Here is a 144179-nt window from a genome sequence, read left to right as displayed (position 1 = left end):
TTTCGACCAAAACAAACCAATAATCCACAGATTAACGAAAATGTAATTAATCACTGATTGACATCTTTTAAACCTTTATTTCACTTTCAGATCTCTTCCAAGACCTCAGTCAGCTTCAAGAGATCTGGATCGCAGAAGGTAAGTTATTTTATAAATAAAGTTATATTGACATTTTCTTTTTTTGGGTTAACGGTCCTGTATTATCTCTAATGTTTGACGTGCATCTCTTAGTCTTATTTGTTTTCTAAATAGTGAAGAAGATTAAGTATTTTCATCAAAGATTAACTTGATATGAATGTGAACTATTGTTTTTTTGTGTGTTAGCAATTTGTGCACGAAGAGCAAAGTCCTCTGCACGAGAAAGTGCTGACAGCGACCCCGTTTGTTTTTCTAAAAGTAACTTTCTCTCCACTTGGACGACATTCCCCCTCTCTGTCTGGCAAGGCGTCTTTATGTTCTCCCATGTGAAACCCTCTCTTGTGTCTTCACAGCCCAGGTGCCCGATGACGAACAGTTCGTCCCAGACTTCCAGTCGGAGAGCTGTGAGTACCTGATTTACATTGTTCTGATTTCTCGGGTCGACCCGTGGCCGTGATGTTGGTGTTTCAGCTCCGCCCGGTTCTTGGCAGAGCGATTCAAACTGCAGTGGCTAATCTGGCATTTCTCACCGCCTTCTGGTATGTGCTTTTCTCAAAGTGCTGTTTCTGATTGTACGCTCAGGCCACCTCTCTTTCGTCGAAATGTCTTCATCAACTCTCTCAAGCACAGCTCTGGGAAAGGCTGCTCTCCTCCCTCCCCTCCATTTTGAGTGTAATCAGCCGATTGGCACGGGGCATCACATGAGCCAAGCTCCTAATCTGATTTCACACTTCCCGCACTCTGGCCCGGCTGCTGAGGCGGCTCGATTCCAGCGGATAGCTCCAGATCTCTTTACACAACCCATCCCCAAAACATCTTAACCCGTTGTCCTTGACGCTCCTCCGTGCAGCCTCTGCACGTTTCCTTTAGGCTGCAGCTGAGCGATATGTTCGAATGATGCCCAGTGAAGCTTTTTACGACCCCCTCCACTCCCCTCTGTCCTTCTGAACTGATGTTTTCCTCTGATGCGTAGGAGGTGCAGACGGGGCGTGGTAGCTACTCTATAACATCTTTGCAAATGTGGTGAAGCGAGCTGCGAGCTGACCTCGAGTGCGTTCAAATGAGTATAATTGCATTAACCTCAAATAAAAAAATGTGTACATAAATAGTTATGATCAGATAAATGTCTACATTTTTTTTTTTAATGGCACAAAACATGAAAAACATCAAAGGGTTGATCAAGTGTCAACACAGTTGGTGATGAACTATTTGTCAACGGGGCGATGCAGATCCAGTACAGGCCCGTTTGTGTCGAGTAAGAAAAGAAGCCTGATGTCTTCATTACTTACTTTTCTGCTGCTGCTCGGGTCCATCAGCACGGCGCTGATTTATTTGGCCCCCGGCTCCTCTGCGCCGAGGGATCCAGTTTCTGCCCGGCTATTATGTGGCGCCCCGGAAACTGCAGCCGATACGCAGAGAGAGCAGCAGCTAGTGTCTAATGGTTACAGCGCGGGGGAAGAAAATCATTGTCCGCCATTAGATTACAGCCACACTGATTCGTGGGTATTGGTATTGGCGGGCCCTAATGGGAATCAGACGAGGACTTTGATAGCTTGTGTGTGCAGTCAGTATTGTGCTACCTAGCAGCGCTGGATGGATGGCGTGTGTTCAGAGTCCACTGTCATTAGAGCGGATGATAAATTGCTGCTAAGTGTGTCTGTCAGTCGAGGGAATACACAGACGTCGTCCATTTATCCATCAATTCCAAATGTGGTTAAGAGAACTGCTGCACTTCTGTTCATGGCTTCAATTAGGTGATATCTGGAGTTGATCTAATGCTCTCTCTCTCTGTATGTCCCCAGTGATGTTTCATGGCCAGCCACCGGCCAAGATCAAACGTGAGCTGAATCCCGCCAAAGAGTTTTCTCCTTGCCGCCAGGACAGGAGTCCCATGCCCTACGGAGAGAAGTGCCTTTACAGCTACAGGTATGTCCTGGGTCGTCCAGTGTTATCCTTTCCTCAGACTAGCATGTTTTAACTACTTTATTTAACGTTATGTTTGCTTGTTTACGAGGCTCTCAATGGTGTAAGTCTGGCCAACATTACCACATGTTGTTCTTTGTTCTATAATCCTCAAAGGCCTCTTACGTCCCTGACGCTCTATGAATTCATGTCTTATCAAAGACCACGATGGCTGCCGCTGGATATCCTCTTGATTCTGTCTGTCTCTCTCTCCTCAGTGCCTGTGACAGGAAGCCCTCTCCCGGGTTCAAGCCATTAACCCCCCCCTCCACGCCGGTCTCTCCCTGCGGCCCCTCCAGCACGCACACCCCCCCTCCTCACTCCCACGCAGCCAATCCCACACGTCCAGTGCACGTACAGCAGCCAATCACAGCGAGCGCAGGCTCCCCCAACCAGCAGGCGCTCTCTGTGCACAGCCCCCCCTTCGCCGTGCCCTGCGCCCCCATCAGCCAGGATGCCAACAGCTTCTCCCCTGAGCACAGGTGAGCACTCGCAGTGTGCCCTCTTTGTCCAGGGGGGTGGGCAGCGGCTGAAGAAGGCTTTACGTGAATCAAAGTACCAATACCCATTTGTCAAAATACTTAATTACAAGTAAAAATCCTGGATCAAAATCTTGTTGTCCTTAAAGTATAAAAGTGATCATTGTGTCAAAAACGTTATCCGTGTGTATAATTGGATTTCATTTTACACACATAAAGGTTTTGACACAATTTTGCATAATTGTATCTAATTTTAAGAAAGTTTAGTCAAATTCTGGATGGAAATTATTACTGCTGATTTTATATTCCCCATTTCTAAGTAAAAACTGTTATATTTCTTATTATTTGTAATATTTGTCTCTACCTGTGTTTTTAATTGTTGTTGTACTTTTCTGTGTGCACCGACGTGGTGATGAACCTGATTCTGATCCGGAGAGGGTGTTTCTGTTCATTTCGTGTCTTTGCGCGTATTATTCCTGAACAGAGACCTCATCTCTCTTTCCCTCCATCTCCTCCATCTCCAGGTTCCAGCGGCAGATGTCAGAGCCATGCCTCCCTTTCCCCCCCTCAGAGAGCCAGGCGCGCCCCCACTTCCTGCCCCAGCCTCCCAGCAGCCACCACAGCCTGCCCCGCGACGTCCGGCCGCCGTACCACCGCCAGATGTCCGAGCCGCTGGTAGCCGTGCCGCCCCAGGGCTTCAAGCAAGAGCTCATCGACCCGCGCTACGCAGAGAAGGGCGTCCCCTCCATGGGGCCCCCAGGTGCTCCACAGGGGGCCCCGCACCAAGCGTTCCACCCCATGGCCATCAAGCAGGAGCCACGAGACTTCTGCTTCGATTCTGGTGAGTAGAGATGGGTAGTTGTGGTGATGAAATAAGAAGAGAAGGGTCCATTACCTCCTCGAGATGTCACCGTGGAGAAAATGCACAATTGAGAATAAATAACGTAATGTCAAAACTTAGACTATAGTTGGAATATGATTAACGACACGATACTAAAATCAGAATCATATATTACATATTTATCCTGTAACAAATATTGCACCTCCTGCAATTTGAATACTGCACAACCCCGTGTTGTGATTAGTTCCGCAGCCCTACGCCGGAAGATTAGTTTCTCTGCACAGAAAGCATTGAAGTGCATCGCTGCTGCGTGAACGCCTTTGTGCCGGGCTGTGAGCGCGGAGCGGGTTGGGGCGAGGAATGTGCCTCTGTGTTTGTTCTGGGCGCCAACACTCGCCTGCGAGTTTTAGCACGGCCACTCGGGTGCTCATTTCACACACACACACACACACACACACACACACACACACACTCTCTCTCCCCCCCTTAAAGCCTGAATGGTTCCTCCAGAGGCATGCCAGCAAGTAAAAGTGGGACTTTTATCTGAGCCCAAGCCTCAAAGGGCAAACAGGAAGTGGGTCAGGCAGCCAGGTGCGGGAGCGCCTTCACTGAGCCTACCTGGAATAGATCTGGGTCGCAGCCCTCAGAGGACTGAGTGACCCGCGGCACCGAGAGATGATCGTAAGAGCCTGCAGATTTCTGCTTTCTACAGAACGCACGAAGAGGCCGCCCGGTGCCCGTCCTCCGCGCAAAGCCTCGGCAAACAGGCTGTTTACTCGCTTGCAATCAAACAAGCCGGAGCGACTGTCGCTGCGTTGTCTGATCCGACGCCCACACGCCCAGCTGTTGTCCCAACATCCTCTTTTCCTGCAACAACTTTATTTGTAACCTTTTCTCACTCCAGTGTTTTCTCTCACTCCCTTTCTGCCTGTTGGCCGACCGGCTGGCCGCTCGGTGACGTAATCACCGCAAATCCTCTTAGCACCTTATGGCCTTTTAAATACCGACGTCACACAGGCCTCGTATCTGTGGGGGAATGGAGGGCATGCCAACATGGATCACCGTGTCGGCAGCAGGGCCGTGGAACCGCCACACTTATCACGATACAACTTCACATTAGTGTTGCTGTAAACGAGGCCTTCTCTAGTGGGTTTATCTTATCTATTGAAACGTTTCATGACCAATAATCAAAATGTATTTCCATTTGTAATCATTCAATCAATGGGATATGTTTTTACTATTTCTCCTAATCTACTAGTATCTGCTCCAAATCTTTGCCCATCAGCTGTTGTACCAAAGGCAGCTTGGACGCACTGCTCATTTGAACCAGAGCTTCTGTTTATTGGGGCTGGTTTGTGTTGTTATGTTTTAAAAGCACAACATTTGAAGTGGTGCTTTGTGGAGCTGTACAGATCTGTATCTTCTAATTGACAATAGCAAACAGTTAGACGCCAAGTGACTATAAATGTCTTTTTCAGCCATTATTGTTGGTGCTCTCGGAAAGTGATTCATGTCGGAGATAATTAGCCATCGTCTAAATGGATGCATCGAACAGAGGAAGTCTTTCTCCTCGCGCATGGTTCGACTCGGCTCCACCAGTGACTTCCTGCAGACTCTTCTCTTAAGTGAGGACAAGCGGAGACAGAGACTTAAGGAAACACTTGCTCAAGATTGATGTGTGGCTGCCTTATCAGCAGACAGGAAGCAGCATAATAGATGGTGTGTGTGTGGGGGGGGGAGGTGATGCTCACTGCAGACACACTACGAACGGAAGACAGGCCTTGACCCCCCGGGGGCGGACTGGTGTAACTCGATTGTCATTGAGATTGAATACAGCCACCATGGTGCTAATCTTATTTAGAGGCTTGGTGGACATGCGGGGGATGTTCTGTGCGGCGGATTGAAGATTTAGTGTTTGTACATTTTCTGTCCAGCTGTCGGAGCTGCAGTCTAAGTCGGCCATTGATTGGTCGAAAAAGCAGCTTTCTCTCAGACGAGTCTGGCGGCTATAAGGAGAGCTAACCCGTCGCATGTTTGTAAATTAACCGAATGATCCAAATCCATGTTGAGATTGTTGTAGCATGTCCACCTTAACTCCGAACACAACGCATCCACCATGTGTTTATTGTGCCTTGAAACACTCCTATCGTGCGGACTGACTGTCTATAAGCGGCAGACAATTATCAAAGCTGCGTTTCTTTGTACTCGGTGGCATTGAGCCAGAAATATCCGTCAGCTGCGCGGCGGATTTGATGCATTAAACGGTGAGGAAGTCTAAAAGTATCTTCTGTCTTTGTTTACAGAAGTGCCGAACTGTCAGTCATCGTTTGGGAGAGCGGGGAGCTTCTACCAAAACAACCATGAAAGTAAGTTGTGTGTCAGAATGATTTCTTAGCCAGGTCCTTCTGGGTGTGACCCCCCGACTCATGGAGCGCGTTAAGGCGGAGTATTGGGCGAGAGGATATCGGGTCAGCAGCTCGAAGGGGAAGTATCAATGAATCTGTCGCTGCGCCACACACACTGTGCATCTCTCACATCAGCAGTTGGCACAAGCTCAGCTCAATATAAGCTTCCAGTCTTGGGAAGCTGCCCAGATATATTGCTTTGCATGCAGTCTGGGTCTCTGGGTCTCTGGTTCTGGGTCTCTGGGTCTCTGGGTCTGGGTCTGGGTCTCTGGTTCCCACGCTCCATCTGCTCGTCATCCCATTAATGTTGCCTTTCTTTCTTCCATTGCAGGTTTCTCCTTCGACAGAGAGACTCAGCTGTACTTTGACGACACCTGTGTGGTCCCCGAGAGACTGGAAGGTACGACTGGGAATACAGATGAATGTATAAAGTGCAGATCCACCAAAGCCAATGTGGCATTTACTGACCCCTAATAGGACCCTACCTCACACATGTGAGTCTTCTGACCTCGGTGTGGTTATGAGCTTCAAATGGTAACACACACAACATGAGGTGTTGCATTTTAAATAATCAGAAAGTTTAATAGCTGCGTCAGAATAGTTCTCCTTTAGGATTTTAGGGGGAGTTAATGTGACCTCTCCCAGTCTCTAACATGGATGTAATCAGAACTGGATACAGCGTGGTGGGAGGCGGGGCTCGTTCTTTCCTATGAGAGCTGCTCATTGGCGCCCGAGGACAAAATGGCCCAACTTTTGAGAGAGCGAAATATCACAGATTACCCAGCATGCCTGGCTGTCAGAGCAGAACCCGTATGTGCGCTCACAGAGCATGCGCCCCTTAAGCCCCGCCCCCCGAGCTCCCACTCTCCTCAGTAGAATGAATGGAGACAGAAAATACATCTAGATTTGACTTTTAGTGCATTTTAAGGACCTAATGATTATAATAAGGGCTATAAGATAGTTCATACTGGGTAGTTTATTTAGTTTAAAAAAAGTGATTTACAGACGTCTCTTCCCCCATGTTAGTCAATGGGGAAAAGTCTTTCTGGGCCCAGTGACGTCACGGACTGATACGGAAGTTGTAGTACCGCCGTTTGGACACAACGAATATTTTCATCAGAGTCCGGCGCACTTCCTGGGGGCGTGGTCTCCAACTCCTATTTCTGATCATTCTAACTCGACATGAATGAAGGACAAATGCCTGTTTTTCAATGTTAATAAAACAGCCAATTGATTCAGATCTGCTGCAAAATGTAACTAGTTCCGTGTAGGTCTGTGCGACCCCTTCCACCAAGTGTAAACACATCTGATAAATACATTAGATTTTCTGTAATCCTGCAGATAGACGAACCGAGGCAAAAACGTATCTAGATAAAATATCGTAAAAAAAGATCTCGCCCAAAAGTACCAGATATTGTTGAACATGTTCTGAGTCCAGTCCTTTGGCTTCGCTCGCGGTGCATAATGAACAGCGAGTCCACTTCACAGTGTCCATCTGGCAGGAATGTCTCACCACACTGAGTACAGTCCTCACTGACACTTCTCCTTCTCCTTCTGCCTCCTTTTTCCATCTCTCTCTCTCTCTCTCTCTCTCTCTCCTTCCTCTCACAGGTAAAGTAAAGCAGGAGCCCTCTGCGTTTCGTGACGGACCCCCCTACCAGCGCCGCGGCTCCCTGCAGCTCTGGCAGTTTCTGGTCACGTTACTGGACGACCCGGCTAACGGACAGTTCATCGCCTGGACCGGCCGCGGCATGGAGTTCAAACTGATCGAGCCCGAGGAGGTGAGTCCTTCAAACAACTCATGTCTTCTGTCCAGATCTCATACGACCAGAAGTGTACTACCTTTGGATTCTATTCTATTTGATTTACTTGCGCTGCTACTATCTGTGTTATTGTGTTGCACTGTTGGAGGAGCCTGTGACCTGAGAATGTCCTTGTCATAACTACACTGTATGTTCACATGACAATGACAGCCTTGAATCTTGAATTCGATGCAGCTCCTAAATCAGTGTGTGTGTGTCCGTGTCCTCAGGTGGCTCGGCGCTGGGGCATCCAGAAGAACCGGCCGGCCATGAACTACGACAAGCTGAGCCGCTCGCTGCGCTACTACTACGAGAAGGGCATCATGCAGAAGGTAAAGGCACGTTCACCCCTTTTCCTTTCTCTCCCCACGCCCCCACCCCTATAGGTCCTATTGTGTCCCAGAGTCTGAATGATTAACTGTAGCCCGCTTCTTCTACTAAATATATAATCCTGTGTATTATTATATCTATGGGAAGTATTTCCTGCCTCAGATCAGAATAAGAAAGATTTGTTCATAATAAAAGTATGACTGGCTCAGATGACTTAATATTTGAGTTTTAATATAATATGCTCAATCTTAAACGGCACATACAGTGTTCTCCATTTGTTTGTATCCGCCCCCCCACGGAATAAGACAAGATTAATAGTACAAAAACATTTAAAATGAAAGACAAACAAATGGTTGAAATCACAGCACAAAAGAAAACAACAACAAAAATACATAAAGTTGAGATAAATGGCTGACTACGGCACATCTGTTCTAATTCAGTTAGAAAGTACACAGTTTCAAACTTTCCATGTACGTACAAAATGGTTGCCATGTTTTATAAATGTACAAGTGGAGCCACTTTATTTTCTCCATGTGTAGAAACTTCATAAGTTCTGTCCCCCACTGCATGAGTGGGAGACGCCTCCTGCTTCCACCTCATACGTCGCCCAGCAACTAGGGAAGCGAAGGCTAATCTGCTTAAACATTAAATTAACTGTGTGTTTTGATGTCCCTCAGGTGGCCGGCGAGAGGTACGTGTACAAGTTTGTGTGCGACCCCGAGGCTCTCTTCTCCATGGCCTTCCCCGACAACCAGAGGCCCAACCTGAAGGTGGACCCGGACAGCCTGCCGAGCCCCGAGGAGGACACGGTGCCCCTCACTCACTACGAGGAGAACGCCCCCTACCTGCTGGACGCCAGCGAGCAGTGTGTGACAGGTCTGCCCTTCCCCGACGGCTACGGCTACTAAAAGCAGAACGCACATGGACACGCAAACACTCCCAAAGTCGCCCGAAAAAAATCCAGAGCTGGAACTCGCTGAGTCGCTCGGAGGGCAAATTCCTCTCCTGCTCCCTGGACAGAACCTTCATAAAACTCTGACGACGCTCCCAAGCTACGAATGGAAGAGGGGGAAAGAGCTCCTCTCCGGCGAGAGAAAGAGAGGTTGTGTAGCCAGCGAGGAGGAACTGGACTGCAAGAGGCCGCTTCTGCTGCAGAGACCCAATAAAAGCAAAGCCACGTGGCGCCATCTTTAAAAGAACTGACCGGGGGGGGGGGGAACCCACTTTGTACAAGAGTCGTTCTGATTTTGTGACAATCTGCTTTTCTTAAAAACAATCAAGTAACCAATAGAGTTTGAAATAAAAACTAATTCTAAATGCAGCACTATTCTATAGTTGCCTTTTTGGGTCGCCCCCATTCTTATGTCGCCACATCCGTGAAAGGGCTTCAATTTGCATCACACGGATTCAAGATGGAAAACATTCTAAACTCACAAATCAGTTTTCTGTACATACATTTTAGTTTGCACCCGCCAGCTGTTCTCTAGAGACCCCGGCCCCTCGGGGAGACCCTTCCAGGCTCGTTGGTTTGGGCTCTCTCTCGTGTACATGTGACGTTCTTTAACCGCTTCTGCCCGTGTAAGAGATTGTATCCGCTTCCCTTTAGAGACTGCAGTCTACACAGTACCCCCCTCATGTCTGCTCATCACCGCTGGGTCCCTTTTTATTATACCGCTCCACGTTTTAGAGATGATTAGCACTCCATCTCCTCCATTTCAAAAGGGATGCAGTATTCCCCTGATAAATGTAACATCACGTTGCTCCTGTTTATTTTGTATCTCTGTCTGGGTGCTTGGTGTTTTCCTCGGCGGCGTACTCGTTGCTCTGATGCACCAGTATGGCAGGCTGCATCGGGCTGTTGCATGCAAAGTAAAAACTGAGTAAAGAAGGGTGACTTTCTCCCTCTGCCGGTCCCAAGCGGTCCACGGGGGCTTCTCTCTGCATGGTGTGACACTGTGTCCGCTAACATATCGCTTTCCTGTCTCTGGACAAAGAAGGTATTTGTAATATTCTCTGCATTTTTTTTGTCTGTGTGTTCATTATGTATGTTTCTTAATATGGGGGAGGGCGAAGACAAACGTATATAAAGTATATATTTTTGCTATAAGGCTGCATTTGTTTTGATTTTAATGTAAAAGCTGTATAGTTCTGGCTCTCATAGACAATGTAGCTTTTTAAACCTCCATCCTTTACGATGCTACTACGGCAGACTGTTTCTTTAAGAGGCCTCAAGGTTGGAGAATGGAGGAGACGATGTTATTCCCTTGCCTGTAAAAGTGTGTGTGAAGGGCGGAGTTCCATCAAAGGTGAACACACACATTATATCATGGGCTCCACTCCAGGCGCAGGGATGGTCTGCACTTGTATCGGCTTCAGTCCCCTCCCCTCACAATGTGTTTCTGACACTGCTGAGTTCATGATAATCTGTACTGGGTACAATAAACGGTCCTTTATGCTTCATTGCCTGCAGTCCTGGTGTGTTTCATCATATCCTCCTCCTCCTCCTCCTCATCCTCCTCCTCCTCGCTCTGGGTCAGTCAGCTGACTTCGGGCTGCTGTGGTCTGGCAGTCTGCTTGACCTGGCTCATTTCTACATCACATGCTTCTCTAAGTTTCTGGGTAATGATTACTGTGTGGACCTGCGGACATCAGTGTGTCTGCTAAGCTGTGAACGAGGAAAAACACATTTTCTTAACACTTAATTAAATGCTTTAGCGCATTAAGTGAGAAATCTTACAATCAGTATTAACCTTGTTATGACAATGTTTAACTTACAGGCATGTCACACCGATGCCTTTTGGCATGCTTTAGTCTATAGATTATTTAAAAATGCTAACACATGGGAAGTAGGAGTTTAGTTTATTTCTTTCTCAAATTGCTTTGTCAATTCTAAAATAAAAAATGTTTTGTAATACTTTTTTCTTTTTTAAAGAGTCATGCTGATAGCGGAAAATGGCGCCTACATTTTTTTTTCTTTTGATAAATATTTGTTACTGCAATAATAAATACTGAGAATCCCAAATTAGGTTTAGGACTTTTTAAATGCTACCCCGCATTAAAATGTGTAACATTTTGGAAAATATCACAAAAATCTGATTTTTGCCAATCAACGATATCAACAAAAGCTACATATGTGTAGAAAACGAATAAACTAAATGGGCGTACCGTAGTCATAATGCCACCTCAACACAACATGGTTGTTCTATCAAAGTATATATATATATAACTACACACAATACTACACACAGTTAAACATTCGCAAAACTAATGTTTGAAAATAAAGCCACACTGTGTCCAGGGCTTTGTTCCAGTCGACACACAAGCAGAGTGTCCGAGAACAAGAGAAGATTTACTACCCATTTTAATATTTATGGATTAGTTACACATTAATGTTCTCGTGCCCCAGCGTGATTCATCAGTAAATAATTCAGTCTGCTGCTGGTGTAAAACCTGCAGTGAGCTCCAGAAGTATAGTGGCACAGTGTGTGTAGAATTATTCATGAGTTTAGACTTGAGTACAGAGTAAGTCATAAATATTAAAATATTAAATACACACGCAACTTCACAATGACTAAGAGGTTAAAGTGCAGTCTGCAAGCTGAGATAACTCCAGCAGCTTTAACAGATATTCCATTAAGAAAATATAAAAGTTGGTTTGACATTTTGAGACAAATTGTAATATTTTGCATAATATTGTTCCAATACATTTGTTTTGGGCTGAAGCATATGTTGATATTTAACACTGATGGGGAAGAAACTAAGAAATAGCTGAGTTAACTACTTGAAAATAGTGGTTCTAACTACTGTGTAAAGTACGTGTAGGCTACCTATTACTGCACTGCATTTCTTTGACACGTTTTAAATTTAAAAAAGCATAATATTAGTTAAAAAAGATTGGCTCCAGTTTGACGAACCACAACAATAAAATGCATGCATTAATGATGAAAAACATATGTAATTAAAAACCTAGAAAAGGAGCAATGAATAATAAATAACATTTTTAGTTCCAGGTTTTTATGTATTTACTTCAGTATTTCTACTATATACTTTCATGCATAGAATTAAAAGAGTTCATTTAAATAATGATGCTCAAACTCACTCAGATTGAATACTTATTTCCAATACTTCAAGTCTTTTTTTGCTTGTTTACCTTAAACTGCTTGTTCTTGTTTTTTATTGAATTAATCTTCATATTCAGTTTATAAATAGACTACTTTCACATAGGCTACTGGTTATTTAATATTTTGTTCATTATTTTCATGTTATATTGGTGTTGTTTGGGATGAAGCGAGCACGTGTATGTCCTTGTTCCTATGTCGATTGTTTCTGTTTTTTAATTTCTTTACTTAAAGGTGGGGTAGGTACTTTTGGAGAAACCAGCTCGAGTGTGCTCGAATTTGAAAATACACAACCGGCTTCCACAGATGAAATTTTTGTATGTATATAATATTGTCAAAGCATTTAATATATTCATTGCTATCGAGATGTTAAGAGCATTCCATGGAATATAACAAAAAGTGTTTCTGAAATGAATATACCCCACCTTTAAAGGTGGGGTATGTCATTTATTTAGGTAAGTTTGAGAAACCGGCTCGAGATCGCTAGAATTTGAAAATACACAACCGGAGAAAATCTGCCACTTCCTCACAGAGCCCCTCCTCCAACACACACGAACGCGCACATGACCAATGAGGGCACGAGGTAAGTTTATGCCCCGATGGCAGGCTGACAGGCAGGTAGGCCAGGGTTGTACTTTTTACAGTATTACGGCTTCTACAGATGACGTTTTTTTATGGATTTGTTGTCAAAGCACTTCAGATATTCATTGCTATCGGGATGTTAAGAGCATTCCATGGAATATAACAAAATGTGTATCTCGAGCCGGTTTCTGAAACTTACCTACCCCACCTTTAAGTTATCATTATCAATATCCATGGGCTTTAATGTTTACCATGTGCTGTACCTGAGGACCTCCGCTCCATCTCAAAAGACACTCAAACATGTTTTCATAATCTGGAGTAGTGGTTATGTCATTGTTTTCTAATAGTTTTTTTCCCAGGAGCTTTTATCCATGCTTATGTGCTTATGTTTCATGGTTCTGTATGTATGTGCATTTAATTGAGCCTTTGTCTGTGTTTATGTAAATCGGACCTATTTCCATAATAGACTCAAGTGCTCATGTTAATATGCAATGTCCTTTCTTAAACATATACACTATTGCCTCCCATTATATTCTTTAATAAATAGCCTACACGTTTTGTAGACATATAATACATTTTGTTTGAATCTTAATCTGAAAATCTGAAACTAAAGTTAGCAAATGTAATAAGCCCTGGTAAACAAGGTGCAGGCCTGCAGGAGAAGTATAAAGTCAATCATTGTGAACACTAGCTGCTGACTTACTTGTATGAATGTTTCACAACTATCTTGTGATGTTTGTTTCGTTTTGATAACTCACTGAAGATTTCCCAACGTTTGAAAAGCTTCCCTTCGGCGTTTGGCGTTATTTTTATAACACTGTCTGCCTTGTAGTATCTCTTTGTTGTTAAATGTGTCTCGATCTGAAATGCGTAGCCTATAGCACATGCTATAGCATGATGGTTGATGGAGTATGTGAAGCTTTAGACTCAGGCTTTGTTTGCTGGCCAGCAGCACTCTGCTGGTGTTGAGTCAGAGCCTCATCAAACCACAGAGTGTAAAAGTCTCCAGTAACAGCCTGGCAGGCAACTCTCCATTGATCGAGGAGCAGAGTGCCTGCTTTGCTTTTAGCGTGCTCATGGGAGGTGCCCTGCCCTGATAGTGTGTGTTTTTGTGAGCTGCAACCATGGCTGCAACCTCATAACAGATGTGTTTTATTGTTTGTTTTTTAATCTACTGAGCATATGTCATTTTCTACCACCATGTGCTGTTTGGTGGTGTAGCAGATATTGTGAATTGTAATTGCCCTTCGCTTCTCCTGGTTAGGGTTACTACAATGTTTAGGAAGTTTTTACTAAAGCCAAATTGTCCAAAGGTCAAAAACAACTGCACGCATTTAGTAAAGCTAATACAATAAAGCAACAATACAGTTTCGTGTTAGAAATCAGTGTTATTTGTGGTTGACCCATGACCTAGCGGCTGCTAGCTAAACGCTAAAGTGTGCTCAGCAATTATTATTTTTTAATTTAAGAGAACAGTTTCCACCAGTGGCTGAATTATCTGGTCTCCTCATCTAAAAAAACTAACATGATGATTCATACTAGTAGAAACACTGAATAAATTGTTTTTACATAAAACAATCAGGGTTTCCATGGTGAACAGGATGATGGTGCTACAAGCTAAATGCTAACCTTAGCTCAGCTTGTTTCTCTAATAACTGAAGATGCAGACGTCCAATGATGTCCAAAAATCTTCATCATGGTTTATGAATATTATGGTAACTTGTTGGAAATGTAAAACTCAATCAAATATAAGTAATTGTAATACATTTCTATGTGCAAATGTTACAAAATATGTCCTAGTTTATGGAGGTGAGAAATTCAAGCATTTATGTCTAATCAACTGTCTAGGCCTTCTTCTGAGAACAGCTTGTCTGCGTTTCAATTCTCCTCTTCATTTATTGAGGAGTGGTTAAGTGATAAACAACAGTAAAAATGCAGTATTTTTGTAGAAATTAAAGTATGAATATTCACACCTTAGCTTAGCTATGAATTCTCAAGAGACGCCCACAGTCCTCTTGTCAGATTCAGATGTAACAATGCATCACTGTCACAAACACTGTTGTCTGCGCTTTTTTAAAATGCAACATTACATTGATTACTTACTTAATTGTGGTTATAACGAATGATCAAATAATCAATGACGGTATCACCTTATAGTGGAGAAGAAATGTCATTAGGCTTCATCCTCTTGGGAATATGAATGTGCATAATACATTTAACAGAAATCCATTCCAATAGTTGTCACAACATCTCACCTAAAACCACAAGTTCTTTTAAATCAAGACAATCAAATAGTTATTGAGATATTTCCATCTAGACCAAAGTGTTGGACCAACAGACTGACCCCAGAGCTAAAAGTGCAACTCATTCCTCTATCACAGTGAAGATTAGGCCATTAACCCAATGTAATGATGCTGATCCATCCATTAGGAGGCTTTTGATGCTCTCCATAATACAGAATGCTTCCTCCTCACCACTTACTGACCTGCCAAAGGCTTACCGTGAGGTATGGACTGGATATGTTGCAGGAATGATTTAGGGCCCCACATATGAAACAAACAAGGCTGCATCATAAACATTACACTAAGTCAATTCATAGTATTACAGAGTGCTTGACACATGGCCCTGCCTGGGAGAAAAGTGGACGTAGTCCTTCAACATACATCATACCACATGACCACTAGCTACTTCAGAGTGAATTATTGATCCAGATATTAGACGAGGCAGCTCAAACTTAATGTGGTTTCAGCTTTGAATCTACAGAGCATCACAGGCACTCACACACTGACTCCATCTACTGCAGTTTGAGAGAGCCAATGCACTCAGTTCTGGCTACGATTACTGAGAAATATGGGTCATACTGCGGGGAAGGGAACAGCAGAAATCTTTCACATTATTTGGCCGATGCGCTGTGTTCGCACAATGCTAATTACCATGGTGAGACCTTGCTCCTAAAACTCTGTTACATAACTGATTTCCCACACGCACACGCACACGCACACACACACACACACACACACACACACACACACACACACACACACACACACACACACACACAAGTCAGTATTTATTTCAGAATTTGAAGGGAGCTCTTTTTTATTTTACATTGACCCTGGCTGCCCTCTAGTGGAAGTATCTCGCTCATTAGAACATGAGGAGCAGGATGTTTTGCATGCAGTATTAGACTTACACAGTATAATTTGAAATGCAAAATAACAATAATGTTTTAACTTTATTTATATGGCACCTGAAACAATAGAGTTTGCAAAGACAGCAAAAGCATACTCAGAAGACAAACTAACTGCAATAAGGACAAACAATATTGAGATTGCTTATTTACTTAAAAAAAACTTATTTCCCCACGTGGTATAAGTGGTACAGGTGGACATACTGCCACTGCATATGCAATCTGAATAAAGTCATAAGTATAAGTATGAAAGTGCATTGTTATTAAAGTTTGTTGCCACACTTTGTAATGGATTTAAAGGCTTTAACACTCATTTAAAATGGTAACAATGCAGCATGTGTTGTGTTCGTTGTTGCAAAGTAAAACAATACTTTAGCTTCTCCCTATGCTACTCTACTCTACTGTACTGTATAGCCTTGCGTAGTGATATAGACTTTGTGATAATGTGTTGTTGAGTATGCAGTATACTTGAAGCTATGCATCAGACTAGCTTTATCACCAGGGAGCTAGTTTACTGGCTTAACAAATAGCATACAACTAATTTTCAAGCATATAGTGCCCTGCAGTCTTTAAAATGTCACATTGCAAAAGCTGAACAAACTGTTCCCTATTGCAGCTGCATTTTTGAGAGACTGCAGCTTTCTTTCTTTCTGTCTTTCTTCTGTAAATCGTGGGTGTAGTGTGGGAGTTTAAAATGTATGCTCTTGTCAAATGGGTTTTTCTCTGTCAGCCACACATTGAATTTCCCCTCTAGGACAATAAAGGTTCTGAACTAAATTGAACTGCTTAAAATAAAAGTTAGCACTTGTCAGATTGGGATGTGAATATGTCCTGGTGGCACGACAATACGGTGACTAAATATAATCCTATGGATTTTAAACATGCTGACGTTTAACTTACATAATTGTTTGTTGCCAGTGGCAGTTTGTAGAGAACCACAACAGCAGAATCCTAGAATGGGGTGCGGGGATGTTGACCACTAACAATCAGTGAATTAAACTTTCTCAGATCTTGTACTTAAGTAAAAGTAGGAATTATCAGAGTGTAGGAATACAAGTAAAGTCCTTCATTCAAAATGTTACTCAAGTAAAAGTTTGTGCAAATTGGCCCAATTTTTAAATAATGTATGTTTAGATTATAATTATTGATGCATTAATGGGTTCTCCAAGCTGGTAAAGGTAGTGCAGCTAGTTTGAATGACTTTTTATACTGCAGGTTATGTGAAGTTACTCCAGGTGTAACTAAAGTCTGATTTAAGAGTTGATTATATTTCACATCATTAATCCAAATCTGCAAAGTAACTAAAGGTATTAAATAAATGTAGTAAAATTGCACAATTTACCTCTGAATTGTAGTGAGTAGAAGTACAAAGTAGCACAAAATGTAAATACTAAAGTTAAGTACAAGTCTCCCAAAATTGTAATTTAGAACAGTATTTGCGTAAATGTACTTAGTTACTGTACACTGTATATGGAATGATACATGATGCTTCATTTTGGTGAACTTTCATTTCAGTGCATGGCTCTCTGTGTGAGGCAGATATGGGCATAGATATGTCTCATAATTATTTGTGTGAACATAAAATAATTTGTGTGTAAATATGTGATTTGTAAATGTAAAACAACATCCACAAATGCATTTAAAAGATTTGCAAACTCACAAATACATCTCTATGCCTATAGGCAGAGTACACAAAAGAAGAGTGGGTGAAACCATAGACTGTATATAAAAAGGGTGAAACATATCGGATAAGTGATGCTCTTCCTTGGTTGTGCATAGTTTGTGTAGCAACTGCACTATCATAAGGTAGGAAAATAAAGATTATATATTTTTTTCTTCTTCAAATTAATGTATTTTGGAATATACTTGGCTAAACCTTGGACTGCGTGATTGGTTGGTGATTTGGCGGCGACCATGGGGCAGACCCTTGAAACGCCACACCTACTTAGAGTTGATATCAATTAGCTTGAGTACCTGAGTGTTAGCAGAGATAGCTAGTAAGCTAACGCCACCGCCTCCAAAAAGGCAAAAGTAATACTATCTAAAGCTAATTTGGTTTACAAAGACGCTGAACATGACTAGACAACAGGTAACATGCGTTTCACATTTATCTAGGTTAAATAGTTAATATTTGTAAAAGACGTTAGCGTTTTGCTTTGGTATTTGTGTAGCTTAGCTAATGTAATAACCGCATGGGCGACATGTCCTCAACACTTTTTGAAAGCATAACTTTTTACATGTTCTGAAATGGTTGGTGTATTTCTCGGTAACCAACTTAAACTTAAAAAAATATCATTCCTCCTTACTCTACTGACTCTAAAATTACCCCTAAACATGTTGGTTGCCTTGTTTGCCTGAAGGGAATGTTGTCTTTTTGCCTTATTTTCTTCTCAGCATAGTACCAGAATGCGTAGTTACATGTTAAATAATAATTTTAAAAAAAACCGTAATCTTTAATAATAGGGAAACTTGTGTGTAAAAAAGAAAAGAAAAAATGGTGGATCACAATAATGTGACGCACATGAATAACCGTTAACGTTGTGCTTTAGTTGTCATGGCATTAACGTCACGTTTTTATCGACCTAAAAGACTGCTAATTTTTATTTCATTTTTGGACTATATTTCGGACACTAAAACCATATCTGTGTTTCAGACATTGGGTGGCTGCCCACTGTACCAGGTCATGTTGCCATATTGGAATCTGGTGATTGAAAAAACATATCCAAGTAAGTAACGACATACTGTCATGTAAAGTAACTAAGTAGATTTACTCAAGTACTGTGCTAAAGTATACTTTTGAGGTACTTGTACATTACTTGAGTATTTCCATTTGATGCCACTTTGTACATCTACTTCACTATAATTCATAGGTAAATAATGTACTTTTTACTCCACTACATTTCACAGTCACAGTCACTTGTTTCTTTAAAACAAATGATATGCTTATATTTGACTTGAGTAACATTTTGATTGCAGGACCTCTGCATACACACTGTCAATACATAGCAGATCTTCATTTGGTTAACTTACAACATGACTTGTTTCTAACTTTTCACCTAGGTGCTACAGCAGGATACTTTGACTGAACATCATGTTTCTGTGTGGACTGTATGTTTTATGAGCTAATGTTACACACTTTTTGACCCCGGATGTATCATCTAACTGTGGTTTCTTCATCAACAGTAGTACACCGGATATTCCACCTGAACAGGTATGTGACTCTGGTATCTTCACTCAAATGTAAAAAGGCGTTATCAGTGTTGGAAATTCTATACTCTAGTATTGTACTATTTTGACATATTTGCACTTTATTTGAGTATTTTTATCTAATGCTACTTGAAATATGTAATAATAATGTTCTCTTTTATATCAAACTCAATATTCCTGGGTTTGTATACATTTAAAAAAATACTTTTTAAGAAATACTTTTTGACTTTGAGAAACTGGGATGGACATTTTTACCACTATTTACTATTTTATATCCCCAAATTAATCAATAATTAAAACATAATTTAGTTGCAGCCTACCAAATGTATGAATAAACTGTGTTGTTCATTTTACAGGTCTATATTTGAATTGGTGGAATCTCATAACTACCTGGAATTAACTGACCAAAGGCTGCTGCATTGGTACCTCTCTTTGAATTTTGAAGACAGAAAGATTATACAAGGTATGCTGGTCTTTCTCAATAATTAAAGAATCGTAAACCAAAGGGTTTTTTGATTTAGACTGTGAAGACAAAACAAGACCCTTTTTTTAAGAGGTCATCCTGGACTCTAGGGAGTTATTATGGGCATTTTTCTTAATTGTTGGTGTGTTATAAATCAGATACGTATTTTAGTAATTGATTGAACATTCATACTAGGGTCGTCATATTTTAAATGAAAACGGAAATGATATGGCAATAAAAGAGAGTAATGCCAATGGCTAATATATTATTATATAAACTTAAGAGTCTGTCTTCCCGCCTTTGTGTAAGACATTTTGATTAAATGTTGCAGCCCATTTTCATATTTAACTGTTTTCCTCTCTCCTAGACGAAGGAGGGTTGCACTGGTTCTTGGTGAAACATCCTGCCCTGGAGCTGTCTCCGCAACATGTTTATGTGAAGCGTAAGTCTGTGGAAATATCATATTTTAATAGCTGTGCACAGACCGAATATTAAGTACAGGTTTTATTCACAATGCAGATTGTCATAGTGTCATACCTGCGCTGCCAACCATGACATCCAGCAGGCCTACGCATGTCTCACCGTAAGTACAGTGAATACTAAGACATTTCATCAAATGAATGAAGGTTTTATCGTTTTTACAGTGATTTATTATTAATGCTGTTTTGTTTTCAGATCTACATCAGCAACAGCAAGAACCGGTAACTTACAGACCTCATACACTACCAGCATTTCACTTTTATTTACCGTTTTAAAGTCATTGACATAAAAGTCATAAGGAATAATTGGAAAGAAACATTTGTCCAAGGCTTGGTTCTTGAAAAGATATTTAGTCACATTAATTCTAAAAACTCAACTCCCATACTATATAAGGTTTAATCTCTTTATCATAATGTTTGTTTGCTCCTGTACACATCTAGACTTGGAGATGCTTCCCAATGTGAGAGACCCTTTATCCCATCTTGGCGACAGCAGCAGCGGAGATGGATCAGAAAAACGCCAACATGAGGAAACCTTGCGCACCGAACCGCTCCTCCACACGCAGGAAAGCTACCAAGCAGCTTTCAGCAAGTTGTACTCACAGGAAGCAACCTATCAGAGGGTACGAACTTCCTGTATGTCTTTATAAAGTTATAACACTCATGTAGTCAGAGGTGGGAAGTAACTAACCTAAAGTGTTTTGCCAATAAATACTCCTTCCGGCACTGGGTGTAGTCATGAAAGGCAGAATGAGTTGGTTGTGTAGGGGTGTCTGTATCTGCAGGCGGCTTGTCCTCTGCTTACGTTTTGTTATTTTCCTGTGTTTTTGACATTTCCTGGCATCGATGTTAAAAACCAGGTGTAGGAAAAGCATGCATCCAAGAGGAAGCTAGGAAAACAGAGGACATCGTGCCAATAAATGCAAATGTAGTGCGGCAAAAACATAAATTCAGCTCGTTCCAAAAAGAGATTGAATCTATAGTTGGAGTCTACCCGCCGGCGAGAACCGTAGCTCTTGTTTCGTTGAGGAGGAAGTGCAAACTTCTGAACATTCCTACTCACTCTGTCTTGGCTGTTTCGTGGTTGTAAATGCTAAATTCCTTCGGGCAAAAAGATTAATGCAGGCTTTTTTGAAGGAGTCATCCCATCTATATGAACAACGTCCATCAAGGCCGATGTCCAGCAGCTTAGCCGTATGCAAAGTTCCAGCAGACCTGGCCAACTTATCTCTGGACATGGATCTGGAAAGAAGAAGCCGACCGTGGGGAGAGCCTGAGCCGAAGAGCCAGATGTCGTTGTCCCAAGGCCCGAGTGCTCATGACACGCATGCTGGAGTCAGTCCATCACAGTGAGTATGAATCTTGTGTCTGACACAACGTGACATTTGTTCATATCTTGCAGCTCAACCATACCCATCTAAGCTCTTTTTCTATTTAGCTTGACGTGTCTGGATTTCATAGTTATATAGCTCGAGGTTAAATTAGGGATTGGTGTGACGGAAGCACATCTTTTGTATTTGTAACCCTACTTGCCAAAAAACCCGATACTCATTGCTTCGTGTTACAGATCAGAATGGCCAAATATTGAAAAAGCCTCTCCTGATTGTTACAGTGTTAGTGTTCAGATGGATGGCACAGAGTACACTGACAGGAGCGTCATCCAGTCAGACGGACAGGCCATCCCTCCTCTGGTTGAGGAAAGCAGCACAAATGAAGGATGCTTTGAAGATCAAAGTAACATCTTCCACAGCATCATGGAGAACGATGAGAGCATACTCTCCTATGAAACCAGTCGAGATATGAAAGCTCATAACGACGGGCTGCACTCAGTTGATGGAGAAGCTCTGGCAGCCAGCAGTGACACCTGGAAGACTGCAGAGAAGCACATCTCCTCTCCACCACGGGTTACTACCTGTGACGTGATGGTTGGCCCTGAGAGGCCACTGTGCACGTCAGCCGACACCCAAACTACGGGTCCAGAAGCAGCTGACAAACATATCAACACTGAAGTCCATATGGTCGATCTGGACTCATTAGTAAAGGTAATGATCAAACTAAAGAGCAGTTATTATAATAGCTTGAACAAAATGTAACATAACCTATTTAAACATTTGGCTTTCAGGCATTTACCAAACTCAAGGGAAGAGAGAAAAGGTACGAGACGCAGTCCAACACTAACCGTGGGCATTTCTTCCACAGTAGTTGTTGAAGCCATTTTGCATATCTACCTTATTTATATAATTAATGTTTTGTAATTATATTATGCAGAGGATGTTATGGATATCCCCGTGTTCATTATTGATATTGACGATCACTGAATTAAAGTGACGTCACATATAGGCGTGGTTTTGGGCCTTTCATTTAGGACAGGTCCTCACAATGTCCCACCGCGTGAGAGAAACCGCATGGTGCTCTCGGCATGATACGAGATATCCGTAATACGCTGCATGGCTTCAACTCTTATCTGTTTTAAAATGGACTATTTTCTCAGTTTTCTTCAAATATACGGATGGCAATGGATCATTAATGTGGATGTGTGTTGATTTTCCGACTGCTCCATAACAGTAGTACTATTAGCTTTAATTATATACATATTTTTCCAGTTTGGCTTGTAAACTGAGAAAGGAACGTGAGTATTCGCGGCGTGCGGACCTGAGCTTCCTGGCCCTGCAGTACAGCATGTGCAGACAGCACTGCTCCACCCTGAACGAGTCCTCCGCTGAGGGAGGCCTGCTCGCCCCACAGTAAGGACACATCAATAATAGCTTACCAGAGTTTTCCTTTTTCAAGATTCAAAGGCTTAATTGTCGTCATGCACGACCCACATACAGTTGTGGTCAAAAGTTGACATACACTTGTAAAGAACATGCATTTCATGACAGTATTGACTTTGCAATAATTTCTACAACTCTTATTTTTCTAATAGAAATGTTGCTGTATGTGTATTTTTGACCCAGTAGATTTGATCACATTTTCAGAAGACCCATTATAAAGTCATAAAAGAACCAAACTTCATGATTTAAGTTCAAGTAGTATGTGCTCCAATCACTCTATCACAGAATAACAAGAGTTGTAGAAATGATTGAAAAGTCAAGACTGTCATTAAATACATGTTCTTTACAAGTGTATGTCAACTTTTGACCACAACTGCAGTGTAGATATGGTGTTGACAATCTTAAGTCCCAAGCTCCTCCTACAATGCAACATAATATATAAGATATAAAACAAATGTGAAAAAAAGTGCAAGATTATGTTACAAGTAAAGCAGATAAAGCAAACTGTAAATGTCAGAACAAAATAACCAGAGAATGTTGTGACCAAGTAAATGCAGAATGTACAATTGAATTACTGAGCAGTGGAATAAAGTACAGTTTATTGTAGTAATACAAACATGGTGGGAAGCAACCAGACGAACGCTTCAGGCAGTTAACGTGTGCCGGATTGCTCTTGTGTTATCCCTTCTCTCTGTCGGCCCAGGAACCCTCACCCTGCACACATTGCTACTGTGCTGCAACAACTGGAGTGTGACTATAAAGCGATGCGGGATCAGATCCTGGCAGGCGTCCCTCTGGAGCAGCTGAAGCCTCTCTCTGTTGATTCTGAGAAGACCACCACGAGTTACATCCCTGCTCAGGTGAGACTCAGCCTGCTAACCCTATAAAGGCCATCTATCTTAAAAATGTTTGTCATGTCATATGTTATAACCCCAGCTGTGATAGGAATGACTTAATGCTCTGTTGTCCCTGTTTAGATGGTTGCTGATGTTCCATCAGGGTATGTCACAGACGTGCATGTGTGTGTGAAGGTATTCAATTTGAACAGTTTAGCTTTGACTAGACGCCCTGGATGCTCTAATGTGTTTGTTTCTGATCCCAAGGAGCTCCCAGGAGCTGCAGAAACATGACTCCTCACCAACTGAAGACACTGCATGTCCTGATGATCAAATCAGAAGTGAATGCCAGGTATGCGTGCACACACTACAGGGCACATTTACAAAAGGGTTGGTAGACTTGCACATATGAGACCCCATGAGCAATAGTGGCAGCAGCAATGACAAATAGCATTGATGGCCCCAATGAACAGATTATGGCCTTTGTTATGTTTTGAAACCAAGCAAGTGAGAACATTTCAAGTGAGTTAAAAGTGCAATCCTGAAATATCTCATACAGTCCAAAGTGGACTATGGCAAAGAAAAGCACAACAGCTTCAAAGCTGTACTGATAAAAGAAATGAGAACATTTTGTAAATCAAGGCACATATTATTTGAACCAGCTCATGGTTTGAAATGGCAAACATTGAAAAGCAAAAGTATTATTAAAACCATGTAGCCTACTAAACATCACCTTGGTCCCATCATATACTCTGGGAAGAGAATATTTACTGTGCTTGAAAACTGGATCACATCATCATGTGAGGTTGACTTTGTGACCTGGAGATCATTTCAGCTGCAACATCAGCTCGTTGATAAGCTTGGGATATGAGATAGTTTTGTAGCCATTCGTGATGAAGGCATCTGTGCTATTGGATGCATTATGTTTGACCCAACATTTCTACAGGCATGGCAGAATATGGCACTATTTTCACATATTCTAGCCCTTGTCTATTTGTATACCACGAGCTGCAAAATGACCACCTAACCCCACTGTACAGGCGGGTACTTGTTTAGATCTACCTGGGCAGGCTCTGTTTTGCCGTGGTATCCTGGCTCGCACCTGCGGGCCGCAGAGGGGCGGCGGTGTTTCGAGAGACGAAGAGTGCTGCTCCGGGGGCGAGGGCAGCGAGTCAGGCGGGAGTAAGCTAGTGTCCACAACGGAGGGTCACGTGATGTCCCCATCCGACCTGTTGCTACGGTCTGCAGTAGATTGAACAGTAGAACAGTGTTGCTGGCGTTTAGTGATGGTTGCTTTAACCATGTTCGTATAAATGATTATCCACAGATGTGTGTCACTGCTGAGGAAGCGCTTTGGAAATGATGCACGCGCAGCGGAGCAGGTCACGCGCACCTGACACAATTTGTTGTTAGTATTTTTCGCACCGTTCTCTTTTTTGAATAGAGGGTGAATAACATTCAACTGCCCCGAAGATCCCGACGCGAAGCCTGAAGGGTAAACACCAGGTTTACTAATCTACCCGCACAAGTTGTCTGGTGTCGGAATGTCTCGCTATGTTAGTACATTGTTAAAAAACAAAACACCATTTCATTTCGGGTTGAAATGTGTTGTAACTGCGTTACTGAGCTTTGTAACATTTCATTAGTAATGCTGTAACGAAGTAATGTAATATATTACTGTAACTCTGTTACTTTTGTAACTTTTGTTGCGTTACACCCAACACTGGAAACTGAACTACACTTAATGGTCGTCATGGCCAGACTTTACACTGATGATTGCAGCAGTGATTGGAGCCATGTGAAGGCGCCATGTTCCAATCACACTCATGCAATCTGGGATTTAGTGACAGGATGCAAAGACAGACCTGAAGGATGACGTAAATATAAATACACTTAATGGGTGTGTTAGCGATGTTGTATCATTGGCATAATATGTTCCGGTCCTTTGGATGCGGCGGGTAGGTTCACAATGACGCTCTGTTCATGGTGTTATCAGCAATCCGTTCTTTGTGGAGTCTCCGCTGACACATTTCATCCTCATCAGTTTGACCATCTTTGATGTTTTGTTTTCATTTCTTCGCCAGCAGAGTAACAATGAGGAAAAACACATGAAGAAGGAGAACAGCGCGGCTGTCGCCCAGGATAGAGATGCTGCCCATAATGCACACAAGCCAGAAGAAAAGCAGACACGTAAAAAGCAGGAGCTCCCTTCTAACGTTTAATAAATCCCATGATCATTAACGTGTTAATCAGAAGATGTGCCATTCTCCGTGTGAGCAGCAGCCGCATGTAAAGATGTCAGCACATTGGAGGCGTGGTTCGATGCTGAAGAAGACCTGCAGCCTGCAGCAGCAGCTGCTGAGACCGAGCCGGACCCTACGGTGATCCCAACAGATCAGACCAGTGGTGAGAGATCAGGGATGGAAGTCAAAGCTTTACAGCTGCACATTTCCATCAGGTTTTTAAATACATTTGGGATCAAATCCTTAGTGGAGAATTTGTGTTACCCACAGAATCCAGCAGCAAGGAAGTGGAGAGCTCGGTCCTCTATGTTTCCAACCTGCCCAGTAACGCCTCAGAGGTGAGGCTCGGCTGCCGACTGCACACATTACCATTTAAAGCAGTGCTCATAAGAACAAATGCTATTATAGTTGTCATATGTTGTTTAATATTGATTTGTTAGACATGTTTTATTAGCAAGTCAGACCTTGTAATGTTATGGCCTTGTATTACAGAGGTGTAGCCACCAGGGGGCGGTACAGGCTTTAACTGACTCTTGTTTTTCCCAGTGTGATGTGATGCAGTGGTTTGAGAAATACCATGCCTCTGAAGTCAGCATCTCTGCTCTAAAGAACGATTTGAGGTGAGCGCCTGCTCTGAAGAACATATATATATATTGCAACACACACACACGTTGTTCTTGTCATGCATTCATCCGATTTATGTGTGGTTGCATGAAGAAGAACACAATGTTCTACAGCTGTAATTGTGTTATGTTATGCTTGAAATCAGAATCAATGAATGTTTATTTATACAGCCCAATATCACAAATATTACATTTGTCTCGGACTTCACAGTGTGTACAGAATATCAGTATGGCAATACGACACCCTCTGTCCTTAGAGCCTCACATCGTACAAGGAATCAAGTTTATTGCCAAGTACGTCAACACATACAAGGAGTTCGCTGTGGTGTATGGTGATGTAAACTTAAACAACATTCAGGGGGTCCGCGGGGTCTTAAAAAGTAATAAAAGTTGATCAATGAATTTAGCGAAAATTAAGGCTATTAAAAAGTATTAAACGGCATTTTCCAAGGTATTAAATGTTGTAGCTTGTTTTCAATAAGTATATAAATGGTCCAAAGAGGTTGTATTCCACAGTCTGCCTGAATGTAGTCATGGCGTAGGTGTGTCGTGTGATTCTGTGGAGTTTATTCACGGCATCTCGTTGGGTTTGACGTTATCTGAACAGGACATCGCACGCTCACTGCTTGATAGCGCGAAGCTCCGTTTACGCCGGTTGCTAAGCAACATCGTAATGGGGAAATGCAAGTCTGCGTCCAAATGGTTGGAAGATAAGGAGGAAGGACCATCAATACTGTATGTAGTCAATGTGAGGTAAAGTGTGTCGCCAAGGTAACCGGTTAGAACTCAAAGTGGCGATGAGGTCTTAAAACGTATGGAAAAGGTCTTAAGAGGTATTACATTTGACTTCAGGATTCCTGCATACACCCTGACATAACAAAATACGTTGTAAAAAAATATAACGATTTAACATTCAAAAATAATAAAGATGAGTATTTACACCACATTTGAATATACTAAGAACAATGAATATATGACAACCTGCAGTGTATTCATAAGTCCTTCGTCAGTTGGGTAAGTGAATATTTTCTTGCAGTCAGTGTAACATGTCCCTCTTTGTTCTGTAGAGTTGCCATAGTGATGATAAGTGGAGCCCAATCTGCCGAGGCTGCAGTGAGAGAGCTGAATGGCAGCAGCATGCACGGCCATGCTCTACATGTGGAGCACATCAACAGAGCCAGGGATGAGACCCAGGACCAGGCCTCGGGCACCGTGAGGGGGCCGGAGTCCGCCCCAACACAAACATCCAAGTCTGACTCCAGCAGCGCAGACAGAAAGGTGAACAGTTCAATGATGTTCACTTTATGTAGACAAACTGATGATTGTAAGAAACGATGAAGTAAAAATGATAGGATCTTAATGTCCGCCTCTTTTAATTGTCTACTGGACATGCTGTGCAAATGATGAACATTATTGATGCTTATTTCTTCATTTGGAGCTGACCAACAGAAACAGCTGCTTTAAATGTAATGTGTGTCTCCCTGTGTATCGTGTGCCCAGAGCTAAAACAATAATCATTAATACAACAATAATAATAAAGAATGGATCAATCTTTCATAAATGTTTCAAGTATAAAGCAGGCATGAGAATCACTCACCTTTCGGCGAAATTCGCCGTTTTGAATCCAAAATAGGTCGTTTGTGTGATTCATGTAGATCTGCAATAAAAATATTTTTGGGGTATGGGGGGGGTCTGGGACCCGGAGTAATCTGCGGCCGCGAGCTGTTATGTGCCATCATGACACGCATGGTGTTCTTTTTTTATATATTATAATGCAGCGCGAGCTGTGTGCTCGAGTCTTCCTGCCTGTCGGCTCTGCTGCTCCGCGATGAGGGTCTAGCTTCAGCAGCCACATTAGCTACGGGTGCGTTCGTTAATATTAACTGTGTGGTCCGGAGTCACTGTGGCACAGACTGGACCGCTGGTGAACAGCTGTTAGAACGGGCCGTTCAGGTGTTCAGAGCAGAGCGTGATGTGCACTGAAAAGTTTTTCTGTCGCAATATTATCGTTGAGCTAGCTAGCTAGCATACATTGTCACTATCTGCTAACGTTAGCTTTAGCCTTCGTTTTCTAATAGGTTTTTTTTCATAGGCTATAAACAGAGGTGGTATAAGTATAGATCTTGTACTTGAGTAAAAGTAGAAGTACTCAGATCTTGTACTAGAGTAAAAGTAGAAGTACTCAGATCTTGTACTTGATTAAAAGCAGAAATACTCAGATCTTGTACTTGAGAGTAAAAGTAGAAGTACTCAGATCTTATACTTGATTAAAAGTAGAAGTACTCAGATCTTGTACTTGATTAAAAGCAGAAATACTCAGATCTTGTACTTGAGTAAAAGTAGAAGTACTCAGGTCTTGTACTTGAGTAAAAGTAGAAGTACCAGAGTGTAGGAATACTCTGTTAGTAAAAGTACTGCATTCAAAATGTTCCTCGAGTAAAAGTAGAAAAGTATTCTCATCAAAATATAGTGAAAGTAGTCGTTGTGCAGATTGGTCCATTTCAGAATAATATATATGATATGTTTTATAATGATTGATCATGAAAGTGTTCTCAGAGCTGGTGAAGGTGCAGCTAGTTTGAATGGCTTTGTAGACTGCAGGGTAGCTGGTGGATTTACTCCAGGTGGAACTAAAGTCTGATTCAACACTTGATTAGATTTCACATCATTCATCCACATCTGTGAAGTAACTAAAGGTATTAATACATGTAGTGGAGGAAAAGTACACCATTTACCTCTGAACTGTAGTGGAGAAGAAGTACAAAGTAGCAAAACATTGAAATACTTAAATAAAGTACAAGTATCTCAAAATTGTACCCAAGTATAGTACTTCAGTTTATGAATTTAGTTACTTTACACCAAATGCCATAAAGATAGAAAGACTCAGCCTTGAACAGAGGCATGACAATAGATTGCTCAACAGTGCTGCCAAAATTATAAACTGACTGCTCCACAATTAAAATAAATGCTTTTATATATTTCTATTAGATGTGACTCTTTAGCATTTCTGTTATTATTAACACTGCTTTAGTTGTTTTGACTGCTAAAATCCTGTTATTCCTCATTTTAAAGCCGATATTCCGTGGGGTCGGGGGGCTCGGGTCCTTGTCACCTTTTCCATACCTGATGAGTTTGCATCCCTGATAATACTTAGTAAGGAGGTCATAATATTTTTGACTCATGGCTGAAGTTAAGTTTCTCCAGCTCTCCCCAGGTTGGCAAAAAAATGCATCTCAAAATGCATCAGATTGATGCTTTAAAATATGGAATATTGAAAATGTTCTTCCGGGGGAGCATGCCCCCGGACCCCCCTAGAGGGATAATATCCTTCTCACCTTTTTCACCCCTGACCCGTTTTCATGCCTGATAAAGGAAAATGTTCTCAGTTTCTGACATTTTATAGACAAAACTATGATGAATACAAACATTAATCGCTGCCTTACAAATCAAATATATTTGTGGTTTTTATATAATTTATTATTTTACACGATCCTGAAAGTTTAAACAGCTGTATATGTCTTTGATCCCTCCCTCTCTGCAGCTGATCAGTCAGCCGCCGCTGAGCTCCAGGAGGGTGGTGTGCGTCTCGCCCACATTGAAGGGAACCATGGTGCAGGAGAACTACTGCACCATGGGAGGCTTCAACACCCTGATGACGGAGCTCACTCAGCGCCACCAGGGCGTCTCCAGGCAGAGGTTTGTGGACGCTCTGCTGCAGCTGAAGGCCAAACACAAGGGCGTCCTCTGCGGCCTGCCGCTCCGCACCATCAGGGAGATGACCTCTGACCTCATCACCGGGCCAGAGAGCGCCACACAGCAATGAGGAAGCAGTCTTTACAGTTATTTGTTTAAAAAGCATCATAAAATCTCCAGTTTGTTCTTTAAAACTCGAGTAGTTCAGAGGGAGACATTCACCTCAAGGAGTTGGGTTTTCTTGAAAAGATTTGTTTTTGTCATTTCCAGTTTAGTTGTATATTCAAAAGATGCTTCATAGAAAGTTCTAGTTATTTATTTGGCATACAGTTACTTGCATACCGTTTTATATGCATCAGCTTTGTTTGTATTTGATGTCCTCTTGCTTTGCTTGTATTTGATGTCCTCTTGCTTTGCTTGTATTTGATGAGCTCTATCAATAAAAAGGACACAACATTTGCCCATCTTAAACTTTGTTGTTAGCCCTGCTCTGTTTATTGGATGAACCACTCTAACGTGAGGAGACAAAGGGACTAGTGACAAAATGTGAAGTGCTGAATCTTCATTTGAAAAGTAAAAGCCGGTGAATCTGCCTCCCTTTGAATCATGCTGTAATTCGTCCTTTAGATGATACTAGATATGGCTACATTCACACCCTGCTAGTTTTGGTGCTCAATTCAGATTTATTTTTGTTCGGATGCCGCTGTGGTCTCGACACACCTGGAAGCATCTCCTTCTCGTGTTGCCGTCTCCCCTCCATCTCATCCCCGGCCCGGAGGATTTGCCAGTCGAGCACAGGAAAACAAAGCAGGGGACCCCTTTCAGCGCCGAAGCCTTCGCCCTCCTTTCGCCGCAGATTACTGTAGGAGGCCGTGACCAGGAGACGCTCTGATGGTCTCATTCTTCAAGGAACAAACCCCACATCCTCGCCGCAGCAGACCCCGGCTGTGACCACCCAGCCTCAGCCGGTAAGAGCTGTGGACACTGATTGTGACCTGTTCGGTTCTGGCGGAGCCCCGTCTACACTCTCACGGCAGCTCTTCTCCCCCTCAACCTTGATTATCGCCGATTCCATAGGCAGGAATGTGCGTTTTTTTTAATGCATCAACACACTGCGTCCCCGGCGCCATGACATCCGACATTCAGAAAAAGCTCCAGGATGTACTGCCCACACTCTCGTTATCCATCAAAAGAGTGATAATCCACGTAGGCTGCACAAACGATGCAGCTCGTCAACACGCCACCTTTTTTACTTCCTAAAGAACCGTGGAATGTCTGTTTTTATTTCGGGACCGATTCCCACCGTAGGCCGCGGTACCGCTCGCTTCAGCAGACTTATAGTCTTCACACCTGGCTGCAGTCCACCTGCACAGCTCAGAACGTTGGGTTTATTGACAATTTTAACCTTTTCTGGAATCGCCGGTCTCTTTTTTTTTTTTTATACCACTCTTCCACATCCATATCAACACACCTAGACCATGAGTTGCATACATGTATTCCAATGGCTGTCAGGGCCCCATTATACAACAGGCAAAGAAACCAAGAAATGACAAGCATGTAATTCAATGGTAAAATGTCACATCTGGTGATATACAGTCAAAAGGACAAATTGAACTATTCTACTCCAATATAAAACCCTGACATTACTAAATGCATGATTTTATACCGGTATGGCGGAGAGATCAAAAGATGTGGTTATAATGGGAGTGGATGGGACAGTTTTGTCCGCGAGTGGCTAATGTGTGACTTTTTTGTTTAATCTGATTCTGTGCAAAAATTAATAATCCACCAAAATAAATGTTGTTGCTAATCTTTCACATATCCAAGACTGTGATTTAAAAAAAAGCAGACCCCTCCCCCCCAGAGGTCGCGTTAACCGAATATTTTCCGTCTATGACGATTTTTTTTGAACAATGATGGAAAAATCTGAAAGCAGTCCGTAATTTTGACGGATTAGAACAAACTCGGAACAGCGCCAAAGTTTCCCCGCAGCGAGGCTCCGGTGTTATGCATGCCTGCCAAAAAGGAAATTATACCGTTTCCAAACCCAACTTTGCCCTTCAAATCATTGAAATGTTTTGGCTTTACGCTGTGCGCACTCCTGCGAGGTGCAGTGGGCATGCATAACAAGGCGCTAACGAGCGTTCACGAGCGTGCGCCCACCCCCCCGTTGACAGTTCACGACTGTGCTTCCCCCCCCACACACCCCCGGTTGACAGTTCTCTCTCTCTCCCCCCCCCAGAGTGTAAAGGCCGATGGGTAACACTGAATTTTGACGGAAATTTTACGATCCTGTCTGTCAAAATGACGGGCAGTGAAAAAGTCTAGCGCAACCTCTGGACCCCCCCAACATTCATTATATGGAAAATAACTGCTTTTTTGTGCATGTTTTTCATAGAAAACGCAAATTCATGTTTTCAAACTGGCAGTTCAAGGGTTAAAATCCTGAACATAAATTAACATTTGGTATTTTTGATCAGGACCTAAGTTGATTGAAAGATTTAACCCCAAACAGTTTTAAAAAATATTAATCTGTTGTCATTTAAGAGGAGTTTTTGGAATTGGACATTTTTGTCCCGAATGACTAATGTGTGACTTTGTTGTTCAATCTGATTTTGAGCAAAAACTAATAATGCAAAAAAATAAATGTTGATGCTAATCTTTGACATATCCAAGACTGTTATAAAAAAAAAGAGCCAGTCCCCAGATATATATACTCATTTTCTCTGTTTTCATCATGAAAAGAACCAGCAGTTTCATGTTTTCAAAATGGCATTTAAAGGGTTAAAATCCTGAAAATGATTACATTTTTGGTATTTTCTATTAGGGCGGAAGTTGCTTTAAAGATTGAACCCAAAAAACTTGTGAGAAAAAACTTTTAATATAAAAGTCTTTTTTGCAGTGGACATTTTTGTCTCGAATGACTAATTTGCGTAGTCAATTTGTTACACAGTAAATTAAAGACCGATTTGAAAAATTGAAATTGGAATTCCAAAATAGATCGAGAAAATAGCCTTGTTACAAAAAAGCAGGCCATTTGCACCAACACAACCAAAGTTATTGCAAAATGAAAAGTGACCCATATGGACAAAAACGTCCACAGTGATACCGGAGGGTTAACTTTTGGTGTTCTGTTATTAGACTATAAGCCACTGCATAAGAATGCCTCCAAAAGAAATCTATCAGATTCTGCTGTAGCAAAATTTATGGAAAAAATTCCATCAGTGCTTAGCTCATTAACATCGCACAGTTCAAGGGAGGACTCCTTTACTAACCTTACGCCCCCACACATAGATCATATGATTGATAGTGTTACAGGGGCGATACAAATAACACTGGACTCTATTGCCCCTTTTAAAATTAAGAAAATTAAACTAAGAAGACTAGCTCCATGGCATAACAATGAAACACACATAATAAAGCAGAGCACAAGGCAACTTGAAAGGAAATGGCGCTCCACCAAGCATGAAGAATTTCGGTTACTCTGGCTTGATAACCTTAAACAATATAAGAACTATGCACTGCCAGTGCAGCTTATTATTCCGCCCTAATAGAAGAAAAATAAAAACAATGCCAGGTTTCTTTTTAGTACATAGCCAGGCTGACCGAGAGTCACAGCTCCATTGAGTCTTCTAATTCCTACATCCATCAGTAGTAATGACTTTATGAACTTCTTTAATGATAATATTATAACTCTGAGGGACAAAATAAACCACCACCTACCCTTAGCCAGCCCTGAATCACCCTTAACACCGGACATATACTTAGAGTGCTTCTCTCCTATAGACCAAAACCAACTAAATTCAATTATTTCATCCTCTAAAAGCATCTACCTGTATCTTAGACCCTGTTCCATCTAAGCTGTTTAAGGAAATTACTCCCCTAATTAATACACCTGTATTAAATATGATGAATATATCTTTACTGTTCCACAGTCATTTAAAGTAGCTGTAATTAAACCTATTATAAAAAAAAAAACCTTGATCCTGAGGTTATGGCCAACTACAGGCCAATATCAAACATTCCCTTCCTCTCAAAAATCCTCGAGAAAGCAGTGGCCTCACAATTGTGTGCATTTTTAAATACAAATTGTTTATTTGTGAAATTCCAGTCAGGTTTTAGAAAACATCATAGCACAGAGAGAGCACTGGTTAAAGTCACAAATGACCTGCTTTGTGCATCTGATAATGGACTTGCCTCTATCCTGGTTCTGTTAGACCTGAGTGCTGCCTTTGACACTATTGACCATAACATACTACTCCAAAGATTAGAGTTGTTGATAGGTATAAGGGGAACTGCACTAAGCTGGTTCAGGTCTTATCTATCAAAACGGTCTCAGTTTGTATCTGTCAACGATGAATCCGCATTACAAACTACAGTCAGTCATGGAGTACCGCAAGGGTCTGTACTTGGACCCATCCTGTTCATCATATATATGCCATTGGGCAATATCATAAGGAATAACTCCATAAATGTTAATTGTTATGCAGATGATACACAATTGTATCTATCAATTAAACCAGATGTACAATTTCCATTAGTTAAACTGCAAGAATGCCTCACAGACATAAAGACATGGATGACCAGCAACTTTCTATTATTAAACTCCGACAAAACAGAAGTCATTATACTAGGATCCCAGCACCTTCGGAACGAACTGTCCAACAACATAATTTTTTCGAATTGTATTACCATGACCTCCAGCACCACGGTAAAAATTCTTGGTGTTATTTTTGACGAGGATTTGTCTTTTAAATCCCATATAAAGCAAATTTCAAGGACTGTCTACTTTCATCTACGGAATATTGCAAAAAATCAGGCACATTCTAAATCACAACAATGCAGAAACACTAATCCATGCTTTTATCACCTCCAGGCTGGATTATTGCAATTCCCTTTGATCAGGCTGCCCAAACTCATCATTAAAGACCCTACAATTCATACAAAATGCTACAGCATGGGTTTTTAGGAATGAAAAAGATGGACCACATCACTCCTGTTTTAGCAGCCTTGCACTGGCTACCAGTTCAGTCCAGGGTTGATTTTAAAATACTTTTACTCACATACAAAGCGCTAAATGGTCAGGGACCATCCTACCTACATGATCTTTTAATCTCCTATTGCCCCTCTAGGGCATTAAGATCCCGGAGTGCAGGTCTGTTGGTGGTTCCCAGAGTCCACAAAAAAAGATCAGGTGCTAGAGCTTTCGGCTACCAAGCCCCGTTCCTCTGGAATCAACTTCCAGTGACGATTAGGGAGGCAGACAGTGTCCACACATTTAAGAGTAGGTTAAAGACTTTCCTTTTTAGTACAGCGTACAGTTAAGTTTTAAACCCCCTTTTATACATCCTCATGGACACTTCGTTTTATGGAATTTTATTTATTGTACTCTAACTGTATTTGTGTCATTGTGTTATGTTCCTTTTTAAATTATTTCACATTGATCTTGTAAGATACGTTTGTTGTTTTTACATTGTTTTACATTGCCAATTGTGTTTGTTGACTTGTGAAGCCCTCTGAGACAAATGGGATTTGTGATTTTGGGCTATATAAATAAACTTGAATTGAATTGTTTACATTATCTTTTAAATGTGGCCAAGATCAGAATCCTGTGTGAACTAGTTTCTGGGTGTTTCTCAATGTCGAGTACGCTTGCTTGGTAGCACATGTCTTCCGAGTCACTTGCTTCAGAAGCTAGGCAAGAATACTTCCTGGCATTCGGAAAACGAAGAGTGGAACCGAGTGGAACAGGCGAGCAAGTGTGCAGGTGTGCGTCATATGAGAGGCCCCGCCTTACATTTTCGGGGAAATTGGTCCGTACGCAAAGCATTGTGGGGATTTTAAGACCGCGGAGTCTACACATGTGGAGCCTCGACATTTCTCCAAACAAAGTACGCCGGGCTCGGTAGAATTACAAGTATGCTGGACATTGGAACAGTCCTTCGGCGGCACTCAATGACGTAGTATGCTTGAAATAGTGGCTCTGGAGCAGCCTTCCTCGACATTGAGAAACACCCACAGTCCTGAACAGACCCTCATGCACGAAAGAAAAATAACAATGTTGTACTGCAGTAACAATAGAGGCCACTTAGGTCGGCATTTAGAGTATAGTTTATGTTATTCTTGATGGCAACGATGAAGAGGAACATAGTCAACATCTTTCCCAAGAATTACCATCTTTCGGTTTAATGCCTCTGTCATCCAGTCACTTTGCAGTTTACATACATGTCTGTCCGAATTGCGTTTAAACCAACATTTGTTTGAAACAGTGACAGTATTTATATTTGTTGTGTGGAAATCTGAAATCTGATCTGTAACTGATTTAGGACCACATATGAAAGTGGCCAAAATCAGAATAAAAAATATAAAATTGTATGAGATTCCAATTTAGTTCTGGCCTATTCGGGCCACTGTGCACATTACACCAAAATGTCCACCTATTTGACCATCATGCATTTGTTTCATGACATCAGGGCGGAAGACTCGAGGCAGCACCACTTGTGGATACAACTGTGTGTCATCTAGGCAGTAGAACCGCCTAACCAGAATTCCGTCTTTGAAGTAGAGGCGCTTCCACTGGCTCCAATATGTTTTTGTAGCTGGGCTGCACGGGGAGACTGTTACCCATTATGGCCGTTAGTCGCTGGCCTCCATCCATGCTTTGATGAGGCCTATGTCTGGATCAGCCTCCTGAGCCTGCCGCATTTCCTCTGGGCTCCAGCCGCAGAACAGCCCAGTAGTATTGTTGGCCGTAGTCCGGTAGATTATTCCAGCTGGCAAGCTGTCCCTCAGGCTCTTTCACCCGTGTTAGCCAGCGAAGGCTGCTGTGGTCAGTGCACACTGTGAATGGCCGGCCCAGGAGGTACTGCCTGAAGTGTGATGTAAACTCCACCACAGCCAGCAGTTCACGTCGTGTAGTGCAGTAATTCTGTTCAGTTTTGGATAGTTTGCTACTCCCATAGGCCAGCACGGGCTCTCTGCCCTGCTGAACCTGAGAGAGGACAGCGCCAATGCCCACATCACTGGCATCTGTGTCCAGTATCATGCTGCCTTGGTCGAGTGGATAACCCAAAACTGGTGCTGTGGTTAGCAGACGCTTGAGCTCGTTGAATGATTCCTGGCATCCTTCACTCCAGTGAAAACGGGCATACTTCTTTGTCAGGGCGTGGAGGGGCTCAGCCACGGAGGCAAAGTCTTTAACGAACCGCCTGTAGTATGATGCAAGGCCGATGAACTGGCGGACTTCTTGGACTGATGTAGGCGCCGGCCAATCCTGCACCTTCTGATCTTTGCTGGGGTCAGTAGCCACACCATCCTCAGGGACAATGTGGCCCAGTTAGGCCACCTGGCGGCGAAAGAGACAGCATTTTGCAGGCTTGAGTTTCAGGTTAGCCTGTTGGAGGCGGTCGAAAACCTGGCACAGTCTTTGCAGCATCTCTGGCACATCTCTGCCCAGCACGATGATGTCGTCCAGGTAGACGAGGCAGGTCTCCCACTGCATGCCGGTCAACACGCGGACCGGCCCATCAGGCGCTAAAAGGTCGCGGGGGCGTTGCACAATCCGAAGGGCATGACATTCCACTCAAACAGTCCATTTCTTGTGCAGAAGGCAGATGCTTTGTGTGCTCTAGGGGTCAGCTCGACCTGCCAATAGCCAGAGGCGAGGTCCAGCGTGCTGAACCATTTGGCATTGGAGAGGGTGTCTAGTGTGTCTTGGATGCGGGGTAGTGGATACGCATCTTTAATAGTGCTGTCATTTAGGGCTCTATAGTCTATGCAAAGGCGGTAGGTGCCGTCCTTTTTGCACACCATAACTATAGGTGACGCCCAGCTGCTGTTACTGCGGCGGGCCAGTCCTACCTCCAGGCTCTGTTGTATCTGCTGGTTGGCACTTTCTTGCTTCTCTGAGGCCATACGGCGTGGCGTTTGCTTGACTGGGGCACCTGGCCTGGTTCGGATGTCATGCTGCACCAGGCTAGTGTGGCCGAGGTCATCAGGGCCAGTAGAGAACACACTGCCATATGTGTGCAGTAACTTTGCAAGCTGGGGCTGCTCTTCAGCTTTCAGCTCAGTAGAGTTCTGGGCGTAGAGCTGTTGCAGGTGCTTTGGGACCGTGGGACCAATGACAGTCTGCCCCGGCTGATCTGTAGTGGCTGCAGGCTGTACAGCTTCGACAGGTTGAAGAACAGCGGCGATGGCCCCCTCCTTGATGGTTACGGGAGCGTTGCCTGGATTGAAGATGCGGAGGGCACAGTTCCAGAGTGCTGAGTTTCTACAAGGGCTCGGGCTACCAGCAGTCTGTGTTTTTCAACGAAACCCTTGGTGGGGCTAAGCATCCCCTTTAGCTTGTCCTTTAAAACGTGTGTAGCCTGGCACCATGTACTCCCGCCCAGGCTCCACTACAACAGTCCGGGATACTCTCACTGCACGTGATGGTGGCTTGCTTCGTGGCTTGAAGAATGGGACCTCTTCACCAAACAGAACCATACGATTGGTACCATAATCAAGACGTGCTTTGGATTGGACCAGGAATGGATGGCCTAGCAGGGCTTCATCTGAAGCTATGTCAGCAACCAGGAAGTGTATGCTAACTTGGCGTCGGTTTATCTGGACAGGGAAGTTAGCCTCACCGAGCACAGGTATGTCACCCGGACCGATACCAACAACGGACGTAACAACTGATTGCTGGAGAGGAGGCCGGACCTCTGGGTTAATAGCTTCGTACTGATGCAGAGCCAACACACTTTTCCGTGCACCACTGTCCAAAACAGCACACACTTCCAGTTCATTTATAAGCATGAGAATACTCATTTCTTGATTTTGTGTTTTAAGGTGAAGCACAGTGGGGTCAGTGATTTCAGGAAATGCTGAATAAACTTGGGCTCTTGTTGTTTTCTTTGGTGAGGGGCAATTTATCTTCATGTAACCTAATCCTGAACAGTTATGACAACGAATCTCCTCCCAGTTAATGTCTTTATGGCCTTTTTGTTTGCTGGGTGTGTATTTTGAGTTGGAGAAGGTGTGTTGGGGATATGGGCTGGAGTTATCAGGCTCAGACTTCCATCTGGGTCCTGGGGGTGTGGCTGCAGTCTCAATCAGCTCCTCCTCTGCTCTTTCCCTGATGACAGCAGCACGGGGCCTCCGTTCAGTGGTGTTGTGTGCCCCTGGGTGCATGCGGCTAGTGACATAAAGCGCAGTCTGCTTGGTGGTTTCATGGCGGCGGGCAATGTCATAGGCTTGGGCTAGTGTCTGAGTCCGCTGCTCCAACAGTTTTTGAACAATTTCTGCATCTCCCAGAGTATTAGTGAAAACTTCAACGCCTATCACGTCTTGCTCAGTCTCATTCCTGTTACTGTAGACTACAGACACTTTCCCATAAATGTCATCCCTCAAAACATGAAGAGCCTCACGCGTTTTGCGGACACGCTGTCTTAATTCAATAGCCACTGCTGCTGCATGCACTGAAGAGGGGCCGTATGCAGTCTCTAGTTCCTCCAGCAGGTGGCGGTAGTCCCACTGTGAAGACCTGGGATTTCTGTGGACAATTGCCGCTGCTGCACCCACAAGGCAACACTTCAATTGGATAGCCATAGTCTTTTCTGACCAACAATTAGCTTCAGCGCAGCTCTCAAACCTGTGCAGGAACTCTTTCCAAGGTGTTATGCCATCATAATGACCAGGGCGCAGTATTGGGACTCTTTCTCTCTGTTCGCAGTCCTCCTCACCCTCTGAAGAATCCGGGCAGTGTGCACGGCGAGGCTGGCGTCCACGTGATTTTGGCCATTCATATTTGGGGGAATAGCACTTTAATGGCATAGTCTGCCTATGCTCTTTTTCTGGTGACAGCCTATAGTATGGGGGACATGGAGGATAAGGGATGCTATGTATGAATTCTACCATATATTCAGGGGTAAAGGGGTTTGAAACAGTAGCAGCCATACACGTGTCCTGCACCCTTGATGGTGTGGCATGAGCTTGGGGGCTATACACGTGATCGCATGGGCCTCGGCCTTGTATTTCACAGTCTTGAGCAAAAGGGTTTGTGCTTGAAAACCTCGGCCAACTGGGTTCATTGTCACATATGAAAGGGTTAAAACGTCCAAACACTTTATTTCTTTCATTTATTTCTTTCATTAACATTGTCCATTTTAAATTCCACCTGTGTCTATGTAGCAGTTAGACTCATGAACGGGTTGGAATAGCTTGTAGCTCGTAGCAATCCTCCGGCTCGTTTGCGTTAGCGGTCGCCATTTATCTTAGCTTGCAGCCGCATAAACTTGCTAATTAGCGCGGCAAATCTCACGGTTTATCTCCACCGTTTATTTACTCTGTTTATGTCCTCACCACTGTCTTTATGTTGAACATGAACAGTCCCTTCGTGGTCGCCAATGTTGAACTTTCCTGTCAGCTCCCAGACCGTAGTCGAGGAAACAGGGGGGGGGGTGACTCTCTGTCGTCTCCCAGGGCAGAAGCAACACGCTTCGGGTTCAATAACCCACTTTATCGGGATGACTGGAGAGAGGCAAGCTCTTCTTGGGAGGTCGTTGCATTTATTTAGCTCTTCTGTTTCACAAGATATCACAGACCTATCCTTTTTCTGCTGCCTCGTTTTACTTCTAGAAAACATATATCCCGCTCGCTCACTCTCGCTCTACCATACCCACACACAAGGGTGTAACTTTGGTTGAGAAGGACACAAAACAGGGGGTCCTCCGCAATGAAACATTTTCTCAATTGAATTCCATTTCCTGCCTTTCTGCAAATATATTAGGGACTAGCGTTAACAAATCCAAGAAAAATGTGTAGTGTAATGAGTGTGCACACTTATCTAGTATCCTATCCATGTGAACCTGTCTTATTTGTGATGACCTCACATCCTCTAGGGGGGTCCGGGGGCATGCACCCCGGGAAGATTTTTTATTTAAATTGAAGTTAAAAGCATCAATCTGGTGCACTTTGAGGACAACATTAAGAGATGTATGGATACAGCTCTCAACACTAATATGAAACAGAACTGTATATATTTCAATAATCAAAAAGCCATTAGAATATGCTCACAACCAATAACACATATTTGATCAACTCCTCTCTCCTATCTTTATCTTACCTAGTCTGCATTCTTTCTTTTTATTTATGCATAATAATCACTCCCCTTTCAAACTGTGTTTTTTACATTTGTACTGACCTATAGTAGACACATATGCTACAATGCTATAATGCTACACATTGGAAGGATTTCTTAACTTATTTTATATACAACTAATATTACATAGATGGAAATATTTGTTTACATAGATGACCAAACCCACTGAGATAACTTAGAGTCCTTTACCTCCCTGAGCTGACGTTATCTCTCTCAGTCCGACAGGAGAGGACTCTCCCTCTCCTTATTGTTGAAACAGTTTCTAATCTCCGTTAGCTCATTACGCCCATGGCCACACACACACACACACATGCACGTCCACACACAGCAAAGTAAATATATTACCTTGGTTGCTGATTGGCTAATGGTTACACAAGCCAAAAAATCGTTATGACATAAAGTGGCCAAAATCTGATCAGCTCATTTTCAGACATGTTTTATATAAATGGATCAGGACAAAAAGAGAGAGAATATTTTTTCCTGAAACTTTCAGAATCTCTTTACACAGAGGGGACACATGTTGATGTGAAAAGACATGAAAAAGTGGATTTTGCATAGGTGACCTTTAATTTAAAGTATGTATTTCACCTCTGGAATCTCGCCCTGGAACCGGTTTGGTGGAAAAGGGGCACAGTTCCTGGATGATTGCCCAGGATCCACCACTAGGTGTCCGCAGCTCCTCTGTCTCCTGTCGGGTTTTAAACCACAGTGTGGTGCCAACTGTTCAACCAGCAGCGGAGGGGTTAATATAATCCCTGCTAGGGAATGGGCGGAGATTCCAGCTGGGACACAAACCGGACCAACGGAAAAGGCTATACTGAAACCTGGACCAGCCAGAAACCCGCTGTTGGAGTTGTGTGTATGCATTTATCTTTGTGTGGCCTTTTTTGTTTCCTATACACCTTTTTTGCGCATAATTACACCGTGTGGTACCGAGGAGCGCCATGAAATCCATTGAGAAGTTGTGGAGTTGCTGTCAGCTATGGGTGAAGTAGTCATTAGGACGTGGAAATCTGCTGTGGAGAAGTCCAACAACAGAACCTCAGGATCAACAGGACTGCGAGGAGCACTCCCTTTCTGCACAATCTAAAACAATGGAAGAGTCTCCATGCCTTTACGCGGATACAGCCCTGTGAGCCCAGACAACGCGCTGTAGAGGGACTGAGATGGTCTAAAAGCACACTTTACTGTGGAGGTTTGCACACATAAAGAGGAGTTAATCCAATGAGAGGGCTGATGGTAAAGTAATTACCGGTGTCAGCTGCGAATAGACACACAAATCTGGTATTTCGACAACACGCCGACTGACACCATGTGGAGCCCGGGGACGTGGATGTGGAGAGTGGCTGTGTGCTGCATGCTTCTGGAAACATTTCTACACACTGCCAGAGGTAGGACAAAGCGGGATTGTCTGCCTTTGCAATACATTATCTGCTCTCTTCTATCGAGCCGGTTTGTGTAGAAACATCACACAGTGGGTCAGTGTTTGTGGCACATACGGGGAGAGGAGCTACTGTAAACTGGAGCCACATGCAGGAGAGTCAACATTTGGGTGCTTGTTTACAGTGCAGCCATGGCTCTGAGAAAATATCATTTATACCCTCTTTCATCAGAACATATGATGGAAGTGCACTGTGCCTAACTCAGTCCTTCGGGAAGATAGATTTAAAGCACAATATGAAAAGATGAATACATGTAAAGCTGATATATGAAAAAGAAGGGGTTTATAGATTTCTGTTATGAATATTTAACAAATCATTTAAATTCTTTAATTTTCAGTGTGTGAATTCAATGAGGCAATATCATGAAAACCTTCAAAAACATATCTCTAATTCTGGATTAAAACATTTGTGTATGTGCATTTAAGCATCAATTGACCAAATCAAATTGAGCGAAAACACAAGATCCCTATAGGCCTTTAGTTCAAAGTAAGATGACACTTGTGAAAATGTCAACACTCTTAAATGACTGACCTGAAAACCACCCCTGCAATGCCATGCACACTTCCTTTGTGAATATTCTAATGTTTAACTATTGTTGGCACTGAGTCAGATCACTGGTATGTTTTTCTGGCTGCTGTTAGTTTCATTGGACTGCATTTTCACTGAGAGATGTACATTGATGTCACCTCAATTGGAGATACATATCATAAGAACAAATCATTACAACAAACATTACCATAGAGCTGAATAATCAGACTCACTGCTATTGAAAACCATACATTTCACAAGGAGTACAGCAGGTCTGTTTTCTGGTCCCTAACTTGAAGTCCCATTAGAACTACATTAATGATTTTTTTTCCAGTTATTTATTTGTACTGTAAGCCTCCCTGTCTCTGATCTTCTTCAGGTCTTAACATGTGTATGGGTGGCAGCGCTACTTCCTGTGAAGAATGCCTCCTGATTCACCGCAGATGCGCCTGGTGCGCACAAGAGGTACCATGGTTCTCATGATTTAAACACTGTGCAGGTATAGTTTCCACAGAGGTCAACAGAGGTGGGAAGTAGTGGAGTACAAATACTTCGTTACTGTACTTTTTCTTGTACTGTTACATTTGTCTGGTATCAGTACTTTACTGCACTACTTATTTTTCTGACGACCTTTTACTTTTACTTCTTACATGTTGAACTCAAATACCTGTACTTTCTACTTCTCACATGTTGAACTCAAATACCTGTACTTTCTACTTCTTACATGTTGAACTCAAATACCTGTACTTTCTACTTCTTACATGTTGAATACAAATACCTGTACTTTCTACTTCTTACATGTTGAACCCAAATACCTGTACTTTCTACTTCTTACACGTTGAACTCAAATACCTGTACTTTCTACTTCTCACATGTTGAACTCAAATACCTGTACTTTCTACTTCTCACATGTTGAACACAAATACCTGTACTTTCTACTTCTTACATGTTGAACTCAAATACCTGTACTTTCTACTTCTCACATGTTGAACACAAATACCTGTACTTTCTACTTCTTACATGTTGAACCAAATACCTGTACTTTCTACTTCTTAAATGTTGAACCCAAATACCGTACTTTCTACTTCTCACATGTTGAACACAAATACCTGTACTTTCTACTTCTCACATGTTGAACACAAATACCTGTACTTTCTTTCTTACATGTGAACTCAAATACCTGTACTTTCTACTTCTTACATGTTGAACTCAAATACCTGTACTTTCTACTTCTTACATGTTGAACACAAATACCTGTACTTTCTACTTCTCACATGTTGAACTCAAATACCTGTACTTTCTACTTCTTACATGTTGAACTCAAATACCTGTACTTTCTACTTCTTACATGTTGAACACAAATACCTGTACTTTCTACTTCTCTCATGTTGAACTCAAATACCTGTACTTTCTACTTCTCACATGTTGAACACAAATACCTGTACTTTCTACTTCTTACATGTTGAACACAAATACCTGTACTTTCTACTTCTTAAATGTTGAACCCAAATACCTGTACTTTCTACTTCTCACATGTTGAACACAAATACCTGTACTTTCTACTTCTCACATGTTGAACACAAATACCTGTACTTTCTTCTTACATGTTGAACTCAAATACCTGTACTTTCTACTTCTTACATGTTGAACTCAAATACCTGTACTTTCTACTTCTTACATGTTGAACACAAATACCTGTACTTTCTACTTCTCACATGTTGAACTCAAATACCTGTACTTTCTACTTCTTACATGTTGAACTCAAATACCTGTACTTTCTACTTCTTACATGTTGAACACAAATACCTGTACTTTCTACTTCTCTCATGTTGAACTCAAATACCTGTACTTTCTACTTCTTACATGTTTGAACTCAAATACCTGAACTTTCTACTTCTTACATGTTGAACACAAATACCTGTACTTCTACTTCTTACATGTTGAACTCAAATACCTGAACTTTCTACTTCTTACACGTTGAACTCAAATACCTGAACTTTCTACTTCTCTCATTTCCCAAACAGCTGGTTCCTTTAGTCTGAATGTGTGTTGGTGCGTGATCATTATTCTTTAGAGCAACTGCGTGCCTATTGGTTGGAACACGATCCGTGTATCCATCACTTCCTGGTCTTCTCTAAAGAAGAGGGACCAATGGAAACGTTGTCATGTTGCCGTTGTTCAGCATGGAAACATTCATTAGCTAACAATGACATTATTGTTCTATTAATATAAAGGGAGGTCAGGTACTCTTTAAAGCAGCTGCTAGTTATGGGTACTTTCTACTGAAGTACACTTCAAAGCCCATACTTCTACTTGAGTAAAGAAGTTTAGTCAGTACTTTTACCAGAGTATCTTTAAACACGAGTATCTGTACTTCTACTTGAGCAAAGGATGTGTGTACGTTTGCCATCTCTGGAGGACAAACAATGATTGTCGGCCACTTGTATCCTTATGTTTCCCACCACTGTCAATAACGTCAGGTTTGTTTCCTCTCCATCCTTCAGGAGTTTGGGAGGGGGCGGACTCTGACACGCTGTGATTTCAGTCAGAACCTGCAGAAGAGAGGCTGCGACGCTCGGTTCATCGAGTACCCCACCAGCAGCGTCTCGGTGCTGCACAACATGCCTCTGAGCTCCAAAGGGTCCGGGTGGACCCAGAACGACGTGGTTCAGATTCAGCCTCAGAAAGTCTCCCTCAGCCTGCGGCCAGGTAAAGATAGACTTTAGAGTGCACACGCCTGAGAGAAGGTTTGCTTACAAAAGTCACATAATGAATAATACAAAGCTTCTTTCCTCGAGTCCTAATGGAATACCTCACCCACCACATTTTCTTTAAAGAAGCAATGAAAGAAGAATCCAACATCTGAGAAAAGTCTGAATGAAAGTAAATGGCGGCCATGTTTTAAAATAGCAAAACTTTATCGAAACATTTCCAAACTATCACAACACTCGTGCAATGTCATCCAAGTCTTGTGTCTTCAGTGCATGCTCACTATTTTGATCATTTCATGCATTTGATACTAGAAGCTGACTTTATGAACGCAGAGCATCACGTCTGCAAAAGCACGAGACTGTCTAGTAGTGTTTTAAATAATCCGGTGTTAGTCATATGTATGTGTTTGTAAAGTAGTATGCATGGGCCTGGATAAATGAGACGGTTTGTAAATAAATGTTTTGATGAAGTGTCCCTGTTGTTTACTGCTGCCCCCATTTACTTCAATTCGTCAAGATGATTCTATAGTTTTTGGATTCTTCTTTCTCCCTGGAGCCATGACAACAACCCTCTTTAAGTGTTAGTGTGAGTAAACCAGCTTCTCTCCTCGGCCCCTCCAGGAGACCAGACGTGGTTTGAGCTGCAGGTGCGGCAGGTGGGAGGATTACCCCGTGGACCTCTACTACCTGATGGACCTCTCTCTCTCCATGAAAGACGACCTGGAGACCATCCGGAACCTGGGCACCAAGCTGGCCCTGGAGATGGGGAAAGCTCACCAGCAACTTCAGGCTGGGCTTCGGCTCCTTCGTGGACAAAAACATGTCTCCCTTCTCCTACACTGCTCCCAAGTACCAGGAGAATCCGTGCAATGGGTGAGCAGCGGCTGCAGGATTAAACCCTCCTGTCATGTTCGGCGTCGAATGTGACCGACATACTACTTTCATCCATCACAAATATTATGTTTTACATTTGATTGCTTCAAGGCCGTATGATATCCTCCACAGTAGGCATTTCAGCACATCAGAATACCTGTATTCGTCCAGCAGAGGGGACATTTACATATACAACTTTGTAACACCTATGATGTTCGCCACACGTAGATGAATGGGTAACCCTCGGCAACCCACACGTCGAAGAAAGTTCATTTAATTACATTTTCAGTGTTTATTCTTTGTATGTTCACTGCAGTGAAAACCAGTAGTCTGAGAAATAGTTTACAGCTTAAAAGGGGGTTATACGAATTCGGTGATGATTCGTGTTTTTTTGTGTTAATGAGAGCAGTTAAAACAGACCAATTGAACCCCAAAGTAAGAGCGGAGACACGAACACGGCAGCAGGGTTAAAGCATGAATATAAAGGAAGCAAGGAGCCTGCGTGTGACTGAAGAAGCGCTCGGTCAGGAGAGGGAAGTGAAGTAACGATTGACTCAAACCCACTCGTCTATTTGTGCACACTCATGAAACATGCATGGGTGGATACCCTCCGGTTGCAGGGATGGGAGATGTGTTTCATATGGGATAAAGCAGAGGGTTTGTCGCTGAGGGCAAAGTGACAGGCAGAGGGTCAGAAGCTGCATGTTTGCCCCGGAGAGAGAGCGCTCTGCATCGCGCATCACTTCACATCTAGGCTAGTGTGTGTGTGTGTGTGTGTGTGTGGTGTGTGTGTGTGTGTGTGTGTGTGGTGTGTGTGTGTGTGTGTGTGTGTGTGGTGTGTGTTGGTGTGTGTGTGGTGTGGTGTGTGTGTGTGGGGTGTGTGTGGTGTGTGTGTGTGTGTGTGTGTGTGTGTGTGTGTGTGTGTGTGTGGGTGTGTGTGTGTGTGTGTGGTGTGTGTGTGTGTGTGGTGTGTGTGTGTGTGTGTGTGTGTGTGTGTGTGTGTGTGTGTGTGTGTGTGTGTGGAGACTAGCATTACTATACTTGTGGGGACCTACATCTGTTTACACAGTCACGTGTGGGGACTCGCCTCCCTTATGGGGACAAATTGGAGGTCCCCATAAGGGGATCATTAATTTTAGGGTGAAGACTTGGTTAGGTTTAGGTTAGGATAAGTCTCTAGGAAATGCATGTAAGTCAATGTAATGTCCCCTGAAGTGTGTGTGTGTGTGTGTGTGGCACGGCAGCGAAATATTAAAAGGGATAGATGACAGCATGTTGACCTCTCAGCAACCCGGCTCACTTCGGCCCTTGTTCTTCCTGTGTATGTAAGAATGGAGCCCAACAATGAGGCTGAGTTTCATATGGACTCGTGCCATACAGGATATGAATCACAGGAGGTGGAGTATTTGAAAAAGGCTGAATATGTGTCAAACATCATTCTGAATGAAGTACTGTTGGTGCTGCAGAGATGTCCTGCAAATGATATGCCATATAACATTTTTTATTGGAATCGACAAACATAATGCAAAAATTATGATTATTCCGTCCAATATGAATGTGTTATTCTAATTGCAACATCACTAAAAAGTAATCGCAATACTATTTTACTTTCAGAATCTCTTTGCACACGTTGATGAAAAAGTGGATTTTGCATAATAGTTGACCTTTCATCTCCGACCCCCACAGATACAAACTGTTCCCCAACTGCGTCCCCACCTTCGGTTTCCGCCACATCCTCTCGCTGACGGACAAAGTGGACCGCTTCAACCAGGAGGTGCAGAAGCAGATGGTGTCTCGCAACCGCGACGCTCCGGAGGGCGGGTTCGACGCCATCCTGCAGGCCGCCGTTTGTAAGGTGAGGAAGTCTTTCGAATCTGAATGTATCGCCAGGACGTTTACACAAACAAGGAATTTGCTTTGCGGTGTAAACATGAACAACATAAGGAAATAAATCATCATTAAAAACTCACCTGTTCACCGTGGCCTTTGACCCCTAACCCATCACCGTCCCCCTGCTTCCACTCCTACTGCTATGTATTTCATTTTCCACTTTATTATTTGCCCCGTTTGTTTGTTCACCATGTAAAGCGGCCTTGGGTCCCTTGAAAGGCGCTATACAAATGTAATCTATTATTATTATTATTATTATTATTATTATTATTATTATAAGTGGTAAGAGAGGGTACAAAATATAACAATTATAAAAAAGAAAACATAAATATAAACTATTTAACATTACAAAAGAATAAAGACTAGATATTGAAATGGTTCCCCCCCCCCCCCCCGACTCGGCTGCATTGAAGGGAAGATGCCCCCGTGACAAGCGTCTGGTCTGTTTGCTTGTTAATTAAAAGCACAAGGGGGGGGGGGGGTAGACAGGAAGTGCCGTCTGCTGCAGCTGGTTAAACATGAGGACGAGTCAGATCTCTCCTCTGCCAATTTAATTGTTTTCTACAGGAAGAGAATGACTTCCTCCGAGCGGCTCCTGCCTTGTAATTTACTCCTGCCGCACTGTTTCAAACCCTCGCTGCCCAGGAGGCGGGGCTTAGTCCGTCCCATTCATCCTTCTTTTTGTTTGATAGTGTTGGTATGGTCAGCAGTTTAATGTCAAGCTGCTCATGAGTTAAAATAAACATGAAGTCGTTGCATTGTGTGAAACAGAGACAAGTGTTTAATTAATGAGAAAGTGAGTTGGCAGATATTTTACCTAGGTAAAAGTAGAAATACTATGTTTTTTGTATAAGTCCTGAGTTAAACACGTGACTTTCCATGAGTAAAACGCAACATGTTATATAACCCCTCTCCTCCGTGGCTTCATGTCGTGTTTCTGCAGTGGCGTGCATTAGTCAGCACTGTTGTTGGTAATGCAGCGGGCCTGTGGCAGACGGCTCTGGCTGCTGCTTCAGTGTGTGGATCATTGGGAAACTTCTAGAAACTTCTACTGAGTTCTTGGTTAAATATGGAGGCTTGCCTAAAGCATAAAGCAAAGTTATGTTGATATGTTGCTTCTGTCATCTGTAAACAGAGGTGGACGAAGTACTCAGATCTTCTCGTAAAAGTAGGAAACCGCAGTATAAAACACTCTCTTATAAGATTAGATGAAATATAAAAATATTTTCTTCTGGGTCCTGTTGGAGTGGGAGGCCTGTTAATTTATTCCGGCAATTACTCAGACCTACTAATTTACCTAACATAAGCTATTGAGTCTATGTAAGCTTACTGCTTGGCTCAGATCCACCTGAGTCAGCAGGATCTCACCTTAACTCCTGAAGAACCAGTTCAATTAACTGCTGTTTCAGACGACACGCTAAATCTGTTTAAGCGATCCTGAAGGATTTTGGTATCAGTAATGAGGCCCTAAGTGTGTGAGTGTGGCAGTTGTGCAATCTCACCTTAAAGCAGGAGAGGAGAGCGCAGATTTCTTTTAAGTTATCTCAATCCAAAGGGTGGGATGATTTTATCTGAAGAAAATGGTCCACACTTTTACAGGGTTTTTACTTTCTCTCGTTACAATATGACAATCATACAAAACACATCATGCTGTGGTCAATTACTAATATGAAACCTCAATTCACAGTTTTACATTTCTTATTGTATTTTGTCACTCTCTTCATCTGTCTCTCTTCAGTTGCATTAAAAACCTCTTCCGGTGGAATTCAGAGGAAAATCCTCATGGATTACCGGGTGGGAAAGATGCGGAGGGCACAGTTCCAGAGTGCTGAGTTTCTACAAGGGCTCGGGCTACCAGCAGTCTGTGTTTTTCAACGAAACCCTTGGTGGGGCTAAGCATTCCCCTTTAGCTTGTCCTTTAAACGTGTGTAGCCTGGCACCATGTACTCCCGCCCAGGCTCCACTACAACAGTCCGGGATACTCTCACTGCACGTGATGGTGGCTTGCTTCGTGTTGAAGAATGGGACCTCTTCACCAAACAGAACCATACGATTGGTACCATAGTCAAGACGTGCTTTGGATTGGACCAGGAATGGATGGCCTAGCAGGGCTTCATCTGAAGCTATGTCAGCAACCAGGAAGTGTATGCTAACTTGGCGTCGGTTTATCTGGACAGGGAAGTTAGCCTCACCGAGCACAGGTATGTCACCCGGACCGATACCAACAACGGACGTAACAACTGATTGCTGGAGAGGAGGCCGGACCTCTGGGTGAATAGCTTCGTACTGATGCAGAGCCAACACACTTTTCCGTGCACCACTGTCCAAAACAGCACACACTTCCAGTTCATTTATAAGCATGAGAATACTCATTTCTTGATTTTGTGTTTTAAGGTGAAGCACAGTGGGGTCAGTGATTTCAGGAAATGCTGAATAAACTTGGGCTCTTGTTGTTTTCTTTGGTGAGGGGCAATTTATCTTCATGTGACCTAATCCTGAACAGTTATGACAACGAATCTCCTCCCAGTTAATGTCTTTATGGCCTTTTTGTTTGCTGGGTGTGAATTTTGAGTTGGAGAAGGTGTGTTGGGGATATGGGCTGGAGTTAGCAGGCTCAGGCTTCCATCTGGGTCCTGGGGGTGTGGCTGCAGTCAATCTCCTCCTCCTCTTTCCCTGATGACAGCAGCACGGGGCCTCCTTCAGTGATGTGTGCCCCTGGGTGCATGCGGCTAGTGACATAAAGCGCAGTCTGCTTGGTGGTTTCATGGCGGCGGGCAATGTCATAGGCTTGGGCTAGTGTCTGAGTCCGCTGCTCCAACAGTTTTTGAACAATTTCTGCATCTCCCAGAGCATTAGTGAAAACTTCAACGCCTATCACGTCTTGCTCAGTCTCATTCCTGTTACTGTAGACTACAGACACTTTCCCATAAATGTCATCCCTCAAAACATGAAGAGCCTCACCCGTTTTGCGGACACGCTGTCTTAATTCAATAGCCACTGCTGCTGCATGAAGAAGGGGCCGTATGCAGTCTCTAGTTCCTCCAGCAGGTGGCGGTAGTCCCACTGTGAAGACCTGGGATTTCTGTGGACAATTGCCGCTGCTGCACCCACAAGGCAACACTTCAACTGGATAGCCATAGTCTTTTCTGACCAACAATTAGCTTCAGCGAGGCTGGCGTGCACGTGATTTTGGCCGTTCATATTTGGGGGAATAGCACTTTAATTGCATATCTGCCTATGCTCTTTTTCTGGTGACAGCCTATAGCATGGGGGACATGGAGGATAAGGGACTGGCGTGCTATGTATGAATTCTCCCATATATTCAGGGGTAAAGGGGTTTGAAACAGTAGCAGCCATACACGTGTCCTGCACCCTTGATGGTGTGGCATGAGCTTGGGGGCTATACACGTGATCGCATGGGCCTCGGCCTTGTATTTCACAGTCTTGAGCAAAAGGGTTTGTGCTTGAAAACCTCGGCCAACTGGGTTCATTGTCACATATGAAAGGGTTAAAACGTCCAAACACTTTATTTCTTTCATTAACATTGTCCATTTTAAATTCCACCTGTGTCTATGTAGCAGTTAGACTCATGAACGGGTTGGAATAGCTTGTAGCTCGTAGCAATCCTCCGGCTCGTTTGCGTTAGCGGTCGCCATTTAGCTTAGCTTGCAGCGCACGCTAAACTAATTAGCGCGGCAAATCTCACGGTTTATCTCCACCGTTATTTACTCTGTTTATGTCCTCACCACTGTCTTTATGTTGAACATGAACAGTCCCTTCGTGGTCGCCAATGTTGAACTTTCCTGTCAGCTCCCAGACCGTAGTCGAGGAAACAGGGGGGGGGGGGACTCTCTGTCGTCTCCCAGGGCAGAAGCAACACGCTTCGGGTTCAATAACCCACTTTATCGGGATGACTGGAGAGAGGCAAGCTTCTTGGGAGGTCGTTGCATTTATTTAGCTCTCTGTTTCACAAGATATCACAGACCTATCCTTTTTCTGCTGCCTCGTTTTACTTCTAGAAAACATATATCCCGCTCGCTCACTCTCGCTCTACCATACCCACACACAAGGGTGTAACTTTGGTTGAGAAGGACACAAAACAGGGGGTCCTCCGCAATGAAACATTTTCTCAATTGAATTCCATTTCCTGCCTTTCTGCAAATATATTAGGGACTAGCGTTAACAAATCCAAGAAAAATGTGTAGTGTAATGAGTGTGCACACTTATCTAGTATCCTATCCATGTGAACCTGTCTTATTTGTGATGACCTCACATCCTCTAGGGGGGTCCGGGGGCATGCACCCCGGGAAGATTTTTTATTTAAATTGAAGTTAAAAGCATCAATCTGGTGCACTTTGAGGACAACATTAAGAGATGTATGGATACAGCTCTCAACACTAATATGAAACAGAACTGTATATATTTCAATAATCAAAAATCCATTAGAATATGCTCACAACCAATAACACATATTTGATCAACTCCCTCTCCTCTTTATTTACCTAGTCTGCATTCTTTCTTTTTATTTATGCATAATAATCACTCCCCTTTCAAACTGTGTTTTTTACATTTGTACTGACCTATAGTAGACACATATGCTACAATGCTATAATGCTACACATTGGAAGGATTTCTTAACTTATTTTATATACAACTAATATTACATAGATGGAAATATTTGTTTACATAGATGACCAAACCCACTGAGATAACTTAGAGTCCTTTACCTCCCTGAGCTGACGTTATCTCTCTCAGTCCGACAGGAGAGGACTCTCCCTCTCCTTATTGTTGAAACAGTTTCTAATCTCCGTTAGCTCATTACGCCCATGGCCACACACACACATGCACGTCCACACACAGCAAAGTAAATATATTACCTTGGTTGCTGATTGGCTAATGGTTACACAAGCCAAAAAATCGTTATGACATAAAGTGGCCAAAATCTGATCAGCTCATTTTCAGACATGTTTTATATAAATGGATCAGGACAAAAAGAGAGAGAATATTTTTTCCTGAAACTTTCAGAATCTCTTTACACAGAGGGGACACATGTTGATGTGAAAAGACATGAAAAAGTGGATTTTGCATAGGTGACCTTTAATTTAAAGTATGTATTTCACCTCTGGAATCTCGCCCTGGAACCGGTTTGGTGGAAAAGGGGCACAGTTCCTGGATGATTGCCCAGGATCCACCACTAGGTGTCCGCAGCTCCTCTGTCTCCTGTCGGGTTTTAAACCACAGTGTGGTGCCAACTGTTCAACCAGCAGCGGAGGGGTTAATATAATCCCTGCTAGGGAATGGGCGGAGATTCCAGCTGGGACACAAACCGGACCAACGGAAAAGGCTATACTGAAACCTGGACCAGCCAGAAACCCGCTGTTGGAGTTGTGTGTATGCATTTATCTTTGTGTGGCCTTTTTTGTTTCCTATACACCTTTTTTGCGCATAATTACACCGTGTGGTACCGAGGAGCGCCATGAAATCCATTGAGAAGTTGTGGAGTTGCTGTCAGCTATGGGTGAAGTAGTCATTAGGACGTGGAAATCTGCTGTGGAGAAGTCCAACAACAGAACCTCAGGATCAACAGGACTGCGAGGAGCACTCCCTTTCTGCACAATCTAAAACAATGGAAGAGTCTCCATGCCTTTACGCGGATACAGCCCTGTGAGCCCAGACAACGCGCTGTAGAGGGACTGAGATGGTCTAAAAGCACACTTTACTGTGGAGGTTTGCACACATAAAGAGGAGTTAATCCAATGAGAGGGCTGATGGTAAAGTAATTACCGGTGTCAGCTGCGAATAGACACACAAATCTGGTATTTCGACAACACGCCGACTGACACCATGTGGAGCCCGGGGACGTGGATGTGGAGAGTGGCTGTGTGCTGCATGCTTCTGGAAACATTTCTACACACTGCCAGAGGTAGGACAAAGCGGGATTGTCTGCCTTTGCAATACATTATCTGCTCTCTTCTATCGAGCCGGTTTGTGTAGAAACATCACACAGTGGGTCAGTGTTTGTGGCACATACGGGGAGAGGAGCTACTGTAAACTGGAGCCACATGCAGGAGAGTCAACATTTGGGTGCTTGTTTACAGTGCAGCCATGGCTCTGAGAAAATATCATTTATACCCTCTTTCATCAGAACATATGATGGAAGTGCACTGTGCCTAACTCAGTCCTTCGGGAAGATAGATTTAAAGCACAATATGAAAAGATGAATACATGTAAAGCTGATATATGAAAAAGAAGGGGTTTATAGATTTCTGTTATGAATATTTAACAAATCATTTAAATTCTTTAATTTTCAGTGTGTGAATTCAATGAGGCAATATCATGAAAACCTTCAAAAACATATCTCTAATTCTGGATTAAAACATTTGTGTATGTGCATTTAAGCATCAATTGACCAAATCAAATTGAGCGAAAACACAAGATCCCTATAGGCCTTTAGTTCAAAGTAAGATGACACTTGTGAAAATGTCAACACTCTTAAATGACTGACCTGAAAACCACCCCTGCAATGCCATGCACACTTCCTTTGTGAATATTCTAATGTTTAACTATTGTTGGCACTGAGTCAGATCACTGGTATGTTTTTCTGGCTGCTGTTAGTTTCATTGGACTGCATTTTCACTGAGAGATGTACATTGATGTCACCTCAATTGGAGATACATATCATAAGAACAAATCATTACAACAAACATTACCATAGAGCTGAATAATCAGACTCACTGCTATTGAAAACCATACATTTCACAAGGAGTACAGCAGGTCTGTTTTCTGGTCCCTAACTTGAAGTCCCATTAGAACTACATTAATGATTTTTTTTCCAGTTATTTATTTGTACTGTAAGCCTCCCTGTCTCTGATCTTCTTCAGGTCTTAACATGTGTATGGGTGGCAGCGCTACTTCCTGTGAAGAATGCCTCCTGATTCACCGCAGATGCGCCTGGTGCGCACAAGAGGTACCATGGTTCTCATGATTAAACACTGTGCAGGTATAGTTTCCACAGAGGTCAACAGAGGTGGGAAGTAGTGGAGTACAAATACTTCGTTACTGTACTTTTCTTGTACTGTTACATTTGTCTGGTATCAGTACTTTACTGCACTACTTATTTTTCTGACGACCTTTTACTTTTACTTCTTACATGTTGAACTCAAATACCTGTACTTTCTACTTCTCACATGTTGAACTCAAATACCTGTACTTTCTACTTCTTACACATGGTGAACTCAAATACCTGTACTTTCTACTTCTTACATGTTGAATACAAATACCTGTACTTTCTACTTCTTACATGTTGAACCCAAATACCTGTACTTTCTACTTCTTACACGTTGAACTCAAATACCTGTACTTTCTACTTCTCACATGTTGAACTCAAATACCTGTACTTTCTACTTCTCACATGTTGAACACAAATACCTGTACTTTCTACTTCTTACATGTTGAACTCAAATACCTGTACTTTCTACTTCTCACATGTTGAACACAAATACCTGTACTTTCTACTTCTTACATGTTGAACCCAAATACCTGTACTTTCTACTTCTTAAATGTTGAACCCAAATACCTGTACTTTCTACTTCTCACATGTTGAACACAAATACCTGTACTTTCTACTTCTCACATGTTGAACACAAATACCTGTACTTTCTTCTTACATGTTGAACTCAAATACCTGTACTTTCTACTTCTTACATGTTTGAACTCAAATACCTGTACTTTCTACTTCTTACATGTTGAACACAAATACCTGTACTTTCTACTTCTCACATGTTGAAACTCAAATACCTGTACTTTCTACTTCTTACATGTTGAACTCAAATACCTGTACTTTCTACTTCTTACATGTTGAACACAAATACCTGTACTTTCTACTTCTCTCATGTTGACTCAAATACCTGTACTTTCTACTTCTCACATGTTGAACACAAATACCTGTACTTTCTACTTCTTACATGTTGAACACAAATACCTGTACTTTCTACTTCTTAAATGTTGAATACCAATACCTGTACTTTCTACTTCTCACATGTTGAACACAAATACCTGTACTTTCTACTTCTCACATGTTGAACACAAATACCTGTACTTTCTTCTTACATGTTGAACTCAAATACCTGTACTTTCTACTTCTTACATGTTGAACTCAAATACCTGTACTTTCTACTTCTTACATGTTGAACACAAATACCTGTACTTCTACTTCTCACATGTTGAACTCAAATACCTGTACTTTCTACTTCTTACATGTTGAACTCAAATACCTGTACTTTCTACTTCTTACATGTTGAACACAAATACCTGTACTTTCTACTTCTCTCATGTTGAACTCAAATACCTGTACTTTCTACTTCTTACATGTTGAACTCAAATACCTGAACTTTCTACTTCTTACATGTTGAACACAAATACCTGTACTTTCTACTTCTTACATGTTGAACTCAAATACCTGAACTTTCTACTTCTTACACGTTGAACTCAAATACCTGAACTTTCTACTTCTCTCATTTCCCAAACAGCTGGTTCCTTTAGTCTGAATGTGTGTTTGGTGCGTGATCATTATTCTTTAGAGTCACTGCGTGCCTATTGGTTGGAACACGATCCGTGTATCCATCACTTCCTGGTCTTCTCTAAAGAAGAGGGACCAATGGAAACGTTGTCATGTTGCCGTTGTTCAGCATGGAAACATTCATTAGCTAACAATGACATTATTGTTCTATTAATATAAAGGAAGTCAGGTACTCTTTAAAGCAGCTGCTAGCTATGGGTACTTTTTACTTAAGTACACTTCAAAGCCCATACTTCTACTTGAGTAAAGAAGTTTAGTCAGTACTTTTACCAGAGTATCTTTAAACACGAGTATCTGTACTTCTACTTGAGCAAAGGATGTGTGTACGTTTGCCATCTCTGGAGGACAAACAATGATTGTCGGCCACTTGTATCCTTATGTTTCCCACCACTGTCAATAACGTCAGGTTTGTTTCCTCTCCATCCTTCAGGAGTTTGGGAGGGGGCGGACTCTGACACGCTGTGATTTCAGTCAGAACCTGCAGAAGAGAGGCTGCGACGCTCGGTTCATCGAGTACCCCACCAGCAGCGTCTCGGTGCTGCACAACATGCCTCTGAGCTCCAAAGGGTCCGGGTGGACCCAGAACGACGTGGTTCAGATTCAGCCTCAGAAAGTCTCCCTCAGCCTGCGGCCAGGTAAAGATAGACTTTAGAGTGCACACGCCTGAGAGAAGGTTTGCTTACAAAAAGTCACATAATGAATAATACAAAGCTTCTTTCCTCGAGTCCTAATGGAATACCTCACCCACCACATTTTCTTTTAAAGAAGCAATGAAAGAAGAATCCAACATCTGAGAAAAGTCTGAATGAAAGTAAATGGCGGCCATGTTTTAAAATAGCAAAACTTTATCGAAACATTTCCAAACTATCACAACACTCGTGCAATGTCATCCAAGTCTTGTGTCTTCAGTGGCATGCTCACTATTTTGATCATTTCATGCATTTGATACTAGAAGCTGACTTTATGAACGCAGAGCATCACGTCTGCAAAAGCACGAGACTGTCTAGTAGTGTTTTAAATAATCCGGTGTTAGTCATATGTATGTGTTTGTAAAGTAGTATGCATGGGCCTGGATAAATGAGACGGTTTGTAAATAAATGTTTTGATGAAGTGTCCCTGTTGTTTACTGCTGCCCCCATTTACTTCAATTCGTCAAGATGATTCTATAGTTTTTGGATTCTTCTTTCTCCCTGGAGCCATGACAACAACCCTCTTTAAGTGTTAGTGTGAGTAAACCAGCTTCTCTCCTCGGCCCCTCCAGGAGACCAGACGTGGTTTGAGCTGCAGGTGCGGCAGGTGGAGGATTACCCCGTGGACCTCTACTACCTGATGGACCTCTCTCTCTCCATGAAAGACGACCTGGAGACCATCCGGAACCTGGGCACCAAGCTGGCCCTGGAGATGGGAAAGCTCACCAGCAACTTCAGGCTGGGCTTCGGCTCCTTCGTGGACAAAAACATGTCTCCCTTCTCCTACACTGCTCCCAAGTACCAGGAGAATCCGTGCAATGGGTGAGCAGCGGCTGCAGGATTAAACCCTCCTGTCATGTTCGGGTCGAATGTGACCGACATACTACTTTCATCCATCACAAATATTATGTTTTACATTTGATTGCCTCAAGGCCTTATGATATCCTCCACAGTAGGCATTTCAGCACATCAGAATACCTGTATTCGTCCAGCAGAGGGGACATTTACATATACAACTTTGTAACACCTATGATGTTCGCCACACGTAGATGAATGGGTAACCCTCGGCAACCCACACGTCGAAGAAAGTTCATTTAATTACATTTTCAGTGTTTATTCTTTGTATGTTCACTGCAGTGAAAACCAGTAGTCTGAGAAATAGTTTACAGCTTAAAAGGGGGTTATACGAATTCGGTGATGATTCGTGTTTTTTTGTGTTAATGAAGAGCAGTTAAAACAGACCAATTGAACCCCAAAGTAAGAGCGGAGACACGAACACGGCAGCAGGGTTAAAGCATGAATATAAAGGAAGCAAGGAGCCTGCGTGTGACTGAAGAAGCGCTCGGTCAGGAGAGGGAAGTGAAGTAACGATTGACTCAAACCCACTCGTTCTATTTGTGCACACTCATGAAACATGCATGGGTGGATACCCTCCGGTTGCAGGGATGGGAGATTGTTCATATGGGATAAAGCAGAGGGTTTGTCGCTGAGGGCAAAGTGACAGGCAGAGGGTCAGAAGCTGCATGTTTGCCCCGGAGCCGAGAGCGCTCTGCATCGCGCATCACTTCACATCTAGGCTAGTGTGTGTGTGTGTGTGTGTGTGTGTGTGTGTGTGTGTGTGTGTGTGTGTGTGTGTTGTGTGTGTGTGTGTGTGTGTGTGTGTGTGTGTGTGTGTGTGTGTGTGTGTGTGTGTGTGTGTGTGTGTGTGTGTGTGTGTGTGTGTGTGTGTGTGTGTGTGTGTGTGTGTGTGTGTGTGTGTGTGTGTGTGTGTGTGTGTGTGTGTGTGTGTGTGTGTGTGTGTGTGTGTGTGTGTGTGTGTGTGTGTGTGTGTGTGTGTGTGTGTGTGTGTGTGTGTGTGGAGACTAGCATTACTATACTTGTGGGGACCTACATCTGTTTACACAGTCACATGTGGGGACTCGCCTCCCTTATGGGGACAAATTGGATGTCCCCATAAGGGGGATCATTAATTTTAGGGTGAAGACTTGGTTAGGTTTAGGTTAGGATAAGTCTCTAGGAAATGCATGTAAGTCAATGTAATGTCCCCTGAAGTGTGTGTGTGTGTGTGTGTGGCACGGCAGCGAAATATTAAAAGGGATAGATGACAGCATGTTGACCTCTCAGCAACCCGGCTCACTTCGGCCCTTGTTCTTCCTGTGTATGTAAGAATGGAGCCCAACAATGAGGCTGAGTTTCATATGGACTCGTGCCATACAGGATATGAATCACAGGAGGTGGAGTATTTGAAAAAGGCTGAATATGTGTCAAACATCATTCTGAATGAAGTACTGTTGGTGCTGCAGAGATGTCCTGCAAATGATATGCCATATAACATATTTTTATTGGAATCGACAAACATAATGCAAAAATTATGATTATTCCGTCCAATATGAATGTGTTATATTCTAATTGCAACATCACTAAAAAGTAATCGCAATACTATTTTACTTTCAGAATCTCTTTGCACACGTTGATGAAAAAGTGGATTTTGCATAATAGTTGACCTTTCATCTCCGACCCCCACAGATACAAACTGTTCCCCAACTGCGTCCCCACCTTCGGTTTCCGCCACATCCTCTCGCTGACGGACAAAGTGGACCGCTTCAACCAGGAGGTGCAGAAGCAGATGGTGTCTCGCAACCGCGACGCTCCGGAGGGCGGGTTCGACGCCATCCTGCAGGCCGCCGTTTGTAAGGTGAGGAAGTCTTTCGAATCTGAATGTATCGCCAGGACGTTTACACAAACAAGGAATTTGCTTTGCGGTGTAAACATGAACAACATAAGGAAATAAATCATCATTAAAAACTCACCTGTTCACCGTGGCCTTTGACCCCTAACCCATCACCGTCCCCCTGCTTCCACTCCTACTGCTATGTATTTCATTTTCCACTTTATTATTTGCCCCGTTTGTTTGTTCACCATGTAAAGCGGCCTTGGGTCCCTTGAAAGGCGCTATACAAATGTAATCTATTATTATTATTATTATTATTATTATAAGTGGTAAGAGAGGGTACAAAATATAACAATTATAAAAAAGAAAACATAAATATAAACTATTTAACATTACAAAAGAATAAAGACTAGATATTGAAATGGTTCCCCCCCCCCCCCCCCGACTCGGCTGCATTGAAGGGAAGATGCCCCCGTGACAAGCGTCTGGTCTGTTTGCTTGTTAATTAAAAGCACAAGGGGGGGGGGGGGTAGACAGGAAGTGCCGTCTGCTGCAGCTGGTTAAACATGAGGACGAGTCAGATCTCTCCTCTGCCAATTTAATTGTTTTCTACAGGAAGAGAATGACTTCCTCCGAGCGGCTCCTGCCTTGTAATTTACTCCTGCCGCACTGTTTCAAACCCTCGCTGCCCAGGAGGCGGGGCTTAGTCCGTCCCATTCATCCTTCTTTTTGTTTGATAGTGTTGGTATGGTCAGCAGTTTAATGTCAAGCTGCTCATGAGTTAAAATAAACATGAAGTCGTTGCATTGTGTGAAACAGAGACAAGTGTTTAATTAATGAGAGAAAGTGAGTTGGCAGATATTTTACCTAGGTAAAAGTAGAAATACTATGTTTTTTGTATAAGTCCTGAGTTAAACACGTGACTTTCCATGAGTAAAACGCAACATGTTATTATATAACCCCTCTCCTCCGTGGCTTCATGTCGTGTTTCTGCAGTGGCGTGCATTAGTCAGCACTGTTGTTGGTAATGCAGCGGGCCTGTGGCAGACGGCTCTGGCTGCTGCTTCAGTGTGTGTGGATCATTGGGAAACTTCTAGAAACTTCTACTGAGTTCTTGGTTAAATATGGAGGCTTGCCTAAAGCATAAAGCAAAGTTATGTGTTGATATGTTGCTTCTGTCATCTGTAAACAGAGGTGGACGAAGTACTCAGATCTTCTCGTAAAAGTAGGAAACCGCAGTATAAAACACTCTCTTATAAGATTAGATGAAATATAAAAATATTTTCTTCTGGGTCCTGTTGGAGTCGGGAGGCCTGTTAATTTATTCCGGCAATTACTCAGACCTACTAATTTACCTAACATAAGCTATTGAGTCTATGTAAGCTTACTGCTTGGCTCAGATCCACCTGAGTCAGCAGGATCTCACCTTAACTCCTGAAGAACCAGTTTAATGAACTGCTGTTTCAGACGACACGCTAAATCTGTTTAAGCGATCCCGAAGGATTTTGGTATCAGTAATGAGGCCCTAAGTGTGTGAGTGTGGCAGTTGTGCAATCTCACCTTAAAGCAGGAGAGGAGAGCGCAGATTTCTTTTAAGTTATCTCAATCCAAAAGGGTGGGATGATTTTATCTGAAGAAAATGGTCCACACTTTTACAGGGTTTTTACTTTCTCTCGTTACAATATGACAATCATACAAAACACATCATGCTGTGGTCAATTACTAATATGAAACCTCAATTCACAGTTTTACATTTCTTATTGTATTTTGTCACTCTCTCTTCATCTGTCTCTCTTCAGTTGCATTAAAAACCTCTTCCGGTGGAATTCAGAGGAAAATCCTCATGGATTACCGGGTGGGAAATCAAATACATTAGAATCTCTTCAACTGGCCCTCTTCAGTTGTGACATTTAAAGAATAACTTCAACTGGCCCACTTCAGTTGTGACATTTAAAGAATAACTTCAACTGGCCCACTTCAGTTGTGACATTTAAAGAATAACTTCAACTGGCCCCACTTCAGTTGTGACATTTAAAGAATAACTTCAACTGGCCCTCTTCAGTTGTGACATTTAAAGAATAACTTCAACTGGCCCACTTCAGTTGTGACATTTAAATTCAACTTCAACTGGCCCACTTCAGTTGTGACATTTAAATTCTAACTTCATCTGGCCCTCTTCAGTTGTGACATTTAAATTCAACTTCAACTGGCACACTTCAGTTGTGACATTTAAATTCAACTTCAACTGGCCCTCTTCAGTTGACATTTAAATTCTAACTTCAACTGGCCCACTTCAGTTGTGACATTTAAATTCTAGCTTCAACTGGCCCACTTCAATTGTAACATTTAAATTCTAACTTCAACTGGCCCACTTCAGTTGACATTTAAATTCAACTTCAACTGGCACACTTCAGTTGACATTTAAATTCAACTTCAACTGGCACACTTCAGTTGACATTTAAATTCTAACTTCAACTGGCCCACTTCAGTTGTGACATTTAAATTCTAGCTTCAACTGGCCCACTTCAATTGTAACATTTAAATTCTAACTTCAACTGGCACACTTCAGTTGTGACATTTAAATTCTAACTTCAACTGGCCCACTTCAGTTGTGACATTTAAATTCTAGCTTCAACTGGCCCACTTCAATTGTAACATTTAAATTCTAACTTCAACTGGCCCACTTCAATTGTAACATTTAAATTCTAACTTCAACTGGCCCACTTCAGTTGTGACATTTAAAGAATAACTTCAACTGGCCCACTTCAGTTGTGACATTTAAAGTATAACATCAACTGGCCCACTTCAGTTGTGACATTTAAATTCTAACTTCAGCTGGCCCTCTTCAGTTGTGACATTTAAATTCTAGCTTCAACTGGCCCACTTCAGTTGTAACATTTAAATTCTAACTTCAACTGGCCCACTTCAATTGTAACATTTAAATTCTAACTTCAACTGGCCCACTTCAATTGTAACATTTAAAGTATAACTTCAACTGGCCCACTTCAGTTGTGACATTTAAATTCTAACTTCAACTGGCACACTTCAGTTGTGACATTTAAATTCTAACTTCAACTGGAACACTTCAGTTGTAACATTTAAAGAATAACTTCAACTGGCCCACTTCAGTTGTGACATTTAAATTCTAACTTCAACTGGAACACTTCAGTTGTAACATTTAAAGAATAACTTCAACTGGCCCACTTCAGTTGTGACATTTAAATTCTAACTTCAACTGGCACACTTCAGTTGTGACATTTAAATTCTAACTTCAACTGGCACACTTCAGTTGTAACATTTAAATTCTAACTTCAACTGGCACACTTCAGTTGTAACATTTAAATTCAACTTCAACTGGCCCACTTCAGTTGTGACATTTAAATTCAACTTCAACTGGCCCACTTCAGTTGTAACATTTACATTCTAGCTTCAACTGGCCCACTTCAGTTGTAACATTTAAATTCTAACTTCAACTGGCCCACTTCAGTTGTGACATTTAAAGAATAACTTCAACTGGCGCACTTCAGTTGTGACATTTAAAGTATAACTTCTACTGGCCCACTTCAGTTGTGACATTTAAATTCTAACTTCAACTGGCCCACTTCAGTTGTGACATTTAAAGAATAACTTCAACTGGCCCACTTCAGTTGTGACATTTAAATTCTAACTTCAACTGGCACACTTCAGTTGTGATATTTAAATTCTAACTTCAACTGGCCCACTTCAGTTGTGACATTTAAATTCAACTTCAACTGGCACACTTCAGTTGTGACATTTAAATTCTAACTTCAACTGGCACACTTCAGTTGTAACATTTACATTCTAGCTTCAACTGGCCCACTTCAGTTGTAACATTTAAATTCTAACTTCAACTGGCCCACTTCAGTTGTGACATTTAAATTCTAACTTCAACTGGCCCACTTCAGTTGTGACATTTAAAGAATAACTTCAACTGGCCCACTTCAGTTGTGACATTTAAATTCTAACTTCAACTGGCACACTTCAGTTGTGATATTTAAATTCTAACTTCAACTGGCCCACTTCAGTTGTGACATTTAAATTCAACTTCAACTGGCACACTTCAGTTGTGACATTTAAATTCTAACTTCAACTGGCCCACTTCAGTTGTGACATTTAAATTCTAACTTCAACTGGCCCACTTCAGTTGTGACATTTAAATTCTAACTTCAACTGGCACACTTCAGTTGTGACATTTAAATTCAACTTCAACTGGCACACTTCAGTTGTAACATTTACATTCTAGCTTCAACTGGCCCACTTCAGTTGTAACATTTAAATTCTAACTTCAACTGGCCCACTTCAGTTGTGACATTTAAATTCTAACTTCAATCCCCGTGGACAGCCTGCTGTGAGTGATGACAACTGTCTCCCCTCTGCTAATCAGTGACACCCATAAACTATAATAGGCCTTCTAAACTCAATTTAACAAACCACTTGTGATTATAGAACAACATGAAATATAATGCATTTTCATTGTGGGTTATACAAGAATATATATTTGATTATATTAACTTTCGTTTTAATTATTCAACTTAATATGGAGACCTCAACAGTCCTGAGCAAGCCGACAGGAAGTGTGCCTGTCGTTGAAGCAAATGTTCTTAGTGGCCAAACGGCGGTACTACAACTTCGGTGTCAGTCTGTTTGACGTCATTTGGCGCAAAAATACTTTCCCCCATTGACTTACATTAGGAAAGAGACATCTGTAAATCAACTGATTTAATTTTAATTTTAAACTAAATCAACCAGTTGTATTAACCATTAGGGTCTAAAAGTTGTAAAATACACTAAAAGCCGAATCCAGAGTTAGTTTTTCTCTCCATTAATTTGACTGAGATGAAATCGGGAGATCAAAGGCGGGACTTTAGATCCAGATGCAGGTATTTTTGCTCTGGAGAGTCAGTCATATTTTGGCTTCAACCTCCCTAGAGACGAACGAGTCCCGCCTCCCACGCGGCATGCAGCTCTCCTTATACTCCGTGGTGCTGATCTGCTGTGTCTCTCTCAGGAGGAGATCGGCTGGAGGAAGGAGGCGTACCACCTGCTGGTGTTCGCCACAGACGATGTTCCTCACCTGGCTCTGGACGGACGGCTGGGGGGCCTCGTGCAGCCCCACGACGGGGAGTGCCACCTCAACGACAAGAACGAGTACAGCGCCTCCACACAGATGGTGAGGAGGAGTTACGTTTCTGCGAGTTTTTCCTGGTTCCATCCTTTTGATATATGTTCACATTATCAGATTTATCATTTGGTTGTCTATGCTGTAAATCTTTAAATCTACCTCATCAGGATAATTCTGACTAATTAGTAGCCTTTTATAAAATTAAACATTACAGTTAGCTTGAGAGTAGGGCTGTGCAATTATTTAATATGATAATGTATCGCTTTTCAGTCATTAAGTCATATCTTCAATTAAATGATTACATTATATAGATATTATGATTAGAAATCTCGCAAATATTTCGTCATTTATTTAATTTAAACCGGAGTATGCAAAAGTAGGCTTTACCATGTGGTTTTTACATAAAGACTGTTTATTTATCGACTTACCAGGAAAACGTGCTGCATCACATGACATGTCACTATTTAGACGCTTTTATCCAAAGCGACTTACATACTCAGTACTGTGGGTGAAGTGTCTCAGGGACACAAGGACATGCTGACTGCAGTGGGGTTTGAACCTGTGACACCCTGACCCCAACACCAACGCACTAGCCCACTGCGCCACAGCCTCCCAGCCTATATCATGATATGCATCAAGTGATGAAATTACCTAGAGGATAAGCTATTTCTATATTATCCGGATGGGAGGTTTTGGCCATACCCCCCAAAAGAGGAGCAGTCTTATTTAAGCAACAGGATGTGTTGTCCTTTTATACTATTTATCACATTTAATCCCCATCAACTCGTAACAGTATCATAAAGCAGAACATTCACACTTTAAATCCTCTAACTCAAACCCTTAGTTCCCTGGGTCACACATTGCCAGTCTAACACACCTTCAGGTACTTCTCCACACAGACTCCAGCTGTACACGGACATTGGAATTAGCAATGTTTACTCAAAGAGTGAGTAATGTCTCACTCTTTGAGCAGCTTCCTTCTTCGGTGACGAGGTTTCTTGTATGATAATAAACGTGCCTTTCGTGAGTTTCTAGCTACACATGGCTCTAAGGATAAATCACTTGATTGAAATAGATATTTTCACTTAATCTGGTTCAATATCAAAGAACTACTTATGTGAATTCAGCTTCAGATACATTCTACTTCAACCCGGCACCCGGAGTAAGAACACGTGTGTATTAATAGCAGAGAGAAGGTCTGATCCACACATTGTACCTGGAGGCTGCCAGAAAACCCTCAGAATAGACTGTTGACTTGTGACGACACATGTTCGTCTAAACCCCTGTCCGTATTCCCTCCTCCATCTGACATTTATGATGCGAGTGATAATGCTGATGAGGCGTATGTCGGATGCATTCAAATCCCACAAAATCAGTTTTGCTCACATGATGCGTGCGTACAGTCTGAGCTGCCAGAGGACTAATGCTATCAAACGTATCATCGTCACGTGAACTGCACTGCGCTCTCATTTAATGGGGGATTTTCGTGTCCACTCGAAACAAACAATTTCATAAGACCGCATAACAAGGAGAAGATTGTCTTGACCTCCGTCTCGTTGTGCCTCATGCAGGAAGTGATACCTAAATACATGTCCACGATTTGGTCCCATTTTCTTATTACCCATAGCTTTGATTCCCCCAATGTTTTTATAGTTAGTAAGTTAATTTTAGACTGTTTTCACAGTCCCCAGATTAGAAATAGGAAATAAGTTTGGTCACAAACATTTTATATAATCGATAGTGTTTTTGCGGACCTCTTTGATTACAGATTTGAAAACATCGTTGCTTGCTTTAAAAGTAGCACAATTCATTATGTCAAACCTTGGAAAGTATCTAGATATCCCTGCCCTGGTGCCAAAGGAACTGCACACTGGATATGTTTTGCCGTTTGATGTGTATGTCTGGACCGCTGCGTAAAAAGGAGGGTTTCTGCCCCGTTACTTCTCCGCTGCTTTCTTGTTCCAGCCCAACGGTATACTGTTTTTCTCAGACGCGGAGGGATACTGACTTGTTGTGAAAAGTAACTTACAATTCTACCCGTGGTGTACGCTCAGTATATCACGGCTAAGAACCAATCAGATTGCTTGATTTGACTTGTCCGTTTTATAAAATCAAATGTATTATCTTATGTTTTAGAGAGATATTCTTGATTGGCTTATAACATGTGTGGGCTGCAGATATTATTAAAATCAATCAATCGTAATTTTAGAGAAAAAACCCTACACTTTAGTGCTTCTTTCATACTCTGAGCATATGGTGTTGCATAAGTGCCATTTCTGTTTTTTCAGTAAAACTATGTCCCTGGTTATGGATACAAATCACTGGGAGTTTGTTTACTTTCCGTCTTAAATAAAAATGTCTCTCTGGAGGACCGAATTGAATCCAATAAAGATAGCCACGTCTCAAAGTGCGATCTGGAACGCTCTCAGACTCTCCGATGCTGAGAAGAGATAACACGAAGAACCCACATGAAGCTCTGGGGTCAAAGAGCCAGCAGAGCAATGTAAACACGACACGGGTCAGTGAGCTTCCTGTTTGTGAAAATACCCATAATGCCTTGCAATCTCTCCTCACAGGACTATCCCTCTCTGGCTCTGCTGGGGGAGAAACTGGCCGAAAATAACATCTTCCTCATCTTCGCCGTGACGAAACGCCTCTACGTTATTTACAAGGTACTTTGATTTCCATACTTTTTATTATCTGGCCAATGACGTTTAACGATGGGCTCATTTCAAAATACGAAAAATCTGAACATCTAATCATATTTTTCCAACATTTAAATTGTGCTTTACACAAAAATGCATATCCATTTTTTTATTTGGGTTATAGAAGTGGTTGTTCGTCTTGATACATCGAATGATCCTTAAACAATGTTAGGATTTATCTTAAGAATAAATAAATAATTCAACATTTTAAACTCTTTTTTTTACAAGCCGTCAGTATTCTTAAAGGTGGGGTAGGTACTTTGGAGAAACCGGCTCGAGTGCGCTAGAATTTGAAAATACACAGCCGGAAGAAATCTGCCACTTCCTCTCAGAGCCCCTCCCCCAACACACAGGAACGCGCACATGACCAATGAGGGCACGAGATAAGTCTGTGCCCCGATGGAAGGCTGACAGGCAGGTAGGCCGTCCAGTTACTTTAGCCGGCTCAGATGATTGGTCGTGCTTTCTACAGCGCCACGGCTTCCACAGATGATATTTTTTTATGGATTTTTTGTCAAAGCACTTCAGATATTAATAGCTATCGGGATGTTAAGAGCATTCCATGGAATATAACAAGTGTTTCTCGAGCCGGTTTCTCAAACTTACCTACCCCACCTTTAAGTGTTTGGAAGCAAATGATTTGTATTTATTAAGACATTTTGTTAGAAGTGAACTTACGTTTATTGTAGGAGCCAATTAACTGTGGGTATAAAGGTAGGAACCTATGTGTGTTGGTGAGAGGTTCCGCCGGAAGGCCCATACAGTTTTTGACCACACACGGAGAACACGCACACAAACACGGGATTAAAAACAAAGCAAAAGGCATTGTGTAAACCATAAATATCGTGTGGTGAATGAAACAAAGAAACCAGTAAAAAAGGGAAATAAATGGACTGTTTCGAACTGGAAACGTTGGTTCTGACTTTTATTCGGCAGCAAACAAGGTGTGCGTCAATTACACCCACCAAGCGGATCCTCAGAGGCTTAACGCGTTGGCTTAGCCTCTACGTTTATCTTATTCTTTATGTATTTGTTTAATAATGTTGACAGGGGAATTTTCTTTCATGCAAGTAACTATCTTTGACTTCCCTTTCAAAGAACTTCACTGCGCTCATACCTGGAACCACGGTGGAAATCCTGGACACGGACTCCAAGAACGTCATTCAGCTGATCATCGCAGCGTACAACGTGAGTGAAGACTATCGGTCAGTGTGGGTGTTTCTCACTGCAGAGGACGCTTGCTTGGTAGCACATGTCTTCCGAGTCACTTCCTTCAGGAGCTAGGCATCAATACTTCCTGGCATTTGGAAAACGAAGGCCGTTTCTCAATCTCGAGGATACTGGCTTTCGAGCCAATATTTCAAGGATGCTACGTCATCAAGTGGCGCAGCAGGACCGTTCCAATGTCCAGCATACTTGGAATTCCACCGAGGCCGCGTCCTTGGTTTGGGGGAAATTTCGAGGCTGCACATGGGTAGACTTCGCGTCCTTAAAATCCCCACAATGCTTTGCGCACGGACCAATTTCCCCAAATCTGTGGCGGAAAATGTAAGGCACACCTGCACACTTGCTAGCCTGTTCCACTCTTCGTTTTCCGAATGCCAGGAAGGATTCTTGCCTAGCTTCTGAAGGAAGTGACTCGGAAGACATGTGCTACCAAGCAAGCGTACTCGCGATTGAGAAACACCCGAAGAGTGGAACAGGCGAGCAAGTGTGCTTCATATGAGAGGCCCCGTCTTACATTTTCTGCCACAGATTTTGTGAAATTGGTCCGTGCGCAAAGCATTGTGGGGATTTTAAAACCGCGAAGTCTACACATGGGCAGCCTCGACATTTCTCGCTACGAAGTACGCCGGGCTCGGTAGAATTCAAAGTATGCTGGACATCGGAACAGTCCTTCGGCGGCACTCGATGACGTAGTATGCTTGAAATAGTGGCTCTGGAGCAGCTTACTCGACATTGAGAAACACCCTGAGTGTGAGTGTGTGTGGTTTCCTGTTTATGTGTGTTTGAGAGCCAAGGAAGGAAAGACAGGGGTTTAGAAGAAAGACATGAGGAGGGGGAGGAAGAGGGAGGGAGATTCTTTAAAGTCTTCGCACTGCTGAGACGCTGCTAATGCGCGTCCAGCTCACACACTAGCTGGGTTTCTCATCTGTCCACAGGAAGTGGTTTTAACAGCTGACTTTGTAGCAAATTGGATTATTTATGTTTCCCATAGGGACAGTAGTTATTTGAAGATGAATCAATTGACAGATGTAGAAGTCAGTATTAAATAAGAAATGGTTTAAATGAACCCTACTGCCTCACATGCGACACTTGAGTTGGACTCTAAACAGTCAATCTAAAATTCAAGAATAGAAGCTTTTAGCTGCAAAAACATCCCAGCCTGACTTCAGAGGATGCAATGTTAAATATCTGTCTTCTTGAGTAGAGCCCATTAAAAGAAACAACAGCCGCACTTCTCCTGCAGGATTCGCTCATCTCTCATTTTAAAAAGCCGACAAACACTTCCAAACATACACCAAAGCTCTTGCAAAAGTTTGGTAATCGTTGGTTCTATTTTAGCCCCGAACAAACGGTAAGGACACTCCCTAATGAGGACATGACTCTCTAGGATGTCCACCACCCTCATCTGAACACTGATTTCTTGTCTTATAAAACACATTTTCGTCCGTCTGTTAAACTTTCTGAAGTGAACTGCTTGAGTTCCCTGGATGTGTTCCCGTGTGGGCGTGCGGACTTCTCCCCTCAGTCAGGACCTCTCTCAGCCCGTGGCAGCGTGTTCTCTGCGACGGCAGCATTTGTCAGACCAGACTTGATGTGCTCAGCGTGTGTGGAGTGAGTGTGAATGAAGACTCGCGGCCTTATTAACATTCCTGCTGCCACATTATAACTCTGGGCTGCTAGCCTCCGTGGGCTTCACTAAACACTGGGAGGTTAGTGTGTGTGTGTGTGTGTGTGTGTGTGTGTGTGTGTGTGTGTGTGTGTGTGTGTGTGTGTGTGTGTGTGTGTGTGTGTGTGTGTTGTGTGTGTGTGTGTGTGTGTGTGTGTGTGTGTGTGTGGTGTGTGTGTGTGTGTGTGTGTGTGTGTGTTGTGTGTGTGTGTGTGTGTGTGTGTGTGTGGTGTGTGTGGTGTGTGTGTGTGTGTGTGTGTGTGTGTGTGTGTGTGTGTGTGTGTGTGTGTGTGTGTGTGTGGTGTGTGTGTGTGGTGTGTGTGTGTGTGTGTGTGTGTGGTGTGGTGTGTGTGTGTGTGTGTGTGTGTGTGTGTGTGTGTGGAAAAACGTTGTCCTAGAGACATTTACTGTAACGGGAATCACCACAGAGGAGGTTTTAAGTGCTTTGTTATGAGTTTATATTGTTCTGTCTGTCACTTCTGTTGTATTACAGCGGTGGCACACACACACGCACACACACACACACACACACACACACACACACACACACAGCGCCTGTGGTTTTTGGTGAGATTAACTCTAAAAAGGCAACGAACCGAGGCAACCCGTTCCCCGTGTCTCACTCCTCCCGCCCGGTGACTCCGGAGTTAAGGGCCTGGTGGCGTTCCATTTGCTGCTTTCAGGACACTGGAGAATATGAACATGCAATTTCTTTTCATTATGCAGAGAAGCCTTGTTTTAAACCCTGAGGCTAGGAAAGCTAACTCCGCCTCCTCTCCTCCTCCTCCTCCTCCTCCTCCTCCTCCTCCTCCTCCTCCTCCTCCTCCTCCTCCTCCTCCTCCTCAGAACATCCGCTCCAAAGTGGAGCTGTCGGTGTGGGACCACCCGGAGGACATCGGCCTCTCCTTCACCGCCACCTGCCAGGACGGGAAGCCGCTGCCGGGCCTCAGGAAGTGTGCCGACCTGAAGATAGGAGACACTGTGAGTCCCTGCTCTCCTCACTGTATACATGTGTCAAGCATCCTGTTGGTCCTGCAGAAGCATTCCAGCGGTTCTCTTCACCGTAGCCTTTTTATTTCTATGTGATGCAGCACACTTTATCAGTGGCTTAATGAAGACTGCTAGAAAAACATCACTGGAGAGGGAGTCACGCAGTCACAAGATGGAGGAGTAGAAAGCAGTCTTCAATGTTTACTTCAGATCAGCTCCACGTCAGAAATGAGCATGCTTGATGTCTCTCTCCATAGAGGCTGAATCATCATGTTCATCACATAGCTATCACCTGCCTCAAACAGTCCTGATGCTCTTCCAGGTCATCATACATCCTGTCATGTTCACAGCTGCAGTTGGGATACCTTTGTTATCACGTTACTCTCATGTTGGAAGAGGACATTCAGGATTTTCCCAACAGAGACAAACACTCGATGGTCAGATCACGTCTTACATGTGTCTTGCATCACAGCGGCTCCAGCTGCAACAAGAAGTCATTAAACACAACGTTACAATGAACATACAGAGCCTGCTATGTGCTGCACACTTCACGGCAGGGCAGGAGGTGAACTGGGACCTCTCCAAGTAGCAGTCCACACTCCATATTTAAGTCTGTTCGGGGACTTGAACCGGCGACCCCACGGCTCCCAGTCCCAGCCCCTCCTCAGTCAGTAGGGGCTTGGACTGGGAGCTGTGGGGTCCCAGTCCAATTTCATAAGATATATGAAAAACGTAGGCACCCTTCTATGATGGAGTTTTTGCAACTGACATAGCACTAGTTTGCATTTATGATTTGAAAAACATCGAGAAGTCCCAAGCTTTTCTTCCAAATCACTTTTGTGGCACATTTAGAAAAACATTTGTAGCGTAATTGAGGGCACATGGAGATAGTGGTCGGAGTAGAGAGGCTGCAGATTCAAACTGATTTAAATAGCGGCTAATATTTGTGCTTTTTGTTTTGGAAATGATCTTGGTTTGGCGCTGACGTTGCGATTGTCGCCAGTAAATTGCTCCCCGTGTTATGATCAACAGCAGAAAGAGAAAGGTGTTCCTGTAAATTCAATAGCTCGCAGCACATTGTCGTTGGAGGTTGAGTCATGTGGTTTCAGGAAGTGTTGGATACAGAATGATACGGCGCTTTAAACGGATAACACATTGAAGGTACGTTTTAAAATGCGTTATAGAAAGTGTTACAAAAAGGTTCTGGGCAGAGACATCGATGAGCTGTTATTGTCCATAAAAGGGAAAATCCCCCAATAAACAATTTCTTTTTAGAGATTTTAGGCCGGGCTGCTCGATTATGGCAAAAATCATAATCTCGATTATTTGGGTCAATAATTGATTTCACGATTATTAAAAACGATTATATTGACTTTGAAAACATCCATTTATTGGAGTTTTTTTGAACAGTATGTTTTCAACAGTTGATTACTCTGAACTTTAAGTATAATTCAACTGACAAACCAACAACAACAAAAAAATTATTTGAAAAAAATAAAGTAATAATAAAAAAATTATCGTTTTATTTTGATGACGTTGTTTTCGTAATCGTTGCAAGCCATAATCGTAATTGCGATTTAAAATACGATTAATTGAGCAGCCCTAATTTTAGGTCATGTTGTCCTGCCCTATTTCTACTCCGCTTAAAAAGCTATTAATAATCTGAGTCAATGGCTAAAGACAGCACGTTGTGACTTGGCAATCTGTGTGACCTTTGAGTCCTCTGAGACTTCCTGTCTGAGATCCGGGGGGGTACGGTTTATGTTGCCCCTCGCTGTAACCAAAGAGACAGCGCTGGCACACGTGGAGTCGCAGTAATGAAAGTCACATCGACTCTTAGTTTCTGTGAGAGGTTACTCCAGGTCGCGCTCTTTGTTGCTCTCCTCACCTGAAGCTGTTCTTTGTGTGGGGATCTCTTCATAAGGCTTATCTAACCAGAGGGGGAAAAGTACACACATCCTTTACTCGTGTTTAACAATACTCCGGTAGAAGTAGAAGTACTGACTAAACTTCTTTGCTCAAGTCAAAGTAAAGAAGTATGGGCTTTGAAGTAAAAAGTACCCATAACTAGCAGCTGCTTTAAAGAGTACCTGACCTCCCTTTATATCAATAGAACAATAATGTCATTGTTAGCTAATGAATGTTTCCATGCTGAACAACGGCAACATGACAACGTTTCCATTGGTCCCTCTTCTTTAGAGAAGACCAGGAAGTGATGGATACACGGATCGTGTTCCAACCAATAGGCACGCAGTGACTCTAAAGAATAATGACCACGCACCAAACACACATTCAGACTAAAGGAACCAGCTGTTTGGGAAATGAGAGAAGTAGAAAGTACAGGTATTTGAGTTCAACATGTAAGAAGTAGAAAGTACAGGTATTTGGGTTCAACATGTGAGAAGTAGAAAGTACAGGTATTTGAGTTCAACATGTAAGAAGTAGAAAGTACAGGTATTTGAGTTCAACATGTAAGAAGTAGAAAGTACAGGTATTTGAGTTCAACATGTGAGAAGTAGAAAGTACAGGTATTTGAGTTCAACATGTGAGAAGTAGAAAGTACAGGTATTTGAGTTCAACATGTAAGAAGTAGAAAGTACAGGTATTTGAGTTCAACATGTAAGAAGTAGAAAGTACAGGTATTTGGGTTCAACATGTGAGAAGTAGAAAGTACAGGTATTTGAGTTCAACATGTAAGAAGTAGAAGTACAGCTATTTGAGTTCAAATGTGAGAAGTAGAAAGTACAGGTATTTGAGTTCAACATGTAAGAAGTAGAAAGTACAGGTATTTGTGTTCAACATGTAAGAAGTAGAAAGTACAGGTATTGAGTTCCAACATGTAAGAAGTAGAAAGTACAGGTATTTGAGTTCAACATGTAAGAAGTAGAAAGTACAGGTATTTGTGTTCAACATGTAAGAAGTAGAAAGTTCAGGTATTGAGTTCAACATGAGAGAAGTAGAAAGTACAGGTATTTGAGTTCAACATGTAAGAAGTAGAAAGTACAGGTATTTGAGTTCAACATGTAAGAAGTAGAAAGTACAGGTATTTGAGTTCAACATGTAAGAAGTAGAAAGTTCAGGTATTTGAGTTCAACATGTAAGAAGTAGAAAGTACAGGTATTTGAGTTCAAACATGTAAGAAGTAGAAAGTACAGGTATTTGGGTTCAACATGTAAGAAGTAGAAAGTACAGGTATTTGAGTTCAACATGTAAGAAGTAGAAAGTACAGGTATTTGAGTTCAACATGTGAGAAGTAGAAAGTACAGTTATTTGAGTTCAACATGTGAGAAGTAGAAAGTACAGGTATTTGTGTTTCACATGTAAGAAGTAGAAAGTACAGGTATTTGTGTTCAACATGTAAGAAGTAGAAAAGTACAGGTATTTGAGTTCAACATGTAAGAAGTAGAAAGTACAGGTATTTGAGTTCAACATGTAAGAAGTAGAAAGTACAGGTATTTGGGTTCAACATGAGAGAAGTAGAAAGTACAGGTATTTGAGTTCAACATGTAAGAAGTATAAAGTAAAAAGTACAGTAACAAAGTATTTGTACTCAACTACTTCCCACCTCTGTATCTAATCCATCCTAACAAAGGAAATGCCTTATTACCACCAAACAGCTCTCTCTGCAGACTGGGATCATCCCTGAGGAAACATTCTGTCTCTCAGCTGGATTTAATCTGCAGCGGATTCATCTCCGAGCTCTGAGTCGCTCCCTCTTTCGTCTCCAGGCTGTGTTCATGTTGTTATTAGACTTCTGTGCAGTGACGTGCTGTCTGATAGTCGTTAGAGCTCATGGATCTGATTCTCACACTGGTCTTTCTGGATCTGCTCGCTGGTGCCAGTAGCAACAAGTACACACAATAACACAATAACACCATAACACAGCCCCATGTGTTTTATAACAGTCGTGTCGTCAATCTGAACGTCGTCTGCTCTGTAGGCCCAGCTTCAATCTCTCCGTTTGTGTCCAATAGTCTAGTTTCCAGCTCCTTTTGTGAACCTGGAAATGTTGAGTATCCAAAAGTGTTATGTTTGTAATGTATAGTATCGGTCCCGAGCACACTGCAATATGTGACATTAAAAAAAGTAATGTTTTTATGTCTTGCGGTCATGCTGTCAACAAAGGGCAGCAGGTAATGACATAACATAGTGATTTGATTGATTAGTTATTACGTAATGCAGTGTTATTACATCATATGGGATACAGCCAAGCCCCGCCCCTTTTTCCTGTTCTCCTAAATTGGGGCGCAGCTCTTTTCTATTTTTAGGGTGAATTTTTAGATGATGCATTTATTAATTGGCATCACTATTATTATTATAAGTGTTTAACGATTTTCATTTTTGTGTACAAATATTTCACGGTTTTAACTTCAAATATTTTACCTTTCATTTAAAATACTTCGAATTTTAAGTAATTTTTCTGAAATCACTAAACTTTTACTCCTAATACTTTACGTGGATTTGACTGATCACACAGTACTTTAATGCTTTTACCATTCTAGATAAAGTACTTTTAAATTGGAGTATTAGTACTTTTACTTAAGTAAAGGACCTGCATGCAGTTAGGATGCTTCCTCGGCTGCATAACGAAGTGAACATGAACGACTGTTTGAGGAGTTATTACATAATGCAGGCCCAGAAACCCACTTGGTGATGAAGGCAGCTCTTGTTTTTCTTGTTCTCCCCGACAGCTCGTTTCTCATGTGGGTTCTGATGGTGCACCCACGTATGAGCACACATGAGAATTATATATTGAATGTTTGAAGGGCTGCTGTTGTTTCTCCATGGCTCTTAGCCAGTTGGGAAGCTTCTCAGTTTCTGTCTCTGAAACAAAAGCTCAGAGGTCATGTGACCCAGGACGATGGTCCGTGTTAATTGCTTTGCATTTTGCACAGCCCTCTCTCCGCTGGTCACTTTATATTCTATACAGGCTTCAATTGAGGATCTGTTTTTGGAGTCCTGGATCCATTGAAAATGCTAGCAAGGGGCAGCTTCATACATGCTGTCACAACAGTGGGAATCTCTTCTCCTCCAAACCCCCTGTGCTTTTCTATCCACCGCTTTATTCTCCTGGGCTCTGGATGGGAAAGGGTGCCGGAGGAGCTGAGGCAGAACAACAGCAGGGAATGGAGAGGGGGGGCTCTGGGGCGACGGGCCTCGCTCGGTCTTTATCCTCCGCAGTTGAAAGGAGATTGAGGACAGTGCGCAGGGAGCCAAACTTGTTTCTGAGGATGTGGCCCAGGGTGTCGGTGCGTTAGTCATGGAGCCTCATGCTGCATCTCAATGACCTCACACCAACGCAGGCAGGAGGAGGCCTGAGAAACTGGACGCCATGAAAGAAGAAGTGAACTGGCAGGAGGAGAAATGCTAGCTGCAGTGGATGTAGTTAAGATGGCTTCATTCTGTATGACGTTGAAGAGGCATTCGTGCAAATTAATGAAAGCGCTTTGGTGTTTTAATTTGATTATGTGTCGTTTAGTTTGAGCTTCATTTACAGTATCTCAGTTCATTGAACTTAAGTCAGTTATAAGAATTTAAGTCAGTTATAAGAACTTAAATTGACAACCGAGCCGGCCAGCTAACCAATCGCATCAGACTGGGCTCTGGTTTCAGACAGAGGGTGAAAAGAGGTGAAAGAGCTTTTTGAACATGAAAGCATGGAGACATGTCACAGTAGAGACTCTTTTAATATAAAACTGCTGCCCCGATGTTCCTGAAATTCGGTGTAAGACATGTTGACATTGGTATTACCACCATTTATATTAAACTTTACGGATAGGGGACGTTATGCTGTGCATTTCAGGTGGTGTAGGAATATTCTGGAAATTAGCTTGAACTCCCGCTGAAATTGGAACAACATTTGGTTCTGTAGTATGCTCCAAAGGTGTCCTTATTGCGAGGTCAGCTCTGCTCTTGTGTCACGTTGTCCTGTGAGGTGATTGCAGTCGCCCCAACCCTCTTTAATAGTAGTAGATTCAACACCTCTCTCCTTCCCTGAACCGATCCCCGCCATACATCTCTCCTCGAATGACATTAACTCGCTGTCGAGGCTGTTTTCTCAATTGAGTTTAGTCTCAATGTATCATCTCCTTACCCCCACTGTCCTCCATCACTACGACTTCCTGCTAACTTGTTGAAACCGTTCTCTCTCCACAGCCTCCCAGCTGTCCTCAGCAGGCACATGATGCCTCTATTTGCAGTTTAATCTAATTGTGTCCTTCGTTAACCGTTAAGCTCAAGTGGGGAGTCCGGGTAACATGTGACGTAGTAGACCTCTCCTGTGTCATGAATCAGCTTGTTATGCTGGATAGTAAAGTCCCTAGAAATGATAATGGGTATTAATGCAGATCTTTGTATAATAAGAATATCAGTTGAAATAATCAGCGATATCTGGATTTTTGAAAAGAGGGCATTGGTAATTTATGGTTAAGATGTTGGATGTTGTTTTGATTCTTCTGCTGCTAGATTTATTTGACCAAAACTATAGAAGCAATTGTTGTCAGTGTTAAGTCTTTAAGATGAAAGAAAGTGATAAAAAACGGTGATAAAATCAAACAAAGTTAATGATACCAGAGTTCACAGTGAGTTGTATTTTTTTTTTTTTTTACAAAACATGACTAGCATCGTGTTTACGTATCATTATTTCTTACGTTTCCCATCATAACCTGCAGTAATTGTTTGTTATAGTCAATTTTGAACATCCTGGAATCTTATGGCGGTGATCATTTTGACTACAGCTGGAAGAATAGCAAAAAAGAAATAGAAATTGCGATATATTTATCTATTTCAAGTACCGTACATTTCGGACTATAAAGCGCACCTGCATAGAAGCCGCAGCAGCTACATTGTCCGTCTGTCTTGCTCTCGTTCTGTCTCTCGGTTCCACTTTCACTTTGGCGCGCTACCTGTCTCACTCTTTTCCGGCCTCCAGCTTTTCCTGCTGGAGCCCGCCGCTTAAAGGTGGCGGGCGCGGACCGGTCCTAGAGCCCATAGAGTTAAAGGTGGTTAATTTTACATGTAAAATCCATAGATTTAGGAGGTTCCCTAGTGGCCGTTAGCTGTACAAACAACATGGGGGAAAAAGTCGCGGTTTATAGTCCGAAAAGTACGGTAATTGTGTTTTATTTTTCATGCAAAAATAACAGACAAAGCTGTTTTTGCACCTCTTAATATGGAGATGTCCTGCATCGCCTTGGACTTGACAACAGGTCGAGACATTGTTTACTGTATTCTGACATTTTACAGACCAAAATATTTAATGATCAATCTAAAGAATAAGTTGCAGATCAATCAAATAATGAAAATAAACTTAGTTGCCTAATTACACCTTGTAGTGGCTTTTCCAATAATCAAATGATTGCGATGTTAACAGTTTGAGATGTCCTGATTTTTTATTTTTTGTATTTGGCTGCCAAGCGTACAGTGGATGTATCGCCAGATCGAGGCAGAGAAAGGTTTTGTTTACCGGTTTTTTCTACACATTTGAGCCCTGCCCAGGTTGTGACATGTTTGGTCTCGACGTGCCCTTTACTCACAGATCCCGGATCAGATGTTCCTGCCAAGAACAGCAGGTGCTGCGTGGGTGGATATTTGCTTTTGGTGCGAAAACTTCACTTCATCTTCTGCGGGTCAAGTGCTTCTAGCCAGAGCTTCAAAGCGGAAAAGCCTTTGATGAGTGTGCAACCTTGCCTCGCTTGTTCACAGCTTGAACCTCACTATCACGAGAACACGTGTGCTTTTCTTCAATCATTTAATCATAGTCTTATATCTGGTGTTTGAGCAGTCGGTTTGCGCATTTGTACCAGCGTCATTTCATTAATTTAAGTCGAGGCAACATCAAAGAAAAAGCCCGAGCTCGCCTTTGAGCAGACAGCGCTGAGGATGGCTGCTGTGACAGAGTAAAAAAGAGGACGAACATGCTCCTGTTGGAACAGAAACAGCTGCGTTTCTGTTCTCGTCAAGACTTCCTTCCTCCGAGCAATCAGATGGGTGTTGGTCTTGTATCGTGTCTCGCTTTCTGCCACAGGCAAAAGCCACATCAGCTGCAAACTCAATTTTGGGTGAAATAAGCCCACTGGTGTGAGCGTAACAGCACAGGGTCGTGTGTGGGTCGCGTCCACAGGCTGGCAGCACTTACAAGGTGTGCGTGGTAGCTGTGTTTGCTCCCACGAAACACTATAGGGTGGGATGACATCCCTTGGAAAGAGAAGAGATTGGAGGTATTTACTCTATCTCTCTTATCATCTGCACTTGAGGCAAGGCAAGTCTATTTAAATAGCACTTTTCAATTCAAAGTGCTTTACAAAAATGAAAGACGTTAAGAGCATAAAACACATAAGAAACATTACAAAGCAAAGATAATAAAACATGAATAGTTTCAGTGCAGTTTAAGATGTGAATAGTTCAATTAAAAGCAAAAACAAAGTCTTCAGCCTGGATTTAAAAGTAGTCAGAGTTGCAGCGGACCGGCAGGTTTCTGGTTTGTTCCAGATATTTGACAAGACCCCTAAAATGCTCACATTCCTCTACCCCCAGTCTTCCCGTCTTCTTTCAACACTTTTCTAACCTTCTTATATTCCTTTCACCCTTCTCATTCAATCATTTTGCATCCCCAGACAACAACTTGACTTGAACTCTTCTCATTCCACGAACAGGAAGTCACTATCTTTTTCTCCATCAGTGCCAGTGTTTGTGCATTTTCTAATTGCACCACTTGTTTCTTTGTAGGTATCGTTTAACGTGAGTGTGGAGGCGAGGAGCTGCCCCCCCCGCGGCACCGAGCAGAGCTTCACCATCAAGCCGGTGGGATTCAAAGACAGCCTGCAGGTCTCTGTGGATTATCAGGGGTGTGACTGTGGCTGCAGCCGGACGGCCAACACCAACAGCAGCATATGCAGCAACATAGGTAGATGTGTTCAAGATTCAAGGCTTTTATTGTCATGTGTTCATAGCTACAGTGTAGATATGTCAATGGAAATCTTAGGTCACAGGCTCCTCCAACAGTGCAACACAATATAACATATAACATATTTAAAGTGGACCTATCACACTATTTTTAGGCAATAGCATCAGGTCTCAGATATATAAAAAACATGTCTATGAAGTGTTTTGCTCAAAATACCAAACAGATCCCCCATTCTAGCCATGCCTCATAACGCTCTATTTCACTTCCTGTTTCAAAAGTGCTGATTCTGGGTATAACGCTTTAAAAAAAAATGATAAAAAAAGATAAAGGAGGGGTCTGAGCTCATGCGGGACCCGGCAGCTACCGTCTAAACTAAATGCTGCCGTGATGAAACGCCATATCATGGATTATCAAGGATCTGAAACAGTCTGGAGCTCAAAGGCTTTCTCTCTTGCCGGTTACACCACAAGGTGAGTTCCTTTCTACTTCCTGCTTCTTCACCCACATGCTCTCCAGTACCGGTTAGCTCTGAGTGTTAGCGATGCTAATGTAAACACCGACCATATTACGTCCAAAACAGTCGGGCATTGTTTCTGATAGCAACGTTTCAGATATTACGTCATATCGGACGCAAATCTGGATCAGCTCCGTTGTAGCCCCGTTTTTAGAGATTTGGGTACGGAGGAAAAGAGAGAGGGTTTTATTTTTTGACGCTGCGTGAGTTCCCCAACACACCGGGGACACATGTTGATGTATACAAGACATCCAAAAGTGCATTTTGCATGATAGTTCCCCTTTAAAATAGTGCAAGTAATACAAATAGAATATAATAGAAATAGTGCAAGGAGAGTCTATATACAAGTAATTTGAATATGATATATTAGATAAATAATTTGTAAGTTGCAGACAGATGAATGTTATGGATGTCCTTTCAAAAGTTGTGCATTACATTGGACATTCACATGGATTTAGGGAGCTCAATGATATAACATAAGAATATTACAGTATGGTTTTTAAAGAGAATCAGGGCACAAAACTAGCACAACGTACGAGCTAAATGAAAGTAAAATATGCTAGTGGATGGCAGATTTGAATAATTGACTGGCAAAACAAATGTTAGTCAAGTGCCTGTCACAATTTGAACAAATAATTGCCATACAGCCAGTGACAAAAGAGTGGTTTGATGCATTCAAAGGAGGAGATTAGGAGTACATGCTCAAAGGTTGAATCACCCTGGCACCAACAAGGCTCATAAAAATATGTTCATAAAAAAAGAACAAAAACTTGTTCTTTTTAACGTATACAGTTAACATTTCTGTTAGTTTTGTCTTCAGTTTGTGTTGGTCTATTTGAATCTTACTAACTATTAGCAACCAGATTGGTTTTTAATTCCTTTTGCTTTGTTTCTCTTGGTTGTTGTTAATGTCAGTTAAACAGCAGCATCTCCCAGCAGGAAACAAAGCTATTTTTAAAAGCCATGGGACTTAAATATCCATGTGAAAGGAACCTCCTGTGAAACCCACCACAGCCCTTGTTAATCACACAGGACAGAAACCTGGAGTGTTCACGCCTTCAAGGAAGTCAAGCACCTCAATCACTGATGGCAGACCTGCTATTTTCTTCTGCAACTAAACTAAACTTCTACTTTTACCCCCAAATTGAACTACTTTCCTTGGCATAATTACGGAGAAGCTCTCACTTGTGGTTGTGTTGAGATAATGGTGGACAATAAAGTCAAAATTATACTCTGTGCATTGAGAAATTCTAAAAGCAATAGAGTCATATCAGTGTAGTGAGTGCCTTTAAATAGCCGCGTTCACACTGCGGTACTTTTCCCACAAAGGTTCATGCGAACTTAGTTCCTGAGAACTCTTTAGTTCGCATGAACTAAGTACAAATCGCGTTCACACCAGAAAAAGTTCCTGGGGGTGGATTAGGCAAATGAACCGCTGACGTCACTTCTTCTTCTTCTGCTTTGGGTTTACTGGCAGGCCGCAAACCATTTCACGGCGTATACTGCCGCCCAAAGTCCCCGGCCGGAAGTCCCCGGAGTTGAGGACTGGCTTCAGGAGAAGCTGCAGGGACTCCCAGCAGCTTCTCCTGAAGCCTTCCGAGTAAATCGCCAGAACGCCGACACCTCCTCATCTCCACCGCTCCCATGTTTTATTTTGTGTTGCCATAAGTTAGTCTCTCTGCGTTTCTGCGCTGGGCTAATGCTAATGCTAATAATGCTATTGCGAGGATAATAAAATGGCGGCTTCACAAAACTTTTTGGGAGTTTTACGGGGCGTGGTTTGCAATCCGCCCAGCCAATCAGGAATATAGCTCTTTTCTCAAAAAAGAGCCGCTCGAAAGTCCCTGCTCTCTAGCAGGGACTTTCGAGGGGGTAAAAAGGTTCGCATGAACTACTTTTAGTACCGGCTCTTTTTGGTGTGAACGCGATCATGAACTAAGTTCGCATGAACCTTTGTGGGAAAAGTACCGCAGTGTGAACGCGGCTTATACTACGTGGGTACGTTTAACACACTTGATCTGGCAGGAAAGATTTCAGGAACTACTGTACATTTGACATTTATATTCAATTTAATAATCCATCCCTTGAACAATTAATGTTTATATAATATCCTGCTTTATATGTTATATTTTCCACATATATATTTGTGACTTTTTTAATGCTATTTTATTTCTATTTGAGAAATATTTTGGATTGTTTATTTCTAGTCTTTTAATTTCTCTTATGTAAATTGCCTCCTTGTCTTTTTATGCTGCTGCAACGCAAACATTTCCCAAATTGAGATCAATAAAGTGCCTCTTATCTTATCTTATTTTCAGAGATATATGAAATCACAACAGCTAGAAACTGAAGTTGTGAACTGAAACTAAAATACATTTTATTTAAACGATTTGGATGCCAAGCATACAGTGGTTGTATCTGCGATATCCAAGCTGCCAAAGCTTATGTTTACCTTTTTTTTTCTACACATGAGCCCACATGCCCTGCCCAGGTTGTTTGGTCTCGACGTGCCCTTTACTCACAGATCCCAGATCAGACGTTCCTGCCAAGAACAGCAGGTGCTGCGAGGGTGGATATTTGCTTTTGGTGCGAAAACTTCAGTTCATCTTCCGAGGGTCAAGTGCTTCTAGCCAGAGCTTCAAAGCGGAACATATTTCTTAGCCTAAGAACCATACTTGATGTGTGCAACCTTACCTCACTTGTTCACAGCTTTAAAGAGTGGACATCTGGCGGATAAACCTCACTATCACGAGAACATGTGTGCTTTTTTTCTAAGCCCCATTTTCTTATCAGTCAGACAACTCACGTGTTTCTTTAACATGTTTATTAGAAGCAGCATAGTTGAGTTTGGCGTCTAGGCTCGGGCCTCATCACTCCACAGATACACATCGCACGATGAGTGATGATTAAATAACTAACCCCCGAGCCTACAGGTGGAAGCTGGGGTGGAAGCTGGGGTGGAAGCTGGGGTGGAAGCCCACGACAGCTAGAAACTGAAGCTGTGCAGCTGAACAGTCCTAAATGCAGTAAGTGATGAAAGCGTGTTTTGCCCCCTGCAGGTACCTATCACTGCGGGACGTGTCACTGTGAGCCGGGGTACCTGGGCGCTCACTGCGAGTGTCAGGAGGGCGAGTCGGGCAGCTCGTACCTGAGCGCCTGTCGCGAGGCGGAGGGCAAGCAGGTGTGCAGCGGGCGGGGCGAGTGCAGCTGCAACCAGTGCCTCTGCTACGAGTCCGAGTTCGGGAAGATCTACGGGAGCTACTGCGAGTGTGACGACTTCTCCTGCGCCCGGCACAAAGGCATCCTCTGCTCAGGTAGGAACAGCGCGGGGAAGACGCACTGAGATACCTTACTCGAGTAGAAGTAGCATGTTAAAATGTTTTGTTTAGCTCATAATCTGAATCTATAAAGTAACTACTAATGAAATAAAGGTAGTCGAATGTAGATTGGCTTATAGAAGGTAGTTGAATAGTACCATAACATGGAAATACTCATGTTAAATACAAGTACATTCCTAGAGTAAGTATGTACTATATCCAACTGCTGGTTAGGAATAACATCCACTAAAGTCGTACATGTCCTCTGAAGCGTGTCCTTGTATGTAAGTGTGTGTTCCTGCGCTGGGGTTTGGAACCAGCTGCTCCCTGGATATTTGCCTTGATGAGAAAACAGGCCGGCATCAAGCGTGCTGTAGACGCCTCAGATCTGCTGCACTTGTGTCGGGTTATAATTAAAAAGTGATGCATGATGTTGGGTCGTGTTGCCATACCTGCTCTGGGTGTGTCCCGGTGGTTTGGCCTCTGACTCTGCAGCCAAACCCAGATTCTATGCTACCTGCATGGTCGCTTCCCAAAAGAAGCGCGGAGACGCAGCTGTGATAGTAGTTGTTCAGATGTTCGGGCTCCTGTTTTCTTGTCTGCCTCGGAGGGCTTGTTTTGGTTTGATGCTTGTCTTGGGGTGATGGAGGACCTGAGAGAGCGGGGAAGACTTCATTTTCTTGTTTTGCAGGAATAGAGATGGAAGTAAATGCAGTGATTTAAAAACATGCTTGGGTAGGAGAGCTTCCTGGACTTAAAACCTGTTGTGTTTTTGGAAACGGATCCATAGGCGCGTTCACACCGCAGTACTTTTCCAACAAAGGTTCCTGAGAACTCTTTAGTTCTCATGAACTAGGTTCAGATCGCGTTCACACAGGAAAAAGTCCCTGGGGGAGGATTAGGCAAATGAAGCCGCTGACGTCACTTCTTCTTCTTCTGCTTTGGGTTTACTGGCAGGCCGCAAACCACTTCACGCGTATACTGCCCCCCGAAGTCCCCGGCCGGAAGTCCCCGGAGTTGGGGACTGGCTTCAGTCGAAGCTGCTGGGACTCCCAGCAGCTTCGACTGAAGCCTTCCGAGTAAATCATGTTTAGTGTTGCCATACGTTTTTTTTTAAAGCACTAAATGGGCTGGCTCCGGCCTATATAGCCGAACTCCTCCAGCGCTACACCCCAGCCAGAGCTTTAAGCTCTGCTGATCAGCTGCTGCTGGTAGGGCCCAAGACCAGGCTCAAAACCCGGGGGCACCGAGCCTTCGCAGCAGCTGGCCCCAGGCTCTGGAACACTCTGTTTAAAATTAGTATCTTGGAGTTTTCCTCTGGTTTCTGTAAATAAATTGCAAGACAGATTGACCACAAGAATTGTGCGAAAGACTTATTGTAATTAAATATTATTATATATTGCAGCACATTTTTATTGACATTTTAAATGTTGTCTTATTTGACCTTTTAATTAAGCAATCATACACGAGAGGCCGTTCTTGAACGTCATTATTGGTACGACAGTACTGCGGCAGGACCGAGGCGCTTGCGCCGAGGTCCGTACGCCTGTACTGGAGTCAAGAACGGCCTCAAGTGTATGATTGCGATTCTATAACACAAACTATCATTGTAATCAACAATATCGTAAAATAATTTCATAATGTGGGCTCATTTGCTCCCAAACCTACACTTTCTGCTTGAGTTAATCTCCGTCAGAAAGTAGTTCCTATAAAGTATAGTTCCCTTGGTAACGCTAGCCGATCAATCGAACACTCCTGCTTCCCCGCTTACAGTTATTGATATAATTATAGTAAATAATATATTATTAACCAATTTATTGAAAACAATTTATTTACAACAATTCGGTCAACTGCAGGCAGTTTGCTTTTCGGCCCAACGGTATACCGTTTTTCTCAGACGCGGAGGGATACTGACTTGTTGTGAAAAGGCACGTTCTATTTGACCGTTGTTTGATCGTGGAATCAAACACGCCTATTGACCAATCAGAGAGCTTGCTCACACCTATGTGTTATAGAATTGGACATTCAACCCTGACTTCTTATAGTTATTTAAACATTTTCATTGTATTTGAATTGAACTTTTTTATTGCAAGGTCTCCCTTATCTTATGTTTATTTACATTTTTGCATTATATTTTTTATTTTATTTATGTTTTATTTTATTTTATTCTTAAATGGAGCAACTGTCACACACTAAAGGTTAAACTAAATATTCTGATTCAAATCAACAACATGGAGATTCTACAGGGACACTTTAATCTGGCCTTTAATTATCTCCATGTTGCAGTCCTGCAGCATAAATATCCTCCGTCCATCAGAGATTCATGTTTCAGTTTAAAATCTCTCTCTCTCTCTCTCTCTCTCTCTCTCTCTCTCTCTCTCTCTCTCTCTCTCTCTCTCTCTCTCTCTCTCTCTCTCTCTCTCTCTCTCGGCTCCAGCCAACAGGCCGGGGTTGTTTTTGTTCCCAGAACATCGGGTCCAGGGCTCAGGTTCTGTTCCCTGAAGCCACAGAGGGCGCTTTGTGCCAGCGTTGGCGCGGTCCCTCCTCACACAATGGCTGCCTGTATTTATCTATCGCCAGTAGAACAGAAGTCTTTCCTTTAGTCAGCAGGACACGCCGAGCGCACAGATGCAGAATGGCTGTTTGTTTGTCATCCACAAGCAGTCATTAAATCCTAACAGTAGGTTCTGCCGCTCTCCTGTCCTCGTTCCTCAGCGTGGATGCAGCCAGCAGTGGTTTCAAGGCTTTTATTGTCATGTGTACTTAGCTACGGTGTAGTTATGACGATGAAATGGTTAGGTCACAGGCTCCTCCAACAGCGCAACACAATAAAACAGATACAATAGTACAGGTAAATAAAATAGGATATAATAGTAAGTGCAGAATAGTCTATATACAGTCATTGGAATATTGATATGAGTTGCAAACAGATGGATGTTCCTAATGATACCAAACGCTGCGCCTCCTTTCCACTTTCCCTACCAATCTGACGGGTAATTATTGTGGAGAGTCCTGTGTGAGATATGCTGTATTCTGCTTCTAAAAACCCACAGGAAATACTCATGATATAATAATACATTTATATAGCACACTTTAAAAACAACGTGCTTCACAATGCTATAAGGCAGGGGTGTCAAACTCAATTTCATCACGGGCCACATCAGCATTATGGTCGCACTCAAAGGGCCGGTTGTAACTTTAAGACTATATAAAAATACATATATGAATATTTAATATATATCAAATAATGTATTATATTACATTATTGCCTCTGTATTGGATTATTATCGGGTAGGGTAATAACTTCATAATTAACTACGTCTGAAAGCAGAAGTCTGGGGCAAATAATTGCAAGTCTCTTCAGTGAGCATGTCACAAAATGATTTTAAAAGAAAAGTCAAAATAAAAAAAATTAAGTGACATTTTGAAAGAAGTTACATTTAAAAAAAGAAAAGTCAAATTCCGAGATGCATTGTGGGACATGTAGTTTATTGGCAACGTGCTTCTGTAAAGTATCATGTAACCGCATAATAAACATATCATATTTTTTGCAAGCTCTTGTGGGGCCGCATGAAATGAAGTCGCGGGCCGCATTTGGCCCCCGGGCCTTGAGTTTGACACCCCTGATATAAGGAGAACATAATAAACACATTATTATTATTATCTAAGGAGCATATTGAATACAATATGGTAATATAAAAAAGGTTAAGTGCATAACATGTTAGAATACAAAATAAGGTCTGTTGGCAAGCAGAAATATGTTGTTAAAGGTATTTTGCTCCACATTGACTCGGTCTGGGAGAATCAGACCGATGAGCGCCTGAAGGCACCGCAGGTTTTATTAAAGAGGAAGTCAGCTGGCATGGTGTCCTCAGAGGAGCTTAGAGAAGGCTTTGCCTCCTTGGATGTCTGAAAGGAGTTTTCCCATGGGGCTCAGCGAGGTGTAGCTAGCAGCCTGGGAATCTGACGAGATGCTTGGAGAGCGAGCCAAGGTCGCACTTATCAATCAATAAATCAATAAAACGTTCCATTTAAAAAAAGTTCAATTCAAATCTCTTTAGTGGAGAGGAAATGAGATCAAACAAGGCCTCATTTAATGGCTTTTCTAAATGAAAGAATGCAGTTAGACCAAATGAGACCGACCCAGTATCACATGTTCTTCATCAGTGGATGGAGTTTATCATTTGGAGAGAAGTGTGTTGTTTTCAAGCTCTGTACATTTCAGAAAGTGTTCATCGGACCTTTGGGATCTCTCGTCCGTGTTCGTCTAAAATATGAGCATTTCTGTCCATTTGATCTCTTTTGGAAAGCGAACTCTTACGGCCCGTCCACACAGCAGCTTCGACAGCTTCAGAAACGGTTTCCAACGCATCCGCCCATTCACTTTGAATGGGGTGACGTCACTTTTCGCTGAACTGCATTGTGGGAAGCAGAGCGAAAAGTTGAGCAATGTTCAACTTTTGAAGCTTCTGAAGCTTTCGGTGGAAGCGTCAGCCAATCGAATCATATGCCAGTACAAGCTCTAGCCAATCAAACCGCTGCTTGTGTGTCGGGGGCGGGAGATTCATGTGATTGGTTGTTGGTCGAGCTTCAGACACGCCCAGCTCCAAGCTTTTTTTGAAGCTGTTGTGTGGACGGGCCGTTAGCCAATCACCAACCAAGGAAACCCCCCCCCCATATTTGATCTCTTTTGGAAAACAAACTCCAAGTCATTTCGAGCTAGTGTTTATCAGAGGATGAAGAGATCTGTCAGCTATTATCGGGATAGATGTGCTACGGGGACGTGACTCAAGATAAGTCATCGCAGACCAACTTCACTTCTCCCTTCTTGTCCACTTTAATGCGGTCAGGGTTATATGTGACACACCTGCTGGACAGAGTGTGTGTGTGTGTGTGTGTGTGTGTGTGTGTGTGTGTGTGTGTGTGTGTGTGTGTGTGTGTGTGTGTGTGTGTGTGTGTGTGTGTGTGTGTGTGTGTGTGTGTGTGTGTGTGTGTGTGTGTGTGTGTGTGTGTGTGTGTGTGTGTGTGTGTGTGTGTGTGTGTGTGTGTGTGTGTGTGTGTGTGTGTGTGTGTGTGTGTGTGTGTGTGTGTGTGTGTGTGTGTGTGTGTGTGTGCACTGCAACACTCAGCACATACTTGATGAGGTTATGTTTTCTTCTCTTCCCATGAAGTGTCACAAACGCTTCTCGCTGTGACTCCGTCTGAAACGTGTTGATGTTATGCTTGGCTGTGATAAGATATCTCTGTGGCAGCAGCCTGTCTGTAGTCTGATGAGTAAATGAGATTCATGCTGGTTTCATTACAATAGACGTGGTCACTGAGTCACTGAGCTGTTGGGGTGTTTGTAGATATGATGAGTTCACACTGTAGTGTGCGTCGGCTGACTCAGGTTCACTTAAAGGTGTTGTTTTGGGGGAACCTGCTTAGTGCAAAACATGTAATTTTGAGAAGACACTTTCATTACAGTTAGCTGACGCTTTTATCCAAAGCGACAATAAGTGCGTTCGACCAACAAGATACAACCTTGAAGAAAACAGAATCATAAAGTACATCAGGTTTCATAGAGCCAAGCATTTCAAGTGCTACTCAACTGGCTTTAGATAAGCCAGTCCTTTGTTAGTATATAAGTGCTTTGTTAATAGTTCTATCGCTCGAGGTGGAGTCGAAAGAGATGAGTTTTCAGTCTGCGCCGGAAGGTGTGTAAGCTATCTGCTGTCCTGATGTCAATGGGGAGCTCATTCCACCATTTTGGAGCCAGGATAGCAAACCCACGTGTTTTTGCTGATGGGAACTTGGGTCTCCCTCGCAGCGAGGGTGCAGCGAGTCGTTTGGCTGATGCAGAGCGGAGTGCACGCGCTGGGGTGTACGGTTTAACCATGTCCTGGATGTAGGAAGGTCCAGATGCATTCGCAGCATGGTACGCAAGTACCAGTGTCTTGAAGTGGATTCTAGCAGTTACCGGAAGCCAGTGGAGGGAGCGGAGGAGCGGCGTGGTGTGGGAGAATTTAGGAAGGTTGAAGACCAGACGAGCCGCTGCATTCTGGATGAGCTGCAGAGGTCGGATGGCACATGCAGGTAGACCAGCCAGGAGGGAGTTGCAGTAGTCTAGGCGTGAGATGACAAGAGCCTGGACCAGAACCTGCGTCGCTTTCTGGGTCAGCTGGGGACGTATCCTCCTGATGTTGTAAAGCGTGTATCTGCAGCAGCGGGTTGTAGCAGCGATATTTGCAGTGAAGGACAGGTTGTTATCCAGGATCACACCCAGATTCCTTGCAGTCTGAGTCGGGGAAACAACAGAGGTGCCGATGTTGATTGTTAGGTGAAGAGTGGGACAATCTTTTCCCGGAAGGAAAAGCAGTTCAGTCTTGTTGAGCTTGAGGTGATGAGCAGACATCCACTGAGAGATGTCAGCTAGACAAGCAGAGATGCGTGCGACGACCTGGGTTTCAGAGCCTCAGGGATAATCGAATCAATCAAGGAAATCTGACCAGAAACAACAACTTTGATGTAAGCATATCTTGTGGTAGCATTTATTTACAAAAATCACTGACATTAAAAAACGTATGGTAAGAGTTTGACTGTGGGTCAGTGGGCTGATTGATAACGGTTCTCAGGCAATGATGAGCTCTCTTTTAGCACCTGGGGCTGCAATTGACTTTTTCTTATTAGTAATTATTAGGTTTATATGATTTTAGAAAGTAGGAATAAATGTCCAACATGGAGTCTTTTTAAATGTCTTGTTTAGTCAGTCTTAAACCCAAACATATTTACTTTGATATGACATAAAACAGACAGAAGCCTTCTCTCTTATCAAAATAGCTGTCTATAGTTTTCTCTTGATCAACTGATTGTTTCAACTGACATAATGAATATCTACGCACAGATATTTACTGTTTTTCTCATCGCTTTTTATTGTATTTCTTGCATATAAACGTAATGATGAAGTGCTCCTTTTAACGGTTGAAACACTGTTCTTACCCACAGCTTTTAAAACATGTGAAAAGTGAACATTTTGGACATACTTGGCTTTTATAGGACGGCACATGGTATTTACTGTTAAATGTCAGATTGTTCAACTGAAGCATTTACTGCCTCAGGTCGTATCTTTTCACGACCAAATGTAAACGGGCATCGCCTAAAACGTTAGCATATGTTAGCTCTTTGTTCAAGAAAACAGCTGATGTGTCGGACATTTCGTCTACTTTATACTCATCATTATTTGCCTTTTAAATGCGTTTGTTGTTGTTGCTTTTCTCTGCTGTTTGTTTATAATCTTCAGTCAGGCTTCACTGCCCTCCTGACCCACATCTCGTCTGCAGCTGGTTCTAAATAATGATCTAAGAGCTCAGCGGTTTTCCATAAATAGCATGACTTTAGTTCCAGACTCAAACCCTGTTTCACCCTATAAATAAACCTGCTGTGTCCTGTGAGTGCATGCGTGTGAACCACGTGCGTGTCTCCTTATAGGGTAAACGGGAACATATGTGTGTTGTCATGTTCGTGCCAAACATTACCGTGCCTCACTGACGGAACACAGCCTTTACGTTTAATTGGTCTATTTGTTTTGTAAAGGACTCGTCATGTATACTCTACTCTAAATAAAGCACAGGCTGAAAGGACATGTGACATAAGAGTATCGTGGAAGCAGCGAAAACATGTTGTGACACTGGTAATACTGAGGAATGACATTCTTTATATCGAGACTATAAGTGCAGTTTCATACCAGAGGACAGGGGCGGTTCTAGGGGGGGTCCAGGGGGGGGCCAGTGCATTTATTGTGCCCCCCTCAGAAAATAACTGGTGGCCCCCCAGTGGCCCCCCCAGTCAAATTGGTCTAGAACCGCCACTGCCAGAGGAGCTGTCGTAACAGAAGATGTATGTATTATAACACAGAGTAAAGTACTGTCCTGTTTCCCTTTCTGGAAAAACCTCAGTACTTTTTTCCTGAAAGTATCACTACGTCCGTACTTAAGTATATGAGGATGAGCTTCTTAGTGAACTAATTGTTTTGATTTAAATACACCGGCTTTGTTCTCATATGCACAATAGGTACGGTGTAGTTTGGCAATGAAAGACGGTTGAAGGCCCTATTATGGCTGTGGTCCCTCCAGAGGGAGTTTCTCTCCCACACACCCAACATACAACATAGATAAGACATGCAATGAAATAAAAGAAAACGGTACAAGTATCACAATGGTGCAGAAATAATGAATTCCTTCCTTAAAGAGCTAATACCAGTTTAAGAAATGGGACTGTCATTGGTATGTCGAGAGAGAGAAAATGACTCTTAACCAAAGAGACATTAAATCTGTTGCATTATTCCTTTATCAGAAGCTTGTTGTGTCGTCATCTTCCTGCAGACTGCGATCCCATTGTAATTTGAAATGTCTTGGGATAAAAGTATCTTGTTGTGTCCTCGCCAGAGCCACAAGTGTCTTGTTTGGTTCTTTGAGACCTTTGTTTTCTAACACTGTATCAGCTCTGCTTCTTTAGCAGCTCGCCCATTACATGAAGGATGACATACAGCAGGGCTATTCAATTAGTTTGGAATGGGGCCGGTTGATGAAAATGATCCAAAGCAAGGGGCCGGGAAAAAGATGACAATCATATTAAGAGCTTCAGATACAGTAAATAGCATAGTGGGGTGCTTATAGTGTGTTTAATTAAATCAAACAACATAGCCCCAAGGCCTTTCTAGATCTAAATGGCAAGTTCAGAACTCAGTAGGCCGACATGTGAAGCTAATTTAACAATCAACATCATTTAATTTAGGTGAAATGATCTAATCGTTCACGCAGAGATGCAATACATGACAGGAGTTGTCACTACAGTAGCTAGTACGTGGGTTCGAAACCCGAGCCCGCAGAAGTTTTCAGGCAATGTCTTCCCCTCCATCTCTCAATGTGACACCCTCTCTGGAATAAAGGTACAGTAGATTACTTGTTAACATTATACTCAAAGGGCCAGTAAATATCATCCCGGGGCCGGATTTGGCCCGCGGGCCGCCATTTGAATAGCCCTGACGTACAGTATGAAATTAGATTTGAATGGTACGTTACAGCGTGTTGCAATGGAGATTAAATCATTTACTTAAAGAAGCAAGTCATCATTGAAGCCTCGTTGTATGTGAGCTGCTGTGTTCAACAACACGGAGAGCGTGTGAAGTGTGTGTTGTTTCAGTGGCCGTGGTTCTCATTAGTGTTTTATGGGTCATTCATTGAATACGCAGCAATTAGTGAGTCTGGTCTTTTTTAACGGTTGGCTGAGAGCCACCGGCACATCACTGGCTACACCAGAACCATTGCTACTGTCTACATGTCGCTTTACATATTAGCACTTTGTTCTTTAACAAAAGATAACGTTATCATCTCAGTCATATTCAAAAGACGTCACTTTAAACTATGTTCTGAGTTATGCTGAGACTGATGTGAAGTAAGTTTACCTTATTTAAGTAGAAGAACATCGACGTCAAATTAAATGGAAAGCAAGAAAAAAGAGAAATTAGTTTGCTCAATTTAATTACCGTACTTTCCGGACTATAAAGCGCACCTGCATATACGCCGCAGCAGCTAAATTGTCCGTCTGTCTTGCTCTCGTTCTGTCTCTCGGTTCCACTTTTACTTTGGCGCGCTACCTGTCTCTCTCTTTTCCGGCCTCCAGCTTTTCCTGCTGGAGCCCGCCGCTTAGAGGTGGCGGGCGCGGACCGGTCATAGAGCCCATAGAGTGGTGGTTAATTGTACCTGTAAAATCCATAGATGTAGGAGGTTCCCTAGTGGCCGTTAGCTGAACAAACAAAATGGGGAAAAAAGTCGCGGCTTATAGTCCGAAAAGTACGGTACTCCCGATTTATCAGGTGCAACAAAATCAAAGTGAGAATGAGGTAAATGTCAAACATGCCCTCAGTCCCAATCCTGAAGTGTCTTTTCGGAACAAATTAAAATCCCCTGTGTGCCTGGAGCAGAGTCGTAAATGATGTTTACCTGTTTATCCTTTTCGCCTCTTATTTCAACATTTATGAGGAGTTACATGTTATGGTAAAAGTTTAGTAAATGATAGAATAGTGAAGGAACGTGTGCAACTTCAAACCAAAATACAGCAAAAATCTGACAATTGAATATTTTGTCATAAATGTTTGTTGTCAATAACTTCTATTCTTACATTAATAAGAATTCAAGGGCTGTCCGGTGTGCGGGGATCTAGCGTGATAAACAAAAACACTTTGTAACCTGATTAACTGTTATAGATATTTAGTTTAACACACATTTTTGATCATATCTGTCGGTGACATTGTAATTTCTCAGCTAAGAAAAGACAGCAAAGATGTGTTTTAATTATTGACAGTATTGCTTAAGATGTAGATAAACATGTTGACGTATGATTGGAATTGAAGGCAAAAAGGCAGTATTCATGTTCATCATACATGTGCACAATTTGAAAACACGCTTTTTTAATCGGAACCATCTTTACCTGTGGACTTCTGTGGAAGTATTTAATACACACACACACACACACACACACACACACACACACACACACACACACACACACACACACACACACACACACACACACACACACACACACACACACACACACACACACAACACACACACACACACACACACACACACACACACACACACACACACACACACACACACACACACACACACACACACACACACACACACACACACACACACACACAGTAATGGTTCCATGTTGGATGGGAACGTAGCCTCGGGGCGTATTATCTTTTAAAAGCAGTGTCTGACTACACAAAGCTACCTGAGCAGCTGACAGTCCTCCTCCTCCCCTCGGGCAAAACAAACACCGGACGACTCCTCCTCTCCTCGTTGAGACTTGACTGAACTTGACCACACAGACAAAGACTTCTGCTTTCTCTGGGGAAGCTCTGCAGATTCAAGGCCGCACCCTGAACCTACCGCTGTGTGTGAGACTAATAAAGTCTACAAACAGAAACCTGCAGGTGTTTCTTTGACTTGTGGTATGTTCGAGGCCTCAATCTGACTTCCTCTGGGTGTACTTGGAGTTAAAGTGGTAACAAAAGAGGTTAGTATCAGATCAACTGCAGCACAGCACCGAGCAGAAAGCTCAATTAAAGCCCTTGTGAATTAGAAATCGTCTACAATTTCGCACTTTTTTTGTATAGCAAAGATCAAATATTGGCTTTGAGCCTGTCCCCAGTTTGACACCGGCCTCATAGCAACAGTCTCCATGTATTACCCGACGCTCAAGGCCCTTCACACATCCCTGAAATAGAGGGCTGCAGTGATCACATATTTTGGTTGGCTTGGCGGAAAGATATTTGCAGAAAATAAGCTCAGTGGAAAACGCTAGGTTTGAGATACTTTTACATTTTGTTCAGCAGGATAATCTCCACATGTTAACACCACCTTTACGGCTTTGGAAGCAATCTCCGCAAGTATAAATCTAAAGTTAGGCAACAAACTAAATACATCACTATCACATGACTTCAAGTCACCAGCGCTAAGCTAACGGAAGCTAACGGAAGCTAATGTTTGGTGTAATGACGTATGAATATTTAATAAACTATGAATGTTTCATATCCATGTAACGGGAAGAAACTCAGCTAACTGATGATATGAACCATTTATAGCAAAAATAAACACAAGATTAACGCTAAGCCTCTGAATTATCCCTGAGCGGAAAAATGCTAACGCCGTTAGCACAGAATTCACTCGTAAAACCCTTATTACTTACCGTAAATGCAAATCTAACACATCGATTAGCATCGTGAGGTTACACAGAATCGATAGGTATCTGTATCATCACTCCATGATCAGAACTCGCAACATTATAAACAAAAACAGACAACACATGGGATTAGGTAGCAAACACGGCAATATGTCTTACCTTTGTCGTTGTCTGATCAAAAGTGGTCTTCAATGGCATTAAAACGATAAACGCTGCTGAAGGTTAATCCAATGTGTCTGTCACTTTTAAATGATTACTGATAATCCATCAGCAATAAAACTACTTTTCAGTTTCAGATTTCAGAGCGTAAGATCGCTCTCATTTCTCAATGGTAACGTTGGTGTGTATGTGGAAATTCCCCTTAGATTCTATTGGCTCTAACAGTTCAAAAGAGATGTCAATCACCAAAATCGACCAATGGGTTCCAGAGAAATGTATTCTGACTTTTCTACATCCAACTCACAGGTTTATCATTACTTTGAGAAAAAAAGATTATTAATTTTCCCCTTTTTAGAAGTGAAGATATGGTCATTTGTTCTGGAAATGTCATTTTCGAGCCTGAGACCTGGAAAACAGGCGTGGGGCTTAACGGGTTAATTGCTGACTCATTTCCAGGTGTAGGACTCCACGGTGTCACCCGGAGGAGACTGTGTCACCCGGAGGAGATGTATGCTAAAACCAAAATGTCTGAATCATTCGAGCCAAACATTAAACAAACGTACCCTTTCTGATCCCTAGTACAAAGTCAGTGTCGTGTCTGATTGAGTGCATACAGACGCTCACCACCTCATCTTATCTGATCTTAACCGTCACCGTCGTCTTAGACTCGGTTATTTTTGACCAAATGACGAGCCGGCGGTGTCGTCAGTCATGTCCTGCATCCCGTAGCTCGACCCAGCTGCAGCCCTTCGCCTCAACCAAACACACTACTTCCAGTTAGCTAAACAGCGTCCTGTTGTGTGCTACATGTTTTAAAGGGAGAGTCTGAATAACCTGCAGTCCTGCCTCTCCAGATGTTTTTTTTTTTTTTTAAAAGGGCTGAAAATGAAGTGTTGGAAGTGTTTGGGTTTAATTTTGGGGGCTCCGCAGCTGTTTTCAGGGCTTATTTTGAAGTCTGTCAGCCTCTTGGATCTCAGGGATTTAGATCCTCAAAGCAGCTCGCTGTGAGTGTTTCACTTCTCAGCCGCCTGATCCACGCATCCTGATGAGAAAATAAATAAAGAAGAGCTCCTGAATTCAGCTTTTTCAAAGGTTTCAGGGAGTAGAAACCTGAGCGGCTCTGAGAGAAGATGCTCAAAGCTCAAGTGGTTATTTCATATGGACTATTCATCTGTTGGATTACCAGAAAACATGCTGTATTGTGACAGAGGTTATGTGGCTTTTCCTATATAATCAGAAAGAAGATTGTATCGCCATGCCCTGTATCTGTGTATTAAATATAAATCCCACCCTTTACATCTCAGATTTATTAGTTGAAATAAAGGGTTACCGATGCCCTCGGGGCCTGAAGACTTTTGTAGCCTGGAGGACTTTGCTTTATTGCTTTGATTGGGATTACTGCGGTGCCGCCCATCTACAGTACACAAGCAGCTTGAACCGCTCTCTGAAAGCAAATATGCGTAGCTTGCAGAATCCCTACTTGTTCTTAGTTGTTGATAATTATCATGTTTCTCCTAGCAGTGTCAACGACCGAAATGCTTACGCTGCAAATGTCAGCATTTAACATTCTTCTTTTTATAGGCTTTCTTCCTCTGCGCACTGTGCGTAATGTTAAGGTGTCCGATAGAGGTAAACACTGTTGTCATGGCTGCTAATGACTGTTGTCTGTCAGCAATGTGATGTGTAAAAAATCCCACGTCGGAGCCCTCTGCATGTTCCTTTAGTGTTGGTGAGTCTGCAGGAGGCTTTGTGGCACTTTCGTCTTTTACTGGCACTCAAACATAACCGAAGAAGAAGAAGAAGAAGAAGAAGAAGTGTGTGTCTGAAGGCGTTCACCCCCCACGTCTCGTAAAAAGCAGATTTAGTCTCTCTGTTTATTTCTGATGATGAACAGCTTGGCTCTGCACACAAAGACTGAGCTTGTCTTGGCCTGAACTTTTTAACAGCCCACATTTTTTTGCTGTTTTACCCAGACAGAAAGAGACACACACACACACACACACACACACACACACACACACACAACACACACACACACACACACATCACACACACACACACACACACACACACACACACACACACACACACACACCACACACACACACACACACACACACACACACACACACACACACACACACACACACACACACACACACACACACACACACCACACACACACACACACACACACACACACACACACACACACACACACACACACACACACACACACACACACACACACACATTAGTACAGACTTTAGAGACAGTTGGTTGGAATGTATCTTCCATTCAAAGACAATGACTTCCCGTACTTTGCTCTACTTTGCGTGTACTAGGGAAGGACCGAAGACCTGGGCTTCATTTAGTCCCATTTCATCACAGAAAGACGTTTCACTTCTCTCGCCTGCTTATACATCTCGCACTGAGCTGCTGCTGTCTATCTATCTGGGTTTCATAGATGAATCATAGATGAATCAAATCCTCCTAATCCATTGGTTTTATCCGGCTTCAAGTTAATGCGTGCCTCTTGAAAGCGCAATTAATCTTATGCAGTATTTAGTTCCTCAAATAGCGGTTTGATACTGACATTTATTACCGCTTCCTCTGTATTGAGTGTGCTCATTTCGCCTGCTGGGTATCTTCAGTATCTGTGTGTCAGCAGAGGAACACAGTCTCCCTCTCGTCTTATCAGGACAGTTTGACATGCAGCCCTGAAGCAAATCGTTCCTCATGAATGATAGAAAATGTGACTGGCAGCGTTAACACCCTCACTGTCCCGGAGTACATGATATCTCTGCTCGGGGGTAAAGCGATATAAAAGCGTGTTTCCAGCGGTGCTGAGAGATCCCGTCTCGACTCAGTGGAAAAAAACCTCTTGCCTGATCAGCAGTTTGGTTTGTTTAGAGAAGCCGCTGTCACTCAGAGACACTGAGGTTCTCTCTGCCGGTTGTTTTTGTGGTTCTCCTGACGGTCCTATTGAAAGCATCACTTCTGTTTTTGACGGTCTGGTCAGGAGAGTTTTGCTGATGCGGAGTTTGAGAGACTGGAATCATGGGTGACTACAAAAGTGCAGGTTTCTCTACACCAGCCTCGTGTGTGTGTGTGTGTGTGTGGTGTGTGTGTGTGTGTGTGTGTGTGTGTGTGTGTGTGTGTGTGTGTGTGTGTGTGTGTGTGTGTGTGTGTGTGTGTGTGTGTGTGTGTGTGTGTGTGTGTGTGTGTGTGTGTGTGTGTGTGTGTGTGTGTGTGTGTGTGTGTGTGTGTGTTGTGTGTGTGTGTGTGTGTGTGTGTGTGTGTGTGTGTGTGTGTGTGTGTGTGTGTGTGTGTGTGTGTGTGTGTGTGTGTGTGTGTGTGTGTGTGTGTGTGTGTGTGTGTGTGAGAGAATGTCTACTGTGAAGGATATCATAAAGTCTGAATGTGAAACAAAAAAGTTATGATTGATGAAAGTAGTAAATCGGTCACATTTGACCCGAAGACAGCAGGAGGGTTACATCATTTTTTTTAAAGAAGGAAAACACAAGTCTTCTATCAATTATTTTACAAATGTTTAAATAAGTTGAATTGTTGTACACAACAGTTTTCCTCATGTGAAATGTTCTCTCTCGTGTGCTCGGAAAGGTACACATTTTTTTCCAGCATTTGGTCATTTCAAACGGTTTGTATTTTGCAAATGTAAAATAAAACACGTAGAATATAGAAAAAGAGGGTTTAAAGTAGAAACCTGCGAATAATGTCCAACAAAAATTCCCCTTTGTACTGTTTGTAGCTATTATAAATTATAATAAGATTTAACAAAAACAAATTAAAGAGACTTCTGACTCTCAAGGAAGTTTCCATACGGGAACCATGATCTGCTTTGTGATTCGTATTTGGCTCGGGCTACACCTTTCCTTTAAGTTTCCTTTACACATCAAAAGCAGCTCAGTCGTTCTTTCATAATATTCCTGACAAAAAAGCAACCAATCCCAAAACAGAGCCTTCAGCTCGGCACAGAGTGACCTCGGAATAAAGGCATCTAAACATCTTCTGTTTAATTTCTCTCCGTATGTTTTTATTTATCAAACACACAGAAAGTAAACAGCCTGCGAAGCGCTCTGAGACCGGACGGTAATCTGCTCGCAGCGCAGCGTGTAATCAGCAGTAGTGTTTCTGAGATATTGTTCTGCTGTCACAGCTTCCTTTAAAATCACACACTCATATTCTGCTTCCTTCCCAGGGGCCGGGAGGGGCCGCACGATATATCTGTCTAGCCCAAGCGTCTCTGAAATTAATACACAAAGCAGTCCGTCATTTCACATACTGGCTTTTTTAAAAACTAAATCGGACAAGGAAGCACCGGCCACTCAAACTAGATGCCACAACGCCTATGTTGTGTATAGTGGCACATTTAAGACCTTTTCAGATACTCTTCTATACTCTGTCTGTCACAAAGACCGCCTCTGTGGATGCTGTGGAATGATACTACACTGGACTGCAATGGTGACATCATGTTGCTGCAGGTAAAGAGTGTCCATCATATAGCTCAAGATATCAAACATGTATCTCAACGAAATGACTTTAATAAGCAATTATGTTTAAAGAGTCCTCTCCTGCTGGTGTTCAGGTGTATATCAGTACGTAGTGTCTCTACTTTAAAGAGTCCTCTCCTGCTGATGTTCAGGTGTATATCAGTATGTAGTGTCTCTACTTTAAAGAGTCCTCTCCTGCTGATGTTCAGGTGTATATCAGTATGTAGTGTCTCTACTTTAAAGAGTCCCCTCCTGCTGATGTTCAGGTGTATATCAGTATGTAGAGTCTCTACTTTAAAGAGTCCTCTCCTGCTGATGTTCAGGTGTACATCAGTATGTAGTGTCTCTACTTTAAAGAGTCCTCTCCTGCTGATGTTCAGGTGTATATCAGTATGTAGTGTCTCTACTTTAAAGAGTCCTCTCCTGCTGATGTCCAGGTGTATATCAGTGTGTAGTGTCTCTACTTTAAAGAGTCCTCTCCTGCTGATGTTCAGGTGTATATCAGTATGTAGTGTCTCTACTTTAAAGAGTCCCCTCCTGCTGATGTTCAGGTGTATATCAGTATGTAGAGTCTCTACTTTAAAGAGTCCTCTCCTGCTGATGTTCAGGTGTATATCAGTATGTAGTGTCTCTACTTTAAAGAGTCCTCTCCTGCTGATGTTCAGGTGTATATCAGTGTGTAGTGTCTCTACTTTAAAGAGTCCTCTCCTGCTGATGTTCAGGTGTATATCAGTATGTAGTGTCTCTACTTTAAAGAGTCCTGTCCTGCTGATGTCCAGGTGTATATCAGTGTGTAGTGTCTCTACTTTAAAGAGTCCTCTCCTGCTGATGTTCAGGTGTATATCAGTATGTAGTGTCTCTACTTTAAAGAGTCCTCTCCTGCTGATGTCCAGGTGTATATCAGTGTGTAGTGTCTCTACTTTAAAGAGTCCTCTCCTGCTGATGTCCAGGTGTATATCAGTATGTAGTGTCTCTACATGTCTCCATGCTTTAATGTTCAAAAAGCTCTTTATTTCTCTCATACTGCCTGTGCTGCAGCACCTCTTTTCACCCTCTGTCCGAAACCAGAGCCAAGTCTGCTCTGATTGGTTAGCTGGCCGGCTCTGTTGTGATTGGTCAACCGCTTAGGCTAAGGGGCGGGACATCTCTATCACGAACACTGTGTTGGAGCGCTAGCCAAAAGAAGCGTAATTGTTGCATTGTGATGTCACTATGTTCAGGAAGTAAACGAATGAATCCAATGGAGGCGTTTCAGTGGTGAGTTAACTACGAAAACCTTCCAGAAAAGACTGTCCAAAAGTATGCATCATTGTCCCCATTTTAAACTATTACAACCACAGCGTCCTGCTTCAACCAATATATACAAAATAACTAAAGTATCCTCTTCAACATAACACAGTACACCGTGTTCATTCAGAATATAAGTGAGGTCCCGATCTCTTTTCATTGAAGCAGTAGCCTTCAGTTTGAAACCGAGGACTGTATACCCTTCAGTTTGAAACCGAGGACTGTATACCCTTCAGTTTGACACAGAGGACTGTATACCCTTCAGTTTGACACAGAGGACTGTATACCCTTCAGTTTGACACAGAGGACTGTATACCCTTCAGTTTGACACAGAGGACTGTATACCCTTCAGTTTGAAACCGAGGACTGTATACCCTTCAGTTTGAAACCGATGACTGTATACCCTTCAGTTTGAAACCGAGGACTGTATACCCTTCAGTTTGACACAGAGGACTGTATACCCTTCAGTTTGAAACCGAGGACTGTATACCCTTCAGTTTGAAACAGAGGACTGTATACCCTTCAGTTTGAAACCGAGGACTGTATACCCTTCAGTTTGACACAGAGGACTGTATACCCTTCAGTTTGAAACCGAGGACTGTATACCCTTCAGTTTGAAACAGAGGACTGTATACCCTTCAGTTTGAAACAGAGGACTGTATACCCTTCAGTTTGAAACAGAGGACTGTATACCCTTCAGTTTGAAACAGAGGACTGTATACCCTTCAGTTTGAAACAGAGGACTGTATACCCTTCAGTTTGAAACCGAGGACTGTATACCCTTCAGTTTGAAACCGAGGACTGTATACCCTTCAGTTTGAAACCGAGGACTGTATACCCTTCAGTTTGAAACCGAGGACTGTATACCCTTCAGTTTGAAACCGAGGACTGTATACCCTTCAGTTTGAAACCGAGGACTGTATACCCTTCAGTTTGAAACCGAGGACTGTATACCCTTCAGTTTGAAACCGAGGACTGTATACCCTTCAGTTTGAAACCGAGGACTGTATACCCTTCAGTTTGACACAGAGGACTGTATACCCTTCAGTTTGAAACCGAGGACTGTATACCCTTCAGTTTGACACAGAGGACTGTATACCCTTCAGTTTGACACAGAGGACTGTATACCCTTCAGTTTGAAACCGAGGACTGTATACCCTTCAGTTTGAAACCGAGGACTGTATACCCTTCAGTTTGAAACCGAGGACTGTATACCCTTCAGTTTGAAACCGAGGACTGTATACCCTTCAGTTTGACACAGAGGACTGTATACCCTTCAGTTTGAAACCGAGGACTGTATACCCTTCAGTTTGAAACCGAGGACTGTATACCCTTCAGTTTGAAACCGAGGACTGTATACCCTTCAGTTTGAAACCGAGGACTGTATACCCTTCAGTTTGAAACCGAGGACTGTATACCCTTCAGTTTGAAACCGAGGACTGTATACCCTTCAGTTTGACACAGAGGACTGTATACCCTTCAGTTTGAAACCGAGGACTGTATACCCTTCAGTTTGAAACCGAGGACTGTATACCCTTCAGTTTGACACAGAGGACTGTATACCCTTCAGTTTGACACAGAGGACTGTATACCCTTCAGTTTGAAACCGAGGACTGTATACCCTTCAGTTTGAAACCGAGGACTGTATACCCTTCAGTTTGAAACCGAGGACTGTATACCCTTCAGTTTGACACAGAGGACTGTATACCCTTCAGTTTGACACAGAGGACTGTATACCCTTCAGTTTGAAACCGAGGACTGTATACCCTTCAGTTTGAAACAGAGGACTGTATACCCTTCAGTTTGACACAGAGGACTGTATACCCTTCAGTTTGAAACCGAGGACTGTATACCCTTCAGTTTGAAACCGAGGACTGTATACCCTTCAGTTTGAAACCGAGGACTGTATACCCTTCAGTTTGACACAGAGGACTGTATACCCTTCAGTTTGACACAGAGGACTGTATACCCTTCAGTTTGAAACCGAGGACTGTATACCCTTCAGTTTGACACAGAGGACTGTATACCCTTCAGTTTGACACAGACCGCTCCTCTGGTTCAATATTTACCTTTTATATAATCCATATTTTTGTAGCAGTATTAATTGCAGGTTTGCCAATAAAGCAGTGCAGGATTTCCCACAGGAAACGGGCAGGCAGGAAGTGAAGCCTGGACGCCTTCTTCATCCTCCCTAGAGAGTTTTTGTCTCAAAGTGTATGAATTCTTGACGGGCGATTCAGGGTGCACCACAAGTATTTGAAATATTCAGTGAGGCTTTTCATCAGCTGAGAGCAGAACATAGGGCAAAGCTTCAGAGTGCAACTGGAGATGTTAGAGGTCAGAGGGCACGTTTTCTTTACACACACACACACACACACACACACACACACACACACACACACACACACACACACACACACACACACACACACACACACACACACACACACACACACACACACACACACACACACACACACACACACACACACACACACACACACACACACACGAGGCTGGTGTAGAGAAACCTGCACTTTTGTAGTCACCCATGATTCCAGTCTCTCAAACTCCGCATCAGCAAAACTCTCCTGACCAGACCGTCAAAAACAGAAGTGATGCTTTCAATAGGACCGTCAGGAGAACCACAAAAACAACCGGCAGAGAGAACCTCAGTGTCTCTGAGTGACAGCGGCTTCTCTAAACAAACCAAACTGCTGATCAGGCAAGAGGTTTTTTTCCACTGAGTCGAGACGGGATCTCTCAGCACCGCTGGAAACACGCTTTTATATCGCTTTACCCCCGAGCAGAGATATCATGTACTCCGGGACAGTGAGGGTGTTAACGCTGCCAGTCACATTTTCTATCATTCATGAGGAACGATTTGCTTCAGGGCTGCATGTCAAACTGTCCTGATAAGACGAGAGGGAGACTGTGTTCCTCTGCTGACACACAGATACTGAAGATACCCAGCAGGCGAAATGAGCACACTCAATACAGAGGAAGCGGTAATAAATGTCAGTATCAAACCGCTATTTGAGGAACTAAATACTGCATAAGATTAATTGCGCTTTCAAGAGGCACGCATTAACTTGAAGCCGGATAAAACCAATGGATTAGGAGGATTTGATTCATCTATGATTCATCTATGAAACCCAGATAGATAGACAGCAGCAGCTCAGTGCGAGATGTATAAGCAGGCGAGAGAAGTGAAACGTCTTTCTGTGATGAAATGGGACTAAATGAAGCCCAGGTCTTCGGTCCTTCCCTAGTACACGCAAAGTAGAGCAAAGTACGGGAAGTCATTGTCTTTGAATGGAAGATACATTCCAACCAACTGTCTCTAAAGTCTGTACTAATGTGTGTGTGTGTGTGTGTGTGTGTGTGTGTGTGTGTGTGTGTGTGTGTGTGTGTGTGTGTGTGTGTGTGTGTGTGTGTGTGTGTGTGTGTGTGTGTGTGTGTGTGTGTGGTGTGTGTGTGTGTGTGTGTGTGTGTGTGTGTGTGTGTGTGTGTGTGTGTGTGTGTGTGTGTGTGTGTGTGTGTGTGTGTGTGTGTGTGTGTGTGTGTGTGTGTGTGTGTGTGTGTGTGTGTGTGTGTGTGTGTGTGTGTGTGTGTGTGTGTGTGTGTCCTCACCCTCCTCATGCTACCACTTCATATCTCACGCTGCATTCCCAATGAGGGTCACTGAGTTCAGAGCGACGTCGTCTGCCGCTTTGAGCACGTTTCATCCATGACTAGATAAAGAATCTTCCCTCGAAATCTGTGTGTATCCGTCTGTTTCAAATCAGCAAGAAGCATGTTGCTTAAAAATGGCAAAGTTTAAATCCAAAAACAGCAAGTTGGAAAAACTCCAATTCACAAAACGAGACATAATGCCCAGTTCCTTTTAAAGAGGCCCTATTCTGCTTTTCGGTGCTTTCCCTTTCCTGTATTGTTATTTAGTTTCTGTGCAGTTAGGATCAACTCCCTGTGGACCTCTCGAGGGAGTTTCCTCCATTGGACTCCTTTGTTTACTTCTGTAACATAATGACATCACTATGTGACACTTACGCTTCTATTGGCTAGCTCTCCAACACATTGTACGTGATAGGCTAAGGGGCGTGAAAGGGAGAGGACTCTTTAAAGTAGAGACACTACATACTGATATACACCTGAACATCAGCAGGAGAGGACTCTTTAAAGTAGAGACACTACATACTGATATACACCTGAACATCAGCAGGAGAGGACTCTTTAAAGTAGAGACACTACATACTGATATACACCTGAACATCAGCAGGAGAGGACTCTTTAAAGTAGAGACACTACATACTGATATGCACCTTGACATCAGCAGGAGAGGACTCTTTAAAGTAGAGACACTACATACTGATATACACCTGAACATCAGCAGGAGAGGACTCTTTAAAGTAGAGACACTACATACTGATATACACCTGAACATCAGCAGGAGAGGACTCTTTAAAGTAGAGACACTACATACTGATATACACCTGAACATCAGCAGGAGAGGACTCTTTAAAGTAGAGACACTACATACTGATATACACCTGAACATCAGCAGGAGAGGACTCTTTAAAGTAGAGACACTACATACTGATATACACCTGAACATCAGCAGGAGAGGACTCTTTAAAGTAGAGACACTACGTACTGATATGAACCTGAACATCAGCAGGAGAGGACTCTTTAAAGTAGAGACACTACATACTGATATACACCTGAACATCAGCAGGAGAGGACTCTTTAAAGTAGAGACACTACATACTGATATACACCTGAACATCAGCAGGAGAGGACTCTTTAAAGTAGAGACACTACATATTGATATACACCTGAACATCAGCAGGAGAGGACTCTTTAAAGTAGAGACACTACATACTGATATACACCTGAACATCAGCAGGAGAGGACTCTTTAAAACAATAGGAGCAGGTTTGTAGACATTGGAAGGACAGCACATCGGTGTCTCACTTGTGTTCCCCTCACAAAGCATGCAGACGATTGGATAATGTCTCAAATGCTCCTCGGGACACTCCGTCACTGCAGATGGAAAATATTTTGATACGCACAAAGCTCTGTTGCTTCCAGATGTCAGATATAATTTACTCTGGCGACATTTTGTTTGTTTTGAAAGACTTTCTTGAAAGATCAGCATTCGATTTATCCCATGTTTGTTTTTAGAGCTCTCGCCCACATTTGCATGATATGGTGCAACAACTATCCCTCTAAAAATAACCCCACTGCTCATTTCCTTTTCAGTTCATCTCCAAATATTTACACAAGCCTTTTCGAATGTGATTTTAAAATCCAGCCTCTCTCCAGGCAGAACATGTGGGAATGCGTTTAGGAACAGGCTGTCTCTGCTCTGTATCTAATGTGGCTTGGTTTAAATGATAGTATGACGGATAGCTTTTACAATGTGAGGATATTCACGATTATACCCATCATGGAAATTCACCGCAACCAATGTATTGTGAGGGCTTCTTATCACCATCTGCGGTGAAATCCAATACCTAGCATTTAGAAAAGGAATTAAAATAACAGCCAGTGGTGTAATGTAAAAAACAAAAAGGCAATGCATCCAAAGCGCTTGACTTTTCTCTCTATATTTATCTTTTTTTTTTTTTTAATCCAGCTCAGCAAGATGTGAATTAAGTGATCTGTAATCCCTTCGAACAGCATGAGAAGGAGACCCGTTTCTATTTGCTATTTTTCTGCCACGGTGGATGAGAGAACGGTGACGACAGAAACATTTTCTGAGAGCTCTTCAGTCTTTAAGTTTAACAGTTGGGCTTCAGGAGATCAGCAGGTTCACGCACATCTCACAGGATGAATACAGAAGTATCCAGGCAGACAGTATGAGTAAATTAAAGGGTTACATCATTTCAACATATTCTAGTAGAATCAAAAGTTCTCCTGCACTCCTGATCCTCTCCATCTGTTTTCACGACTCTTAAACATTTTGGATCCACTCAAAAGCAGTCACACAATTTCTCTTGCATGCTAAAATCTTCTGTTGCACTCGCGATATATTCCTCTCTTGCACACAAATCTAATTCTGCTCTTAAAACGCCATGCCAGTGCTCTTAGAAGTCACTTTCCGACTATGTATGTCACGCTCAAATATGTTATACCGCTCTCTGATAGTGGAGCTAACTTTCATTCTTAAATACAGGAACCGGTTTAAAAGGCGTATTCAGGAAAAGAGAAAACGGCTTTTTCTGTCGTCAGAAAGTTGTGTTTCTCCCGAATGTCTAGAAACGTCATGGAAAAGTTGTGTGTCGAAAGAGGAAGGAAAACAAAGAGGAAGGTCACAGATCAGAAGAATCTGAACACCTTTCATATCTCGTCCTCTTCCCCAGCTGTGTTTATCACTAGCAGTGTTTGATCTCACCGACATGGTTCAGCCAGAAGAAATGTAACAATGCTTTAACGGCTCAATAACAGAAATGAACGGCGGGACAACGAGTCTGTGCACTTGCTCCAAACATCTGTTTTGAGGCATGAGGTTATTGAATATGCTGTTGTAGTGCTGAGTGCTGCTACAAGTATGCTCACCCCAAGAGATTTAGTGATGTGAGCCAAAAGCTATCGGGGTCCAGATAAAGAGGCCGACCTGACAGTCTGGCAAGGTGGAGACAACTTTAACTCCTGCAGGGATAAGAGATAAGCTAGCACACTCATACTGCTTGTATATAGCATGACAATGTCAGCATCCTTTATTTGGAGCATTATTCTAGCAGAATGAAATGGCGTGCAGATGAGAGGATGTTCGGTTTGTGGTCGTCTGAATTCCCTAAATATGGACTTATCAGTGGAAAAACATGTTTTCTCACAAACACACATTAGATAACTAATGTATTGACTGAATTTGATCAGATGTGTGTGCGACATGCTACCTGGTCGTTATGTGGCCTTCAACCCGCATTCAGTGATGTAACGACGTTTTTATCAGTGCTATGTTTTTATTTCAAGTACCGTACTTTCCGGACTATAACGCGCACCTGCATATAAGACGCAGCAGCTACATTGTCCGTCTGTCTTGCTCTCGTTCTGTCTCTCGGTTCCACTTTTACTTTGGCGCGCTACCTGTCTCACTCTTTTCCGGCCTCCAGCTTTTCCTGCTGGAGCCCGCCGCTTAAAGGCGGGCGCGGACCGGTCCTAGAGCCCATAGCGTTAAAGGTGGTTAATTTTACCTGTGAAATCCATAGATTTAGGAGGCTCCCTAGCGGCCGTTAGCTGTACACAAAAAGTGGGGGGGAAAAGTCGCGGCTTATAGTCCGAAAAGTACGGTACTCCAATGTCTGTTAGCACATCCAGCAGACTTGGAGCAACATCGATATTCACTTGGGAAATGCAGGTCCAATCTGTTTCCTTGTTGCTCGGCGTTGGTCTCCACTGCCTCCCGATCCGGCCGCTTTAGCAGCTAAATGCTCCCCTATGTTCACCAGCTGTCGTTTCCCGTTTGGGGAAGTCGATGTCGATGGGTTTATTAGAGATGAGTTTCTGCTGCATCTGGAAATGAAACTGAAGCACTGCAGTATGGTTGTGGGTGGCAACACCAACACAATGAGTAACTGCACAGTTGTTTGTCACGTTTACGGACACCCTCTCATATCAGCAAAGTCATCCATCAGTCCTGCAGATTTAAAGTGAAACCAGTCGACGTCTCCCCAAACTAGAAGGCTGTGAAGCATGTGCTCAGACACGCATAGTCCCTCTCAGAAACACAGTGATGCAGACAGCCGATCCGACAGCAGCTCGTCAGGACGTGTTGAAGCCGATGTTAGAGACGCTGAACTTGCACTTTTCTATCCCCTCATATCATCAATAAAATAGTAAATGTCTCGCCTTCTGAACGCCTGAGCTGAGGCGTCATTTCAGGACACATTCCCAGGGTTGGTACCATGACTCAGTTTGGGAGTGGGGCTCCAGGATTCATTTGGTCAGTCTCAAAGTCCACTTTCTGTCGTGTTAATATAACAACTGGAATAATGTAAGCACGTCCAGACGTACGTTGCACAACCCTGACCACCGGACTGATGATTAAACTTCATGTTTCCTGTTCACTTTCAAGAAGTCTCTCTCTGACCTCGGAGGACCTGGGTTTCATCTCAACTCTGTTTTTCTTCAAACATTCCAGAGAAAGGCTTTTGTCATATGCACAAAAGTTCAGTGTCATCTTTTGGCAATGGAAATGTAAAATTCCAGGCTCCTCCAACATTAGACATAAAAAGAAACAATGATATAACAGTGCAGGAACGTAATGGTGCAGTTACAAAGTGTTGAATAAGTAATATATTTATACTTGTAGAGTGAAATAAGATCTAAACTGTGTTAAAGACAACAACTTCAAACTCCGTCTTTTGTTGTTGTTTTGATAAAAATGACATTGTGTATTTAATTGAATTCATTTCCCCCTTTTTGGGGTCTTCACATCAGTTTATTTTCTCCTGATTTTCCCGTCTGAACAAACAGAAAATCAAAGCTGCTTATTTATTTTTCTTTACATCCAAAAGGATTGGTTAACTTAATGTACTAATTGTTGATGTCCAAGAGTGTTAAAATACATCTGTTTCGCACGATGTGGGAGGGTTTCGGATCCGTAATAAAGCCACGCTGTTCTTTACAACAGCTCCGATCCTTTTGGGATTTCTGCTGGATCAGTTTTCCGCTGCAGGATCATCACCAGCCGTCTTTTCGGGGTCTGAAGACCAGCTGCTGCCTGTGTGTGTCCGTCGCCTCTCAGTGCGGATGTTCTTCCTGCTATTGCTCTGCATATTTCTCCAGATACAGACTGTGAACTCTCTGACTTGACCCGCTGTCTTCCCGTCTGCTGCTTATCCCTCTACGATGCGGTCTTTGTGGAGGGTCCTGGACCAAATGGTGTGAAATAAGCCCGTCATGTAATGCCTCCCTGATTCCAGCTGCTGTCCTCCCTCCATCAAGATCGCTCTTGTCTGCAGAGGCTCAGCGGTCACACAAACGACGAGAGAGATCAGAGTCTGAACACACGTAGTGGTACGCAGCGTCCCCCCTAAAGACCTGCCTGTCAGTTGGGTTTATTCAGTGCAGAGAACACGCTAATGAGTGTGTGAAGGAGCAGGGTGATCAGAGTGGATCAGCAAGCATGGGGCAAAGCTCCAGCTGTTCACTGTTGCAGAGGGAGGTCACAATGTTCTCTCAGGGGGAGGAGGTGTGTGTGTGTGTGTGTGTGTGTGTGTGTGTGTGTGTGTGTGTGTGTGTGTGTGTGTGTGTGTGTGTGTGTGTGTGTGTGTGTGTGTGTGTGTGTGTGTGTGTGTGTGTGTGTGTGTGGTGTGTGTGTGTGTGTGTGTGTGTGTGTGTGTGTGTGTGTGTGTGTGTGTGTGTGTGTGTGTGTGTGTGTGTGTGTGTGTGTGTGTGTGTGTGTGTGTGTGTGTGTGTGTGTGTGTGTGTGTGTGTGTGTGTGTGTGTGTGTGTGTGTGTGTGTGTGTGTGTGTGTCCGAAAAACCAAATATATGATTATTTAATTCCGATGTGACGGCTCAGGAGAGGAGACTGATACAGATCGTTGCTTGTAGGATTTTCTCACACACTCTTTGTTTAAAGCTTCTCTTTACTTTTCTTTATTTTAGTTTTTGGCTTGTTCTTTCATGTTCCTTAGTTTAAATGAAAGGTAATGCTATCTCAATTAATGGCATTTTTCAAGACACAAAGAAATGCTTTTCGCAGTTCGATGTGGAAACAGACTTGACTGGCCTTCAACACGTCTCACACCTTTCAGGATGTATTGCCCCGCTGACTGGGAGCGCATCCCTGCAGCCAGGCTCTAGATCTGGAACAATGCGTTCCAGAAAGGGGAATCTGTTCTTCTTGAGCATCATAAACATGAATTATGACTTGCTTTTATCACCCTGTTCACATTCCTCCTCACTTGTTTGACACAAATACATTTTGTTTTATATATTTTATATCGTATACCTACATTTTTGTTTGCAATATTTTATGTATTCTTTTTTCATTTGTGATTTCTTTTTGTAAACTAAACGTATTCAAAAAGACTTTCTGGATTGTTGTCTGCAAATGACGATAAGTAAATACCAGCAGGTCCCTCAAAGTGTTTTTATAACAAGTATTAGTTTCCAGAATACCTAAGTGTTTAAGGATCATTTGGAAGCATCTGAAAAAGAGTACCTTGTTTGAACAGTGTCTTATTCCTGACCCCCTCGTTGCTCGTCTCTCGCTCAGGTCACGGGGAATGTCACTGCGGGGAGTGTAAATGCCACGCAGGCTTCATCGGGGACAACTGTAACTGCTCCACGGAGACGTCCAGCTGCATCGCGGACGACGGGCAGATGTGCAGCGGCCGAGGAAGCTGTGTGTGCGGCCGCTGTCAGTGCAGCGAGCCGGGGGCGTTCGGAGACACCTGTGAGAAGTGCCCCACCTGCCCCGATGCGTGTGGCACCAAGAGGTAAACGGAGACTGCATGATCCAAACACACTCAAATGAGCACTTCACATCCCTGATGCAGACAAAAACTGATCCACAATTCAAAAGGTTTTATTGTCATATGCACAAAGCTACAGTGTAGAAATGGCAATGAACATCTTCTGACCTGAGCTCCTCCAACCGTCCAACATATACAATAAAATACAAAATAAAAAGTAGTGCAAAAAGTATATTTAAGCAATAGCTCACGACAGGCCGTGGTATGATGAGCATATATCACGGCCTGAAGTGAGCTGTTGCTTTTATAAAACGGTTACCAAGTGTGGCAATATGAAAGACAAATACACACTCTAATTTAAATAGTTTTTATTAGTAAATAATGATGTTCAAAATAAAATAGTCCCTCCGTTGCCTTCTGCGCGAAACATAGTGCGAGGTGGTTGCTATGCAACAACACTAACAGCTAGCGAACATATTAGACAGAGAGCGTTGATCCATTATTTGGCTTTTTATTTACATTAATGTGTATGTTGCCGTTTATTGTGCAGCCACTGAAAACCTGTGCAGCATCAGTAGCATGGCTGACGAGGCTACTTGTATAGGTTGAGGTTGTTCAGGCTGCTGCTTGGCGTGGCGAGAATATTGCTCCACTTTCTCCGGTCCCCGAGATTTGGCTTCCAGTAGCTCTGGAGAGAGCTTTCGCACCTGTGGCCACTAACGGGCATCATGTCTCTGCTTTGTTTCAAGACCCGCATCAGAAAGCTTTTGAATGGTGGTACGTTTCCAGTTGGTCTACCTGCTCTTCACGTAGCTCTGCATGTTGTCGTTTGGGTGCTTTCTGGAGATAGGCACTCCTCAATCCACTCCTCCATAGTAAGACCCCCCGGAGGTCGAAGTTAACCTTAAATGTTTCCATCTTAAGCTTTGTTAGTTAGTTAGTTAGTTTCGTAACGGACGTAATGTAACAGTTGTAACGGTTGCAGGTTTTTCTCAGACGCGGAGGGATACTGACTTGTGATAAGTAACTACAATTCTATCCGTGATATACGCTCATTATATCACGGCTAAGAACCAATCAGATTGCTTGATTTGACCGTTTTATAAACATTGTTAGAAAAATCTCACTCGTCACCGGCTTGAGCTTCAATCTCAGGATCCATGTATTATTATCCTCTCCAGAGCATTTGGGAGTTCCTGCGCAGTGTCCTTCACATGCTGATATGTACACGGCTACAGTTGGGATACCTTTGTTATCTTGTGCTACTCTGATACTGGAAGAGTACATTCACTATTTTCCCAACATACCTGTAGATAGAATATATATATATAAAAAAAAATTACTCGAGTGCCTCATCACTTTGATTAAGTACAGTACTTGAGTTAATATACGTAGTTAAATGTCCCTGTATGTTATGTTGCTTATATCCTGTGTCGAGGCAGTGGATGGGTTTATTATGTGAGAGGAAATGTGGAAGATCAAAACAATGTGCCCTCAGTCGTCTACAGGGGGAAGGTCAAACCATTGAACCCATGAAGACTAAAAACCTTCGCATAACTCACTCACTTATCGACTAATCTCAGCTTTGATGGCCGCGGTCCTAACAGACTTGTTCAGATAACCCTCATGCTATTCGTGGCCTTAAGAAATGAAACCGTTGCCCCCCCCCCTTGAACTTCAGTGTTTCTCGGTGTGGTCTCATGTCAGAGGTGAAGGTCAAACGCATGGCAGACGTCTAGTAAAAGAGAGGAGTCTTCTGAGGACAGGATAACTACCGAGTCATCCTAACATACACATGGAAATCTTAATGGAACCACCTTTGACCTCTGGCTTAAGTTTAGAGACATGTCGTCAGCTGCAGCAGTTAGGAGGTGTTTACAGATGCCGTGGAGCTGAGCGGCACAAACAAAGCTCAAGCTGTTTTGATAGTAGCGTAACATGACTCTGCATTTTAACCTTTTTGTTTTAAGTAAACGGTGTCACGGATCAGTCCTAAATTAGAATTGTTTTATACTTGTTTGTATAGAGACTGGCATTATGAGTAGTTTAGAACATGCATTAGAAAGGTGCTGGTTTTACTTGATTTCTGATAATATTTGATATTTGTTTTAATAATAATAATTACCGTACTTTCCGGACTATAAAGCGCACCTGCATATAAGCCGCAGCAGCTAAATTGTCCGTCTGTCTTGCTCTCGTTCTGTCTCTCGGTTCCACTTTTACTTTGGCGCACTACCTGTCTCACTCTTTTCCCGCCTCCAGCTTTTCCTGCTGGAGCCCGCCGCTTAGAGGTGGCGGGCGCGGACCGGTCATAGAGCCCATAGCGTTAAAGGCGGTTAATTTTACCTGTAAAATCCATAGATGTAGGAGGTTCCCTAGTGGCCGTTGGCTGTACACAAAAAATGGGGGGAAAAGTCACGGCTTATAGTCCGAAAAGTACGGTACTCCCGATTTATCAGGTGCAACAAAATCAAAGTGAGAATGAGGTAAATGTCAAACATGCCCTCAGTCCCAATCCTGAAGTGTCTTTTCGGAACAAATTAAAATCCCCTGTGTGGCTGGAGCAGAGTCGTAAATGATGTTTACCTGTTTATCCTTTTCACTTCTTATTTCAACATTTATGAGGAGTTACATGTTATGGTAAAAGTTTAGTAAATGATAGAATAGTGAAGGAACGTGTGCAACTTCAAACCAAAATACAGCAAAAATCCAAAAAATCCTGCTGGAGCCCGCCGCTTAAAGGTGGCGGGCGCGGACCGGTCATAGAGCCCATAGCGTTAAAGGTGGTTAATTGTACCTGTAAAATCCATAGATGTAGGAGGTTCCCTAGTGGCCGTTAGCTGTACAAACAAAATGGGGGAAAAAGTCGCGGCTTATAGTCCGAAAAGTACGGTAGTTCAAACGAATGCAGTCTAATAAAACAGTCTTGCAATGAAGCTGAGCAACAGTCTCAAGCTTATAGCAAGAACCATAGTTTGATATTAGGGTTATAGTGGAAGTGTTTTTTTAACTTATTTTAGTCTAAACAAACAGTGTCAATATTATATATTTTTTAATCGTTTTTTGTAGAGACTTGCATACAGCTTTTAGTTGTTTTCGGACAAATTGAAATGCCATATTTTCAATATTTAATATGCATTCAGTTTCAGTTTATTCGGCACACCCATTTAAATCTAATGCAGTCTAAAACAACAGTCTTGCAATGAAGCTGAGCAGCTGCCGGCATTGTACGCTAACAGCGAGAAGAATAGTTTAATAGTAATGTAAAGGTGTAACATGTGTTTCACTGCAGTCCGCGAATCAGATGGATTTGTGTTTTTGATATTTTTGCGTTGGATCAACAACAAATAGGCAGTTTTTATTCAGTCACGTGGACTCAGTCTGGAATGTCTTTGCAGCGTACAGAGAGGTGCTTCTGTGTTTTGTCTCGCCTCGATCATTAAGCTCCCCATCGTCTCAACGTCAGCGTCAGACATGAAGGTCGCCGACTGCAGTGTATCTGTGTTCCCAGCTGTTTACAGTCTGCTGTGTTTGTACGCAGGGCAGTGGGGCATTTCTCACAGCTGACGCACCCAGAGCAAAAACAACACATTTAGAAGAAGGCTTTGTGTGAAAGTGGGCTTTCCGAGTGCTTCGTAGCTCATGAATGAAGATACAGGTGCTAATGTTTCACTGAAGTTGTAATTCCGTTTAACGCTCTCTCCTCTGCTGCAGGGAGTGCATCGAGTGCCGGCTCTTCAACTCTGGACGGCTCGCGGACAACCAGACCTGCCAGCGCCTCTGCAAGGATGAAATCATCACCATGGAAACACTCGGTGAGTTCCCACACACATGCACGCGCACACACACACACACACACACACACACACACACACACACACACACACACACACACACACACACACACACACACACACACACACACACACACACACACACACACACACACACACACACACACACACACACACACACACACACACACACACACACACACACACACACACACACACACTTTTCACATTACATACTTCTTCCACTGTCACTTTTTATTAGACCTTTCTTTCTGTGGAGCTCTGCCAGAGTTAACGATCGTCCAGCGATTTCCCTTAATATGACATATTTAACACCTCTGATGTGAAACACACACACACACACACACACACACACACACACACACACACACACACACACACACACACACACTACACCATGTGTCAATGCTAGATATTTTAAATCACGCTGACAGTGTAATTAAAACAAGATGGGATATATTTACTAACATCCAAATGTGTCATGAGCATGTTTACACTTTAATCACATGTATGACCAATCACAACAGAGCCGGCCAGCTAACCAATCACAGCAGACTGGGCTCTGGTTTCAGACAGAGGGTGAAAAGAGGTGCTGCAGCACAGGCAGTAAGAGAACAATAAGGAGCTTTTTTAACTTTAAAGCATGGAGACGTGTAGAGACACTACATACTGATATACACCTGAACATCAGCAGGAGAGGACTCTTTAAAGTAGAGACACTACATACTGATATACACCTGAACACCAACAGGAGAGGACTCTTTAAAGTATAGACACTACATACTGATATACACCTGAACATCAGCAGGAGAGGACTCTTTAAAGTAGAGACACTACATACTGATATACACCTGAACATCAGCAGGAGAGGACTCTTTAAAGTAGAGATACTACATACTGATATACACCTGAACATCAGCAGGAGAGGACTCTTTAAAGTAGAGACACTACATACTGATATACACCTGAACATCAGCAGGAGAGGACTCTTTAAAGTAGAGACACTACATACTGATATACACCTGAACATCAGCAGGAGAGGACTCTTTAAAGTAGAGACACTACATACTGATATACACCTGGACATCAGCAGGAGAGGACTCTTTAAAGTAGAGACACTACATACTGATATACACCTGAACATCAGCAGGAGAGGACTCTTTAAAGTAGAGACACTACATACTGATATACACCTGAACATCAGCAGGAGAGGACTCTTTAAAGTAGAGACACTACATACTGATATACACCTGAACATCAGCAGGAGAGGACTCTTTAAAGTAGAGACACTACATACTGATATACACCTGAACATCAGCAGGAGAGGACTCTTAAAGTAGAGACACTACATACTGATATACACCTGAACATCAGCAGGAGAGGACTCTTTAAAGTAGAGACACTACATACTGATATACACCTGAACATCATCAGGAGAGGACTCTTTAAAGTAGAGACACTACATACTGATATACACCTGAACATCAGCAGGAGAGGACTCTTTAAAGTAGAGACACTACATACTGATATACACCTGAACATCAGCAGGAGAGGACTCTTTAAAGTAGAGACACTACATACTGATATACACCTGATCATCAGCAGGAGAGGACTCTTTAAAGTAGAGGACACTATATACTGATATACACCTGATCATCAGCAGGAGAGGGACTCTTTAAAGTAGAGACACTACATACTGATATACACCTGAACATCAGCAGGAGAGGACTCTTTAAAGTAGAGACACTACATCCTGATATACACCTGAACATCAGCAGGAGAGGACTCTTTAAAGTAGAGACACTACATACTGATATGAACCTGAACATGTGTATAAATGCGCCCTTTAAACGAGAGGTCCGTCTGTGTTGACTTTATCCCGCTGTGTTAAATATAAATACTCTGTTTGTTACATTCTTCTCCCTGGAGTGCAACAGTCAGCAGATGTTTAGGAATGCATCAATAAGCACACAGTGATGTATGGCCTTCATGATGCTGCGTGCGTTAGCGAGGATACGGACGGCTGTGTGTTTAGTTTCAGGATATAAGAGCAGTCCATATTGGCCCCGGTCCAACATGTTTCACAGCTTTCCGGATAGTTCTGCACTCGGTCCGGCCTTAATGGACTCCACATGTACATTCCAGATAGTTTGAGCATGAAACAGAGCAGGAGGGGTGACGGGGGGGGGGGGCAGAGTGACCTCACCCTCGCCTGGGAGCTGTTTGAGTGTTTCTGGGTGATGAAGACTGACTGAAGACGAGGAAAGCCAAACGATCAGCGTCTCGGCTCTCAGTTATGATTTCACAGCAGAGACATTCAGGCGATGTGAGCAGCCTTCACGAGCTTTTCCCTCCTCAGTTTAACCCCATTGTTCACATAGTTCTCTCTTTGCTCTTGAATCTGAAAACAAACCTCGACACATTACAAAAATGTTGGTATGATAATATCTTCTCCAAAAACACGAGTAGAAAGTGAGGCCTTGCAGAAGGAAGAAACAATTAAAAGACAGAACTGTAGATGGATCCTTATCCGATTACAAGTACATTTTCATACAAGTATATAAATCAACTAACACACATTTTGACATAATAATGTAAGACTGAATTTAGATTTGTCTCGGTTATAATCTAGCTTTTCTGCATCAGATTTGATCTGTAACAAGAAATTAACCAACATTATAACTGATTAAAACGCAGGTTAACCCCACCAAACGTTGACAGATAATAATATGACAATAAAAAAAACTATTTCACTAAACACAAGTATAAAGTGAGCTGGTTCAGAATGAGGAAAACATTTAAAATAGAGTAAAGTAGATGGATCCTAATTCAATTACAATAACATCTTCCCTAAAATAACATAAATAGCAAATAAGCTTAAAAGTAGTCAACAAAAACAACTTAATCAGATGTTTTTTAACATGCTGTGCTCATTAAAAGTGAACTGTTGATATGACTGAACTACGTTTTTCTCCAGAAATCAGTTTAAGGAAAATAGCTGTAACTGATCCAACATCCTTTTCAGTTTTCTTCCAGTAACAGTTTGTGTTTCTCTCTCTCTCTTGTCCCTCTCAGACACGGAGGACCCCGGCGCGGTGCTCTGTCTCTATAAGACAGAAAACGACTGTGTCATGAAGTTCACGTATTCTGAACACGCCAGCGGACTCTCCATCCTCACCGCTCTGAAAGAACCAGGTCAGCGCTGCAAACAACAACACATTACATACTCCTTCACTTTCCCTTCCTCTGAGGGCATTTAGAATATATTGATGGTGTTAAAAAACCCACGAGGATCATCACACACCACACAAATAAGTTAGTTTTTTTCTCATGTAGCATGAAGGGACTACTTCTTGCATTCATTTGTGCAACCTGTTGTTGTAAGAATAAAGGAACCTTCCATTTGAACACTAGCTTGACTTTTAAAGGTCTAACAGACTTTAAGATCTTTGTTGTTGATGTTCGCTGCCATTACCGGATCCAGAGATGGCAAAAGTACACACATCCTTTACTCGAGTAGTAGTACAGATACTCGTGTTTAAAAATACTCTGGTAGAAGTACTGACTAAACCTCTTCACTCAAGTCAAAGTAAAGAAGTATGGGCTTTGAAATGTACTGAAGTAGAAAGTACCCATAGCTAGCAGCTGCTTCAAAGAGTACCTGACCTCCCTTTATATTAATAGAACAATAATGTCATTGTTAGCTAATGAATGTTTCCATGCTGAACAACGGCAACATGACAACGTTTCCATTGGTCCCTCTTCTTTAGAGAAGACCAGGAAGTGATGGATACACGGATCGTGTTCCAACCAATAGGCACGAATGACTCTAAAGAATAATGACCACGCACCAAACACACATTTAGACTAAAGGAACCAGCTGTTTGGGAAATGAGAGAAAGTAGAGAAGTAGAAAGTACAGGTATTTGTGTTCAACATGTAAGTAGAAAGTACAGGTATTTGAGTTCAACATGTGAGAAGTAGAAAGTACAGGTATTTGAGTTCAACATGTAAGAAGTAGAAAGTACAGGTATTTGTGTTCAACATTAAGAAGTAGAAAGTACAGGTATTTGTGTTCAACATGAAGGTAGAAAGTACAGGTATTTGAGTTCAACATGTAAGAAGTAGAAAGTACAGGTATTTGTGTTCAAGATGTAAGAAGTAGAAAGTACAGGTATTTGAGTTCAACATGTAAGAAGTAGAAAGTACAGGTATTTGTGTTCAACATGTAAGAAGTAGAAAGTACAGGTATTTGAGTTCAACATGTAAGAAGTAGAAAGTACAGGTTTGTGTTCAACATGTAAGAAGTAGAAAGTACAGGTATTTGTGTTCAACATGTAAGAAGTAGAAAGTACAGGTATTGAGTTCAACATGTAAGAAGTAGAAAGTACAGGTATTTGAGTTCAACATGTAAGAAGTAGAAAGTACAGGTATTTGGGTTCAACATGTAAGAAGTAGAAAGTACAGGTATTTGGGTTCACATGTAAGAAGTAGAAAGTACAGGTATTTGGGTTCAACATGTAAGAAGTAGAAAGTACAGGTATTTGGGTTCAACATGTAAGAAGTAGAAAGTACAGGTATTTGGTTCAACATGTAAGAAGTAGAAAGTCAGGTATTTGGGTTCAACATGTAAGAAGTAGAAAGTTCAAGGTATTTTGTTCAACATGTAAGAAGTAGAAAGTACAGGTATTTGGGTTCAACATGTAAGAAGTAGAAAGTTCAGGTATTTGGTTCAACATGTAAGAAGTAGAAAGTCAGGTATTTGTGTTCAACATGTAAGAAGTAGAAAGTACAGGTATTTGAGTTCAACATGTAAGAAGTAGAAAGTCAGGTATTGTGTTCAACATGTAAGAAGTAGAAAGTACAGGTATTTGAGTTCAACATGTAAGAAGTAGAAAGTTCAGGTATTTGTGTTCAACATGTAAGAAGTAGAAAGTACAGGTATTTGAGTTCAACATGTAAGAAGTAGAAAGTCAGGTATTTGTGTTCAACATGTAAGAAGTAGAAAGTACAGGTATTTGAGTTCAACATGTAAGAAGTAGAAAGTTCAGGTATTGTGTTCAACATGTAAGAAGTAGAAAGTACAGGTATTTGAGTTCAACATGTAAGAAGTAGAAAGTTCAGGTATTTGTGTTCAACATGTAAGAAGTAGAAAGTACAGGTATTTGGTTCAACATGTAAGAAGTAGAAAGTTCAGGTATTTGTGTTCAACATGTAAGAAGTAGAAAGTACAGGTATTTGAGTTCAACATGAGAAGTAGAAGTTCAGGTATTTGTGTTCAACATGTAAGAAGTAGAAAGTACAGGTATTTGAGTTCAACATGTAGAAGTAGAAAGTACAGGTATTTGTGTTCAACATGTAAGAAGTAGAAAGTACAGGTATTTGTGTTCAACATGTAAGAAGTAGAAAGTACAGGTATTTGAGTTCAACATGTAAGAAGTAGAAAGTACAGGTATTTGGTTCAACATGTAAGAAGTAGAAAGTACAGGTATTTGAGTTCAACATGTAAGAAGTAGAAAGTCAGGTATTTGGGTTCAACATGTAAGAAGTAGAAAGTACAGGTATTTGAGTTCAACATGTAAGAAGTAGAAAGTTCAGGTATTTGTGTTCAACATGTAAGAAGTAGAAAGTACAGGTATTTGAGTTCAACATGTAAGAAGTAGAAAGTCAGGTATTTGGGTTCAACATGAAGAAGTAGAAAGTACAGGTATTTGTGTTCAACATGTAAGAAGTAGAAAGTACAGGTATTTGTGTTCAACATGTAAGAAGTAGAAAGTCAGGTATTTGAGTTCAACATTAAGAAGTAGAAAGTACAGGTATTGAGTTCAACATGTAAGAAGTAGAAAGTACAGGTATTTGAGTTCAACATGTAAGTAAGAAGTAGAAAGTACAGGTATTTGTGTTCAACATGTAAGAAGTAGAAAGTCAGGTATTTGTGTTCAACATTAAGAAGTAGAAAGTCAGGTATTTGTGTTCAACATGTAAGAAGTAGAAAGTACAGGTATTTGGGTTCAACATGTAAGAAGTAGAAGTACAGGTATTTGTGTTCAACATGTAAGAAGTAGAAAGTACAGGTATTTGTGTTCAACATGTAAGAAGTAGAAAGTTCAGGTATTTGTGTTCAACATGTAAGAAGTAGAAAGTCAGGTATTGTGTTCAACATGTAAGAAGTAGAAAGTCAGGTATTGTGTTCAACATTAAGAAGTAGAAAGTACAGGTATTTGTGTTCAACATGTAAGAAGTAGAAAGTTACAGGTATTTGTGTTCAACATGTAAGAAGTAGAAAGTCAGGTATTTGTGTTCAACATTTAAGAAGTAGAAAGTACAGGTATTTGTGTTCAACATGTAAGAAGTAGAAAGTTCAGGTTTGTGTTCAACATTTAAGAAGTAGAAAGTACAGGTATTTGTGTTCAAAATGTAAGAAGTAGAAAGTTCAGGTATTTGTGTTCAACATGTAAGAAGTAAAAGTAAAAAGTCATCAGAAAATAAGTAGTGGAGTAGTACTGATACCAGAAAAATGTACTTAAGTACAGTAACAAAGTATTTGTACTCCACTACTTCCCACCTCTGACCGGATCCATGCACAAAACACATGTTTTGCAGTTTTTCCTTTCATCCACATGAGAGATGTTGTACTCACCAAAGGTCGACAAGACGTGAATTTGTTTTTTGAATCCGATCTACTTTCCCCAGAGTGTGGTAGGGGTCCGGATGCCATGGTGGTGCTGCTGGCGGTGGTGGGCAGCATCCTGCTGGTGGGGGGGTGGTGCTGCTCGCGTGTGGAAGTTGGCGATCACCGTTCATGACCGGAGGGAGTTTTCACGTTTCCAGAGCGCAGGGTCACGAGCCCGCTTTGAGATGGTGAGGACTTAATCTAACATTAAACCAAACATGTTTTATAAAAGTATTTATTTAGTTCCTTTTTTATGATGCATCTATACATATAATCAAGCCAAAGACAATAACATTAAGAATACATTAATGCAACAAACATAATTCAATAAAATAATGTATATTATTCTGAAGTGGGCCACTCGGAACACCTGAACTGAAATCCAAACTGATGAAAAAAGTGCCTGATTTGTGAGGCGGAAAAATCTAGATCGCTAATAAACGTGAAATAAAATTGCAAATTTTCCATGCAAAAAAAACAAAAACAAAAAACAACAACAAAAACACGTTTTGAGTAAAACCAATAATGTCAGGTAAAAATATAGACCCGACCTGATAGCAGGAAATGATTTGTCTTTGTATTTATTTTTACATATCTTCTTATTTATATTTTACTTACCGATCCGTTTTTTCTTGCCATTTTAATTACTTATTGTTGTTAATATTATTTTTGTCGCTGTGTTTTTATCTTTTATTACATTTTTGAAGGTGGGGTGGCCGGGGAGGAGACGGTTTTTTCTAAAAAAAAATGAAAATGGATGAAGATCATGTCTCAATTGTGACCCTGTATGATTGTTCCTGTTTCTATCTAGATAGATAGATAGATAGATGGATGGATAGATGGATGGATAGATGGATGGATAGATAGATAGATGGATGGATAGATAGATGGATGGATAGATAGATGGATGGATAGATAGATAGATAGATGGATAGATGGATGGATAGATGGATAGATGGATAGATGGATGGATAGATAGATAGATGGATGGATGGATGGATGGATGGATAGATAGATGGATGGATAGATAGATAGATAGATGGATGGATAGATAGATGGATGGATAGATAGATGGATGGATAGATAGATAGATAGATGGATAGATGGATGGATAGATGGATAGATGGATAGATGGATGGATGGATGGATAGATAGATGGATGGAGATGGATGGATGGATGGATAGATAGATAGATGGATGGATGGATGGATAGATAGATAGATGGATAGATAAAGTACTTTATTGATCCCAATTTGGGAAATGTTTGCGTTGCAGCAGCATAAAAAAAGATAAATGAAGACACTAGAAATAAACAGTCCTAAATATTTCTAGTGTCTTCATTTCTCTTATGTACATTGCCTTGTTTTTTACAAGGAGCTTTTGAAGAGAGATTTTGAAGTTCAAAGCTCTCATTTCTTTCCTTTGTGTGACGTTCTGTCTTCATCTCTCCCCTCCAGGCCTCCAACCCTCTGTACAAGCAGCCTGTCACGACACATTTTGTAGAAACAGATTTCAACATGTACAGGAAGTCCTACAACGGGGCGGTCCACTGATCCCTCGAAGCGGGGCGCGGCAGGACCGGTCCGACGAAACTCATCCCTGGAGGACACACTTCTCACCTGATAACTCAAGTGACATGAACTACACTTCCTGTTTCCAAGAGGGGAAGTCTGTGGCCTTTTTCTATCTTTACGCAGGAGATTCAAGCCTTCCACAGAGACGTGACCTTTTTTCTTCATGACAGCGCAACCGTCAGAGGAGCAGCAACACAAACATGAACTCCTTGGTCTTGTTTAGAGTTTGTCTGCAGTTACAAAAACAAAAAAAATATGACTCCAACATAAAACCACCATTCAATGTTTGCACAGAGCAGGCAGGCTTATACTTGTATATTTTATAAACACTAAAAATGCCTTTTTTTAGTATAAACTTTGCACCCAACAGGACTCATGATTCAAATTCACAGGATTATTAAAAAGCACATGTGTCTGAAGGTGGCTATGATGACGTTGTGGTACTACTAACATTTACTAAGCAATAGACTTCTTACCCTCATTTTGCACAGAGAATATTAAGAGTCAAGTCTCGTAAAGATTTACATTTTCTTCGATGTAGTGTGCGTGTGCGTGTGTGTGTGTGTTGTGGTAAACTCCAGTTGCACTCCCTTCTCTTAAGCTGAATCATGAGGTACCAGCTCCCCCCCGAGCCTAAAGCTCCTGGTTCTTTATTTTTCTTTTCGTGAACTAATCCCATGAAAAGACCAGAACTAACAATGGGTAGTGTCTTATTAATACTTTCAGATTTCTTACAGACCCAAATTCATTTGTTCCTGAAGACATACATCTTTAAAATACTTCAAAGATATTCCCTTTTCTTATAGTCATTTGTTAAAAAAAACACTGGATATTACTTGATACACAAATATAATACACATTTAAATATCTAGTTTAGTATTCACAGCAAAGCTAAACCAGCTGTCAGTCGATTGGGCAATTAAGGAATAATTGATCTGCAGCTAGTTTGAACATTTCAGTTTTCTCTTTCTTTAATCTTTAAAAACATTAAATATTCTTCAGTTTTATTGGTCAGAAACTTTCATTTGCTGCTTTTCCCTGTTTTATAGTAAACATTATATATATATATATATATATATTTGGGATTTAGACGGTCACCTTGGGCATTATGATATCGTGACAGGCTTTAGTGACATTTTGTTGATTAACCAAGAAAACTTAAAAAAGATAATGGAGCGGCTTTATGGCACAGAGGAGTGAGATATCTTCCAAATTACTGTTGGTTTTGGTCTTTTGGTTGAATAGAAAAAGGAAAAATCGCCAGCCACTAAGCCCCATAATCCTAAATAAATATCCAACACTGGGAAAAGCACATTTATATGATGATAAGGTAGATGTGTTACATATGATCGTTGGTACTTGGACGCATGCAGTACTTTGGAAATACAGTATGACCAGGAATCTGTGGAAAAAGCTATCTTAAATGTCAGTGGGGACATTCTTGGCTGAATTAAGGATAAATATAAACCTTTTAAAAATGAAGGGCTTCTGCTATATGGAAGCCCTTGCGATGGTGCGTGCACTGGGAATGGGTGGAAACTTTGAGAAACCTCATGAGAAGAGAGTCATACATCTGGAATTACCCACAGGAGTAGTTTTGAGCTGTCGCAGGGAAATCTGACAGTGAGACGAGTTTTAAGGAGCGATGAGGGTGCTCTGTGGCCTCTTTGTCACAGTCTTACAGTAAAAGGGCAGGGACTTGGAGTGTGTGTGCGTGCTGTGTGGGCTGTGGTGTGTGTGAGTTGTGTGTGAGAGGTGAGTGCAAAGCAGTGTGTGTAAATATTATAACATGTACATACAGTGCCAAATGAACTCCAGTTGTGCAGTTTTGAGTAGGTTTGGCTGTGTGTCTTGCACAGTTACTCACCCACATCTCCTTCAGTCTTCCTTTTACAGACGTGAACATTTTCACATGGATGAACAGACTCACACCCCTCTTCATGTTTATGTAAAAACTGCACACAGAGCAAGAACAATAAATCTGCTTATGTCAAAATGCGGGAGTCTGTTTTGATTTGTACATAATTAGTAAGAAGTCTGCGTTAGGAGGAGTGGCGTACATCTCCACGTTCTAATTTTAAACATCACATATTCCTGCCTGTACTGTGTGTGGTATGCACACTTCAAAGTTTAGTAAAACCATCTGTTTTGCGGCGCTAACCATGCTTTCACATGTTTGATGTGCGATTCTCACAGACAGGAAGGCGGTCTGATGAGTCTTCTGATGCTGTAATTTACACATCTCTGGTTAGACCCTCCCCGTGTGATAATCATTACGACGCTGAAGTTTTTACAGAATGACCTTTAATTATTATATGCAGGCACGTCACGTTATTAGAGTACGTTTCTCAAACAGTGTGATGGTACTTTGATTTTTTACAATGGTGTACACAGGTGTTATTATAGAGCACAGGTAGGGGGGGGAATTCCCAAAAATAAGTGAGATTTCCCGAGACTTAAAGGTGGGGTCGGTAAGAATGGAGAAACCAGCTCGAGTGCGCTAGAATTTGAAAATACACAACCGGAGAAAATCTGCAACTTCCGTACAGAGCCCCTCCTCCAACACACACGCTAACGCGCACATGACCAATGAGGGCACGAGGTAAGTTTGTGCCCAGATGGAAGGCTGACAGGCAGGTAGGCCATCCAGTTATTTTAGCCGGGCCGGCTCAGATGATTGGTCGTGCTTTTTACAGCGCCACGGCTTCAACAGATGATGTTTCTTTATGGATTTTTTTGTCAAAGCACTTCAGATATTCATTGCTATCGGGATTGTTAGAGCATTCCATGGAATATAACAAGTGTTTCTCGAGCGGTTTCTCAAATTTACCTACTATACCCCGTCTTTAAGTCTTTAATTTTCGAGAAAATATTTCTACAAGATTGCTCTGAGATTAAATTGAGGAATTTATGGGAAAAAACGTTTGACATTTTCTGAGAGTTAGAGTGGTACATTCAGGAGGAAAAACACACATTTGGAGTAAAAAGTGGATGGATCGGTAATGTGGAAGAATTTACAGGAATCACCTGAATATACTCCAAGATTATAAAGACATTTGCAAGAAAACAATGACAAGTTTACTGAGATATAAAGTCGTCAAATTCAAAGGAAAAAGGCTTTAGGATTACTCGGAAATACAAACATCTCAGGTCGAACAAGTCGATTGTTTGTTCTGTAGTTTCCTGTTTGAGGTGAGTTCATAAATCTCTGTGTGGTTTCCTCCCCCCCTCTGACTGGGTGAGGGTCGCTAGCTGCCAACTCGCTGACATGAAATCACAGGTTAAATCTGTCTGAGGGAGGAAAATAACCCTGTACAAAGCAGATGTCCGACCCTCATCAACAGAATCAATGTGCTAATGATCTGACCATGACAACACATGGCTCAGGGGCATGATGGGAAATAGATTTTAAGAGCGCGTCTCTGCAAGGTGTACATTAGTTATTTTAGGAAACCTGACTCTTCAAGGTGAGTTTTCGCTTTAGCACTTTCAGTATATTTGTATTCTCTATGTTTCTGAAATACTCACATTGGTATCTGCTTTGCCTTTTAGCTTCCAATGCATTTTCAGGGGTCTGTATTTAACACAGATGATATATAACATTTTCTTTATGTTATATGGTATTTAAAGCAACATGCTCTCAGTCTGGTTGTTTACCAATGATTCTCATCTCAGGGTTTCATATTTCAAACAATCTGTGCTAATTTAAAAATGTCTTGACGGCTTGTAGGCCACTGCTACTTTTAGCCATGCTAGCAGCATCTCAACATCTATAAGATGGTTTGGACATTTTGAACAGATATTCATGGGTAATCCTACTGACTTTTGTGACTCTCAGTCTTTTTATAAGGTCATACTTTCAATTGGTCGTATACTTTATCAACGGCATTCCCATTAGTTCTGTCTTTAGCCTAGTTTTAGTGAATAGTAGCCTATATGTTCAACACAGTCTCACGGCAGTTTGTGTTATAGTTACGAAATTAATCTATTGATTTGTGTTCACCAACATGATTTTTTGCATTCGTGTTAAAAGCAATGTAAATAATAACCATTTAGAAGGAAAAAAAGAGATAAAAAAAATACAGATTTCAGTATTCTGACACAGAACGGTTTTAGAAGCAATGTATTTCTGTTGGTAGTATGTGTCGTGCCTGCACCAAAATAACAACAAATTAGAAGACATTTATTTTATTTTTTTAATACAGATGTCAGTATTCTGAGGCTCTGAGCCATTTATTTTCCTCGCGGACGGCCAAAAAAACTCAGACGTCACATTATACAATTTAAAATAAAAGAGTTAGGCTTAGGGTAAGACATTGAGTAAGAGATATATTTTTATGAACCACAGCTTCTGGTATTTCAAGACCCGACCGGACAAAAAGACGTGGTGCAGGCACGGAAAAATCGTGATGGTGAACACGAATATCAATAGATATAAATTAATTTTGTGACTATAACACGAAAGCCGTGAGACTGAGTGTTAAAATGTTAGCCTGTTTACACGCTAAACTAAGGTGCTGAACATGGTTATTTAACACAAGTGTGTCTATAAGATGAGATGTACTTTATTGATCCCAATTAGGGGAATGTTTGCATTGGCAGCAGCATAAAAGACAAGCCACTATGTTTAGCATGTCATTTAACATTATGTTATTCTGATATTGAGCATGTTAGCATACCAATGTTAGCATTTTTGTCTCAAAGACTCTGTGCCTAAATACAGGTTAGCTAGCATGGCTCCAGTTGTGTTAACCTCTGTGTTTGGGTGTGCATGCCGACTTCTTCCTGTGTGTATAACAGGCAGCTGAAGTCATACTTTCTCCTCCTTCTCGTCTCACGCCTTCTCACCCTTTTGAGACAAACCTTTCCACTGGAGAGGTTATTTGAGACTTTTTTCATTTTCCTCTATTTTGCCTCTTCCCTGTTTTAAAAAAAAGTTCCTTCCACCACCCTTCTGCATTATTTCACTAGCAAAGCGTCTTTATTTCAGGCTGCATTTTATTTTTATTTGCATCATTTCTGTATTTGTCAGCTCTTCTCAGCCTGGCAGCTCTTCACTTATGGCGCTTTTCCACTGCTGGACCTCACACGGTCTTAGCACAGTTTAGTTTGGCCTTGGTAAGCCAGGCTCACTTTAAGCTGCGTTTCCATTACAGTATGTTGTTACTTCGGCATCATTTTGAAAACGCGCATTACAATTATATCACGGTCAAATATGTTCATTTTGTTGTAGTCCCCCTTGCCAGCGATTCTCTCTGACCATTCAGCAGTCGAGAGTGTTTATGTCACTAGTTTAGCCATATTCAGCCCGGTTGTTTGGCCCGGTAAGAACCTCGATTTTGGAGGGCCAGAAAAAAGGTGAAAAAGTAGCCCTGAGCCGGAACTACCCCGAGTTAAACCTTAAACCGGGCTGCAGTGGAAAAAGCACCAATAGAGGAATCGATGCTATACATTTCTTTACTGACATCTTGTGTATGTATGGTCATTAGCTCAGTAGTGGAACAACTCTCCCTTAAAGTCACTATTTTTTTACACGCTTAAAAAACTGTGACTGTTGCAAGTGGCAATTATGCCTAAATGCTAAAGCGTCACAAGTCGTGAATATTAATGTCAGTTTAACAGGAGTATGCATCTGAAATGTGCTAACATTAGCTTCAGCATCTAGAACAAGTAAGGTTTGCAGCAGCAAATTCTTTCAAAATGAACATAGTTTAAATTAAAGTAGAAATCTTACATTATTATGTCAAAACTGTTTATTAAAGTCCTGCCTTTAGAACATGTACTTAAGCAGAATTTAAGGCGCCCTCTGAATTTTTCCTCTAAACAAATGTTATGTTTGTATTTACACCAAGTTAGATAAATGCATTTTCCTTCTCATTAAAATATTCGCATTTATTTACATTTTTAAAACAACATTGTTCACATCCTTGTCAAAGTTTATGGATGTCTTTTCTTTGAATGCAAAAATGCGAGATGACAGGAACAATGAGTTAAGGGATAACTTTGTAAATCAAGCTTGTTATCACGCTCCTCTCTAAAGTGCGTCTGGTTCCTCTCCAAATCGGGAGGAGTGATGAAGGAGCATTAACCTCTTTGTGATGTAAATGTTTTTTGTAAACGGGGGTTCAGTTCCCAGGTCTGAAAGCCTGGACAATTTGGGGAATGGGAGATTTTCACATGAACCCCCAACACAACACTGATGTGCCTGATCTCACACCACAAACAGTCAGGCTCAACAAAAGCTCTGTGAACCGTGGAGATAAACATTGTCAGAAAGTCACAGTGTTCTGACCTTTGCCCTCCTGGTGCTGAATGCTGTGTCAATCTGGAGAAATGCACGTGTTGTTCAACAGAAGTACCTTCAGAGTTTCAGCATCGGGGAATGCCTATGTGGATAGATATTACATGTATGTGTATATCGTCCCTTTGGGCTTGTTATCCTTTTTTTGTGCGATTATATACAAAAGCTTTGATAGAAATGCGGGGATTCATTTTCTGTGTATAATCTCAATCTTTATTGTTTTACTTCCTGTCTTCATGATTTAACAACAGGTAGAAAAGTATACATACAATGTTTTTATTATCCCTGAAACAGGTAGAAAAAAACGGGTTTGTCAGGACATTATTTCTTATTGACATTGTTAGGCCATAACTATGGTTGAAAAAAAGGATGCTGAATTGCAACACTACCTTTATTTTAAATGGGACTCAAGATGGATAGGTGCAAAGAAAATACATTTATATTACAGACACTGTAATGATACATAACTTTTTTACAGAAACACATACCATACATCACTTGCGTGTAAAGGGCATGGAGAAATGTAAACTACCTGGATAAAAAAAATCATGAATCTAAGAAGGACCCTGGAAGAAAAAACCTGCCGAAAACAAGCACCTTAGAAAGATGATCCTGGCACACACTTAAAGGTGGGGCAGGTCATTTTGGAGAAAGCAGCTCGAGTGCTAGAATTAGAAAATACACAACCGGACAAAATCTGCCACTTCCTTACAGAGCCCCGCCTCCAACACACGAACGCGCACATGACCAATGAGGGCACGAGATACATTTGTGCACGAGATGGAAGGCTGACAGGCAGGTAGGCCATCCAGTTACTTTAGCCGGCTAAAATGATTGGTCGTGCTTTTTACAGCGCCACGGCTTCCAAAGATGACAGGTTTGTATGCATTTATTGTCAAAGCATTTAATATATTCATTGCTATCGGGATGTTAGAAGAGCATTCATGGAATATAACAAAAAGTCTTTCTGAAATAAATTACATACCCCACCTTTAAACAAACGAAATATGTAATAATACTAATACAAATTGTTCTAGATTATGCATTAATCAAGATTAAAAAAAATATTTCACCAGATTGTTCTTCTCAATTGCTGTTAAGGGCTTCCATACTAGCAGTGTTATGCACTGTATGATTGTCAAATGAATCTTATTTAGCAGCAAAGCAAAGCAAAGCCCGTTCAACAATCACATATGGGTGTCTATACTTCTGGCTATTTGTCATGTCTGTTCAAAGTGTTTTCATGGCAGCACTTCAACTGATGCCTTGTTTTTCTCAGAAGCCTCAAAGCTCCCAGGATCCTGCCTTCTGCTGCCATCTAGTGTTGAACATGTGTCAGTAAAGCTATGTACCTTTCACACTCGCAGGGGTGTCAAACTCAATAGTCAAGCAGCAAGTCCTCAAAAAGGCTTTAGTTTTCGAGATACCCCTACCCGAGGTAGAACAAAACAACAAAGATGTGTCTTATCTTTAGGGTCTCCCATTAATGAAATTGATTGTTGTCAAATTTTATTTTGGGGGAAAAAATGTTTTTTTTTGGTTGTTATTAAAGGAGCCAAATTAGACCAGGCCGAATGTGGGAAAGGTGACAAGAAAGCCCATAACTTGAGAAGGATCACTCTTTTCCTCTTCAGATTTGCTAAGGTATGAACCAGGTGGCTGTCCGAAACAAATACTGTTTAGGTAAATAATTGTCTGACTATTTGGTGATGTAGGGCACAATACAACTCAGTACATTTTGGGTCATTACGTCAATTTGATACCCTTTCTTTAGTAGAATTGTATAAATTGGAAGCTAGATAATCAGCTCGCCGGTGATTGGTGTTAGAAAAGAGGAGATCTCAGACTGGCTTACCTAGTCAATCAAGTGGCAAATGCCATAGTAAGGATGGATGATAGGCTAACTTATATTTTATTTTTAATGCAATGCGATCTACCCACACTACCTTTGTGATCGACCGGTCAATCGCGATCGACGTATTAAAAAATTACACACAAACAAATATTACATTTCAGAGAGAACAGTGCCTGTACGGAGACGATCTATAGTTATCAAATATTGCTTGGTTTTTTATGACACATTTGTTATGTATCTTAACCATATTTCCCAGCCCTTAAGAAAGGTGTCTTCCATTACTTCCACTTGTATGTGATTTTCTCCATTATTAGGATATCACCAATAATATGAACCCATTGTCCGTAGCTTGGTGTTTCCGCCTTTAGCCAGTTGTTAGTGATAGCCTTCTCTCCAGCAGCTGTAGGATCTTGATCAGGTATTGATCTCCGACATGTACAGATCCTTCCATATGTCCCAGGTATAATATCAAACAGGTTCGAGGGATTCTATGGCCTCATACCTTGCATATAACAGAGTGTACACAGTCCCAGAAAGGTTGAATTTTACTGCAGCTCCAAAACACGTGTATGGTGTATTTCAAGCTGGTTTTATTTCTGAAATGAATCCCTGAATGAACAATTCAACATTTTGATATGGCTTCAAGGCACAGTTTCTCAGTATAAAAATGAACTTTCTGAGGTAGCACTAGCAGTGAACATCAATAAACATGAAAAGGAGGGTAAAACATAACTAAGTAAAACATAAAACATCAATGAAGAAAAGTCAGTGCCAAACAATTCAAATGTAAACTTTAGACTTGAAGTGCAATAAAAGACTTTAGCATAACTGAAGGGAAAAGTTTATTTTTTAATAGTTTTTTTTCCAATTCTTTTAAAAAATTGTTATCACGATAGATACGATATCTTTGAAAAAGCATATCGTGGAGACCTAATATCGTCACAGACGATATATATCGTCATATCGCCCACCCCACCACATCTCATCTGAGATCCTTTCGTTTACTTATTTTTCCCATTTTGTTTTTACATAGTGTTGAATCTTTTTTGGCTTCCATCAAGCACGAATACAGGGTTGACACAACTTTGGGAATATCATCATGATAAGCTCGTGCAATAATCTTTATAATAGGTTGTATGTCATCTTCATTTTTCTTAACCTTTTTTGTATAGTAGTCCCTCATTTGCATATATCTGAATAAGTCTTTGTTTTCTAGGTCAAAGAGGTTTTTCAGGTCTTGAAAGCTTCTCATTTCTCCCTTCTGGATGAAATGAAAACTTTATTACAGACTCAGGCTCCAGATAAAAGACAAGACATTACATATAATAAATTACATACACAGCGTAAAAAGAATTCATAGTTTAAGAAAAATTTAAATCAGTGTCCTACAAAGAGACAACTCTACCAATGTCTCCACAGCTGCGATTGGTAGCGTGTAGTACTAAACCTTATGTTCGATAAGGCCATGGATTTCATTATCAGAGTCATTAAGCCGGCAAATACATTTATACATGAGATTTCTTAAAACAGCTTGTAGAGTATTGACTCCTGCAGCCACACACATTTCACTTGCACTAGACCATCGAGGTCTCTTCAGCAATATTCTCATGGCATCATTATAAGCTACTTGAAGTTTCCGTAAACTTGCTTTTCTGTAGTTTGACCACAGATGTGTCGTATAGAGCGGTGTGCAATATGCTCTGAACAGAGACATCTTCACTCCATCTGTACACGCACCAAACTTACGTAGGAGAATGTTTGCTTGTGCATACATCATGCGGCATTGCCTATAAATGACGGATGACCGTGCATATGGCTGTTACACCCTTTTCTGTCCATTGCTTGAATCTACAGTCATAGCTTCCTGGTTTGAATCCTTTGTCATAGGCTATCCAGTCTAATAGTCCAAGTTCCCTTCCCAATTTCAATTGTTTAATAATAGAATACCATGTTTCTAGTGTACATGTTGTTATTGGGTCTAGGTCTCCCTTTTCTTTAATATGGGGAGGTATTTCTCTTTGTCCTATGAGTGGTTGAATTGGGGACTCATATGTAAGTATTTCGATGTCTTTCCAGCGGGCTATATAATCGGAGTTGCACCAGTAAATGAGAGGACGTAGTTGTGCTGCATGATAATATTCCTTTAGGTTTGGAAGTGCCAGTCTCCCTTTTTCTTTAGGCAATTGCAGTGTGGTATATCTTACCGGTCTTTTACCCCCCATATGAATCTTGATATAAGCTTATCCCAGCTTTGGAACTGAATCTGCGGTATATTTATCGGCAAGGATTGAAATAAATACAACAAGCGAGGTAAAATATTCATTTTCACTGTATTTATCCTGTCAATAAAACTCATCGGGTAAGTTGACCATTTTTTAAATCTTTCCTTATATCTTTGTCAATACATTCATAGTTGCTTTGGTACAGCTTTGCTACATTTTTAGTTATGTTTATTCCTAAGTATTTAATTGATTTAGCTTCCCAGTTTACATTTAATTATTTTAGTTTTTGATTTGGAGCGCAGTTAAACATAAGGATTTGAGTTTAGATATGTTTAATTTGTATCCTGATATTCACCAAATTGTTTCCATAATTTGCATTAGCTTTATAAAGGAGCTTACTGGATCTTTCAGCATGGTCATGACGTCGTCTGCGAAAAGGCTAATAACATGTTTTTGTTGACTAATTTATATTCCTGCTATTGCATTTTCCTGTCTGATCATTTGGGCTAATGGTTCTATATATAGAGCAAACAGGGTAGGGCTGATGCCCCGGCCACACGAGGACGAAAACGGTCGTTTGCGTTACTGTTTAGTGTCATATAGACCGTTCGGCCACACGAGGACGACCCGAATACGGCACTAATACGACTGGTAAACGATAACGGGTCCCAAGGTGGATTAGAACGGCATACGCAGCGCTCTGGGGGGTCCAACGGCTCCGTGTGTACGCCTATACGATCATTTTCTGATAATGATGAGGCAATAGCCCCGCCTCTCCCCACCTCTGCTGCTCACCCCCGCGTCAAAGTAAACTGCACCCTGGAATTCAGATTATTTATCTTTCTCTCGATATGGACCTAAACGCGAGTGAAGTCTAATCTGACAGGACGGAGGCACCTCTCAAACTACCTACACTAGTTATAAAGATTGTTTATGTTTACTGTCGGCCGGGTCACTGATTACTGGATCAGCTGCTGCATGAGACAGACACTGACGCTGTCCGAAGAGAGGGAGGAAGAAAGAGAGGCTCCGTGTATTTTATTATTATATTATATAGATTCGTTATTCATTTGTTTTTAAAGCTCAATAAATAACAAAGAAGACCTTTGACCGGCACTTGTATAATTTTGTCGGAAGATTTAACTTTAATACACGTCGACTGCGAAAAAACTCTGCCCGGTTCCCTCGGCCCCCACCGCATATATGCTATTGTCTCAGAGTTTGACAGTTTTCTTTTCCCAAGCCCTCTTCAAGACCATCTCTTTTACATGGAACTGCAGAAAGTTCAGGATGATCGACCTCGGAGGTATGTCCCGATTTTGGTTTTCGGTGCCAGGGCTCTGTGTGAATCTGGAGATCTGTTTCTATTGACAGCTCGTCCCGCATCCATTTATCACAAACATCGCCACCGTGTCACTTTTTCAGCTCTGCATCTTCTGGTATGCCGTATATTCTCAATTGTTCCGTCTGGATCTCGATTCCAAATCATCCAGCTTTTTCAGTCATAAACTTGTGTTCTTTTATTATTTCCTGCATATCCTTTTTGCCTCGGTACTCCAGAGCTCAAACTTCTCCGTGCGATTCACAACGGCCGTCTATTTTATAATTTGCTGTCCAACTTCTGTGTGTATTTTTACCAGTTTCTGGTTAATGTCTTCTTTGAATTCTGTCAGCTCGTTTTTTATTTGGAGTGGGCGATGTCTTCCTTAAATATGGTCAAGTCGGTTTTCAGCTCGCTTTGCATGGCTTTGATTTGCTTGCTAATGCTGTGGTTTAGCACTTGCTGTGCTAGCTTCTGCCGTTAGCCTGTCCTTTTCTTCTTAATGTTAGTTTTTTCTTTACCTTGATGGTTCACGCTTTTCTTATTCCTTGCTTTTGTTGACCCTCCGCTCATTATACACTGTCCAGGATGTTTTATATGTTTTAATTTTCTAGTTAGGCGGAGAGTTTATTCTGTTAAGGGAGGGCATAAGGGAGCTCACTGTTCAAGCGACCATGCTGCTCAGCTGTCCGCAGGAAAGTCCCCACACTTTGCATCTTTGCAATACAAGTGAGAAATGTCTCTCACTTCTGTAGGTGCTGGGTTTTTGTAAATAGCACTGGTTGAATGGCCCCATCTCTGACAATCCACCCCTTGCCAATAGGACTCCATAACAAGGGATTGGGTCTCGGGCTGTGACACCATCGCTGTCTGAAACATTGCTCTTTGCACATGTTGTTGAAATGCATCCTCTGTTGGCGGAAGATTTTCTGAATCTGTTGTTGATGCAAATATCAAACTCAGTTCATCCAAGTTTGTGCACATCAGTCCATTTTCCTTTTTTCCATATAGCAGAAGCGCAAATTCTCTTGCGACTGGCAAAGACTCTTCCAAGCTGGCAGAGAGTCCAACATGGGCCAGATCTTTGAGCTCGCTGAGATGGGTCTTGAGTTTGGTGAATGCTGTTGTCTTTCCTATTCTGTACAAACTACTTGTTGTGCCACAGCCAGTGAGTGCATGACATGCTGGTAGACAGGCATGTCTTTTCCAATTTTCTCACATATGGTGTTGATGGGGACATCTCTCACTCATTCCATGGCCTGCATGCATGTACACTAGAGATTAACCAAACATGTATTTGCTTGCATAATATATGAGCAGTACTTCTACACATGTGTCATCAGACCTCACAATGATGCAGGAATATGACTCTGCAAGATGTATGGCATGGACCACCATCCTTGTGTCTGCCTCCTCCTGATCACAGCGATGTCAAACTGCTGACTCATGCTGTGCAGATGCTCTTCACCTCCTCACTTTCGTCAAATCCACCTGCCAAGATGATGGAGTCACCTGAGTGTAGTCTCTGTGGGGCAGCAGTGACAATGTAGTTGCTCACCACTGTGCAGTTTTTTTTAATTCACACAACATCCTTAACCCTTTGCAATCTGGATTCAGATCAAGCACAGTACTGTGACTGCCAGTCTGAAAGTCTTGGACGATATTAAGGCTGCTTTGGATAAAACATCTGTTTGTGTTGCATTGTTTATTGACTTAGGCAAGGCAAGGCAAGGCAAGGGCAAGTTTATTTATAGAGCACTTTTCAACGCAAGGCAATTCAAAGTGCTTTACAAAAAAAAAAAAAAATGAAAGACATTAAGCATTAAGAAAAGCTAATCAAATAAACATTAAGAAAAAAAATACATGGATAAAAGTTAGCCAAAGCATTTGACACTGTAGATCACCACATTATGTCTAATGTTATGTTGGTGTCTCGTTTCGGTCATAACGCCATTTGCTGGTTTCAGAGTTATCTAACCCAGGGGTTCCCAACCCCCGGTCCATGGACCGGTACCGGGCCGCGGAGGTGTTATTGCCGGGCCGCGAAATAGCTGTGAGTGTATCGTAATATTTGCAGAATTATAAATATATAAAAATATTTTATCATAATATTTTTTTCAAAAAGTGTTTATCTTTCGCACCTATACCAGTCATATTATTTCATCCAGTAGCCTAGTTAATTTTTCACCAGAAAACCGTTAAAAATGGCTTTTATGATGTTCCGAAGGATTCGGCGGCTCAGCCTGGTCTCAGCCTCTCGTGCGCACGAGAAAGTTACCGGTGCGCCAAGTAGGAAGAGGAGCGCACAGGAGACAACCGTTTAATTTCAGACTGTTATGTTTATGTGGGGAAATGGCTGTGCATACATTATTTGAGATATATTTCAAACTCGGACTTCATTTTAAGGACATGTCGCCAGGGGTGTAGAGCTATTTCTTTAAGCACCGGATTGGCAAAACAGGAGAGTAAACCAGTCTGCCTTGATCTATGAATTCATGTCCGGGTAGGGCCGGACTGGGACAATAAGTCAGGCCGGGAATTATACACCCAGCCAGGCCACTACCAGTTTTGTGTGCCATTTTGCTGGATTTATTTGTCAATTTTTACAGCGTTGCTGCCCATAGTGATAGCCCTCTAAATCTACTACCCAAAAATAAACATATGAGATGGGTTACTATTTTAAAAAAAAGTGCAAATCTATTTAGGAACCTATGTGACTTGTGGCTTGCCCCCCCCCCCCGGTACGATTTTGTTTTAAATGTTGGACTTAAATGCATCAATCTGGTGCACTTTGAGGGGGAAATAAATTGACTACACCCATATGAAACAGAACTGTATACATTTAAATAATCATAAAATCATAAAAACATGAAACATGGCCATCACAAATAACATACCATATCCAATATGAAAAAACATTGAAACTTGTTTATTTATTTGTTTTTGGTTCATTTATAGTTGTGTGTCTGTGCTCCTGAATCAGCCTCGCCTGTCTCCCTCCTCTGCCCCTGCTCCTCTTTGAGGCAGAAGCAAAGACTAGTTTTAGCTCTCAACAAGTTTTAAAAGTGTATCTTACCTTTTTCACCTAGTTAACGTTTTTTTTTCATTATTCATGCTTATTTTACTAATCACTCCGTCCTCAAATGGAAATATGTGTTTACATAAATGGTGACCAAACCGTTTGAGACCCACAGAGAACTTAGACTAAGTTAACTATCTAAACACTCAGAGTCCTTTACCTCACCTGAGCTGAGGTCATCAGCCTCTCAGTCTGACAGCAGAGGACTCTCCTCCACCTTGTTGTTGAAAAAGCTCCTTATATCCGTTAGCGCAGCTAGCTAGCACCAGATGCAAACAACAACAATACACGTTACCGGTGCGCGCGCTTTATCTCACTCGCTCGCGCCACACATACATTAACACACACCCTCCCGAGCTTGAATGACACACAGAGACCAATCGAGGGCATTAGTGTATGATCTGTATGAAAGTGGCCATGTCGGCAGGCCCAACCCTGTCTCCTAAAAATTACGTTCCCACAGAACTAAACTGCATTCTCAATTACGTTTATCTAGAAACGTATTTTCTCCCACGCTACGTTCATTATGAACGTATCTCAAATACGTTTATTTTCTACATATCTTTGCCATTTATTGTCTTGCTTTTAATAATGATAATAATCATTTATAAATATCATTTTAGAGCACACATTTGAAATCAGTAGGCGAGGCTGTAATTTCGCCAGCTGTTACTCTCATGAGCGAGGCAGAAAATAATAGTTTTAACATGCCAAAAAGCTGCTGTGTCGTTTATTGTACCTCAAACATTAAAACAAATCCAGAGTTATGTGTTTCTGTACTTCCTCTAAGAAGAAAGGACAGTAACAGAAGATCTCTGTGACGCCAGATGTGGTGTTGTTAATGCGATATGATATCCGAAAGAAAATTCAGTTTATTCACTACCCATAATCCCCAGCTATCGTTTGGGACTACAGTCCCGTTGACAAACCCTGTGATTAATCTTCAAGCTCTGGGATTGGATGTTGGAGTGGCAGTGTGCCAAGGTTACGTGGCACGCCGAGCGTCAAACTCTTTGAAATGGAACGAAACCATGGCAGACTATTTAAAACTGGACTCGAACGCCCCCCCAGAAATACACATGCTGGCTATTGTGTTTCGCAACATGTTCTCTATGGCACGTCTCAACTACAATTACTGGGAATTGTAGTTTTAAAAGAAGTTTTTGTTTTCCCCAAAATTAGAAGTTGACAGTATTAAACTGTGCACAGCCCTGGAGGTTTAGGCGATAGGAAACACAATGGTGTGTACACATTTACTTGTTACTTATTATTAATACAAAGTAATTAAACACACACATCTACTATTCAAGATATGTAGACTTCTCTGACCTGCTGGAGATCCTAAGAAGAATATCCCCTTCCCCCCTAGTCTCCTGTCCTGCCTAACTGCACCCCCTTTATGTTGTAGCAATTTTAGTCCTCACATTTATGAAAGAATAAAACAGCGAAATCAATATAAAACACAAGTACAGGTATCGTTTTGAGCAGTAATCCCATCTAGCTGCTGCAATAGACACACTTCTTCCCAAAACATCTTTAACGCACACACATCTTTATCATTAACAGAAGTTGATTGTTCTTGTAGCCTAAAGGCTTCTGTGAACTTCCCTTCACCTTGGAGTCTGCTTTACTGGACTGAATACATTTATTGATAATTCAGAAGGACTATTGTCTCTCTTAACTGTGCGACTCAATTTTCAAGGCTTTTTATGGGTCTGCCTGTCATGCATCATTAACTACAAGAATGTAACTGCATTAAATCTGAGGAAAATCCCCCCCTGTCTTCCCCTGTTACTTTCCCAGACTATTGACAATTAACAGAGAAACTCAAGGGGCCTCCTTCCATATCTGGAAATTGCAACAAGACTTTCTGCCATTCAAACGTAACACTTCTTATATATCAGGTGATAAAATCTTCAATCTTCAATTCTCCACAGTTTCCATGGTAGCGCGTCTCTTTAGCAGCGCGCACAACTCAAAGTTTGAGAGGGTGAGGAAGATGAAAACTGAACAAGAATCGACAACTCCACCCTCTGCTCACTCCCTTCCTGTAAAATACAGGTCCAGCCCACACATATGCTCCATGGTGCTAGAGTCTCCACCTCCAACTACTGTAGCGTCACCTTAGATACGAGTCCAAACAACTCACAGACACACAGGCCAGGGCGCTGACAGGTCGCCCTTTGAGCATTAGATCTGACGACGCTGATTGGCTGAAATTATGTTTCGGCGGCATAGTATACAGATAGCAACAGTCAGCTTGTTGGCTGCTGCTGCTCTGGCTGAGGGCTCCTTTCTACCGCCCAGACGAGAGAGGGTAATGATCAAGCGGCAAACTCTGGGGAACAGCCGGGACGCCAATACGGAAGTGCCACACACTGCAGTTCATACATGGGCCGCTAGGGACTGGCTGCAGAAAGGAGCAATTTCCATAGACCCCCATGTTAAAATGCCCAACTTTACAGCAGAAAAAAACATGTTTCTACCCATGGATGCTATTATTATCGATATAGTTAGATTCCACCTTCATGATTATGAATCTGTGAGTGAATTGTTTTCTAACACAACCCTTTTATTTATATTAGGTCTTCACGTTTTAAGTAAATTAGGGCGTGGTCACTTTGATGGACATGTACATGCCTACAGCTATCATACTGAATACATATTTACTGTGAATGTATGGAATATGGCTGTCCAACAGAAGTTAAATCCATTTCTCACTTATTCTGACAATGTACTTAACCCCAAATAAAAGAACCCAATAAAAAGAGTTGTTAAATAATAGTGAAGTCACATTGTAATAACAATAACTCATCCCTCTCGAGTTTTCCTTTTGAGCTTTGCCAAAAGCCACTGTGTCAATGTTGTCCTACTTGGGTTGCCGTCCGGAGTTGTCCAATATGGCGGACCATCTCGCACATGCGCAGTACCGATCGGGCAGGGAGACGGATCGGGTAGTGACAATGATACACGCTGCGGCCAGGCAGGAAACATGTGACTTATCAGTAACTTTAGACATCGTAAAACAATTTTAAACGAGATTGTATTGTAGATTATACATTTTACTGATACCAACTATATCATATTTACCTTGTTCATTAAAAATAAAAAATATTTTTTATTTTTTTTTAAATATATATATTTTTTTTTAATTTGTAATGACAATCAAACATGTGGGAAGAGGGGGGCGGCGCCCCTAGCGCCCCTATGGGCCGGCCGCCACTGTGTAACAGGTAACCACTTCAATTTTTATTCCTTGCGTATTTACAATATCTACAACAGGCTCTGGTGTCTTTTTAGCTTTTGAAAAGAGCATTACCTTGGTTTTATCCACATTTAAAAGAAGCTTTAGTTCAGAGAGCTGAGTCTGAATAATGTTAAAAACTGCTTGCAATTCAACAACAGCCTCCTTAATGGAGGGACCTGCACAGTACATCACGGTATCGTCCGCATAAAAATGTAAGGTTGCTCCATCGACATTTTCACCTAAACTATTGATGTAGATGGAGAATAAAAGTGGACCTAAAACAGAACCTTGAGGAACACCATTAGTAATGTTTAACCACTCAGAAAACAGCCCATCAAAATGAACACATTGGGACCTTTCAGAGACGTAGTTCACAAACCGCCCCACTGCATGGCTGGATATGCCAATACTGAGTAGCCTCTGCTTTAAGATGAGATGATCGACGGTATCAAACTCTTTGGAAAGGTCAATAAATAGAGCTGCACAACTCTGCTTATTATCTAAAATACTCTCCACATCATTCACCACTTTCATTGTGGCAGTGATGGTGCTGTGTTGCTTTCTGAAGCCTGACTGATGTTTAGACAGGATGTCATTTGTACATAAAAACACCTTTACCTGTTCACTCACTAGGCGTTCAAGAACCTTGGCCAGAACTGATAATTTAGAGATGGGCCTATAATTATTTAATAAAGTGGCCTCCCCTCCAGGCTTGGATTTTCGTCATTTTAGGGGCAAGGCCATTTGGCCTTTGGTGTCACACATTTTTTCAGGGTGGAAAGGCCACATGCCAGGGCACAAAGGCCA

General features: G+C 42.1%; 3 protein-coding genes and 1 pseudogene across 7 annotated transcripts in view; all 4 read left to right on the top strand.

Annotated features, from left to right (window-relative positions):
* Positions 1–10417, top strand: part of etv5a (ETS variant transcription factor 5a) — a 13320-nt gene extending 2903 nt beyond the window's left edge. For 2 of the 3 annotated variants that reach the window (XM_034109981.2, XM_034109980.2), the window contains exons 4-13: positions 91–138; positions 492–542; positions 1941–2064; positions 2319–2582; positions 3104–3420; positions 5724–5786; positions 6157–6225; positions 7437–7606; positions 7858–7965; positions 8635–10417. In XM_034109981.2, the coding sequence (XP_033965872.1) occupies positions 91–138; positions 492–542; positions 1941–2064; positions 2319–2582; positions 3104–3420; positions 5724–5786; positions 6157–6225; positions 7437–7606; positions 7858–7965; positions 8635–8865 (1445 nt within the window). In that variant the 3' untranslated portion in view covers positions 8866–10417. The remainder of the gene's footprint in view (positions 1–90; positions 139–491; positions 543–1940; positions 2065–2318; positions 2583–3103; positions 3421–5723; positions 5787–6156; positions 6226–7436; positions 7607–7857; positions 7966–8634) is intronic. The other variant, XM_034109982.2, reaches the window with a different exon arrangement.
* Positions 10418–17808: 7391 nt separating this feature from the next.
* On the top strand, positions 17809–30640 carry rbm44 (RNA binding motif protein 44). Of its 3 annotated transcripts, none has more exons than XM_071207039.1 (21): positions 17809–17936; positions 18501–18573; positions 19031–19058; positions 19411–19517; positions 19885–19959; positions 20037–20100; positions 20193–20218; positions 20438–20619; positions 21134–21345; positions 21609–22038; positions 22119–22150; positions 22600–22740; positions 23474–23630; positions 23748–23770; positions 23874–23958; positions 25691–25796; positions 25887–26012; positions 26120–26187; positions 26396–26469; positions 27540–27750; positions 30014–30640. In XM_071207039.1, the coding sequence occupies exons 1-21, from the start codon at positions 17922–17924 to the stop codon at positions 30293–30295; spliced, it is 2517 nt and encodes an 838-aa protein (XP_071063140.1). In that variant the 5' UTR covers positions 17809–17921; the 3' UTR covers positions 30296–30640. The 3 variants fall into 3 exon arrangements, with proteins under 3 accessions (XP_071063140.1, XP_071063139.1, XP_033966161.1); XM_071207038.1 differs by having other exon boundaries at positions 21564–22038; positions 25694–25796; XM_034110270.1 differs by having other exon boundaries at positions 21564–22038.
* An 11437-nt stretch (positions 30641–42077) lies between these two features.
* On the top strand, positions 42078–50858 carry LOC139435940 (integrin beta-5-like; annotated as a pseudogene).
* Positions 50859–54058: 3200 nt separating this feature from the next.
* On the top strand, positions 54059–125425 carry itgb5 (integrin, beta 5). Its single transcript, XM_034109316.2, is given in 17 exon segments — positions 54059–54675; positions 55634–55719; positions 57761–57965; positions 58592–58841; positions 60546–60714; positions 65720–65881; positions 68410–68505; positions 69637–69726; positions 72278–72412; positions 81149–81326; positions 84900–85154; positions 113087–113309; positions 117000–117100; positions 120176–120295; positions 123794–123858; positions 123860–123961; positions 125231–125425. Coding segments are annotated over 17 exon segments (2412 nt in total). The 5' UTR covers positions 54059–54596; the 3' UTR covers positions 125327–125425.
* Positions 125426–144179: the final 18754 nt, after the last annotated feature.

This window comes from Pseudochaenichthys georgianus, chromosome 21 (assembly GCF_902827115.2).
Source record: "Pseudochaenichthys georgianus chromosome 21, fPseGeo1.2, whole genome shotgun sequence".
Lineage (NCBI taxonomy): Eukaryota > Metazoa > Chordata > Actinopteri > Perciformes > Channichthyidae > Pseudochaenichthys > Pseudochaenichthys georgianus.
This window is presented reverse-complemented; position numbering and strand designations above follow the sequence as displayed.

What these genes read in the sequence shown, in the direction of transcription:
- rbm44 (XM_034110270.1), top strand. An exon ending in ATCAGCAACAGCAAGAACCG is followed by an intron (nt 20,219 to 20,437) that starts GTAACTTACAGA and finishes GTACACATCTAG; the next exon opens with ACTTGGAGATGCTTCCCAAT. An exon ending in ATCTGGACTCATTAGTAAAG is followed by an intron (nt 22,039 to 22,118) that starts GTAATGATCAAA and finishes TTTGGCTTTCAG; the next exon opens with GCATTTACCAAACTCAAGGG.